Source organism: Astyanax mexicanus, chromosome 15, assembly GCF_023375975.1.
Source record: "Astyanax mexicanus isolate ESR-SI-001 chromosome 15, AstMex3_surface, whole genome shotgun sequence".
NCBI classification, from domain to species: domain Eukaryota; kingdom Metazoa; phylum Chordata; class Actinopteri; order Characiformes; family Acestrorhamphidae; genus Astyanax; species Astyanax mexicanus.
Window position 1 is genome coordinate 762,756 of NC_064422.1, and position 144,179 is coordinate 906,934.

The window sequence follows — 144,179 nt, forward strand, 5'->3', positions numbered from 1 at the left end:
AATCCTGGAAGAAAACCTGTTGGAGGCTGCAGAAGATTCACCCTTACAGCATGACAATGACCCTAAACACACAGTCAGAGATGCAGTGGAATGTTGTGCTACTTTTTGTTGAAATGTCAGAAATATACACTTAAGTTTGTGGTTGTAAGGTAACAAAATGTGAAAAAGTTCAAGGGGTATGAATACTTTTGCAAGCCACTCTAAATCTTAACCAAACCCCTCTATGTGTCATCTCCTTAAACACCCCCCCCCCCCCTTTACCTTTTTTTTCATATTATTCTCTACATAGCTCAGTGATGAGGTGGTGGGGGAGGAGTTCAGTGGTGAAGGGTGAGCTGGACCATGCAGAGACTGAAGCACCACTGTTTGATCTCTCTCTGTGGATAACACAGCAGGAAGTGGGGGATTAAAGACCCTTTCAAACTGCCGTCTAAATGAAGAACAAGCAGAGAGAAAGCTGCTCATTTCCTTCTACTGAATGACTGATTCAGTCTCTGCAGGCGCTGGCTCAATATTTAGAATTCACTGTCCTCCGTAGCTTTCAGAACGGAATCTGCTGTTCTAATAAACAAGGAAAGAAGTTAACTACTCATCCACTTATAATATAGTATGGTGATTCATCAGTCTACTCATGCTTTAGTAGAGTTCAGTAACACTGAGATAAATTACTGATCAGTACAGTGATTTATCAGTCTACTCATGCTTTAGTAGAGTTCAATAACAATGAGATAAATTACTGATCAGTACAGTGATTCATCAGTCTACTCATGCTTTAGAAGAGTTCAGTAACACTGAGATAAATTACTGATCAGTACAGTGATTTATCAGTCTACTCATGCTTTAGAAGAGTTCAGTAACACTGAGATAAATAACTGATTAGCACAGTGATTTATCAGTCTACTCATGCTTTAGTAGAGTTCAGTAACACTGAGATACATTACTGATCAGTACAGTGATTTATCAGTCTACTCATGCTTTAGAAGAGTTCAGTAACACTGAGATAAATTACTGATCAGTACAGTGATTTATCAGTCTACTCATGCTTTAGAAGATTTCAGTAACACTGAGATAAATAACTGATTAGCACAGTGATTTATCAGTCTACTCATGCTTTAGTAGAGTTCAGTAACACTGAGATACATTACTGATCAGTACAGTGATTTATCAGTCTACTCATGTTTTAGTAAGGCTCAGTAACACTGAGATAAATAACTGATTAGCACAGTGATTTATCAGTCTACTCATGCTTTAGTAAAGCTCAGTAACACTGAGATAAATTACTGATCAGCACAGTAATTTATCAGTCTACTCATGCTTTAGTAGTGTTCAGTAACACTGAGATAAATAACTTATCAGTACAGTGATTTATCAGTCTACTCATGCTTTAGTAGAGCTTAGTAACACTGAGAGTAATAACTGATCAGTTCACAAGGTATTTTTAAAAGTGTGTAAACATGTTAAAAGTAACTATATTCTGAATATTCACTCATTGATGAATAATGATGAATTGATGAATACACCAAGAAGTTGGAAGTTGGAGTGTAATAAAATATTGTATGTGTGAATGTAATGTAATGATATATGTTATTATTACAGCCTTATTGTACACCTCTTGTGTCAAGTTAAATCAAAATACTGTGTAAAGCATTTAGGAGGCTCTTATCTGAGGTGTTGTTAACTTGTTAACTTTTTTTTTCCTGATGAGATCCAGTTTTATTATAACATTAATTCATCTTTGCGACGCCTATTTTCTGGTCTATTTTAATGCATATGGCTCACTGGATTATAAGGCGCATTTTTAGAGACACAATAAGAAACTTCTTATTCAGCAGGTCTTGCCTCTAGATAGTGGTGGTGGGGGTGGGGGGTAGCTAACTAAGTTCATTAAAGCTAAGCTAAGTAAACAAAACTGTAGTCAAACAAGTGCTGGTTAATGTCAATCTACACAGATTTCTCTCCTGTAAACTGTTTATTTGGGTAAGTAAAGCGCTTCCGTTTATTTACAGTAAACTTAGATTCCTGAATTTATTTACAGTAAGCTAATGCTGCCCGACAGCATACTGTGTGTTCTGGTAAGCCAGGGGGATATTAGCTAGAGGTTCTCCCATGTAGCTTGTTTTAACATGGCAAACACGCAGACTACAGTCTAATAATACTCACCTCAGTGCTAGCTAGGGTTAGCAGCAGACTACAGGCCTATAATACTCACCTCTAAATGATGAAATACCGAGTGCAGTTAGCGGTAATGCTAATGCTGCTCCAGAAGTGCTAGCTGGGGTTAACAGCAGACTACAGGCCTATAATACTCACTTCTGAATGGGAAAATAGCGGCTAATGCTAATGCTGCTCGAGCCCCTGTGCTGGAGAACTAAACTGAAACTCCTTTATAACGCTGTCCTTTAGTGGAGTGTCTTTACTGCTCTTAATACCGGACTGGTAGAATGCATACATAAAGTGCTCCGGATTATACGGCACTCTGGCGATTTTAAGGAAAATTAAAGGATTTTATGTGACTTATAGTGCAAAAAATACAGCACTCATGGATTCCACTATTTCACACTATTTTCAGTTACTACACTGAAGTCACCTCATATCAGTGTTATACTATTTTTTTCTTGGAATTAAACCAAATTTGACCATTCTTCTATCAATATCCAGAATAGGGCTACTGTAATCTCATATCCACAAAGATCATGTACAAAAATGCTACTATAAGAAAGTATCAATTGAAAGGTTCTTAAGGGAACCAAGCAGTTCTTCCATGACATCACCCTGAAGAGTTTTATATCAGGTAAAGGTAAACCACCGTGGACGGATATTTCTGGCATAATCCCACCCTCTGGCAGTTATGACTGTTCCTGTCCCATAAGGAAGCTGTGAACTCCACGGGCCCCCTGCACTCCAAAAACGTGACGCCTCTTTCTTTATCAGTCCAGGGGTCAGCACACGGGACCACGGTGAGAGATCACTGGGCTGAAACCTCACCATGCTAATCCAATTTACCACCTCCCCCAGCTACAGATAATTACTAGTATTAAAGAGAGAGAGAGAGAGAGAGAGGGGCCTCGGGGTTGGTTGAATCTCTCTCTCTCTCTCTCTCTCTCTCTTGTCTCTTCAGAGGAAACTCAAGCTAAGGCATTGTTCAAAACTAAGAGATTGTGTTAACTATGGAGACTAATGGAATTCAGTAGCAGAGAACACCCATAGCTAATGTCACAACACAGCCGGGATAGCTTTGATCCTCACCCGGGGGATGGATCTTTATCAGGCAGAAGATGTGATGAGAAGTTTGATGGCCTGGTTTTAAGATTTAATGACAAAACTGAAGAAAACTGTGTCTATCTGGTATTGAGTGGTCAAATGGTAGCTTATTCATCAGTTAGTATGTTATTTATTATTTAATAACCAATTAATACTTATTTTTCTATGCAAAGGATAAGTGAACACTTGTGATTACTATGCTTTGCTTCAGGCTTGTATCAGTTCATTTTGTAGTACAGTCCCTCACTAATTCTACCCTGTCGGTGTTAATGTGATGTAGTTTCTTAAATTTAAAGTTTCTTAACACATTTGTGTTAATGAGAGAAACTTAAAGCAGTTGGCTTGTTGTGATGAAATACAGTTGAGTTGTTAGATTTGTGTAATAAGTGCACCACTGACAGTTTTGGGGCTTGAATGCGCTTTTTGGCAGGACAACTCTTAAACACATCACCCACCAAACACATCTCCCATTGGCTCCTGGCACAATCTATTTGCATACTGTTGCAAAATGTTCTTCCCCTCACTGACAATCAGTGTATAGTTTGTTCCCCCTGGACTACCTTTCCTTAGATATATAGCTTTCTTTATATAATAATTGACTGCCTGGTCTTATAGTTATGGGCTGTAAGAGCAAGTTGCAATTTTCTTTTTTTAATTGGATTTAGGAGTCATTTTCTTGTGTAATTGAATCATTTTATTGTATGTAGAGATGAAATGCAAAATTAACATACAATTGTAGTAAAATATTTAATAGAATAAAATGTAAGAAACGTTTCTAATAATGTGCTGCTATTTGTTCTTAACCAAATAAACAAAATACTGTATTGATTACAAAATACTTCTATTGATGTATACCATTATATTAATATTTTGTTTTTCTGTAACTTAGTGTAAATCTTTTTACTTAAACTTAATTAAGTTTAAGTATGTTGATTTAATTCAACCTTTATCCAGTTTTTGCAATGTTCTTTTAAATGTGACTATTCTTGCAAAAGCTTTTCTGTAGTTCTAGATCTCAGGAAACTGTATTAATATATATGTTCATGCAGTACAATATTTACAAAAGTTTTTTTTTTTTTGATTGTTTGCATTACTGGGAATTTATTAAGTGAAATTAAATCTTTTTGGGATTTGTAAACTATTTGGGGAATTATTACAGTATAATGTGTTTATTTGTTCCTATAGGCAAACAGTATTCATCAATGTGTAACTAAACTTCCTGCTAATTTCACATCTTCCAGTTCTTCTGATGATTCTTTATTTACTCTACTCTAGTCTTATTAGTTTAGTATTAATTTTTTTGCGCACTTTGACTCTTAGCTCTTATTTTCAAAATCAACTTAACATTTGTCCAACCACACAGGTTAACCTACATCTAGAGCAAGTAGGGGAACGGAATATGCAGAAGAAATGAGTGAAGATGAATATCCATCTCTTCTGCAGTATTGAACATAACATTAATGTCACCTCACAGAAAAAAGAGTGTTTCAACGAGGGATAAACTAATATAAAATAATATCAGCTTTAATAATATAATGGAAAAAGAGCACTACACAGAAAGCTGATCAAAATGTGCTTTTGTCATGGTTACACACTACACAATATCATTATTTATAAAAAAAAAAAACATTAATAATAATTTCTGTTTATTATACAAATAAAAAAAAATGTAGTGCAATTATTTTTCATATTTTATTTTTGAACAGGTAATAACATCCCATTAACATGTTACATTTTTAGTAATTAATACATTAATACAACATTTAAAATGATGTTCCAGTTCAGTATTTTTCTGTGGAAACAGAAATCTCAGTACAGACCCAGTACAGTTAATAAACTGAAAATAATCAAATTATAAACGTGTTTGCTTTATTGTTTATGTATTTTTGAAATAATAAAAAAAATATTGCTTTTATTATTTTTCAAAAAGCATATAAAAATGTATTCTATTCAGCTTAATTTATCAAAAAAAAAGCCCTAATTTGTCCTAAAATGTTTTAAATCCATTTCTCAAAGTTTTTTAAAAATGCCACAGGAAGTAAATACTATTTTCTTTTTATTATATAAACATTGTGTTTTGCAATTTCCTAATTTTAATATGTTAGTTAGCTTACTTATATAACGGCATTATGAATTCATAAGAACCAACTGCATTAATTATGATTTTGAGGGAGACTTCAGGTTTTCAGGTATGTTTATTACTTTCTTTTAGCTAGTGTAGACGCTATTTTTTAATACAAAAACTTTTCTATTCAATTTGTGTAAATATGTGTTTGTTTGAAATACTGCTGTTACTTAACAAAGGCATCATAAGCCTACTGTAACTACTGCCTGTAATCTTAAAAAATGCTGTTGTGTTTTTTTTTTGTGAAAATGATTTTAATTTAGTCCATGATATACAATTAATTCCCAAATATCTAAAAAGCAAATAAGAACACAAGAACAGATTTGGTAAGAAAAAGAAATGTAGAACATAAAGTATGGGACTATGTTAGTAAATAAAAATAAAAAGTGTAATAATACAAAAAGACAACATTCAAATCTTATAACAACAAAGGTTAAAAGAGATAACTCCTATTTCAGCACTTATGAGAGTTGTGTTGTTATTAGTTTATACTTATTGCTGGCTGGGCCAGAAAATACATAACTAGACATGTTATTATGAATCTACACTGCAATAAATCCATCCTCGTAAGTGAACTGATCTAATTCCAAGGCAATATTTTGCTTATTTAATGAATAATGGATCTTATTCCCCTTATCACCTTATGTTGTTCAAATTCAAGCCGGAAAAATTAGATTTTTGACTGATTTAAGTCTTACTTCACTCATTTTGAGACTTTTTTTATTTTAGGAACTCTTACTAAGGAAAATGTGCTTACCTCATTGCAGATATTTTTGCTTAACCCATTACATCGTCTCTTAATTGTTTCTCTGTCTGTTTTTATTTTGTATAAAACCACAAACATGTCTCTGTCTCTGTGCAATAGAACTTTGGGGTAAGAAGGGATTTGACAATTCATCTGGGATGGAACAATTCTTGTAGGAACGAAAGCCACATGAGATGAACATAGCCAGCAATAAGTAAAAAAAAAACGTATTTTTTAACATTTAAAAAATAGAATTAACCTTTAAAAAAATGAAACATCTATATATACATGAGGTGTAGAGACATTTATTATATGTAAAGGTATATTTAGTTTTTATGCACTTACTGAAACTGTGTTTTTCATTTATTGCCTTAGGGCAGCATTATGCAGTATGTTTTTTAAAAAACTGCTCTATCAACAGGAACTTGAAGCTTCTCCAAAAAGATGTAACAGAGGGTTATTATAAGCATATAAATGTCATATACATCTTAATTTACACGTATATTTTGTCTATTTTTTGCAATGTATAATCAACTTTAATTAGGATTTAATTGGGAGAACAGTCCCTCAGTCTGAGTAGTTCTGGTTAGAGCAGTGAAACAGTGCTGTTCTTGCCTCAGTTTTTACTGCAGTATAGAGAGAGCAGGTTCTCAGGACGCTGCCTCTGACTGTATTTTGGCCTGATGGAGCTTCAGACTTCTTGCAGCTGTGTTTACTCTGGTAAAAATATATCATCCATCCTGTAGCATCACTCCAGACCTGTGAGCAGTGCACTGTAAGCCTCGAGAAGATGAGTTTACTTCAATTCTTTGAGGAAATCAGTAGCCTTAAAATGTTAACTTAAAAATACATTAATCAAACTTAAAATTAAATTCTAAGTTAATTTAATATATTTTGTTGTTGTATCAAATGCTTTCTACGAAATACTCATAGAACATATAAAATACTATAGAGTGAACAATATAGCACACAACCAGAGCATCGTTAGAAGCTCAGCATGGTTTTACAGTCTAAAACATTGAAGCCAGACAGTTAACCATTATACCAATCTACAACTAGAGGAAAAGACTACAGACTGACGGTTCACATCCAATACACAAACAGATACTGACAGCAGCCAATTGCAAGAGACCAAACTCAATTATTGTTGTATAAGTTGACTCAACTAAAAGATCATATTTAAATGTGTAAACACGTGTTCACATACCTGAAAGTAACTGAGTAATGTTTGGGAATATCCAGTGTTATGTATGACACACTTAATGTTTTTGAGCTCAAATAAACTGTGGGTTTAAAGTGCAGAGAGTCAAATCTGAACAGACTGAACTAATGAATCTCTGATCATGATTCAAAGAGTATTTATAGAATTATACCTTAATATTTAAATTATAACCATATATTAAGAATGATACAATTGTATTCATAACAAGATTGATTATATTAAACCTTGTCTCACCATAAACCATTGTGTCATTGTGTATAAATATAAATTAGGTACAAATAGCTGAAAGCATGTGATATTACATTCATATTTCTGTTTTTTTTTTCTGGAGAAGAAAAAATACTTTATTGATTGCCATATTATAAAGGATGACTGTTTATATTGTTTATATAATAATTATCTAAAACACTCATCACGCATTTTCAATTTATTAATTTTTTTACTTAAAAAAATAATCTCATTTACTTTGTTTATTATTCTGATTGTACAGATTTTGCCATTTTCAATCGTGAGTTAGAAAAAGCTAGTAAAACAGTGCTCTACTACCCTCTAGTGGTTATTATACTCCTTCCCCTCTCTCTCTCTCTTTCTGGTAAATTTATTTGTGCTTATTTGTCAGCAAATATTGTGAATTTTACATCTATCATTTTATTTACATGTAAATATCCACTATTTAAAGTTTACAGTAAAAGCAAATTAACCACACACAATATTGTTGTGATTAATCTGATTACATTTTAATTGATTGTAGTAAAGAAAAAAAAATACTTTAAAAAATGAAGACCATCAAAAATTTATGATGAAAATGGCTCTCATCAGGACCTCCCCAAGAAAGGAAGACCACAAGCCTCAGAAAGTTAACAGCACCCCAGATAAGAGCACCTAAATGCTTCCGGAGTGTTTTGGTTTGTTTAACACGTTTAAGTTACTACATAATTTCTTATGAATTTCTTCATAGTCTGACTTCAGTATTCATTTATAGTGTAGAAAAAAAAACATTGAATGAAAACACATTATGTCAAAAATGTAAAAAATGGAGATGTTTGTTTGTGTGACAGTGGTCTTTAGCAAAACATGTACTGAATTTCCCATCCTCACATGACCAGATCATATTATCTCCAGTGTGAGTGAGAGCTACACCCCAGCCACACCTGCTCTACAGTCCGGATTAACCAATCGAAACCCCTCTACCACCCCTCCACCCAATCAGCAGCAGATACGGGTGGGATTTCCTGTGGAATGATCTGAAGTCCATGTCCTCCGATCCATTACTGTGATCATTAATATTGGAGCATGTGGACTGATGAAGCAGAACAGGCTGATTGAAAGCCAAACACTTGAGAAGAGAGTTGGCTGATTTTACACCGGTTTGATTGACAGGTCTTAGTTAACATTATTACAGCACATCTCTCAGTAATGCAGTTGTGTATTATACATGAAGACACCGTCGACCTCTGAGCACCGGCATATCGATTAATAAGTAAATAGCAGAGGGCGGGAGATGGGCTGCATGTATGATAGTAGTGTGTATGTAGAAATTGGAAAATTTGATGTTTAATAAGGTGTGAATCAATATTCATCAATGATAGAAGCTGGATATCAACTTAAATGTATTCTTGATGTATATATATATATATATACATACTTTGAATATATATGACAATAACATGCCAAATATCATTGGACAGGAACTTGGTAACACTTAACGATCAATTCATATACTGCGCTCTCATCATTTTTGGCATGTTAGTTGACTGAATTAATGTGCGGAAAATATACAAAAAACAATACAGTATTTAAAAATTACAGTTTAAACGATTTGTTACATTTAATTTATCATTAGTGTTTGTCTGAATTGTGTTGTAAGTGTACAGCTATTATTTCATTTATTTTTTGTTATTTTTTCATTCATTAATTAGTATATGATTAATGGACCAATTAAAACTTGCTTATGTTAAATTTCATGCAACATTATGGATTAAGATTCTCCTCAAAAGTTGCTGTTTTAAACAAACAATGCCCTCCATAATTGTTGGCACCCTTAGTTTAAATGTGTTAAAAGCCTTAAAATAAATGTGATTTTTATTGCAGAAGCAAAATTTCACTCTGATTTTTTTGTTGTTGTTTAGAAAAGCAACCTTCAACTCAAGTGATTAAAATAAATAGTTAAATAAATAAAGCCTGACTAAGAAATAAATATTTTTCATAAAATGACTTGCTCCACAATTATTGGCACCCATAACATGGAAACAAATGTTTTTAAATCATTTATGTAATTTCTACTGTAGTTTATAAAGTGGATCAAAGTATCTAGGAACCTTTAATTAGTAATTAATCACTTCCTGTTTCTCTGGGGGATAAATATGGTGTCACACAGAGGCCTATTTCTCTTCCTCACTCTTAAACATGGGTGTCGACCTTTATAAATCAGGCAATTACTACCAAAAAATAGCCACTCCTTACCTGCAGATCCCTTATCTACAGTCAGAGCAATCATCAAAAAGTTTAAAACATCTGGAACAGAGATAAACAAGTCTGGAAGAGGACACAAGTGTATCTCTCCACCGCGCACAGTGAGAAGGAGGGTAAGAGAAGTGTAAAGTTTACAAAGCTCACTGTAAGAGAATTGAATCAAATGGGAGCATCTTGGTTTTCCAAACAACCATCAGGCGTCATCTACATGCCAACAAGCTGTTTGGGAGGCGTGCAGCACGGAGAAAGCCTGAACTGAGTTCTAATCATAAGAGTGAACGGGTGGAGTTTGCCCAGCGGTACTGGGATTGTAACTGGGACCGTGTGCTTTGGACAGATTAGAGCAAATAAGAGCTTTTTAGCACCAAACACTCGAAGTGTGTCTGGTGTAACTAAGGTTGAGTATGCAGAAAAGCACCTCATGCTCACTGTTAAGTATGAGGGAGGATCAGCGCTCATGCTGTAGACCTGTTTCTCCTCCGAAGCACCTGGGAACCTTGTGAGGAGACATGGGATCATGAAATATCAGGACATTTTGAATCAGGATCTGGTGGCCTCTGCCCAAAAGCTGGAGATGGGTCGTCACTGGGTCTTTCAGCAAGATGATGACCATAAACATTTGGCCAAATCTACTCAAATATGGTTCACAAGGCACAAAACCAAGCTCCCCTTAGTCCCCAGACCTTATTTAAAACATTTATTTCTTAATGTGTATTTTTTCCCCACCATATAAAGGAACTTTCATTATTAAAGCTTAGATTTTTATCTTTTTTGCATTGTTGTCCTATATTATTTTTTTAAAGAATTTATTAGAAGCCAAAGAACACTTCTTCTAACCAGGAATGCCAATAATGATGGAGGGCACTGTATGAGGATTTTGCCTGAAAAATTTTAATTTTCATTTGATGAAATGTGTTTAATAAACAAAAAGCTGCTCAAATCAGTTTACATCCTGGGGACTATGAGAAGCTGAGTAGGAATAATTAATATGTATGGTTATAATAAATGTAATTACTGATTGTTCTAGAGTCTCCAATATCTACAATGTTACAAGATCTGCAGGAAACCAATTATCACCATCATGTAAAAATAAATTGTTTCGGTTTCATTCAAGAAATGTAAAAAAATAAAGTGACACGGTTAAATATCTGTTTTAAAACACACCAAAGTTTAAAGTTTAAATTTGCTATTTTATATATAGTTATTTACCTGAATAACTTTACTGGTGACAGGAAAAGTGCACAAATCAACAATTTAGAAGTGTGTTTGACTTTTAATTAAGAATATACCACCAGAATCTACTGATCAAAACTTCTCATTTAAAAATTCATCTTGAAGATACATCTTAGTGCTATCATTAAAAATAAATTTTCTTTAGGATGTTATTTAGTTTCTTTACGTCCCTTTTCTGCTCATACAGTGACCTCTGCAGTTGAAAGATTGAACTGCATGGAAGAAAATAAAATAAGAGGAAAGTATTTAAATGATTGCAGTTTAGGTGTGTGTGTGTGTGTGTGTGTGTGTGTGTGTGTGTGTGTGTGTGTGTTTAAGTTTGAGCAGGCCTTCAGCTCAGTTTAAAATACTGCAGCTCTGCACACTTGTATTCTGTAACAGCACTTATATTCTAATTAATTTAGTTAAGTGTACTTCTTTTAAATATATATTCATGCTTTATTCTTATTTTATTTTTATTTCCAATGTTAGTGTTATTCTTTCATGTGTTTTTAATTTGACTTCTCTTTGTTTTATTCTTATTGTATTTTTTTCCATTTTTATTGTTATTCTTTTTTATATGATTTTTAATTTGACTTGTTTGTATTTTCTAATTTGTAAATCACTTTTAAATGACCGGTGTGTATGAAAGGTGCTATATAAATAAACTTGCCTTGCCTTGTGTGTGTGTGTTAATAAAAAAATGTTATAATCTCATTTCATTTTCATTTTATTTCCACACTGAGTACATGATTGACAATAATACAAATCAGCAAACCGCATGTTCTTATATAAAACATGTTACTTCTAGTAGAAAAATCTTTAAAATATAACTAAAACCTTTAACACCTTACGATTTCTATATACACCATCGGCCATAAAATTATCACCACCTGCCTAGTAAAGTGTAGATCTCCCTGACTGAGGCAAGCTCTCTGAAGGTGTCCTGTGATATCTGGTATTAGTCCTGAGTTCCCCTGACTGGGTTGGAAATGTTTCACATGGCAGTGGTTTTAATGTTAAAGCAGATCAGTGTACATTTCCACATCATATAAAAATAGAATACATGCTTGTGATGATTAAAAAAAAATAAAGGAATGAAAGTGGTCATGCAGTAAATCATTTTTAAAGATTCAGAATTAGGAGTTTGATTAAGATTCTCTTATATTAAATGGAAGTAAATCACAGTAATGTTTTGCCAGTGATTGGGCCTGAAGGCTCTCTTTTCCTTCATGACTGTTCGGATCACTTGAAGGCAGTGGAAGTTCTTTTTACTTGTTTTATGGCGTCCAGGATTCTGCAAAATAGAAAGACGTATTAAATCTCTTTTTGCTAAGATATTTAGCAATAGCTATCACTACCACAGTTTTAGCACCCATTGTACATATAAAGTATCTACGCAAATATTTAAATTCTGGTAACACTTACATCTGAAATGAAGACATATAACACAAGTTACCTTCCTAAAACAGTCAGTTTTTTTTTCTTTTCACAATTGGCTTAATGCCTAAATTATCTCCTCATGATGCTCTATTTCAAACCTTTCCTAGCTTTTTTTTTTTTTTTTACCATTTTTTAGCTTTCCAAAATGGAGAAAAGCTTTACTAAACTAATCTCTACGATTCAGGAGATTTTTCCTATAATGCAATAAGTTTCTTATTATGAATGAAGGCTAAAGGCTATAAATTTTTGCATAGTTGTTTAGTCTTATTGTTGATTTATTTATTCATTTATTTATTTTAGTCTGCATTTTTAGTAAGCAAAATAACTCCATAGTCCATAAAGCTAGCTATAAAAGTTTTACAGTTTGTGGTTTTTAAAATATTAAAAGTGTTAACGTGTTTTAGTCGAATTTACTGCTCGACTATATAAAAAAATATCCTGCTAAACCATTGCTATTTTTAAATAGCCATAACAACTGTCTCTTGTGTTTGCTAAAAAACTGAAAAAATAGTAATGTAATTTGTATATGATTCGATATGTAATTAAAATAATATATAATAAGATATCTTAAAACATTTCATCTGGTTTGTGTGACTGTCTCCTATAAATACATCGTAACGTCAAACTATCAAAACCCATACAGACCAATACAATCACATATACTAATACAAATATTACAGCCAGATTAGTCAAATACTAAAATAATTATTAGCTGAATCTAGGAGTGTGCCATGTCATATAATTCACAATAATATTGTCAACATTTTTAATATTGTTATCGCAAAACACCCTGAAGTATGCATAAAGCTTAAGGGTAACATTTTTTACTGTTTGTGGCAAAAGGCTAATTCACACTGTTCTCATTTCCCATTAAATCATATCTACTAGAGACAGATTATATCTGTCCAGTAATATTTATTTTGCTTTAATCCTGGATATTTGGAGTGCATTATTGGTATCATGACTTTCTGGATCATTTACTTATGTTACAATATGGTAAAAATCTAAATTAGGGTTGTTTGATATCATACAATATGCAATAATATCGCCAAATAAAGTTTCGTATTCATTTTGTTGCAGTAGCGTATCCTTAAAATAATATTTTTTTCTGTTTTGTCAGATCACAAAGAATATCGTTATCACAAAAATACCCTGAAATTTCATGATACTGTTTTATAACCATATCGACAACCCCTAGATGCAGCCCTGCTATTAGAAAGGTGGACATATTATTCTGATATGATTGTATACATTTCTTAAAACACTTTACTTTAAAAAATGAATGCTTATTTATGGTGTAAACAGTGCATAAACATACCCCTGAACATTTCCTCCAGATGCACAGAGTTTGGCGAAGACAGGAAGCTGTGATAGAGCGTACTGATACTGAGAGAGAAAGAGGAAGAGAAGATCACTGGTTGGTACAGGTTGCTGTGCAGATTGATATTAGGAATGCTGTCCAAAAAAGAATTTAATCAAACTATACAGTGGTGTGAAAAAGTATTTTCCCCCTTAATGATTTATTTTTTTCTTTTTTTTTGCATGTTTGTCACTATTAAACGTTTCAGATTAAGATACTCAAAAGCTAGACAAATTCAGGAACAAATGAGAAAGAAGGTCATTGAGATCTATCAGTCTGGAAAAGGTTATTGAGCCATTTCTAAAGTTTTGGGCCTACAGCGAACCACACTATACACAAGTGGTAAAAACGTGGAAATGTGGCAAATCTTCCCAGAAGTGGCAGGTTGACCAAAATGTCCCCAAGAGTGCAGCAATAACGAAAGAGAGCCAAGACGAAAACCACCGCTGAGCAAAAAGAACGTTAAAGCTCGTCTCAATTTTTCCAGAACTCATCTTGATGATCCTCAAGACTTTTGGGACAATAGTCTGTGGACCAGAGGAGGGAGAAAGACTGTGGAGAGACAGCCTACTCATTTGAATAACCCCGCCCCTGAGGGCTGCTATTATTATTATTAGTAGTAGTAGTAGTAGTAGTATTACTTAGGTAATATTTGTCTAATATTAAAGTTTTTTTTTGATAATCTGAAAAATGAAATACTTTTCACACCACTGTATGCTTATATTTTTTTTCATCAAATAAAACTGTATAAAATGTACACAAAGTACTTTAATGTTTTAAAAAATATATTATTGTTTGTCATTGTTTGTTCATTTGTTAATCTTCATCACAGGTGTCTGATCTAAAAACAACTTATAATATCAATACAGCTCTGTGATCTGCAGTTACTGCATGTAACTGTACACACCTCTGTCTCATGCCAGTTAAAGCAGGTGGTCCTGAAGAGTTCTGCCACAGTTTTGAAGTCCTGTAGCTGAGTGCGGCTCAGTGACATTGTCTCGGCTGCAGCAGATCCTCCCCCTGCTCTAATAGAGAGGTCACGTATCTCCTCCGCACTGCGCTCAATGCTGGACCTTATCTGATAATAAAAGATAAGATCATAATAATACATTATACCTCTGATCTCCTACTGCTGCAACAAACACTGTAAACACTAAAGTAAATAAATACTAAAATATAAATAAACCTTAACATCGTCATCCTATGCATTTCTAAACTCAAAAAGTACATTAAACACAAAGAAAGAATAAAAAAGCAAGAAAAAGGAATAAGGATAAAATTACAGAAAAGTACAGAGATGTTTGGGGCTCCTCTCCCCCTGATGATCTGAAAAAACCCTGCTTAGGCCAAACCAACAAATCACCTTGATTAAGTTGATTTTTTTTATCTTTTATCTTTGGGAAAAGTTAGGGAGTGAATGACATTTTGTTTGGTCTATATTTTCCTCCTGTTTTGTGAGGAGGCAGTCAGGATATTCAGAGTATTTCTGTGTATTTTGATTTCTTTCTTTTAAGTCATAAATGACACAGACAGGAGTTGTAGGTTATACAGATTATCAATAATAATATGTAAAATAATAAAACAAACAAATTAAATAGAAATAAATCAGTAATAGTTTGCACTATTGTATCAATCCTCAATCCCTTTTCTTTAATCACACATACATTCATGATAAGATACTTATATTCAATAAAAAAATAATAATACTAATTATAATATTACTTATTATGCAGTCTGTGTAGCTTTGTTATAAAATGTATAGAAATGCGATAAAATACATTAATAAAAATAAATATGAGTTATGTAGGTTATCAGAAAAAAGTAAATAAACCAATAAAACAAGCAATTTCCATTTTCAGGCTGCTGACAGCTAGGATGTTACTACATGCTCACTATAATAAAACTCATTTTTGCTTAGTGGTTGCTTTACCAGGTGGTTACTATGGTGTGTATTATGCATTTTATAAAAGAACACTTGTGATATGCTTTGAAATACACAATAATAAAAATAATAAAATGCTACTCCTCCAGTTTTATTACAGCTTTTGTTGAATCCGTTTTTGTTGTGTAATTATAGTAATACTACATTATTATTACAAGTGTTCTATAACAAGATACTACCATTGTGTTATTACCATGTAATATATAATAATATTATTATTAGGGCTGTCAAAGCTAAGGCGGTAACGCACACGATTAATTTGGAATCAGTAACATGTTATCAAATGAATTACGTCACCAAGTTTGACCCCAATTTTCGCTGTAATCTGCTCCGTGCATTGTCCAGTCCCAAATATATTTTGGAACGCTTCGCTTGTGGTGAGAATGTGATCTGGTCTCGACCCAGCTATCAAATATACTTATTTTAATTGAGCTAAACTGCAGATAAGGCGCAGTTTAATCTGATATATTAGACAGATAATATACTACTGCTATGAACAAACTATCTCTGTTGCTCCATGCTGTTTACACAGACAGTAATGTGCTGCATTCACTGCTCACAGACGCGACACTGCACTACACATCCCATTGGAAACATTGAAAACATTAAAGGTGCAGATTCGGCTTCACACTGCACAGATATTCACTCTGGAACACAGAATCTTCTCACTATATTTACTTTATTGCTCCCGCACCAGACATCTCTGGCCAATCAGAGGAGCCAATGAGCTTGTGTGGTTTATTGGTGAGCATTTGGTGTGTGTAGGTTTATGTCTGTGTGAAACCAAACCAAACAGAGGGAGAAAATACTCCAAAAAAAACAAACTCATCAACTGATCCGAACCATAGAAACTTTCCCATCTAGAGGTGTGAAAACACTCTTTTATACCCAGCAACTTAAGTTCCAATTCAGAAATCCTTACAAACAAGCTGAGATGCTTACAATCAAGAAAAAAAAGTTTTATTCCAGCCCCATGTTGCCTTATTCCGCCCTTAAATATACAAGTATATACTAGTATTTTAATTGACACCTCTAATATAAATATAACTGTATTTTACATTCCTTACATTCATTCTTTTATTAAACTAATCTATAAAAACTTGCATCTTAAGGACAAGTGTGATTAATTGCAATTAGTCACAGAATATTATTGTGATTAACCTGATCCTTTTTTAATTGACACTGCTAACTATTATATATTATTATATAATATTACAATTGGTAAATTATCACTATTATATAATTGCAATTGTGGTGGAAGCTTTACAAATATGCATGTATGTACAGGGCCTGACCTTCTGAAGATTTTCATATTTTTTCTTGAGAGCCTCTTTTTTGTCAGGATCTTCCTCTCTCTGAATCTTGTGCTCCAGGATTTTGAATGGTGCCTCGTAGAAGGAGATCAGATCTGTAGGCTTTTGGACTTTTTTAGTCTCTCGAGTTGACGGTGGGGTGTTTTTCAGAAACGTACTCACTGATAGTTTACTGACATCCTAAAAGATAAACAGAACAACAATTAGACAACATCTCACACTGCTGTACTAATGCATCACTGCATTACTGCATCACACCTGCCATACAACATATGGACAAAAGTTCTCTTTCTTCTAAAATCAATGCCTGATATGGTGCCACAAAAGATTCATGTTTATTTAACTGAAGAGAGAGTTCTATTCTCTTTCTCTACAGGGACTGGAATTCTGTGTGTGTGCATCTGAATATTTATATCAGAAATAGGCTGTCCACAAACATTTGGACATGTTATGTCTGAATAGACTATTTGATGGACGTACCTTGTCACCATACTCGCACGGGACAGACTGCTGCATATGTTCTTGCAGGTTTGTAAACTCATCTTGGAAGGTGATCTTATCAAGGTCAGACTGCAACAAAGAAAACAATGATTTATCTTTAAATCAAACGTATAGCATGCAGATGTTTTTTTTTTTTAACTCAGGAAACATCATGTGGAAACAACTAAAGATCTCAGCATGCTTCTTGTAAAGAGACATTTAAGAGAGTTGCACATTCAAAAGCACCTTTATACGTTTACAAGCTTGTACACATTGAGTGGTTTTGTTTGCCTGTGGTGAAAATTAACAGACTACATTCACAGAGCAATAGGGCTGTGACGAGACACTAATATCACAAAGAACGTTCACGAGAACGAGAACGAGGCATATTAAGACTATGGTTTGTGTTTTTTTCTCCTATATTTCTTGTAATTTAACTATGAATAACCATAACCAGTCATATTAAGACTATGCTTGAAGTGAAACAGAGACAGAACATGTTTTTAAATACAGTACAGAGCTAAGGGATTAGTACAGCTCTCTATGAAACAGTCACATGTAGGATTTACTTACAGTATTTATATATGGTTTGTATCTTGTTGGTCACTCTGTTACCGTTTATTGTTTCCACTGGAGCCAAAATGCAGCCAGACATACAACTTAAAAGTAGCAGAAGCTTCTTCTATACAAATACCTGAATTTTCCTCTTCTGCTGAGAGCTGCTCTCACTGCTCAGCCATCATACTCTATTGCTATCGCTACTGGGTTGCCAGATCCCTCTTAAAAAGTCCACACTTAACTGTTTTTGCCCCGCGAGACAGGTTTAAGTCTGACGAGAAATATCGTCCGCTTTAATCTCGCGAGATCTCGTGCCATAAGATCTCGTCACACCCCTACAGAACAGGTAATAATTCAAGGTTTTCGTCCACAGGATACAGGTTTATCACTTGTGCAGCAGTGTGAGCAACAAAAAAACGCAATGAATCTGATATATTTAAGCCCAATTCAGGACACTTCAGAGTGTGGTAGTGAACTACCTGTTTAAAATTCATGACTTGCTTACACTGGCATGTGAATAGATGGGGAAATAGACAGCAGCAGTGAGTGAGGGTTTCAGTGGTGAGATAACGAGGTAACCGAGCTCAAAAATAACAATTAAAGACTCACAACCACTTTGTCTATATATACAATGTATTACAAAATTGAGTACATAGCTCACTTTACTGATGATCTTGGCCTCTGTGCTGCAGCTCAGTTTCAGGGTGTTGGCAATCTTCTTGTAGCCTTGGCCATCTTCAAGTAGCGCAACAATTCGTCTTTTAAGATCCTCAGAGAGTTCTTTGCTATGAGTTGCCATGTTGGAACTTTTTAAGTGATCAGTATAAAGAGTGTGAGAGCTGTACTACAAAATGGAACACACCTGAGACCTAGTAACACTAACGAGTCACATGACAGTTTGGAGAGAAAATGACAAGCAGTGCTCAATTTGGACGTTTAGGGGTTATATAAGCTGCATACAGACTATTTGTCATTGTGCCAAAGTGTCATTTTGTCAGTTTTGTCCCATATAAATGAATAAATCACAGAACTTTTATGGGGTGCAATAGGGGTGCTATGGCTATGCTAGAGGTAGCAACACCACCCTCAAGCCCCTCCCTGGAACTGCCCATGATACTTACACAGAGTGCATAAGAATTATTTGGTTACATGATTGAATTACAGAGTATAATAACATTGTTTTTTTTAAATGAAATATTTGCGGGAGAAAGCAAAAAATGGTGAAATGTAACTTTTCAAAGTTTTAAAATTTAACTTCATCATGAAGTTATAATACACTGTAAATAACAACTGTTCAATATCTTTTTACAATACATCTGTCTTACAAGAGATGTAAAATGAAATTTTATATAATTGTATATATAATGGTGAAATGAATTTCCTTCACAGTCTGTCATTAAATGAGATTTAAAAAGCACCAATGACTCCCCAGTCTATAATAACACTTCACCTCTCTTTACTGCAGGGGTATTTTGAAGCGTTTCTGTTATTCAGTTAAAGAGATGTAAAGAACTGCTTTTCCATTTTGTCAAAAAAGAAATAAACACAAAAATGGAGATACATTTTAGGTTTTGTGTGATTATAAAACCATGTATACCACGTGTGACACAGGTGTGTTGTTTGTGTGGCAGTGTGAGCGGCAAAAACACACCGAACCTAACATTTTCAATGTTTCTGATTTAGGCTACTTCCGTACTGAAATTGGTACTGAAATTTGATGCATATCAAATTTGAGAACAATGACTCAATCTGAACAGCCAGTTTGGAATTCATGTGAATTTCACAGTTTAAACTGTAATAATGTTTTTAGACAAGGAAATGCAGCGGTGAGTGAGGGTTTCAGTAGCGGGATAATGACGTAACAGAGCTCATTAATACTGGACTGCTGTCTCTTTTCCAATAATATTAAAAGACTTCCAACCACTGTTTCTAATGAAATGGACCAACATTGCCATAGGAAGAAAATTCTTAAAAAGAAGTTTACAGAAAGGACTAATGTAGAAATTACTGGGTCAGTTTCTATCATACCTGTCAAGTCTCCTGTTTTGGCCGGGAAACTACCGTATTTTACTCCTCTTTCCCGCCGTCCTCCCGTATTAGTATTTTCCCGTAAATTTCCCGTATTATACTAAATAAAAAAAATATATAGGCCACAGGCGACAATGCACTGACCGCTGTGTGTCTCTTAACCAATCGTCGAGCCGGTTCAAGGAGAAAGTCCCGCCTTTCAGGAGAAACAGCCAATCAGCTAGCTGGTTTTGCGGAGCGCAGTTTAGTGTGGGGGAAGCCCCGCCCCTCCCCTTGCTGTGAGTTCAGGCAGCTAGTCGGAGCAGCTGTCGTTAAAACTAATCTGAATATACGGAGATTTTTCTAAAAGAAAGGTAATTAACCATGTAAACTGTGATGAGATTGTTTCTGATAGCTGGTTAAAAAGACTCTTCTCTGAATCAAAACATAAATTAAACCCACTGTGTGTTTAATAAAATATAGCTTGTGACTCAGTTAGCTTAACTTTAGAATTAGCTAGATAGATATTCAGGGTTTGAGAAAAATCTACATATATATATATATATATATATATATATATATATATATATATATATATATATATATATATATATATATATATATAATGCCCTGCCCTGATGTGCCTGATCAGCCAATAACTATCATTTCCAAACTCTATTAGTTCAGGGCTAGTTTGTAATGTTATGTATTATTTAGAAGGGGTAGAAGAGATGGTTGAGCTGGAGAGAGAGAAAATGTGGAGAGGGCTGAAATTAACTGAACTGATCAGGAGTGGACTGAACGATAGAAAGAAGTATTAATGAAAGATTAGTAATTGTGTAGGCCCCTTAGGACTATTATTTACTTATGGAATATATCTGATCCATGTCCTTTTTGTAAATTTGTGCACCCTTCAATTTCAATTTTAAATCTATTAAATAATAATAAAAAATAAAAAAGCCCTTATTTTTAAGTCCAAAACTTGACAGGTATGGTTTCTATACCAGTAATATTTTTATACCACTAATATTTATACAACTTGAGAATACATCATTTTAATGCACTAATATCTTTTGTTTACATTAGTTTGTATAAAAGAAGGAATACACACCACTTCAGTGTACGACATCCAGACCGCTGACATCTCTGCAGCAAGATAGGTCATTCTTTCCTCATCATAGTAGCAAAAATAAGCCACTGTATCAGGAGGACACGCTGTCACACCATAGACTGAAACACACCACGACAGTCTCACGTTAGATTGACTGAATTCACTCATTTATAAATAATCATTAGCATGCTTCCAGCCAGGGTCCAAGATCTAATCAACAACCTACTGCTGACGTTTTCAGGAAGATTCTCCAGCATTGATCCAGAGTAGCAGCACTCCATAAATATCACCATCTGCAGCATTACAAGATTACATTTAATAACTGGGTATATTATGAAGATATACGTTGATCAAGCATAACATTATGACCATCTCTTAATTTTACACCTATTATCCACTTCATTTTTAGCTCCATATAAGACTATAGTCCTGTATTATTTTCTTCTCATGCTGTCCTTAAAGGGCCAGGACACCAAGTAGTGAGTGTTGTGCTGGTTTAAGTGGATCAGAAACTGCAGCAGTGCTGCTGGAGTTTTTAAACATTTTGTTTACTTACAGTAGTAAGACACAGAAGCTCTCAATCTGCACAGTTTGTGTTGATCATCCTCTAGAGCAGGGATTCCCAACCTTTTGCAACCCATGTCCCAATATAGCACAACCATCATCTTTGTAATTTTGGTTCATGTGCATGTGAAGCCTATTGCTAGGTACTACCTGCTGTATTTTCGTAATTGGATTTATGCTGACTTTTGCTGTCCTTTTCTTATTTATTTATTTTTTTCGATGATGCGTAAAACGCATACCACAGGAAGCAGGCTTCCATCAGATTATCACATAACCAACTTGTTAATCTACTAGTTAGCTAGCTAGCTCTGCATGTCATGTGAGTGTACTATGCCAACCCAATCAACAAGATCTGTCTATATACTGGAAAATATTTTCTTGCAAAAATTGGTCTACGGCCCCCTTGCAGTACCTCTGCGGCCCACTGGGACCACTAAGTCCAGCAGTGACACTGAGGTGTTTAAAAACTCCAGCAGCACAGTGTCTGATCCTCTCATACCAGCACAACACACACTAACAAGGACATGGTCATATTGTTCTACTTGTTCGGTGTATAGCTAAAACACCTACATCTAATGTTACATCTAATGTGAAATGTTCCAAGTTCTTAGAATTTACAACCTATTTTGCATTTTTACAGAACAATTACCAATTTACCAATCAAACCTTTAACAATTAACCATTTATTGTAAGTAATTAAACTGAAATAAATGCTAATTGAGGTAATTACCTGTTTGAACTGCTTATTGTTAGCCATCTTTTGAAGCTCATCAATGAAATCAGTTGCATACAGCTGAAATTAAAATGTGAGAATTTAGTAGCTTAGTAAACTCACAGTTAATTATATAACTTGTTCAGTTTCCTACAAATCCTTCAACAGAAACAGCCGAGTGTTGATGCAACCTACGGTGCATTTTCTTTTTAAATATACATTTTTAAGTCTTTGAGGGGGTGCAGTGTGATTAAACTATTAGTTACAGTTCCAAAGAATAATAGTTGCAGTTAAATGTGAAACGCACTGAGGATGAAGGGAAACAAAACAAGCCAGGAGCTCCATGGTCTGACAGGAAGACGAAGATCGTGTCATCTTTTCCACTAAAACAAAAGAACAAAAAGGCATTTTTTAAGCTTATAAGCATTCATAAATACACTTTTATCCAATTCAAGTGTAAAACTTATTATATTTAAAGTAATTTTACAGACATATAAATGAACTTATAGAGTTCCTGGACTGTTTGCAATCACTTGTTCCTTGTTTTACCTGGCATTTAACGTTAAGCAGAACGTAAGCACAGAAGCCCCGCCCATTTAGCTCTCCCTCCATGCCCCGCCCCTTAACCCATACATCACCCAGCCCCTCTTAAACTACCTCTCCCATTTTTTAGCATTCCACATTTTTGCCATGCCAGAGTTCAATATCTTTAAGCTAGTTTGGTGCAATGAGTTACTTACTTATCATTTTATATATATATATATACACATATATACAGTTATATACGTTATACATTTATATAAGTTACTTTTATAAAATCACAGTCTGTGACTGAAAACTTGCGAAAGAGTGACGTTATAAAAATAATAAAAATAATTATTTAAAAGGATTTTAGTTATGTATATATATATATATATATATATACATAACTAAAATCCTTTTAAATAATTATTTTTATTATTTTTATAACGTCACTTTCGCAAGTTTTCAGTCACAGACTGTGATTTTATAAAAGTAACTTGTTCTTAAAAACACTGCATAACAATTATTTTACTGGAAAAATAAGATCAGAAAGAACTAATCATTTAAACCTTATCTCAACATTTTAAATCTAGCTATTCCTGTGATAGAGTACATGATTTTTCCTTGACAGTTTTTACTGTATATGTTTATGGCATAGTGTAACAATCCAGATTGGGTAAATTGTATCAGTATTATTATCTTATTAAGTGAATTAGATTGGTTCGCTGGAATAAGAGTTATGGAGTTATGTGTATGTTTAGTGATAATTTCATACATTCCAAAAAGAGAGACTAACCTTTTTATGACCTTTTTAGGTCCAGTCTTGGTCACAGCGCTCTCATCCCCCCGGAGTGCAGCGAGGAAGTTTTCAGGAGTCACATCCTGTTAGAGTATGTTTTAAACTGAAGTACATATAAATAAAGGAAATTGATTTAATCTGTGTTGTGTATTATGAAATAGTTACTTCTCCAGTGTAGTCTTTCAGCACTCCAGGGTAAACATTCGGTCCGTTGGGTTCATTGATAATGTTTCCCTGGTACGGGTTCCTGTCGAGAGATACAGTAAATGATGTGTGAGAAACAGTAGTGTGGACAAGTGTTTGGCCCTTTCATGATTTTTTTATTTTGTCACTTTTAAATGCTTTAGATCATCAAATAAATTTAAATATTAGTTAAAGACAACACAAAATGCAGGTTTGCAAGTAAATACAAAATGCTGTTTTGAAATGAAGCTTTTTAAATGAAACATAACTTACCTGTGGTTTATCACACCATTTCTTAATGGTTCAATTTCTTAAGCCAAACCCAGGCCTGATTACTGTCACACCTGTTCTCAATCAAAAATCCAAAATTACTTTCCTTACCGAATATGAATGTATACTTCATACCAAAACATTATCTAAAAGCACCATAGGGGCCTTGTCATAGCACCCCTTAGTTAGCAAAACTAACCAAGGTACATTTCTTCATAAAGCAACAAGCTAATTTTACGACCCAGTGTGAACATGGGAGAACAGGGAGAAAGTTAGCTACTGCAACAGCCAGGCTGCCACCTCTGCTGTGCCATCTTGGATCTGATTCTATTAAGTTTAGGGGCAAAACATTTTTATTAAAGAGCCGTGTAGGTTTGGATTTTTTTCTCCCTTAATAATAAAAAACTTTATTTAAAAACTGTATTTTGTGTTTACCTGTGTTGTCTTTGACTAATATTTGAAATTGTTTGATTAATTGTAACATTTAAGAGTGACAAACATGCAAAAAATAAGAAATCAATATATATTTTTTTCATTTGTATAAGCAATCAGATTAAGGCATTGATGGAATAAAATGAAAACACTTACTCTGTATTGTAAGCGATATCATCATACATCATAACTACAACCTGCTCATCTGGAATTCCATTCTTGTGAACTATCTGATATGCATGGCAGATGTTAGCCTGAAGCAAGAGAAATCAATTTTTGTATCACAATTAAAACAATAAAAACAAAAAGAAGAAAACATACCTTTTACATATTACAAATATTTTACAGAAGGACCAACTTTCCATTAATTTAGTGAAGAACAATCTTAAAATGATGAGTAATCCCCAATCCTTTTATACAGTAGTGCTTTTTAGAATTGTCTATATTTCTGAATAAATTTGATAAATCAGAAGTCCTTAAAATAGATAAAAAGAACTCAGTCAAACAAACAAAACAAAAATATTATACTTGCTCATTCATTTATAGAGGAAAATGATCCAATATTACATATTGGGAAGTTAAATGATAATCTTAGGCTGGCTAGGATGACTTTTTAAGCGGGATCTGGCAACACAGCAGTACTGTGTGTGGTGTATGCAAACGTAGTATCTGCGCCCCAGGAGGGGAGGGGGTGGAGGAGATACGTTCGGTCATTACTAGCCCACCGTGCTCTGCGAAACCAGCAAGTTGATTGGCTGTTTCTCCTGAGAGAAAATGTATTTGGGGCTTTCATTTGGCGCCCCCTGTAGTGCAGCGCCCCTATGCGTCGCATAGGCTGCATACCCCTTTATAAGTTGTATATCTGGCTGCATTTTGGCTCCAGTGGAAACAATAAACGGTAACAGAGTGACCAACAAGACACAAACCATATGTAAATACCGTAAATAAATCCTACAAGTGACTGTTTCATAGGCAGGTGTACTAATCCCTTAGCTCTGCACTGTATTTAAAAAATGTTTTATTTTTATATATCTTATTCTTATTTCAATTTCTTATAGAATCAACGTGTGAGAGAAACCAGTCTGTTAAGTTTGTGTTATAAGATTTTGTCAAACAAAACTCTAGTTTTCAAGCCATTTTTTATTTTTAAGGTTTTCTTTAAAATTGTATTTTTAAATCTCTTCTCGTTCTCGTGAACCCAATATCGTGTCTCGTCTCGTGATATTAATGTCTCGTCACACCCCTAGTGCAAGTCTAGGAGTGTATCAATCTTTAAAGGGAAGTTGATACAAGAAAGGTTTATGATGGAGGGAGAAGTCATCTATACCATCTATATTGGAAAAGTCAGTTAAGAGTTTAGGTAGGTGGTATACTGCAGCACTGAATGATAAAGAGCAGGTGGAAGGGTTGAGGACAGAAATGGTGGAGGCCATTAATAGAATTGATAAGTCTTTTCTGCCAGGTAAATTAAAATTGTGGCGTCTGCAGTTTGGTTTGTTGCCTCGTCTAAGGTTTATGATATTCCGAAAGGGTTATGAACAAGGCTATAAGGACATGGTTGGGGGTGCTGCGTTGCCTTAGTAGTGTGGCGTGGTGTGGGAGAGGGATGCTGGAACTGCCGTTGACGAGCTTGGTTGAGGAGTTCAAATGTGCTAAGGTAGGACGTGAAATGCAGTTGTTAGGGTCAAAAGACGGGCTGGTTAAAGCAACAGCACCAGTGACTAGGTCTGGGAGAAAGTGGAATGCTCGAGAAGCAACTCAAGCAGCAAAGAGGGCACTGGAGCACAGGGATGTTGTGGGGCAGGTGCAAAATGGGAGGGCAGGATTAGGTTTAGGTGATTCTTGGAAAGCATTCGGCAAGGCCACATCACCTGAGAAAAGGCGTATGGTTACAGGGTTTATTCGTGAGCAGGAGGAGGAAGCAAGGAGGGCAAAAGCAGCAGGGCAGAGTAAACAGGGGCAGTGGATGAGATGGGAAAGTGTAGAGAAGCGGAGAATCACCTGTCGAGAGTTATGGGGATTGGTCGTATAAAGTTTCTGTTGGGAGCTACATATGTGTATATGTTATGTGCAGGATTTGTCAATTTCCTGTATTATATTACTTTGTAAGTGGCAAAAGTATTTATATCCTGCTTTCAGTATCTGGTGTTTCCCCTCTTCACAGCAATAACTGCAACTAATTGTTATTGATAACTGTTGATCAGTCCTGCACAGCAGCTTGGAGGAATTTCAGCTCATTCCTCTGTACAGAACAGCTTCAACTTTGAGACGTTGGTTGGTGTTCTCACATATGCTGCACGCTTCAGGTCCTTCCACAACATTTCCAATGAATTAAGCTCAGGATTTTGACTTGGCCATTCCAAAACATTAATTTGTTCCTTTTTGAACCATTCTTTGGTAGAACGACTTGTGTGGTTAGGGTCATTATCTTGCTACATGACCCACCTTTTCAGCAGTAGCTTTCTCCTTGCAACCCTGCAGTGTTCTACTGAGGGTGGACACATGAACAATAACATTAGCCAATGTGAGAGAGGCCTTCAGTTGCTTTGAAGTTACCCTGGGGTCTGTTGCTTTTGGAGTGATCTTAGATTTTTACCATTCCTGAGCAGTGTTACTTTACTTTGAAAAAGTAATTAGTTATAGTTACTCGTTACTTCTCCAAAAAAGTAACTGAGTTACTAACGGAGTTACTCCACTATAAAAGTAACTAGTTACCAGTAAAAGTAACTATCGCGTTACTTTTATTATTCGCCCGTCAAAAAAAAGGAAATTAATTATGTATTTACTATTATTATTAGAAAAATACCAAACGATAATAAACCCAAAATGTTGACAAAAATATAATCTAACGAATTACAAAAAATTAAAACGAAATTCTTCACACAACCAAAGAAAATTACTACAACATGTAATACTGAAAAAAACGGAAAAAACGGAAAAACGCGTCTGGGGATGGAGTTAAACAAACCAAGCCACACTCAAAGGAAATATGTATATAAACAAAACAAAATAATGGACAAAAACAACAATGTAATGACCGTTAAAATGGTATTAATATAACAGCTTCACCAAAAGAGAATAGAGCTTAGATCGGCCCAAAAAATCCGACCCGACCCAGCCGGAGCTGCACGTTCTGCCCAAGCCCGAACCATGAACTGTCATTATGAGCCCGAGCCAACCCAAACCATAAACTGTCTGTTTTCGGGCTGATTGAATGAGAGAAATATAATCAGAATTATGTTAATTAACACTGAAACATAGCATAAAACTATTATTTAATTAAAATGATTTTTAAGAACAGCTACACACAGTGCTGCAAGTCAAATGCGGAAGCGTTCACGTGCGCCCAGAGCTACGTGATTACATTTTTCATTTTATTATAGTTTGATTCAGTAAGTTTTAATTTGTTTTTAGAGTGGGCTTGCTAGTTTTTATTAGTTTTCACACATCTCATCAGAGAGATCAATCTAATAAACGTCAGAGAGAGAGAGAGAGAGAGAGAGAGAAAGAGAGAGAGAGAGAGAGAAAGAGAGAGAGAGAGAGAGAAAGAGAGAGAGAGAGAGAGAGAGAGAGAGAGAAAGAGAGAGAGAGAGAGAGAGAGAGAGAGAGAGAGAGAGAGAGAGATTTGCGTAAGTTACTCACAGGTAAATGTTCTCACATACTGAATCTCCTGTTTCTCTTTCATCTGCCTTGCGCTCATATTGTAATCCCATACATAGTTCTGCAGTTTTTCAGTGTTTTCTGTCGTATTTTGCGGCTAGCGTGAGCGCTTTACACAAGAACTAATGCCACGGACCACGAGGTGTTGCGCGCTCGGCTCTTATAAATAAATTAAACACGAAAATTCAGTAATTTTAGTTTTGTTTTAGTTAGTTTTATAAACACAAAATACAGTTCGAGATAGTTCTGTTTTTTCCTTTTAATTACCGTTTTTATTAGATTCAGTTAACACAAATGTTTTTCACTTTCAATTTTCGCTATTTCGTTCGCTTTAGTGAACAATAATAATTGGTTACTTAGCAACATTGTGATTATCACACCAGAGCTTTATATAAAATAAAAATAGGAGCCCGATTTCGGGTCGGTCCTCAGGTCAGGTGGGGTTCGGGCAGAGAATCTAAGCTCTAAAAGAGAAAGCAGCAGCACCACAAAAACCGGAGCAGCTAAAAAGAGCTTAACGTCCTTAATTCGGAACTTGGGTTGTCCACGGCAATCACTGAATTAATTAGAGCAGCAAATCGTCACAATTGTGCCTCACTTCACCACGCCAAACCACAGGCACAGCGGCCAGAAGCTCAAGTTCACCGGAAAGAGGAGGGGTTAACCAGGGCAAAGCGAAGTTACAACAAAAAAAAGGTTTATAATAGAGCGGCTAAAGTAACGTGCAGTAACGGGGTGTCGGAAATGGTAATGGCGTTATAGTTACAGTCAGAGTAATTAGTTAGATTACTCGTTACTGAAAAAAGTAACGGCGTTAGTAACGCCGTTAGTTTTAACGCCGTTACTCCCAACACTGTTCCTGAGGAGGGTAACAATTGTTTAGACTTTCCTCAATTTGCACACTGTTAGACATGTTTATCTGCTGCAGAGAGTCCTAATCCATTACGAATGTGCTTCTCTAAGGGGACTAGACAGGGGCTGGATGTTTGTTTGCATTTACACAGCTTTGTCTGCAATGAGTAGATGAGTGTACAGATAACCTCTATTAAAATTATTGATACAATTTGATTTGGTCTGTACTTTACCTGCAGTCCATAATTGTCCCAGGTATTTGCTCCAGCCACAAGAATGGCCCACTGTTTACCGACAGTCCCACTCATTTCTGCTGCCAGCGATTTTGCTAGTTTTCAACACTGAAATAAAAGATCTCAGGTTTAATACTAAACTTAACAGCTGGGCTATTCACACGTTATCAAACATATACATCCAATAATATAAACATATGGGAAAAAATGTCCCTTTTGCAAATAGCACCTTGACCATTACCAGTTGGTATCTATTACAAAACCTCTGGAAAAATGCTGGTGGATATTTGACCATTCTATTTTAGTTAAATGAATTTTGTTGGTTTGCTGATGGTTTGCAGAAAATAGACTTTTCAGTAAAGTCTACATCTTTCCAGAGATGTAAAGTAACAAAGTTCAAATACTTGGTTACCCTACTTAAGTAGAAATTTTAGTTATCTTTACTTTACTGGAGTAATTATTTTTTGGCCTAATTTATACATTTACTCCTTACATTTTTACACAATTATCTGTTATACTTTCTACTTATTTCATTTTAAAAAATAGCCTAGTTACTATTTTATTTCAGCTTGGTTTCTTTGTGGCTTTTGATCATTGATAAACAAACCCTATCCAGATAAATCTCTCCATCCAGATGCAGTGATTCTATTTGTGGTTGCATGTAGAGAAGTATAAACATATACCATTCTGACACACTGTTGGTTTATATGCGAATGTATTGGCTCCACATTTACATCATCTTTGTGCCACAATATCTGGGGTCTTTATATTAGGTTAACAGTACATAAAATGGTAGAGATCATCTTTTTTTGGGCCTGTTGGTGTGTCTTTGGTATCGCAAGGGCACATAAATCTGCCTTAAACAGCTCAAAATTCGCGAAAGGCATGAACTAAATATCCTAATTAATCATGGGTGTGTTTTGGGCGTGACGTGAAATAAACCATCAGTGAGTGTCTTACCATTCCCTTTAAGAGGCAGGTGCCTTGGCATCTTAACAGCCTGTCGCTTTTGCTCATCTCAGCAGAGGATACCGACGCAAATCAAAAAAACCCTTACATTTCTCCAGTACTGCATTTGGTTTGTATACTTCATTTCTCAAGTTAGCATTCTAACTCCCTAACTGAAATGAGGGAATGTGAGACCAGACGAACGTGATCACAGCAACATTAACACAATTTATAAAAGATGGGAAAAATTTAACCGCAACATCAACAAATTGGATAAAAAATATGGAGTTCCCTTCAATCGAAAGTTCTCCTTCCCATGATAAATACAATCAAATAACAATTTCTGATTTTATTTCTAAGATCAGATGCAAACTTACCTTTAACAGCCAGCTGTCTGACTCATACTGACCGGCTTTTACAGTGTTTTTATAGCTTTTTATTTCCTGTAATTCTGAGTGGGCGTCTGGTTTATCAGGAATTTGAAAGCAGTTTGAACTTGTGTAGGAGGAGTAGGAAGGCAAAAACTGATAGTACTGTTATAAACTAATATGACTATTTGTCATACTGGTCATATGTTCATTTTATCAGTTTCATAAAGGGTTTGGAGTGGGATGAAGTGTGACAAGGTGAGGTGGATTATTTTAGGAAAGTAAATTCAATGCTGGAAATGTATTGTCTGTGTGCAGAGGGTGATAATCACACCCTGGTCATGCACAGTTGTGGTCATGTTTTCTGGGGCTGAGTGAAACATATATTTTAAATATACCAAACAAGACATTTGTTTACAACTTTCTAAATACAGGATCAAAAACACATTAAACTTGCTAATCAGCTGAACATATATTTAGCAAGATCCACCTTTATCAGATATTTTTGAACAAGTTTCAAAAAATTAAATTATTAACAAGATTTTGACGGAATTCTCTTGTGTGAGAATTGTGACCAAGCTTATTCACTTCAGTTACACTGTTTGTTTTCTGACATGGACCTTAATTTTAAATTTCATTTGGGTTGAGCATTAAAAAAAATTATAAAAATGATAAAAAAAAACAACCATGACCCCAGATATTATTTTAATATATATATATATATATATATATATATATATATCTTGGGTCATGGTTGTTTTTTTTTACAGGTGCCACCAAATTTCCTTTTAAAAATGTACTGACTCAATGGATCTATTTTATTTTTTAGAAAAGTCATCCCATCAATTAACAACAAAAATAAAATCTTCTAGTTTGACTTGTTTGAGTGGTTATGTGACTCAGTGAGGGTCCTTAGTCTAGTCATGAGCAATAATTAAACTTGTTTGTTACTTTAAAGACTAAGAACAAAATGGACGTTCTTAAAGGTTATGTGATTCTTAAAGTCGTTTGTAAATTACTAAGATCATTCATTATCGGGAAACGCACCCCAGTACAGTACCGTCCACATTTACCAACCACTCAGCCCAAGCAGCAAAAAAGAGGACCAAGTTTCATGTCAACAAGCGGTTAGTTTGAGGTTCTACCAAAGTATTTTGATGTACAGGGTTCCCGCGGGTCCTGAAAAAGTCTTAAAATGTTACATTAAAATCTGGGTAATTAAGGTATTATACAGTCATATGAAAAAGTTTGGGCACCCCTATTAATCTTAATCATTTTTAGTTGTAAATGTTTGGGTGTTTGTAACAGCCATTTCAGTTTGATATATCTAATAACTGATGGACACAGTAATATTTCAGGATTGAAATGAGGTTTATTTTACTAACAGAAAATGTGCAATATGCATTAAACCAAAATTTGACGGGTGCAAAAGTATGGGCACCCTTATCATTTTATTGATTTGAATACTCCTAACTATTTTTACTGACTTACTGAAGCACAGAATTGGTTTGGTAACCTCATTGAGCTTTGAACTTCATAGCCAGGTGTATCCAATCATGAGAAAAGGCATTTAAGGTGGCCAATAGCAAGTTGTTCTCCTATTTGAATCTCCTCTGAAGAGCGGCATCATGGGCTCATCAAAACAACTCTCACATGATCTAAAAACAAAGATTGTTCAACATAGTTGTTCAGGGGAAGGATACAAAAAGTTGTCTCAGAGATTTAACCTGTCAGTTTCCACTGTGAGGAACATAGTAAGGAAATGGAAGAGCACAGGGACAGTTCTTGTTAAGCCCAGAAGTGGCAGAACAAGAAAAATATCAGAAAGGCAGAGAAGAAGAATGGTGAGAACAGTCAAGGACAATCCACAGACCACCTCCAAAGAGCTGCAGCATCATCTTGCTGCAGATGGTGTCACTGTGCATCGCTCAACAATACAGCGCACTTTACTCAAGGAGAAGCTGTTTAGGAGAATGATGCGAAAGAAGCCATTTCTGCAAACACGCCAAAAAACAAAAAAGCAAAAGCACACCTCAGGCAAACACCCAAATATTTAGAACTAAAATGATTAAGATTAATAGAGGTGCGCAAACTTTTTCATATGACTGTATTGTCTTAAATTTACTGTAAATTTGCTGCAGGGGTTAAATTTTCAGACAGTGCACTTAATTTCAGTGGAGAAGCGCATACTACGCTTAGCGCCAAGGTAGCAACGTTGCTACGGTTACAGTAGAGCTAGCTAACATTAGCGGCGAGCTAGCTAACATACTATCTTTAGCGGCAAGTGAGCTAATGTTACTGGGGAGAGAACTATGGTTACAGTAGAGCTAGCTAACATTAGCAGCGAGCTAGCTAACATACTATCTTTAGCGGCAAGTGAGCTAATGTTACTGGGGAGAGAACCATGGTTACAGTAGAGCTAGCTAACATTAGCAGCGAGCTAGCTAACATAATAATGTTAGCGGTGAGTTAGCTAAGGTACGGGGGAGAGAACTAAGGTTAGTGGAGAGCTAGCTAACATTAGCGGCAGGCTTGCTAACATACTAACGTTAGCGGTGAGTTAGCTATGTTACTGGGGTTAGCAATGAGCTAGCTAACATACTAACTTTAACAGCGAGTTACTGGGAAAAGAACAAGTAATATCTAATATACTCTAAATAATTCTGAGAGTGTTCTGGTAGGTTTGTTAGTTGTAAATGCTCTCTACCTTTTGAAAGTATTTCATAAGGATTAAAATGAACTAAAGGGTATACTCAAAAACACAATTTCACCCAGCAATTTGCAGTATTTACATTGGACTGCATAAAAGTACGCTTCCACATGTTCTGTGCAATTACACATCATCACCAGAGAGATCTCTACATCCCTAAATTCCCCAAATTTACAGACTCTTTTAATCCTCTACTACCATCCTTCTTAATCTTAACTGAGCTCAAAAGATTTGGAGAAAGGAGCAATAGTGAAACAAAGTTCCCAAGAATCCAAAAATTCTCCTTTCCATGCTAAGTACAATAAATTATTAATTTATTTTCATTTCTTAGATCAGATGCAATCTTACCATAAACAGCCAGCTGCCAGCTTTATAGTGACTGTCTTTACAGTGTTTTACAGCTTTTTATTTCCTGTAATTCTTTGTGGGCGGCTGGTTTGTCAGGAATTCTGAGTCAGTTTCCTGTTTGGCCACTTCCTCCTGCCAAGTTACAAACTGAAAGCAGTCTGCTGTCCTCTAGGAGGAGTGGGAAGAGAAATATGATAGTACTGTTATAAACTGATAAGAATGTTTGTTATGACCCAACAATAAGAAAGAGACTGAACAAAGGAACATCAAAGCTTGTGTCAGTTTTGCCAGAAAACATCTTAATAATCTCCAAGACTTTTGGTAAATACTCTGTGGACTGATGAGACAAAAGTTTAACTTTTTAAGAGGTCCCCCCACCCCATTACATATGGTGTATTCCATATATTAATATTCCAGCAGTGTTGGGAAGTAACGGATTACATGTAAGGCGTCATTCACGTCAGACACCCTCACCTGTTTATCAGACAGGGCTAGTCCGCACAATGGAGACTGACGACGAGAGCCTGCCATGCCCTGGCATGGAAATCAACTCGGCGGACATATTGATTCATTACAAACAAATAAATAATGTTTTTGTAGTGAAATCGCTCTGATATGACAGGGAACACTCCTCCCTATGTGTGTGCAGCGGTGTCTGTGTGAGTGCAGGCAGTGAGATGGGAGGAGAGGTAGGAGGGGGAGGGGTGACACCCGTTGCAGCTCCAGCAGACAGTGGCTCTGCAAACACATCTACATATATTTCTGGTTATAAAGCTTACGTTAGTCACTTGAAGTAATGTAACTGATTACGTTACAAATTACATTTTGAGTGATGTAATCAGTAATCTGTAAGGGATTACATTTTAAAAGTAACCTTCCCAACACTGCATTCCAGAAAAAGAACAGTATACCTACAGTAAAACATGGTGGTGGTAGTGTGATGGTCTGGGGCTGTTTTGCTGTTTGTGACCTCAAGCCCAAAGGAACTTGGATTCTGCAACAGGACAATGATCAAAAACCACCTCTAAATGGCTGAAGAAAAACAAAGTGAAGATTTTGGAGTGGCCTAGTCAAAGTCCTGACCTGAATCTGATTGAGATGCTGTGGCATGACTGTAGAAAACCCTCCAGTATAGCGGAATTACAACAATTCTGTAAAGAGGAGTGAACTAAAGACTCACTGCACATACTAAGAAAAATAAGTACAGATTTGTACATAAAAGAGTACAAAGCTTGTCGCTGGAGCTGTACTTTATATTGAGGTATAAAGATTATAAACCTTATCATTAACTGAATATGTGTAAAGAACTGAAGATCCAAAATTGTCTGGCTTTCAAATAAAAAATATATAATTAAAATATATATTGTTTATTAGTACAGTGATACAGAATACTGAATGTAGCTTTTGGCTGCAGGTTAAATGGTACAAATTTGTACTTATTGCTGTTAGAAATTACTTTGTACTTCAGAGGAAACAAATCTCACCCTGTAAAGACCAATATTGTACCTTTGAGGGTACGATTATGAACAGAGTACCTTTGATTACAAAAAAGTACTCATATTGCACCTCAGTTTTTTAGAGTGCAAGTTACCACAAACACTTATTTGCTGTTGTTGCTGTTAAGGGTGGAACAACCAGTTATTAGTTTTAGGCAACAAACACTTTTTTACACAGGGTCATGTAGGTAACCTTCATTTAAAAACAGCAGTTTATGTTTACTTTTGCTGTCTTTGACTAATATTTAAATTTGTTTGATGATCTGAAACATTTAAGAGACAAACATGCAAAAAAGAAGGGGGCAAACACTTGATCACACCATTGTATCTATCTATTGTTAGCTATATCTTATTAAAAAATGTGTCATTCATAAAAAATTGTAATCATGTTAAATGCTCCGATAAAACATTTTGATGCTCGCTAATGACGTGAAATCTTCAGTCCACGAATCTGAACTGATCTAAACCTGAAAACCATAAACTGCTGACTCTGGCTTGGTTTTCAGCAGCGCATTAATCCACTTTTAGTTCACGTAGTAAAAGTAGCTGAATAATCTGATGCTGTTTCTGAGGGACGCTCAGGTATTTATGAGTGGAAATGAGAGTAGAAGGTGATCAGTCTAACTTCCACTGCTGCAGCAGACACTAACAAAGGGTAAGACACATTTTATATTGTACTGGTGTGATGAATTCTCCATGTGTTTATCAGCTGATGGTCACTCCCAGGTTATTGACCTACAGTCTGTTAGTCATCAGGAGACATTAGGAGCTTACAAATCAGTTCTCAAAATTTGCTTGAAAAATAGCTGATATATTACAGTGCTGTTATTTCAGCTGGGTTGCATTTTTCCTGTTTTTTCAGTATTATAGAGATTTTCATCAGATTAGTCCCAAAAATGTGCAGATACTTTCTACATACATACATTTACTTACAGCTAAACACTTACTTATTAAAATAATCAATAAAGAAAAGCCATTTATTAGCTTCAGTTAATGATAGCAGTGTGTAAATTGATTTTAAAGTGAGTTATAAAATGTATTTTATTTAATCACTTTATTTATTTTATTTATTTCATCCTTTTATTTATTTTATCTTCTGTTTACCTATTTTTTTTATCTGCTTTCTTTATAGTCTTGTTGGTGTTATTTTTAGCTACTTTATTTTTTTGTCTTCAAATTTTTTTGTTGTGTTTGTTCTTGATCACTTATTATTCAAATTATTTATCTTTTTACTTTAATGCTTTACATTTTAGTCTGTTCAATTATATTTTGATTCTGAATTATTTTATTGGCTCTTAATTAAATAGTATATGGTTTGTTTGTTTTTCTGATGCTTTTACCTTTAAATTGCATTACGTTGCATTGAAAATGTCCCAAAATATATAACTGAGTAAACATAAAGGTTGATTGATTGATTGATTGGAATCAATTGATTGATTGATTGATTGACTGGCCAGTGTGATTACAGCAAGGTGCATCAATAATAGTGGTTTTAATGTTCCTCGGTCCACAGAGTACAGTACAGGCATGATAATATTCCCTTGTCCCACAATATTTAGCATGCTAGTGTATTTATTTATGTTGTTTCTAACGTTTTACTGACAAGTAAATGCACACTCACTGATTAGATAAATAGATTTTCTTTAGATATAAATTTTAGATGTACCGGTAAATTACATGCTGGTGCAAAACAACCAGATTCAGAAACAGCTTCATTCCAGAAGCTGTAAGGCTCTTAAACTCCTAACACCTAACAACACACTGCACCGACACACAAGGACAAAATACTGTTAACAAACACTGTCACTTTAAACTGCACTGAGACACTTTATCTTCTACTGCTTCTACTGCACTCTGGACTTCAGGCAGGTGAAGGCCCATTTTCAAGTCATTTTAAATCATTTCCAGTCTTTGCATCTTAGCACCACTAGATGGAGCTAAAGGGATTCATAACCATCCAACAGAAACCAGTTTATGACATCAGAATCACACAAAGTCTTCACCAACATTTCATATTTATACAATATAAGTATTTCCTTATAAGGATTGTATTATTAATGGTCATTGATTAAGTCAAACACCTCACAATTGATTAAGGGAGTTTTTTTATTTAGACAATTGAAACAAAAATATATACAAATAAAGAATACATGTATTATTTAAATGAATGTATTGATTTAATTAGTTTCTAAGATGAGTGAGAGAACAGCCAAGCAGTGGGTTCTTCTGGCTGCTGGTTCCAGGGGCTGGATAAATTACAGACATCAGGTATTTTCTATTAAATTTCCATCAGTATTCCCATTTTAAATGAATTAATTGTTACATAAAATCATATAAGACATGCTCTTATTAATGTCAATGTTATTATATGAGTCATTTACATAATGCTGACATCATACTTGAAGTAAATCAAATATTTCAAGTACATCAAATATTGATGCTTTAATTTCTCTTTTATAGCATGATTTTTATTTGTTTAAATTAGTGTTTTTTACACTAGTGTTAAAAAAAGTTTTTATTTCCTTAAAGCAACACCATGCCATATAGTGTTAAAATATATTATGTGTAAATCTTCAAGTTTGCATGAATGTTTAATTCTTATACGTTTGTATCTTTTCACTAGGCTGATGTGTGTCATGCCTATCAGATGGTTCACCAGCATGGTATTCCAGATGAGCAGGTGGTGGTGATGATGTATGATGATATAGCGAACAATGAAGAGTAAGTATTTATTTATTATTTGTTCACATACATTTCACAAAGATATTTGCAGCAACATAAATTACTGTAGCATAGCCAGAAAAAATACTCATCATAATCCTAAAATAGGAATGAAACTGTCTCAGAAAGACTCAGAATGCCAGATGGTTATCAACGATGATGAGTCCTGCTTTAGTCTTGGGGAGTTTTCCAGTAAATCCGTGTGTAAAGGAAACACGGTCAAGATCAACAGTTTGTTCTCATGCTTCACATGTCCAGAGGTTCTGGTGTCATAGTCTGAGGGTGCAATTTCATATGATGCCAGATAGTGCTGGGCGGCATATCACGTTATTTTGCAAGATTTTGACGGCATAAAAACAGCTGATAATTAAAAACAACAGACCTTAAACAAAAACACTAACAACTTTAACGTGGCTTTCTTTACCATACTAAATATTTTAAATAATTTATAAACACTATAAACCGACATAAAATACTCAGTAAATATTCTGTAAGTATGCTCAGTAAGTATACTTAGTAAGTAAATGTAAGAATTTAAAAGAGAAATTTCTCAAAAGTTTTATTGCACAAGTTTAATATCAATTTAGAATGTGTTATTATTGAAGCCACTAGAGGCATTAAAGTATTTAAAGTGGAAGTCTGTATTATTTTGTTTCTAAATTGAAAGCAGAAGTATTTCTGAGAGGAAATGGTATAAAGTATTGTGGTTAATGGTACCAAAACGACCTTTTGCTAAAACGACCATCCCTGCTAATCCTAATATATACATTCTAAAAACTAGGGTCTCAGGTGTTTTTTCTTCTGGCCACGTCACGTGTCTTTACGTACTTACGCATTTTTTGCTCTCCCGCTGTTCTCTTTTGAAAGCCCAGAGCCATAGAGCTCTCTCTCTCTTTGGCACTAGGTGGCAGCTGCAAAAAGTTACGATATTTTCAACTTAATGCAAATGAGAAGCGAGTTTCACTTGGTGCTAGTCAATCAGCACCACAGGGACCACACAGGCTGAACTACAGAGTGAGAAAACGAGGTGACGCTGATTACAGCGCTGCTGCAGTGTGAACGTACCGAACTGGAGAAATGGAGAATTCAGTAGGGAAACTCAGACCTCAGCAGCTCATTCACTCATAGAGAAAACAAAGAGGAGTCCACGCTAAAACCAGGATTAATACTGGACTTGCGTTTGAACAGTAGACAGACTGAATACACTCCCTCTCCCTCTCACACACACATACACAATAAGTCTAACTCGCCCCCTAGTGGCTACAGAGCTTCCTATAATTCTGAACATGCAATACAGCGCATATCGTCGCTGTCCAATGAAAAACACTTTTTTACACATGTTTACTACATAATTTAAACAGACAAACTGTCCGTTACACTGTGCCAATATTTCTTGATGAACGGACCAATAGAAGCTCTTCAAAATGACCTGAAATAAACTATTTTACATTGACTTCTATTGAAAATTTACAAGTTTTTTTTTCTCACTCTCTCTCCTGTAAAGTTGCCGTTTTGGAGATAAGTGTTTTTCATTGGACATTTTCATTGGATATATATACAACTGCTTAGTGAAGGCGACTGTTTATTTTTCTCACATGATTGCTCATCAAAGAATGTCCTTAAACTGCAATTCTCCATATTTAGTGTTCAAGCTGTTTGTTGAATGTGATTGCTGTCTACTAGTGATCTGTCGTTCTAAGAGCCGGCTCTTTGAAGTGAACGCTCCCTGTCGTTCTTCTTAGTCGGTGCCTTAATGTCTCCACTGTCCGCATGTCAAGCGTGTGCTCCACACATCTGACCGATCACACGCAGCTTTCAATTACATGACAGGGAAACACTGATGTTATAAATTTAGGTTTAAGCTAGTAAGTAATTAATAGTTTAAAAATTATATATGGGGAGCCAAAAGAGCGGAAAGAGCCGGCTCTCAAAATAGAGGCGAAAATCCCATCACTACTCTCTACACTGTGACAATATTTCATCTAAAATGTATAAAATATGCTTTACAACATAGAATACTATTTCACGCTGCAATTTATTTACATTAACCTGCATTACAAACGCTTTTACCCTAAACTACAAATCACAATATTTATCTAAATTAAAAATACTTTAAATTAAACAATAGTATAGTATTAATAAATATAGTATTTACACTAACAAAACTGACAACCATATATAACAGCTCTGTTACACACTTTGAAGACATTTATCTATAACTGATATTTATCTATAACAATCCCAAAATTTACGGACATCAGCTTTAAGCAGCCGCTTATCAGTTTATCACAATACCCTTCTTTCTCCAGTTAACAAGTACATTCAGTTCAGAGCGCATTAATATTATTCTTCAAGCTACAGTATTAATATATTTTATATAGGGCTATAGTTACTCATATTGTAAGCACCTTCAGCAGAAGCTCTGAGCTTAGAGTTCTGTTCTCATGTTTCTCCAGGAAGAACAGTGTGAGGCTCCACAGAGCTGAGCTGTCGTTACTGTTTTCTTTGACGGTGCTGTTCTAAGCGGCGCTTAGCCCTCTAGCGGTATGGCAGTATGTGAAAAATGCATACCAACTCCCCTCCGGTATACCCTATATAGAGCTTTTCTTGAAAAAACTTGAAGGTACCTTGCCGTGGCCAGACGCATCGCCAGGGCTATTCTAGCTTGAAAAGGTGTGGGATACTATGCATTAGGAACCTATAACTCCATGTTGAGATGTTTCGCATGTTGTGTTATACATGTTACACTAAACTTCTGTATGTGTAGTTCAATAAATAAGACTAAGATTTAAACATATCAGTCAAAAACAATGCTGCAGTCATTTCATTTGTTTTGAGTGATGAGTGCATGTGGAGATTGAGTTTTTGTTTTTCCAACAGGAACCCAAATCCAGGTGAAATCATTAACAAGCCCAACGGAACCAATGTCTACCCAGGAGTACTGAAGGACTACACTGGAGACGTATGTGTACTTTCAAACTGCCTTTATGGCTTTACACCAATTAGCCATAACAGTAGCACCAATAGGTGAAGTGGAAAAGAAAAAAAAAAAGAAAAAATATATAACTTAGTCTCCAGAGGCATCTCTAAGGAGGTGGATATATATTAGGCAGCAAGTAAGTAAAAAAAAATACAAGCCGAAGAATATGTAAATCTGCACTGAAAAAAAGTCTCCACTTTTCATCTAATAACTCCACTTAGCTCAGAACGCCACTTTAAATGCACGATTTAAGCTAAAGTTTTGAAAGCTGCAAATATTTTGTTTTCCTGAGGAGCCCTGGATTAGTCTACACACTTATCTCTATTGAAAACAGTTTATTTGGGATAGTAAAGCACCTATTAAGCTTGTTGGCCTGTAATAAAAAAAATATGTATTTTATATATATTATTATTTATATTATTATTATTAAATTATATATATAAGACACACCCTAAAGGTTACCATATTTTACTGAAATGAATCACTGCTGTTAGGAAACAGCTAAATCAATCCACCTTAACTCAAAATGCCCAAAACTCGATCTTATATGAAAAAAATCTATATATCTGTATATCTCCATTTTTCATTTCTGAATTAGTTTGACCTCATCATGTTAACTAATTCAAAATTTCTGCATTTAGATTTCTTTCAAAATATTACATTAATCCAACTATTGAATCAAGGGCACCTAGGGCTCACTGATGCAATCCACAGTTGCAAGAAAAAGTATGTGAACCCTTTGGAATTACTTTGATTTCTGTATAAATTGGTCATTAAATGTGTTCTGATCTTCATCTTCAGTCACAACAATAGACAAACACAGTCTGCTTAAACTAATACCACACAAAAAATAATAAGTTTGCATGGTTTTATTGAAGACAACATGTTAACTTTCACAGTGAGGGGGAAAAATATGTGAACCCCTATGCTAATGACTTTTCTAAGAGCTAATTGGAAACCTGGAAGTCCTGCCCTTTAAAAACACACACCAGTTTTGAGTTTGCTGTTCTTAAGGAGCATTGCTTGATGTGAATCATGCCTCACACAAAAGAGCTCTCAGAAGACCTACGTTCAAGAACTGTTGACTTGCATGAAGCTGGAAAGGGTTACAAAAGTATCTCTAAAAGCCTTGATGTTCATGTGTCCACGGTAAGACAGACAGTCTACAAATGGAGAAAGTTCAGCACTGTTGCTGCTCTCTCTAGGCGTGGTCGTGCTGTAAAGATGACTGTAAGAGCACAGCGCAGAATGATCAATGAGGTGAGGAAGAATCCTAGAGTGTCAGCTAAAGACTTACAGAAATCTCTGGCACATGCTTTTCTTTTTGAGGTTTTTGTTGACAAATTTGCAATAAGAAACATGTTATTCAAGAATGGAGTTCATAGGAGGACACTACGGAGGAAGCCACTGCTGTCCAGAAAAAAACATTGCTGCAAGTTTGAAGTTTGCAAAACAGCCCCTGGATATTCCACAGCACTACTGGGTAAATATCCCAGCAAAAAGCTACACATCGGCCCTTCGTGGGCTAAGTGTGGGCACTGTGGGCAGGGGCTAGCCCATTAAAATTCCAAACAGGCCCAACATGGGTTTTCTGTGGGCAGCCTGTTCATTGGCTGGCCCACTCAAATCCTATAAAAGGCCGCTGTGGGCTAGCCTGAACTGGTCCAGTGCATTAATGCCCCTGTAGGCCCAGTGTGGGAATTATTTGGACAGCCAACACTTTGATGCGCCCACACAAATCCCAGGCAGGCCCACTGTGGGTCAGCCCACATTCAGCCTGCACCATTTTACACCCTGAAGGGCCAGTGTGGGTTAAATGTGGGCAACCCGCACTCTGGCATGCCCACACAAATCCCATGCAGAGCCAGTGCACTGCACCATTTCACACCCTGAAGGGCCAGTGTAGGATATATGTGGGCAAAACACTTTAGCATGCCTACACAAATCCCATGCAGAGCCAGTGTGGTCAGCCCAAATTCAGCCTGCACCATTTCATACCCTGAAGGGCCGGTATGGGTTATATGTCGGCAACCTGCACTTTGGCATGTGCACACAAATGTCATGCAGGGACACTGTGGGTCAGCCCAAATTCAGCCTGCACCATTTACACACTGTAGGCATTGTGGGTTATATGTGGGCAGCACGCACACATATGTGAGCATGCCCACACAAATCCTATGCTAGGTTACTCTGGGTCAGCCCAAATTTACCATTCAATATTTTACAATCTGAAAGTTTGTGTCATAACAAGTTCATATGAAGGGTATCTGAATATTTTTTATTGTTTTTGTCTGTGAGAGCTAGGTAGATTAGCTAGCTTAGTGGATAGGAGCAACACTGTGTGAAATGTAGCATCAGCTCTGAAATATTTTCTAAACCAAAAGTGGAGAAAAATCAAGGTACCACAGCAGAGTTGTGCAGAGACCTTTGGAGGGGCAGGTGCTCAAAGTCAAAAGGGTGCACATGGAGCAAAAATTTTAAACACCTGCAATATCATTGATAAACTCTGATGCACATAAAACACACACACACACACACACAGTAACATATCATATTTGTCAAGACATATACTGTATAGCTATACATTTTTATTTATAAAAATATTTTTATTTAATATTTTGGATAGCTACGCATTTGCTCCATGGTGCTGATTCATAATCTCACCTTTATTATTGGTAGTGCTGATAATAAATAAATAAAAATATTAAATTATAAATGTATTTGTGCTTGACTATACACTTTGTGTAAGCCAGCAAGCAAGGTTATAAAAGTTACATATTTTTTTATTTTTGCATGTGATATTTAATTTGTGTGTATTCGTGTGGGCGCGACAGGGCAGTGAGGGCATGTCAATGTGGATCATGTGACCGAGGAATATATATATATATATATATATATATATATATATATATATATATATATATATATATGCACACACACACACACACACACAGGAACATGCGTATATGTATATTTATATTATTTTTATATTATTAATAATTATAATAATAATAAATTAATATTATTATCAATATTACTATTAATAATATTAGTACAATATCTATTAATATAATATATATATATATATTAACAATAATAGTTTTAAAAAAGTAAAAAAAAGTTTAGTATACAACAGAGCTTGCAAACGTAGGAAGTTTACTGGTTTCCTAACAGCATCAGCAACAACAAAGCAAAACCCAAAAAATTAACATTAGATAAATGTTTGCTAATTACAAAAGATCATGAACCTTAAAATAGCAACAGTAATCAAGGTATAAAGAGGTCATCCAAAAAAAAAAATCAACGATAATCCAAGCAAAGATAATGTCCAAAAAATTCAATAATAATCCAAGCAAAAATAATGTCCAACAAAACTCAATAATAATCCAAGCAAAAATAATGTCCAAAAAAAATCAATAATAATCCAAGCAAAATAATGTCCAACAAAACTCAATAATAATCCAAGCAAAAATAATGTCCAACAAAACTCAATAATAATCCAAGCAAAAATAATGTCCAACAAAACACCCAAAATTATATCCAGGGCCCAACCAGCAGTAAACAAAACCAAACAAGCGAGGCAAAAAAAAAGGATTTATCTCACAAAGCTCCCTGATGTATCTCCACCGGCTAGAGAACAATTACATCACCAAGGACAAAGAGACGAAAAATAAAGCCAAAAAAAAATCTAGGGCTTAAAAGCAGCATTGCCTCCTCTGGCCTGCCTTCTGCCTGACCTTGACTCTCCAAAAAAACAAAACAAAATGGCTGCCTTACTTCCTGTTTCCTGTAGTCTTATATTCAAAATAAGAGTCACTTTTTTCAAAATAAACTGAAAAAAGCTAAAAATAGACAATACGTAGAGGCCCAACACCATATCTTCTCTTCCTTGTGAAAAGTCATATAGGAAACTAGGAATTCTACATTTTCTGTGGAGCAACCTAAATAACACTATCTGAAATAAATGATAGTATTAATCACAAATAGGTCTTACCACAGGTCCCCTTATGTAGTGGCATTACATAATCCACCCTCCCCCCCCCCCCCCCCCCCGGCTGGAGGCTACGGGGAAATAGCACCAAAGTATCGCTTCAAATTTGCCACATTTACAACGTCCTGTTGATCCCCAGGACGCAATCCCATGACTGCATAATTCACTGGACCAAGCTTCTTCTCCACTTTGGCAGGCCCCATCCACTTAGGAGCTAATTTAGCAGAGAAATTTTCAGAAGCTTTAGAGATATGATGGGCACGCACCCAGACCAAATCTCCCGCTTGAAAGTGCGCATCTTTTCTTCGGGTATTATAATACCTGGCTTGTCTGAGGTGTGCCGCATGAGCCGAGCATCTCACCTTCTCGTTGAGCTGGTGTTGTCTCTCAACAAGGGAATATGAGGGATGGTTTGGCATCACAGCCTAATGGTAAATAAGTCTCTCCAAAGGACCCTTCAGGGTTCTGCCTAGTGCCAGCTCAGCAGGAGTGTTCTTTGTGGTTTCATGTCTGGCATTGTTAATGGCGAACCTGAATTCACACAGCCACCTATCCCAGTCTTGGTGGTTTTCCTTCACATATGAGGCCATCATTGTCTTCAAAACTTTGTTGACCCGTTCTGTAAGATTGGTCTGAGGATGGTAACTAGTTGTAAGTTTCTGGGTTACTCCCCAGATTTTACACAGGTCTGACATCAGTTGGCTAAGAAATTGAGGACCCCGATCAGATAAGACATATTTTGGCACACCCCACCTGGTGAAGATCTCTTCTCTCAGGATTCTGCAGAGACGATGCCCTCTGCTGTCACGTAAAGGGTACAGTTCAATCCACTTGGTAAAGTAGTCCACAATCACAAACAGGTAGACGTTGCCCTTCTTACTCTTTGGAAATGGACCCATGAGATCCATTCCAAGCATATAGCCCGGCTCTTTGATCTCAGTGCTCTGAAGGTACCCAGAGGGTTTGGTATTTGAGGGCTTATACTTCTGACAGGTGGAGCATTCTTTGACATACTGCCAAACATCCTTACGTACTTCAGGCCACCAGGCAACTTCCAGGATCTTAAGGAGGGTCTTCATCCTCCCCAGATGTGCTCCTAGTGGACAATCATGGAAGTACTCAAGAAAAGGTATAGTCAGCGATTTGGGCACAACCAACTGGTATTTGACACCTCCTCCCTTACATGGTCCAACTCTGTACAGCACATCTTGTTGCATTTCCCATCGTATGCGATCAGTCTGGATTTTACTGCTTTTACACCGCTCCTTCAGTTCCATGACATGGTCATCTTCACTCTGGGCTAGACTTATATCAGCTAGACTCATAGGTAGCGTGGCATTCCATGTATGGGATTCATTTTTCACACAGGTAGCCAAGAGCACATGGTCCAGTGACTGTACAGAACGGGATAGAGCATCTGGCACCAGATTCATGCATCCCTTTCGGTATTTAACTTGGAAGTCAAAGCGCTGAAGTCTCAAGGTCCACCTGGTTAGTCTGGATGTGGATTTTGGGGAATTGAAAGCCCAAGTGAGAGCAGCATGATCTGTATACACAACAAAGGGACTTCCCTCCAGGTAATAATACCATTTCTCCACAGCCCAAACCACCGCAAGGCACTCCTTTTCAGAGGTTGAGTAGTTGAGCTCAGCACCTCTCAGGCTCCTAGAAGCGTATGCAATTACCTTTTCTTCTTCATCTACCACCTGGGTAAGCACCGCCCCTAGTCCTATATTGCTTGCATCTGTATGCACCTGAAAGGAATGAAGAGGGCTGGGTTGTGCAAGCACTGGGGCTTGTTGGAGCACTGCCTTTAGTCTGTCCACACTTTGCTGACAGTCTTCAGTCCACTCCCATGTGACTCCTTTTCGTCTGAGATAGTTCAATGGAGCTGCCAACTCTGCAAAATGTGGGATGAACTTATGATACCAACCAACTAACCCAAGGAATCGCTGTAAGGAAGGTAGATCATGCGGGGTAGGATATGCAGATATTGCCATTGTTTTTTCTGGGTCTACCTTAACCCCGTCTCTAGTCACAATATGTCCCAAGAACCTAAGCTCATTTTTGAGGAAATGGCATTTGTTTAAGTTCAGAGTAAGGTGTGCTTCCTGGAGCCTCTCAAAAACTGTCTCCAAGTCCTTCAGATGTTGGGATTTTGTCTGAGAATAGATTATGACATCATCAATGTAAACAAAACAGATGGAACCCCTTAAATTTCCAAGCACTTGCTCCATCAGCCTTTGGAATGTTGCCCCAGCATTCTTTAATCCAAAGGGCATGGTCAGAAAATGGTACAGTCCGAAAGGACTGATAAAGGCAGTCTTTTCCCGGCTGTATTTATCCATTTCAACCTGCCAATAACCGGACTTCAGGTCGAGGGTGCTAAAATATCTGGCTCCATACAAAGACTCCAGGATGTCATGCACAAGAGGCATGGGGTAAGCATCCTGTGGAGTCTTAGCATTTAATCGCCGATAGTCCACACAAAAACAATTGCTACCATCAGGCTTAGGAACGATTACCACCGGAGAAGCCCAGGAAGAATCAGATGGCTCGATTATGCCTGCCTGGAGCATGCTCTCAATTTCCAGTCGTATGACTTCTCGCTTCACTGGAGAGACTCGATAGGCTCGGGAACGAACAGGCATTTCATCAGTACTGGAAATATGATGCTTGATCTTGCTTGTCCTGCCCAATTTTCCTGAACAGACTGATGACCATTTCTGAAAGAGAGGTTGCAACGCTGGAGGGTGGATTTCCAGTAAGCTATTAGGGTCCTGGGTATGGAATGAACTTGAGATATCCACTGTCTGTTCACTTTCAAGTGGTAAAGCAACATACAGGTTAACTTTTGGCTCAATGGGTTTCAAACCGAAGTGGCTCATCACCCCAGCTGACAAAAAAGGAAAAACACTCCATCTCCCTCTAATCTTCAAGCTGTAATTACGCTCTGCAACATTTAATTGAACACCGGAACGACTCAAGAAATCTAGTCCCAAGACCAAGGGAAATACCAATTGGGTATTGGTCATGATGTAAGTCTCTGCCATTACCAAAAGTCCATGCCACTCATATGACAGATGAACCTTCCCCTCTGGGTTGTGTACCTTCCCATCAGCCAGAATAAATGACCGATTTGGTTCTTTAACCAAGGGCTCTCCTGGTTTGTTCATGGCTTCCCAGAGTTGCTTCTGCATCAAGGTGAAAGTACAGCCCCTATCCAAAATAGCTTCCACTTGAATGCCCTGTACTGCAACAGCAACCTTTAGGAGTGGAGGAGATACAGACTGCACTAGGGCTAAATGGGGGGGCTGAAGATTTGGTTCTTTGGGACGTGAATTTTTTTTCCTGTTTTTGTCCTGTGCTTTAAGTTGGTTTACCCTGGCCCAGTAATCTTTCTTTGCATTCAAATCTCTTTCCACCATGGACCAATTGCTCTACAGTATGAACTGTCCCTCTTAGACTCCCAGCTAAAGCAGGATTGCAGTTGTTTAGAATTCTCCTGACAAGTTCTACTTCTGGCAGGTCACTCTTCCATTTAAGGCAAAGGGCACGGTAGTCATAGGCGAAGTCTCGAATGCATTGGTCTGGTTCTTGGACAGTGGCTTTAAGTTGTTCTTCAACCTCAGTCATGTAGTCAGTGGGGAGAAAAGCAGCCAAAAATGCTCTCTTGAAACCTACCCAGTTATGGATCTTATTCTTCTCGGCCACCCACCAGCTTCTGGCAGACCCTGTTAAAACAGCATTGAGGGTGGCCGTGAGCTCACTATCACTTAAATGCCTTAATGATAGGAAGTTCTCACACTTCTCCATAAAATCCAAAACTCCAGATGCATCCCTTGAATCTCTAAAGATGGGGAATTCCAAATGAATGGGCGGTTTTGAGTACAGGGAGGAACTATCAACTGAGCATGGACCTTCCGCTGCAGGAGTTGCTGGAAAGAAGGATGCCTTGTTCAAAGGAGTGCTGGATCTCAACCTAGCTACCTCCCTTTTCCACTGTTCATCTCTCCTTTGCATACATTCCACCACACCTTGTTCAAGCTGGTTTATGGAGCGTTTAAGCAGTTCTTCTAGGGCCTCAAACCGCTGATCCATACTTTCTCTCAGTGTGACTTCTCGGTTTGTTGCACTTTCACTGGCGGTTAGAAACTCCTCCTTGAAGTCTTTAATTTCAGTTTTCAGGGACTGCACTGAATGGGACAGACTGGCCACTTCAGACTCAAGGTGGCCGATGATACTCCCTGTAGGTCTCTGGGAGGTTTGTTCTTCTTCATCACTTTCTCCAGCTTCACTATTTATGTACAGTTCACTGAGTAGAGAACTAATTTCTGCTACAGGAACTGGATTTCTATAAGTGACCCCAGGCCCAGGGACAAAGGAAGGGGACTCTGTGGCAGCACCTCTATCTGTGCTTGGGTCTGCATCTGTCTGATCAACAGCCTCCTCTAATGTCTCATGCCTATCTGATTCCATATTTGAGTGTTGCTAAAAGAGTTGGAGGAAACACAAAAATAAAATCCCTTACCACTTATATATAATTAGGTCCCCGTACGGGCCACCATCTGTAACGCTCTGACCAAACTCAGGAGTTACTAATAAAATCCAGAACCTAATTTAGTGGTAAAAAAACACTTGAACAAGCAAATACTAGTATACAACAGAGCTTGCAAACGTAGGAAGTTTATAGGGCTGGCCCGAATAGCGTTTTTTGAGCTCCGGATATTCGGCACTGATTCGAAGAGAATATTCGAATATTCGTTTTAAAAAAAAGAGGTAAAAAAAATAAATAAAAAAAAGCAAATCACGGCCCCTTTAATCCACTGAAAAATGTTCAATTTGCTCTGACCGACCAGACATATTCACCCCGGATTTTTGGTGTTTTTATCCCGGATTTTTGTGTTTTCACCCCATATTTTTTCTGTGTTTTTAGCCCAGATTTCTTTGTGTTTTCATCCCGGAATTTCTGCTGCCCCACACCGCGGCTTATCCGCTGCGTAAGCAGGCTAGGAGGCTGCTGCTGCACGGTTTCTCCGCTGCGCAAGCCAGCCCAGTAAATTGCTGTTTGTGTTTTCACACTTAGGCTATTTGCTTAAAAAAACAAACAAAAAAAACGTTTGTTCAGGAAGTATTTTATATTCTTAAACATTGTTGATTATATTAGAGGACAGTCATTGTAAACTGTACTTGGTCTATTTCGGTTAAAGGATTGTGCAGGGCATATTACTGATTTTGTATTTTTGCACTTGGGCTATAAGCTCAATATTAAATATTTCGTTTGTTTAGAAATTATTTTATATTTTTAAACCATGTTAAATTATATTAGAGTAGAGGAAAGTCATTGTTAATGACGTTATTGTACTTGGTCTATTTCGGTTTAAGGATTGTGCAGGGCATAGCCGTATTACTGATTTTGTATTTTTGCACTTGGGCTATAAGCTCAATATTAAATATTTCGTTTGCTTAGAAATTATTTTATATTTTTAAACCATTTTAAATTAAATAAGATAAGAGGAAATTCGTTCAGACATCATTTTTTAGGCCAGGCTTTTGTAACCGATTTAGCCCCTACTGTTGCCACATTACCCCTTACGTTTTATTATATAAATCAGTTTCGAAGAGCCTGCATTTTTTTTATCATGTATAATAGAGGTCTGCGCTAGACTGATTTTTAAACCCACTCTTCCACGCTCCCGCGTTTCTGTATCGTTACCGCTCCGCAAAAAAATTGCTTCTTTTAATCCCGCGCCCGCCCGCCACATACACATTTCTGCCGCTCCCGCCCCACGTTCCTAATATAAATTAAATAAACTACATTTAATGCTTCAAATTTACTTATATATTTATTAAAACAGCAGCGCTGAATAGTGCGGTCCCGTTCCTTACCCTTACCGCGCAAGATATTCTGACGGGACCCACGAGAACAGAAGTGGTTAGAGTGAGGTGGAACTCTGGACAGGAGAAAAAAAACGAATATCCGAATACCAAAATTAAAAACCGAATACCTACTCAACGAACGAATATCCGAATACCCGAATATTCGGGTCCAGCCCTAGAAGTTTACTGGTTTCCTAACACCATCAGCAACAACAAAGCAAAACCCAAAAAATTAACATTAGATAAATGTTTGCTAATTACAAAAGATCATGAACCTTAAAATAGCAACAGTAATCAAGGTATAAAGAGGTCATCCAAAAAAAAAAATCAACGATAATCCAAGCAAAGATAATGTCCAAAAAATTCAATAATAATCCAAGCAAAAATAATGTCCAACAAAACTCAATAATATCTGATGTATCTCCACCGGCTAGAGAACAATTACATCACCAAGGACAAAGAGACGAAAAATAAAGCCAAAAAAATTTCTAGGGCTTAAAAGCAGCATTGCCTCCTCTGGCCTGCCTTCTGCCTTCTTCTTCTTCTTCTTCTTCTGTGGGGTTTTTGGCAGCCGGCATCCAATTTGTTGCATTGCTGCCCCCTTCAGGATCATTCCGCCATTACCTCATATCCTCTTAATGAGGCCAGTATCTCTGAGATACTTAAATAACCAGTATTTCCCCTTCCCAGCAGTTCCCAATTCTAGAACTTTACCCAAAGACACTACTAGCATACCCAAGTTCCTCAGCTCTGTAAAAAGTACTTGCCTCTCCCTAGTAAATTTAGTACAATCCAAAATCACATGTTGTACTGTCTCTGGTTGCTGACACTCTATGCACAGTCCATCTTGATGCTTCCCCATACGGTGTAGAGTATGATTGAGGTAAGTATGACCAAGTCTTAACCTATAGAGAATGACCCCCTCCTCCCTCTTCCACCCTCTGCCCTTACAGAGTGCTGAATCAGACACGACTTTATGTAATGAAAACAAATGCCGTCCCTTAACTTCTCCCTCCCAGTGGTGCTGCCATTGTGACATAATCTGTTTCCAGATAATACACCGTCCTTCTGCCTTAGATAGATTAATATGGACATCTATACTGCCCTTCCTCACCGCTGCCTTCGCTAACCCATCCACCCTCTCATTCATCGGAATACCTACATGAGCAGGAACCCACATCAACGTCACCTCATTGCCTCTCAACCTCATCTCCCTAATCGCCACAAGGGCAGCATAGACAAGGTCCTGTCTACTCCTGGACACACCCCCCCCAAGACTACGGATAGCTGATACAGAGTCACTACACACCAATACTCTTTGGTTTTCCAACTGAGCTGCCCACTGCATTGATATTAAAATAGCATACAATTCAACGGTAAACACATTCAAAAAATCTGATGTCCTCTTAGACAAACTAAAATTGTGACCTTGAACAACAAAAGCCGCTCCTGTCGCATCTGTTTCTGGCTCCTTTGACCCATCTGTAAATATAACAACATGATCCCGATAATTCTCCATCACATGAATATAGAACGCACTAACTAGATCACCATTTCCATTGTCTGCTTTAATGTTAAGTAATGATAGATCAGTAGTAGGAGCTTCCAGCTGCCACAAAGGAACAGCAGGCCACAGTACCACGGGGCAGAAGACCTTATCATGAACTTTCAGTTCTTCAGCTACTTTGTTACCTGTCCAGCCAAAACTAGACAAGTCTGCTACTTCTTTTTCCCAGCTTGGTCGGTTCATTTTCTTAACTGGGTGACTCTCTGTTTGACTCATCACATTTATCCAGTAATTTGCCTGGAGTTGTTTGCGACGAAGACTAAGTGGCATCTCTCCAGCTGCAACTTGGAGAGCACATACGGGAGATGTTCGAACAGCACCAAGTATTATCCTAAGAGCCATAGCTTGAACCACATCCAACCAGGATAGAACTGTCTTGGAAGCAGACCCATACACCAAACTACCATACTCCAATCTCGACCGTATCAGATATATATATATTTGTTTCAAGGACTCCATATCAGCTCCCCAATCTGTTCCCGCAAGACATCTCATTAAATTCAATACTTTTTTGCACCGATCAACCACTGTGCTCACATGACGCCTCCATGTCAATCTAGTATCAAAGAAGACACCCAAAAACTTAAAACTGTCCACCCTTTCCAACTCAGTGCCATACAAGGACAACTTCACATCCTCATCTATTTTCCTCCTTGCAAAAAACATAATTTTAGTTTTTTCAATAGAGAACCTAAAACCCCATTTCCTTCCCCATATTTCTACCTGCGTAATAGCCTCCTGCATTTTCCCCACTGTGAAGGGCACATTCCTCCCTCTTTTCCACAGACTTCCATCATCTGCAAACAGAGACCTCCCAATCCCTGGATGAAGCTCAGAGAAAATATCATTAATCATAATATTGAATAATATAGGGCTCACCACACTCCCTTGAGGGGTACCATTCTCTACCAGACACTTCCCTGATAGTACTGAGCCTATCTTAACCTGAACACTCCTCCCACGTAAGAAATCCATCACCCAATTAAACAAATTCCCACTCACGCCCATCACATGCAATTTAATTAAAAGGCCATCTACCCACAGCATATCATATGCTTTCTCAACATCTAAAAACACTGCCACCACAATCTCTTTATTAACCTGAGCTTTTCTTACCTCATCCTCTAAACACAGCAATGCGTCAGTGGTGTTTCTCCCTTTCCTAAACCCACTCTGGCAACTACCAATTAGCTCCCTTTCTTCAACATAGTGCATTAATCTCCCATTAACCATTCTCTCCATCAACTTTCCAACATGAGAAGTCAATGCTATCGGTCTATAATTTATAGGTCTGCTGGCATCCTTCCCTGGTTTTTTAATAGGGATAATAACGGCCTCCTTCCAACTTGAAGGAATCTTGCCCTCCTCCCATATTTTATTATACAATTTCAAAAGCCTCTGAAGTCCCTCATCACTCAGGTGATTCAGCATGGAATAGCATATGTCATCTTTCCCCGGGGCTGATTCCTTACATTTAGCCAAAGCATTCTTCAACTCCCACAGGGTAAATGGTACATTATATTTGTCCCTGGCTCTATCCTTCCTGCAAATAACCTCAGCATAGATCGCTCTCGTTCCTTCCCGACCCCTCCTCTCCTCTTCCGAAAGATTAGAAGAGCTATGTATTTTACTCAGGGATTCCACCATCAGTTCTGCTTTCTCCGCGTCTGACACTGCTATCCGTTCACCATCAGAGAGGACAGGATAACACCACTCCCTCCTACCCCCTTCCATTCTCTTAATCATCCCCCACATTTTATCAACAGAAGTCACATCCCCAATAGAGCCACAATACTCCCTCCAGTATGTTCTCTTAGACTGCCTCACCGTCCTCCGTACTACTGCCTGCAACTGTTTATACTCTATAAGACGTTGAAAGTTATGAGTTCGTCTTAGGAGTTTGAAAGCCCGATTCCTCTTTTTAATTGCTTCACCACACTTCTCATTCCACCATGGCACAGCTTTCCTCGCACCCTGTCCTGAGCTCTTAGGTATAGTATCCAATGCAGCCAAATATAACTTCTGCCGAAGTTCAGCTTCATATTTCTCAACATCACTGTCTTCTTTCATGATATTGAAGTAAGAATCACACATATCCCTAAATCTATTCCACTCAGCTTTTTGAAAAATCCATCGCCCAACACCATTCCCTGTACATCGCAAAACATCTATACTTAGTCTGCTCACAACTGGATAATGGTCACTGCCTACAGTGCCCTTTTCATACACATCCCACTCACATTTCAAAGCCAACCTACTGGACATCAAAGTAAGATCCAAGACTGACTCTTTACCACTCCTCACATCTATTCTCATCTTCCTACCATCATTTACACACACTAAATTTCTATCAGCTAACATCTCTTCTATCACCTGACCATTACTGTCTGTCCTATCACCCCCCCACAATGTACTATGGGCATTAAAGTCTCCACACCAGATAATATTAACGTTATCTTGACCTTCAATCTTCTCCAAATCATTAACATCTAATTGCCTGCATGGGTTATAAAAGTTTATTATCACTATTTTCATCTCTCCTGCCCACACCTCCACCACCACATACTCCTGATCCTTTCCTATTCCAAGGATTCTGTAAGGTACTCCCTTTTTTATAAAAGTCGCACATCCTCCCCCATTCCCATGCACTCTGTCACGCCTCACACTAACATAACCATATATCACAAAATCTAGCCTAGGCTTCATCCAAGTTTCTTGAACGCAAATAACGTCTGGGGTCTCACTTCTACTATCTATAAACTTCTTAAAATCCTGTCCATTTGCCAGCAAGCTTCTCGCGTTCCATTGTAGAATTAACATATCACTAGAGTCAGCCTATGCCATACCCCTCCTGACTAGGCTGCCCACTGAGTCCATCTCTTATCTCTTCCCATTTTAAACCCACCATGCCCAGGTGCTGTATAGCTGCTTTTGCAATGATCTGAATCCTCTCTGTTTTGGATTTAAGACCAGCTGTTGCATTTATAATCCCTGCAATAAAAATAACAAGGTCCCTCTTTTCCTCCCATGCCTGTACCTCCTTTGCTCTAAGCAGTTCCTGCTTCTGCTTCCATGCTGTAGTTGATGCAACCTCCCTCCCAACACTTTCTCCACCAACTCTCCTTGTTGCATCCAACCTTTTGAGGGCTTCTGCATATGACACTCTCTCCTTCACCTTAATATTGTTAATGTCAACTTCTCTTTTCATTACCTCACATCCCCAGTACGCAGCACTGTGCCCCCCACCACAATTACAACACTTTGGGCTCACCCCCTCTCCACATTCTCCATATTCATGGCCCCCACCACATTTAGCACACCGCCTTGTTTCCTTACACACTTTAGCTACATGGCCAAAATTCTGGCAATTGAAACATCTTAAAGGCCTACGGACAAACTCTCTAACCTTATATCTCAGGAATCCAAAGTAAACTTCCTCAGGAAGATCTTTCACACTGAACTCTATCAAAACTGACTCAGTATCTATCTTCTCAACACCCCTAGTTAAACGTTTCACATCAACAATTGTCCCACACCTCGACCTAAGATTCTTAATCAGATCCTTCATATCCACACTTACAGGAATCCCAGAGATGACCCCTTTACTTCCATGCTCTCCCAACCTCAGCACCTTAGTTACCACAGCTTTCCCAAGAGATTGCAGTCTCTGGGCCTTCCCACGCTGCTCTTCCGAGCTGCACCCAACCAACAAGTTTCCATCATTCAAGACTCTCGCAAACCGCACTTCTCCAATTTGATTTTTAATTACTTTCGTGAGCTTCAACGGGTCCAAATGTTTGACTCCTCCTCCTCCTTCTTCAAATCTCACAACAACATTAAACTGACCTTCATCCATTGAGCCTTCTTTCCTTATCCTCTTCGCTCCTTTGCCAGTCCTCCCTGATAACCAACTACCATTCTCGTCTTCCTCTCCTACTACATCCATCTCCCAGCCACTACCTGCCTGCTCCCCCGCCATTACCACGAGTAAGGGACACCCGTGAGGGAATCATACGCCGGACCTATACAGGCCGTCGGCCGATTCCTGAGCCGGGGTCGCCTCAGCTCTCCCTCTCTACCTGCTTTTGTGTGTGTGTGCGTCTCAGCAGTTCAGCAAACTCCAAACTTTCCTGCCCAGCAACCGCCAGCAGCAGGACCTGAGCTACAGCTCCACATACATCTATCCGCCCTCCTGCCTTCTGCCTGACCTTGACTCTCCAAAAAAAACAAAACAAAATGGCTGCCTTACTTCCTGTTTCCTGTAGTCTTATATTCAAAATAAGAGTCACTTTTTTTCAAAATAAACTGAAAAAAGCTAAAAATAGACAATACGTAGAGGCCCAACACCATATCTTCTCTTCCTTGTGAAAAGTCATATAGGAAACTAGGAATTCTACATTTTCTGTGGAGCAACCTAAATAACACTATCTGAAATAAATGATAGTATTAATCACAAATAGGTCTTACCACAGGTCCCCTTATGTAGTGGCATTACAAGTTTAATGTTTATTAAACATTTATATATAAACATATGACTTATTTATTTAGTCATATGTATCTTTAGGAGTATTTTATTAATGCCAAAGTACATCCTATTGTAATTTAAATTTCAAAATATGTATAATATTGATGATTACAACACTTTTTTACATTTTTAGGGTGTAATACTGAATAAATACTGCATAATAATCGATATTTGTGGTTCGATTGAGCGCGCTGTTTTGGGGGAGGAGTCAACAAAGACGTTCTTTAACCTCCTTTGTTAATTTTCACTTTGTGAAGCTCTTTGGGAAACACTTGCAGAACTGGCTCGTTCTTTACTCACGTCATTCGTTAGTTCGTTCGTTATTGGCTAAGGTTGATCGTTTTCGGGAAACCCACCCCAGAGGCTTTGTTCCAGTAGCAATAATAGTATCAGTTTATTATTCATCTACTACATCAGTCTAGTGCATTTAAGTATTTATTGAAGAATATGATTTGCTGTTTTTATTGATGTTTATATATATATATATATATTAATTTAAGTTGTATAATTCTTTGTTATTTTGTATTATGTTTGATATTTATATCATACTGTTTATTATAAATACTGTTTTTGCAAATGGAGATATTTATGCAGTACATGTTTATCTACATGCTAAAATATAAATTTGGGATTTATTATTAAGTAATTTACTTAAATAATGTTGTGTGTTGTTTATATTTCATACATGATACTTTGTAATAAATTAATAAATTTACTATACACTTTAAATTGTGTTATTTATTTAATTGTTTTACAGCCTTTAAATTTTCTTCCTTGAAAAGTGTTCTCTGTTCAATATTGCACAGTTCTAAAAATTTGGGGCCACAATTGGTTTTCCACTGAGGGCATGAGTCAGTGTGTGTGTGTGTGTGTGTGTGTGTGTGTGTTAGAGCTCTGCAAATCTCTGTTGGCCCAATGGGCCAATGCTTTGGTGTTGATTTTCCATAGAGGAGTAAATCTTCGCTGGCCAAATGTGGGCTGCCTGAAAAGAGCCCACGCCGTGGGGCCGACGCTATACTGGTGAGCAAATCTCCATTGGCCCAATGTGGGCTGCCTGAAATGGGCCGACGCCATGGTGCTGGTGCCGTCCCGATGAGCAAATCTCCGTTGGCCCTAAGTGGGCTGCCCATATGGGGGCGATACTGCACCGACGTGCAAATCCCCAATGGTCCGATTTGGGCTGCCCATATGGGGCCGATGGTGTGGGGCCGATATCGCACCGATGTGCAAATCCCCAATGGCCCGATGTGGGCTGCCCATACGGGGCCGATGTGTTGGCCCACATTGGGCCCTCATTGTCCCAGTGTGGGCATGTTTGCTGGGATACCGTGGACAGATGAAACCAAAATTGAGTTGTTTGGAAGGAACACACAGCGCTATGTGTGGTCTGATCTGCAACTACAGAAAATGTTTGGTTGATGTTATTGCTGCCAAAGGAGGGTCAACCTGTTATTAACACACATTCACATGCCCCCCAATGAATGTTAAAATGTTTTGTTCATTAAAACCATGCAAACATATAACATTTTGTGTGGCATTAGTTTAGGCAGACTGTGTTTGTCTATTGTAGTGACTTCAAAACTAGGGGTGTGACGAGACACTAATACCACGAGACGAGACACGATATTGGGTTCACGATAACGAGACGAGATTTAAAAACTTTTTTTTTTTTTTTTTGGACAAAATCATATACCACAAACTTAACAGGCTGGTTTCTCTCACACATTGATTCTATAAGGAATAAAAATAAGAATAAAAAATAAAAATACAACTTTTCTAGGTTTTCTAGGTCTTCTAACTTTTCTATATAGAGCAAACAAGAAGTGCAAACTACAACCAGTCATATTAAGCCTATGGTTTGTGTTTTTTCTCCTAAATATCTTGTAATTTAACTATGCAGAACCATAACCAGTCATATTAAGACTATGCTTGAAGTGAAACAGAGACAGAACATGTTTTTAAATACAGTGCAGAGCTTAGGGATTAGTACAGCTGCCTATGAAACAGTCACATGTAGGATTTACTTACAGTATTTATATATGGTTTGTATCTTGTTGGTCACTCTGTTACCGTTTATTGTTTCCACTGGAGCCAAAATGCAGCCAGACATACAACTTAAAAGTAGCAGAAGCATCTTCTATATCAGGGGTATTTAATTAAGTTATGTTAAATAATTAAGTGCTATATCCTGTAAGGTTGTTTGAACTGAATGATGTAAATATATAGAAGAAGAAGAAGAAGAAGAAATGCCTCTCTGAACAGATTTTGTTTACATTTATCCCCTGTCTCTCTGTCGCGCTCGGCGTGACTAGTTTCCGCCCGTTCTCGTTTTTCCGCCCTTTCTTGGGTCCCCATCTCCTTCTAAACTGCGACCCTGACAACACGGGTTGGATCCCGCGTGAGGAGCGGTGTGTTTGTTTATTTATTTTTTTTCTTACCTCGTCTGCACAGATCTGATTGACTGAAGAGAGCGTTTGGTGATCTTACCCCACACGTGATTGGTCTGTGAGTTTACTGCGCCGCACAATTAAATCCTTCTCAGTAGTTTATCGGTTTGGGTCCGCATTGGACAACGTTTGGGTCCGGACCGCGGTCCGCCCATTAGTGACCTCTGTTCTATACAAATGCCCGAATTTTCCTCTTCTGCTGAGAGCTGCTCTCACATTCGCTGCTACTGGGTTGCCAGATCCCTCTTAAAAAGTCCACACTAAACTGTTTTTTTTTTTCTCCCGCGAGACAGGTTTAAGCTTGACGAGAAATATCGTCACATATAATCTCGCGAGATCTCGTGGCACGATATCTCGTCACACCCCTATTCAAAACACATTTAATGACCAATTTATGCAGAAATCCAAAAGAGTTCACATACTTTTTCTTGCAACTGTATGAAGGTCCCACCTCTCAACTTGCTAATGGAGATTTACCTTTGGAATTTATAGAATCAATGATTAGGCTTGATCCCTGTCTGGGAAACATACTTACAGGATCTGATGTAGCATTTGTCTTTGTTCCAGATATCACAGGACACCTTCAAAGGTCTTGTAGAGTCCACATTCAATTTGCTATGACATCACAGAGGGGGACCTAATCAATGATAGCCAGGTGGTACTAATGTTATGGCTGATTGGTCTACACAGAACACAGTGCTTGAATTGAAAACTGGCAATATGCAGACTGTTTATTGAGGACCTATAGTCCAACAAATTCAGGACCATGGATCCTATAAAGTAACATACGTAACAATGCAGAAATTACAAAGTAGTTACTGAGTAAATATTTAATTACACAAGTGTCTCTTCATTTTACAGGATGTTTCAGCCAGCAACTTCCTGGCTGTGCTTTGTGGAGATGAAGCAGCTGTTAATAAACAGAACACAGGAGCAAAGAAAGTCTTGAAAAGGTAAATTCATTTAAATGTTAGGTAGCACTTTCTATGAATGCATGTCTATTAGACTTTATAAACATATTCATAACACATCTTAATGCGTTCATAAGGCATTATAAACATGGCTAATAATATTAATAAAATAAAATGTATTTAACACAATACAGTTGAAACCAGAAGTTAACATACATTATATATAAAAATAAAAAACACATGCATGTTTTCCTCACTGTCTGACATGAAATCAGAATGAACCTTTCTGGTTTTAGGTCAATTAAGATGAACAAAATTATGTTTATTTGCCAAATGCCAAGTCAAAAGTTTACATATATGTAATTAGTAGTTGATATCATTGTCCTTAAACAGTAAAAGTTCTTATAATAGTTGGCAGGAATTCGGGCTTATTTCTCCTGACTGAACTGGTGTAATTGAGTCATGTTTGTAGGTCATCTTGCTCACACCTGCCTTTTCAGCTTTGCCCATTAATTTTTCAATAGGATTGAGATCAGGGCTTTGTAATGGCCACACCAAAGCACGGACTTTGTTATCTTAAAGCCACTTTGTAACCAGTTTGACAGTATGCTTTTGGTCATTGTCCATTTGGAAGACCCATCTGTGTCCGAGCTTTAACTTCCTGGCTGATGTGTTTAGATGTTTCTTCAGTATTTCCACAGAGTGTTCTTTTCTCATGATGTCATCTGTTTTGTGAAGTGCACCAGTCCCTCCTGCAACAAAACAATCCCACAACATGATGCTGCCACCCCCGTGTTTCACAGTTGGAATGGTATTCTCAGGCTGGCAAGCTTCTCCCTTTATTCTTTAAATGTCGTTTATTCTTTAAACGATGGTCATTATGGCCAAACAGTTTAATTTTGGTTCGTCAGACCACAGGACGTCTCCAAAAAATGTAGGTTTGTTCCTGTGTGTATTTGGCAACATTAATCTGGTTAATTAATAAAGTACTTGGTTTACTGTGGATCATGACACACTCTTTTTCAGACCAAAGCACGTTATTATCATAACAATAATTCATTAGCAGTTATAAGTAATTATAGCATGCTTTCTTAAGGCAGCATTGTTGAGGTTACTGGTATTGACATATAACATCTTATAAACACCACTGATGATGCATTATGATCGCAATCCATAATGCATAACAAACACGGCTGCTATACAAGCGTTTTTTGTTTTTTTTCTCATTTTTTCTAAATATTTATAGGCATGTTTATAATGCTTTAGGAATGTATTATATTTATCATGTGTTATTAATTTGTTTATAGAGTCTAATAAACATGACATTCATAGAAAGTGCTACCCTTTTGATAACACTTTCTATGAATGTCTTGTCACGTTTCTATGAACATTTTCATAACACACTGTTGCATTCATAAGGCATTATACAAAAATCCACATACACTCCAAATAGATATAGAGCTCTGGAAACAAAATGAGACCACTTAAAAAATGACGAGTTTCTTTGATTTTACCAAATTAAAAACCTCTGGAATATAAGCAAGAAGAAGATGGATGATCACAAACCATCAAACCACCAAACTGAACTGCTTGAATTTTTGCACCAGGAGTAAAGCAGCATAAAGTTATCCAAAAGCAGTGTGTAAGACTGGTGGAGGAGGAGAACATGATGCCAAGATGCATAAAAACTGTAATTAAAAACCAGGATTATTCCACCAAATATTGATTATTTCTGAACTCTTAAAACTTTATGAATATGAACTTGTTTTCTTTGCATTATTTGAGGTCTGAAAGTTCTGCATCTTTTTTGTTATTTCAGCCATTTCTCATTTTCTGCAAATAAATGATCTAAATAACAATATTTTTATTTGGAATTTGGGAGAAATGTTGTCTGTAGTTCATAGAATAAAACAACAATGTTATACTCACAATACTCAAACATAAACCTATAAATATCAACATCAGAGAAACTGATTCAGAAATTATGATGGTCTCTTTTTTTCTAGAGCTGTATTATAATGAATTATGATCCCATTTCTCAATGCATAATAAACATGACTATAATGTGTTATGGATTTTTAGAATACTATTTATTTACAGTCATGTTTAAAATGCCTAATGAATGCATTATAATTTATAAAAATAATTTTATATAATAGATTTTAAGTAAGTAAAAAACTAAACTAAAAAAATCTATTTTTTTAATCTATGAAATGAATAACTGATCCCACTTTCTTCCAGTAATGAAAACGACGTGATTTTCGTCTTCCTCTCAGATCACGGGAATAAAGGAATATTTGCCTTTCCCAGGGGTTATGTAAGCAGTGTTTTAATTTTTTATTTATTTAACACAGTTACTGTAGTAAACATCTGCATCAGATATATGTGTACTAATTTATGTGTATTTAATTAAGCTTTATGCATCTGACCTTATGGCCACTATAAAAGAGATGGCAGAACGCCAGCAGTTCTCAAAGGTCAGTAGGACCACGTTTCATGCTTTCATGCTTTTTTAAGAAATGTACATTTTTATTTACATTGATTTGTTTAATGCTACAGATGGTGATTTATATAGAAAGCTGCTGTTCTGGATCCATGATTGAACATCTCCCACAAAACATGCAGGGTAAATTTTGTTGTCATTCTCCAAAGAAACCCATGTGTCTGTATTTTTGTCAGTTATTAGTTATAATTATATTCTGTAACAATTTCACAACAAATAGACAAAGGGATTTCTTAAAATGACTTTGTATTAAAACTTTTTATTATATTAACTTTAATTGAAGGCGTTTTTCTTCTCCTGTAAGATTGCAATGTTGGAGCTTTTCTTCAGACAATGACAGTATGTTTTATTTCTCTTTATTTATTTATTTATCTAAATTTGTAAAATGTTTAGAATAGTATTTTTTATTAAGCTTTTAAAACTAGAAAGTAATCATGTCAATATTCTGTAATTAATTGTGTTCAGTCACACTTTTTACTCAAGCTTTTAATTTTGGATATTTAAATGAATATTTAAATGTAAAAAGACTGAATGTAAGGTTGGTAAAACAGAATTATTATTGTATTAGTGGTGTAATTACATTAACCACAAAAACATTCTATGATTAATCTTTATTAAAACTCAAACATTTAAGCTCTAATGGAGGAAATTAACTTGCACTTGACTTTTCTTCAACAACCTTTTAATATATAAACTGAATATTAAGGGTTGAGAAAACATTATCCCAATAAACAGGGGAAGCAGCTTATGTGTGTGTGTGTGTGTGTGTTTGTACGTGTGTTTACATCATTAAAATAGACTCTGTAAAAAGACAGAAGTGTGTATGTGTAAAAGTTTTTCTGTTTGTGTGTATTTGCACATACAGTTCATAATTTGTAACTTTTTAAACATTTTGGTGAATCACATTTTGATGATGACTGGTCTTATTGAAATACCCCAAAAATGTCTCTTTGTTTATTTTTGGACGCAGGTTTGACAATATATACAACCCAGTATATACACTATAGCAGTGATACTACACTGTAACTATTTTATTTTATTCTATTTAATTATTTATTTCATGTAATTTTTACTCTTTTTCCAGTTTACGGAGTTTCTGCCTCCAGCCCCTCTCAATCCCACTGCGCCTGTTTCTATGATGAAGAAAGATTTACGTTTCTCGCTGGAGAATTCACTGCATGTTGGCTTTTCCACTGTCATACTGTAAGTATTATTATTAGTACTACTATGAATAGGTCTGTCACGATAATAACATTATACAATTATCGGACGGTATACGTATATACACTACATATAACCTGATATATATAGCAAATTATCTTTCTTTACCTTGGTATTGACCATTATGTTTTTCTTAGCCAGGCGCCTGTTAACATGAATTAAACATGAAATGTTTTTATTTTAATAACAGAATTTCCTTGTTGGTTATTATTATGGTACTAACAGCAACATAAAAGTGTGTAAAAATTATAATAATTTATACATATGTGTGTGTGTGTGTGTGTGTGTGTGTGTGCAAAATGAAATAGAGAAAGATCAAGAGAAGAAAAAGAGGGTAGAGGCGTAAGAGATAAAAAGATTAAAGGATTATAAGATTTAATTCATATTTCAGCATAAAGAAAAAATATTCTAGCTTCTGAAGTTGACATTTCTGATGTTGTGCTTAAATTTCTAAATTAAACCAATAATATTTCATCTAGATGAAAAAAATACATATATATGTTTTTTTTTCTGTAGGAAGGCAGAATTCTAAGTTATCAAAGAATAATTTAACGCAATTATTTCTGGGCCTACTAGTATTAGTAAAACATTTTACTAAATTTCACCATGACGTTTTTGAGATATTGAATTAAAAAGCACCTGTTTATTAATACATGTCTTTTTTCCCTCAATAAACAGTCTGACTTTACCAGAACCACCCTCCAGGATCAGTTTGTGCATTTGCGAGAGATGATCACCCAGTCTACTCCTTATCAGTACGGTAACAACGTACGTCCAAACGTCTCTAAAATACGAGACTGACTGCTGCATTGCTCGGTTAGATGTTTAAAGTTACAGTTACTCAACTAAGATCAATGGCTTTTTTTCTATTATTTATCATTTTTGAATTTGTAGATTAATATTAAAAAACATAAAGGAGCATCTGTGGAATTATTTAATAAAAAATGTTAAGCAAGCCAGAATATGTTTTGTAATTTAGATTCTTCAAAAACTTGCAGCTTTTGCTTTGATGCTAGATGAAGAATCAGACCAGTAACATAAGCTAGGACGACACCCGCTCACGCGTTTTAAGCCCAGACCAAAGATGATACCAACCACAGAAATACAAGCCAAAATGATTAATTTATAATAATCAGTAGCATTTACGTCAGGGATAAGAAATGCCTAAAATAACAAACAAACAAAACTAACTTAGGTATTTAAAGCTAACTTACCTAACAAGAAAAAGAAAACAAAAATACATAAATCTTCCCTCCCTCCCTAACTAACAAAACACAGGAGAAAAGAACCCCCCTCCCAAAGAAACAGGCCTTATCCCCTACACTGCTACCTTGGCTTTTAGTATTATTTGAAGTGTATTTACAGAAGTATTATAACAAAGTTAAATAACATGTTTTAGTTATCTAAACAGCTCGGTTTTTACTCACAACAGCACAAACAATAAGAATAGTAAGACAGGTGGTTTGGTCTGGGCGGCGTGGTGGTTGAATGGGTCGGGTGTCGCGCTGCACTCCACATCGGCCAGCACTTTATTGTGACGCAGGACCAGGATCAATTAATCAGCTCCTCCCCCTCACAGGTAACCTGCAGGACTGATAGAAAGAGGGAAGGAGAGCGCAAGAGTGAGGTAGCTTAGAAAAGGAAGGCAACAAAGAAAAATATAAACATCTCCCTCCTTAACACCAGACTTAACCACTCTTGGTGTTTCTCTCTGTCAACTTCACGAGGCTAAAAGGAATTAGTAAAGCATTTTTTAAAGGTAATCCTAACTTTGTATCTTTTTTTCCACACGATTTTGCAGGAGCTTAGCAAAATGTTCCTCTGCACATTTTTGGGCTCTTCGTCTCAGACAGCAGATTCTAAACCAACTGAATCCTTCACACTAACTCACCTCACACCATCCTGTGAGGTTCCACTGATCATCCTAAAGAACAAAATTCAGAGAGAAACAGACCCAGAGAGAAGAGAAGCTCTACAGCGAGACTACCACAAGAAGATCCAGGTAAATCTTTTAATAATCAGTTTGGAATCACATCATTTTTATAAAGAAATTAGTTTTTAATTGTTTAGACTATTCAACACATTAATAAGACTTTAGACTACACAGAAATTATATTTATAATTCACAGTCATATGTGCTTCCCAAATGGTTGATCCTAAATTTACAGACTTTATGTTGTCCATGATGACAACGTCCTGTATCATAAAAATATTTTAATCTCAAGTCATATTATTAATTATTATTATGCATCACATTTTTGACTTAGATTAATATTGAAAATATGAAGGACCACCTGTGGAATTAACAAAAAAGTGTTAAGAAAGCCAAAATATATGTTGAGATTCTTTAAAAATGAGCCCTTTGATGCCAGATTTACCCACTCTTGGCATTATCTCATCCAACTTCACCAGGTAGAACCTCTTTTGATGCTAGAGAAAAGAATTTCAAAAATCAAGAAAAAACATTTAGATTTTGGTTTGAATGTATGTGTGTGTACATTATTGAGATCTTGAGGTCATGATGCCACAGCATCTTAATTGTGTTCAGGAGGTCAGGACTCTCCAGAAGGAGTATTTATTTATTTTTTTCTGTTGAAGCCGTTCTGTTGTTGATTTACTTCTATGTTTTGGGTCGTTGTTCTGTTGCATCATCCGTCCTCTGTTCAGCTGGTGGACAGATGGTCTTAAGTTTTCTTGCAAAATGTCTTGGTAAACTTGGGAATAAATTTGATGACGGCAATCCATCCAGACCCTGAGGCAACAAAGCAGCCCCAAACCATGATGCTCCCTCCACCATGTTTCACAGTTGGGATGAGGTTTTGATGATTGTGTGCTGTGCCTTTTTCTCCACACATAGCGTTGTGTGTTCCTTCCAAACACCTCAGTTTTGGTTTATCTGTCCACAGTATATTTAGTCAGCAGTGCTGTGGAACATCAAGGTGCTCTTTTGCAAACTTCAAATGTGCAACGTTTTTTTGGACAGCAGTGGCTTCCTCTGCGGTGTCCTCCCATAAACTCCATTCTTGTTTAATGTGCTTATTGTAGATTTGTCAACAAAATGTTATCATGTGCCAGAGATTTCTACTGAGTCTTCAACTGACACTGTAGGATTCTTCCTCACCTCATTTATCATTCTGATATACTTTGTTTGTGTGGTATTTGTTTAAGCAGACTGTGTTTGTCATTTGTTGTGACGTAGATGCAAATTAGTAATCTAACCAATTAATGAGCAATTTATGCAGAAATCCAGGTAATCCCAAAGGCTGCACATACTTTATCTGGCAACTGTAATATATTACAGTGTGTAGTCAAATTATCAGCTTTTCGCAGTAAGTTGCACTAACTGTTCTAATTATTTCCTAGCATACACTGCCAGGCACTTAGCTAGCCTATCTGCTGCTAATTACACCATTTGTACGCTTATGCTGTCTTGTTTTTTGGTTTATTCCTCTTCCTTTCTCTTCTTTTGCCTATGGCTTCCTGGTTGATAAATTGCCTTGATGATGCTGAAGTTTCATATTTGCATTTTCACTTGCATTAAAATAAATCAATACAGACTTAACTTATATACATTTTTAGGTTACACAGTAAGTGTAACGACACACAAAAAAAAAACTAACAATAATCAGAAATAATTTATATATATAAATATTTTTTTTTAAAACACGTTTTTGTCTTTGTAGAGCAAACTACACATTTTTCATCAAAGCTATTCTACAGCTGTAAAACATATCTATTCACCTTAGTTCATTATTGCTCTCATTTGATTTAAATAACCCCATAATACAGTTTGGTAATTTAGAAGGGAGGGACAGTGATGGGTCAGGGTGGGCATGTGCACTGTCCAATGGAACAGTTTTTTTAATTTGATGTCTCAGGATATGTATGGGGGATTCTCATTTAGCTTTGGCCACAGCACTGCATTTACATAAAAGCCATAATGACTATAATGCTATATATTAAAATATTAATGCAATAAAACTGTACATCATTGAAATTTACTAGCAAAACATAAAATTATTTTATGTTGCCCATACAAGTTAAAACTGTGCTGACAGACCTTTTATGTGCTAAAACTCTACTTTAGTTCACTTTAGTGGAAGTGTGTAGGTAAAAAAACTTTAACAGCTAAAGCTTGCAATGCGATATCTTGCTTTTGTTTTAACCAGTTTATGTACACTCCTCAAAATGAATGTGATGTTAAATCTATTTATACTTTATTTTAAAGGTATGTTTTGCTGTTCAGTTGGACAGCTCACGCAAATATATTTAAATTGTATTAAATCCTGTCTTTGAGTGTGTCGTAGAGCAGTCAACAGTTTCTCACTAAGAGGTACACTACCAAAAACTAGCCTCTGAGAGCCTTTTTATAGGGCAGAGGGGGAAGCACTTTTACGCCTTTTTGTGGCAAGACCCAGTGAGTAGTCAGATAACACCTGTAATTAAAATTAATTATTTACAGAAACTGCCTGAGACATAAGTGCATGCTGACTTTTCCTTTTTTTTTTGTTCTATAAATGGACTCTTTAGAGTTGCTGTTATTAAAATCATATGTATAATAACTGTTTGTTTGTTTGTTTGTTTTAGACGAGAGCTAAGATTGAAAGGACGATGCAAGACATTGCTAAGCTTGCCTCTCCTGAAGTTGGCACCATGCCTTTAAAGGACAGAAATCCACTTACTGGACTGAACAATATGAAAGATGTAGCAGAACATTTCAGATTGACCTTCAGTGAGTGGTGTGAGGAGCAGGTGAGCGGAACAGTTCCTATGTGTGTTTTTTATATAATCAAATATACCATATGTCCAAGCGTTTGTGGGCACTCATTCTAAAGTACACTGCATTCAGCTACTGGAAGCTGCACCCATTTCTGACACTGTGGTGCAAATGCACACATACAGCCAGTCTAGTCCCAATAGAATAGTACCCAGGATCAAGCTGTGGAGCAATGGAACTGTGTTTTCTGGAACATTAGACCTCCATACCAATGGTTATTATCATTAACAAACAAAGAAATGAACCAATTAAAAACGATTAAAAAGAAAAAAAAAAAAAAGATAACTAACTGAAACTGTATTGAGCGTTTTATTATACAGCCCCCTCCAAAAGTATTGAAACAGTGAGCCAGAGCCCATTATATTTGCTGTAGCCTAAAACACACTTGGGTTTGACATTAAAATATAAACATGAGACAAAAGATCAACATTTTATTTTTTATTTTCAGGTATTTACATCCAGATCTGATGCACAGTTCAGAAGATAGCACCTCCTGTCTGAACCCACCCATTCTTCTTGTGAGCAAAAGTATTAGTACAGATAAACTTAAAGTAAAATAAAGTGAATAAGACCTAATATTTAGTTGCAAATTCTTTGCTTGCAGAAGCTGCATCATGTCTGTGATCCACTGACATCACTAACTTTCTGCATTCTTCTTCTGTGATGTTTTTTTTTCCAGGCAGTGGATTTTGTGTCATTATCTTGCTGCATTATTATGGATCTTCTGATCAGTTTGGTTTTATCTGTATTTAAATTCACAAACAAAATGTTTCTGACTTCTGCGTTTATTAAACATCAATGAGCCCACAAGAAGCCATGCAAGCCAACATCATGACACTACCTCCACTGTGTTTCACAGATGAGGTGGTATGTTTGGAATGATGAGCAGATGAGCTTTAGCCTTTCTATCACACTGCTAAAGGTTAATCTTTGTCTCATCAGTCTATAATCAGTCCACAGGCTTGTCTCTGTACTTCATAAAAAAATCCTGCCTGGTCTTCCTATTCTTCTTGCAGATCTTCTGGTGAAGCCTCTGTCTTTTTGTTCATGAGGTCTTCTGCAAACAGTAGATTCATTCAGTAGATACAGTGATACCTTCACTACTGTCCTCTGGAGGTTGTTGCTAATTTCACTAACAGTTGTTTTAGGGTTTTTCTTTTCAGCCCTCACCCTGTATCTGATTGATTTTCCATCTTCTCTCAGATTCATAGTTGCTTGTTTTTTACACATAGACAGCTCTTATGTTTTCATGTTGGTTACTCATCTAAACAGATAAAACCTAAATCTCAAAAAGAGTGCTGTTTATTGTTTTAATAATTCATAATTAATCAGGACACGCCTGAGCAACAAAACCTGACAGTCACATGTTCCAGTACTTTTGCTCAAATGAAAAATGGTTGGGTTCAGACAGGAGCTGCTGAACTGTGTATCAGATTCAGATGTAAATACCTGTAAATAAAAGCTGAAATGTTGATCTTTCGTCTCTTATTCATCTTTTAATGTAACATTCAAATGTTTTTAGTCTACAGCAGAAATAATGGGATTGGCCTCACTGTTCTAATACTTTCGGAAGGCACTATAGGAAGAATACATTTAAAATAGTGACAGAAACACTATGAGAAATACGCAGAATTCTATATGGGATTAGAATATGAGTGTGAGAAAGATAAAAGCATGTGTCCTGTAGTGGAAACAGGTGATACAGTATATGGAATAAAAACCACAACCGCCTAAAAGACTCCCTAAAAGGTAATCAATATCACGTCTAGGAGCTCCAGAACACACACAATCATAAAGCACACACATAGGAATCACACAAAATATAAAAAAATAATAAAACTAATACTAGAACTGATAAAAACTAAGCTAAAACTAGGCATAACATAAATGTAAAAGTAAAAGTAAAAACAAAAAGAAATTATTAAACCTATTATAACCTTGCTCCATACAATACTTTTGGGATGGGATAAGTTGGGGAGTTAGATATGAGATGGGGTGCTGATCATTCAACATGTCAAACTCACTGAAGCTCCTGTTGCTGAATGCAATCAAATCCTCACAGCAATACTCTGTAATCCATTAGAAAGTCTTCCAGTACTTCAGTTACTCCAACAAAAGCAGGATGAACTATTTTAAAATCCTTGATTTCAGAGAAAACAATAAACCAGCAACTGTCCCAATACTTTTGTTAATAAATAGTGTATAACCTGATCCTGAAATTACATATAATCACATCTGATTCTTCACCTCTCTTTAGGATGATGGATTTGTCCTGTCTTGTATGCATGTATTTGCAACTCTTTTGGAGTCTGGAGTGGAGGTTGCCAGGTCAGTCAACAAAAATTAAAAATCTTAAAAATAAAAATTGATTCATTTTTATATTAAAACACTCAGCGCTTACCACTGCAGACTGTATCAAAAAGTAGACTGGTTCTGACTAGAAGCATGATAGGAAACTGACCGTATGCCCTCTTATACCTCTATATAGATATATACTCATGATTTCTATTAATAACAGTAATTATAAGACTCACTCTACTGACTGGATCAGCATTCAGATTCCTCAAGTTTTTACTGATCTTGGAAAATCTGCTTTTGGCAAGAGAGCACCAGTGAGCTTCAATTCACTACAGCAAACTCTAAAACTCACTAAATCATTTCAATTTCTATTAAGTTATAATTTTACCTTTTTATATATTTTATTTATTTCACTCTTTTATTTATTTATTATTTATCTGTTTTACCTTTTGGCCTTTTTATTTATTTTATTCATTTCATCCTTTAATTTATTTTATTCCCTGTGTTACCTTTGGCCTTTTATCTTTTTATTCCTTTTTTAAATTATTTTATTTATTTGTAATATTTTCTGTTTTACCGTTTATTTTATTTCCATTACTTTATTTAGAATCTTAGTGCTATTTTTAGCTACTTTACTTTATAGTCCTCTATATTTTTTATTTGTGCTTGTTATCTTTTATTATTCCAATAAATGATCTTTTATTTTATTGCTTTACATCTTAGCCTGTCCACTTATGTTATCCTTTTATTCTGAATTATGTTATTTCTTCGTAAATAAATCTTATATTGTTTGTTTATTTTTCTAATGCCTTTACAACAACATTTATGCTATTTAGTTCCTTTTTTTAGTGCAACCTTAACATTGAATATTTGATTAATTTTTTGTTCAGTCTCTTTAAATTGTAAAAGCTCGGCTGCATTGAAAATGAGTTTTACCCTCAATGTATTACCGGCTGAAAATAAAGCTTAATTGAGTGATTGATTGAAAATATGCAAATAAACATGAAATGTCAAATGTATGGCACACAATACAGACAGAATGATTTGAATTTCTTTTTTTTTTAGGATTAAAGAAGCTGTAAGTTATGTGAACTCCAGTGAGCACTGAAGCTGAAGAACTACTGATCTACTGACCGCAGTTCCAGCTCTAACTCTCATTTTCAAACATCACTGACTGAAAGTGATTTAAATATTCATGATTTACTTTAATGTGCACTTTCTGTCACTTCACAATTGAGTATGGTCAATTTTATTGATTTATTTGTCCTATTTGTTAGCAGACACTTTAAGGTTTTACACAACAATACATTTATACACAGTCAGTTAATGTATTTTGAGTTAATTAGACATTTTGGTTAAGACAAAAACTTAACATGCTTTATGAATCTGTCTTATTTATCCAAATAAAAGTATCAATTTTACTTTCCCATACCAACTAGCTCAAATGTGATACTGCAATAAACATAGTGACAATAAAAAGACAACAAGCTAACTGTTCAAAACAATGTCATTTTATTTCAAAACTATTAAAATTAACAAACAGTATGAATTGTGTCACTTTAATTGTGAAAATATATCCATATCCTAAACATATCCTAAACATATCCTACACTCTGTCCAGCTTTTTTAAAACTGGGTGCTGGAACTCAGTTGGTTAAATGCATCATGGAATTGTCTTCACCATGTTCCACTGCCTTCTGAATGGGACAGAGCTCTAATTTACTTAAGTATTGAAAGTAAAATTAGCATGATTTATTATGATTCTAATGTTTTATTATTGTTTTTATAACAAGACCCTTGATTAATCAGGTAATTTTAGGAAAACATACTTTAGTGTCACTCCTGCTTTTGAATGCCATCAATTATGTCTATTAAAGTTATTTTAAACACAAAACACAGAAAATCAACAGTTTCCATTAGCTAGTACCAAGTGGCTATAAATAACTATTAGCATACAAGCAAAGTAGTTCAGTTTAAGATGTATTTGCAGCTTAGTTACATGTTTAAGTTTAATAAATCCTTGCTTTAAACACAGGCCTGCACACCTGGAATACAGGAATGGATGTATATAAACAAATGAAGTGAAGTAATGCGCTTGAGTTCATACTGTCTGAAATCAAATAAAAGTCAAATAGAAGAAACACTGCATTTTACTTTTATTTGCATCCCCTATACAGTCCCAACTTTCTCAGATCGGGCTTGTATTATTTCTGTAATAATTGTTGTATCCAGGCTCCAAATGGTCCAGTAAAATAAGGTGCTGCCGCTGCCTATATGATCCGAGGATGGATCATATGTGGATCATATATGGTTTGAATCCCGGGTCTTGGTGCTTTACCATCAGCAGCCAGAGTGCGAGAGCTAAATTGGCCATGCTCTCTTTGGGTGGCGCTCTCTCCCAAAATCACTCCCAATGTGACTAAGGTTGGTAAGCACAGGTGTCTATTAGCTGATGTATCAGAGCTGGAGTGCTGCACTTTCCACTGAGGGCTCTGGTTACCTAGAATTGCTATATCAGTACAACAGTCGCAATGGGTGGGGGCGATAACTGACCTTCCAAATAGAGAGAGAAAAAAATATATATATATTGTGGCGTGGAAGAGAAAGGAGGACTCGTGAGACTCATTGCAAGTACTCAATAGCTCTTTATTAACAGGCTTGCCAATCACTTATAGCCTTTAACAAGGCTAGGAGAGCGAAACCCAACTGCCACCACATTACAAACAGCCCTGAGGCCACCAACCCAGCTATCCAGCACAGAGATGGTAGGTCCCCTTAACTCACCCAAAACATACCCCCATAATGCCCCGCTGGCCACGGATTACCATAACCCGCCCCCACTGGCACACTAAAAGCTGGCACACACGCACACAGACGCCACATAGCCCCCCCCTCAAGGGTCAGCCGTCCCGGCGACCCCACAAACCCAACAATAACCCCATGAACAACAAAACATTTTTTTTTTTTTTTTTTACAATCAGTCACACACAAAGTCCTGAAGACGGGCGGGCGGCCTCCTCACCCCCGGCAGCCTGGAGGGGCCGGGCAAAGCGCCACCCGCCAGTGGTTCCATAGAGTTAGAGTTCTGGTCAGGCTCAGGTGCAGGGCCAGCAGCACGACCGGTAGATGTTTGTCCCAGTCACGCTGGCTTTTGCTCGACACCATGGCCAACTGCGCTGCCAGCGTGTGGTTAAAACGCTCCACCAGCCCGTCACTCTGCGGATGAAGGGGCGTCGTCCTGGTCTTATGTATGCCCAAGATGCGGCAGACCTCCGCCATGACCTCCAACTCGAAGTTCCTCCCCTGGTCGCTATGCAGCTCCTCCGGAACCCCGAATCTGCAGAAGAACTCCCGCACCAGGACATCTGCAGTAGTGACCGCCCCTTGGTCCGGCACCGCGTAGGCCTCCGGCCACTTCGTAAAATAGTCCATCGCCACTAAGACATAGCGGTTCCCAGAGTCCGTCACCGGGAAGGGGCCCAACACATCCATGGCCACCCGCTCCATCGGGCCGCCGCACTGATAGGGGTGAAGTGGGGCGCGGGGCGCCCTCGCGGGGCCTTTCTTGGCGGCGCACACGTCACAGCAGTGCACGAAGAGCTCCACATCAGCCCTGCACCCAGGCCAATAGAAGCGTTGTCTCAGGCGCTTCAGGGTTTTGGTAACGCCAAAGTGCCCAGCCCCCGGCGACCCATGGACTCCCCGTAGGACCGAATCCCTAAGCACCCACGGTATCACCACCTGAAACACGCGCCGCCCATTCGCCGGATCCTCCCAGGTATGACACAGCACGCCATCAGATAAGCTAAAGCTAGCCCAGTTGGAGCGCAGCGCTTTAGCGACCGGACCCAACGGCACCACCTCCTCCCACGACGGCGCGACATTCGCCTCGAGCATGTGTACTGCCCACATTAAGTCGCGATCCGCCCGTTGCGCATCTCGGATCTGTTCTACGGACACCTGGGCCACCGCTACACTGCCGGCCACATCCGCTGAGACTGCAGCGCAACGAGCAGTCTCAGCGGATTTCTCCTCCGCACGAGCGCAATGCTTACAGTCAATGGCCGCACACGGCCGGCAAGACAAAGCGTCCGCGTTACCATGGCTACGGCCCGGTCGGTGCACAACCTCGAAGCTAAACTCCTGGAGTCTAGATATCCAGCGCGCAAGCTGGCCCTCGGGCTCGCGGAAACGCTTGAGCCACTGTAGCGAGGCGTGGTCGGTGCGCAGCAGAAATGGGACCCCATACACATACGGTCGGAAATGTTTAAGGCTCTCGACCACCGCGAGTAGCTCCCGGCGTGTTACGCAATAGTTACGCTCCGCCTTGTCCAGGCGGCGGCTATAGTACGCTATTACGCGCTCTGAGCCATCCTGAACCTGTGACAGGACCGCTCCGAGGCCACGGTCGCTCGCATCGGTATCCACAATGAAACTCTCCGACATATTCTGATACGCTAGAACTGGAGCATTGCATAGACGGCTTTTTAGCTCCTCGAACGCTCGCTCCGCCTCGTCTGACCAACGGAATGTCACACCCGGTCTAGTTAAATTGTGAAGCGGCGCCGCCACGTCCGCGAACCCCCTGATAAACCGCCTGTAATACGATGCGAGCCCCACAAAACTACGAACCATTTTCGCGTTACGTGGGACAGGCCAGTCACGGACAGCCTCCGTCTTTTTAGGGTCGGTTTCCACACCAGCACCGCTCACTACATGGCCCAGAAAATTCACGCGCTGCCTCAGCAGGTTACACTTCGCCGGGTTGAGCTTCAGGTTAGCCGCCTGAATCGCGCCGAGCACCACCTCGAGGTGAGAGAGCGCTGAGTCGAAGTCGGTCCCGTGCGCCATGACGTCATCCAGGTAAACAACGCAGCACGAACGCGGGATCCCGCTTAACACGCGCTCCATAAGACGCTCGCAAGTAGCCGGCGAGTTACACAACCCAAACGGGAGCACCGTGAAATGCCATAGAGCCGAGCCGAGCGAGAAAGCGGTTTTCTCCCTATCTCCTTCAGCTAGGGCCACCTGCCAATACCCGCTCCTCAAATCTAGCGAGCTGAACCAGGCTGAGCCCGATAGCTGATCTAGCGTATCGTCGATCCTGGGAAGCGGATAAGAGTCGAGCTTCGTGACGGCGTTAAGTCGGCGATAATCAACGCAAAAACGCCAGTTCCCGTCCTTCTTTTTTGCAAGGACCACCGGGGCCGACCACGGGCTGCTCGAAGGCTCAATAACGCCCGCACTCGCCATATCACGGACTAACTGCTCAGCCGCTACGCGTTTCGCTAATGCCAGACGGTGCGGTCTCAGCCTGATGGGCTGGGCGCCACCTGTGTTTATAGAATGAAACGCAAGGCTAATCCTAGTACACTCACGCTCAGACACAGCGAAGCTAGCGCGAAAACGCTCAATCAGGTCGCGTAAGCGCAGTTGTTGGGGCTCTGATAAGCCCACACAACTGCGCTCCAGCATCTCTTCTATCGGATCGATAATTAACCCCGCATCTAACGGACCCTCGAACATAACGTGCACCGAATCACACGCATCCCCCCCCAACGGCTCACTTACCCCGCACTCGTCATGTTCCTCTACGGGGAGTCCAGTCACCAGAACCGAGCCCCGTGCACAATCAATGACGGCTCCAACGCGTGCGAGCAGGTCCTTGCCCAGAATGCACGGATCGTTGATGTGCCCAACCCAGAACTCCTGCTGAAAGGGGCCCTTGCCAACATCAATTGTCAGCTCCGTCAATCCCAGGAGAGCGATAGGATCTCCGGTGACTGAAGAGAGAGCGATGCGCCGGCTGTAGTCCATCACAAACTCGCCTGCCACATCCCTCGCGAGCTCAGGCTTTATCAGCGAGACTGACGAGCCCGTGTCCACCAGCGCGTCCACCGTCACTCCATTCAGCGTGCACTTCAGAAAATAGCCGCTGGGTCCGACAGCTCCGTGATCAGGTTCCGAGGGTAAGCCTAGAATCCCTGGGGCCACCGTAACCCTCACTTGGTGGTCCCGGCTCCGTTTCCCGGCCGGCCGCACTGCGCTCGCTTGCGGCCACGCCCCCCGCAATGCCAGCACTCCAGTTGCGCATCAGGACGGCTCCGCCTCCATCTCGGTGGATCATGGGCTCCGGGCGACGCCGCCCACGGTTCCGGATGGCTGGACAGGATGAGTTCGGACCGCTCAGCCACCTCCACCGCGGCCTCCAGGGTCTGTGGGTCGGCCAGTCTCACATGTTTGCGCAGCTCGCCTGGCTCTAGGGCGCGCAGGAAATTATCCTGCAAGTACTCAATAGCTCTTTATTAACAGGCTTGCCACTCACTTATAGCCTTTAACAAGGCTAGGAGAGTGAAACCCAACTGCCAACACAGCACAAACAGCCCTGAGGCCACCAACCCAGCTATCCAGCACAGAGATGGTAGGTCCCCTTAACTCACCCAAAACATACCCCCATAATGCCCCGCTGGCCCCGGATTACCATAACCCGCCCCCACTGGCACACTAAAAGCTGGCACACACACACACACACACAGACGCCACAATATATATAGCAAGAGAGAAAGTGGAATCATCTAAAATGGGTCATCAGGTAAAATGGTCTAAAATTGTAGCATCATTGCTCTTCAAATTTGTACTGTCACTGTGTGTTTTTGCTCTTGACAATAGCTTTGATTGGTCTGTGGTTGCTAAGACGGGGCGGGACAGAGAGTTGAAGGAAGAATGTCAGAGAAATCGTACAGTGAGTATAAGTCAGAAAAGTTAATCCAAGCATGTGAAGCATTATTGTTCTTAATCCCTCAATTATGTCTTTATACTGGTGATTTGAGGGAATGATTATTAATAATCCCTCTGATAAACACAAAAGTAAATTTTTTTTTTCTGCGGTGCATTTCACATGTCCAGGTTCATCTACAGTCCAAACTGCACAATGCTCAAATGCGTAAACCTGCAAATTCTGCAGTGGGTTGAATACTACTTGTTACTGTACGTCCACACCAAACGCGATAAAATCGCTCTGTGTCGCTTGTGCAGCAGGCGATGAGTCACTTGGGGGCGTGTCTCACTCACAGAACCAGCTGTCGCTGGTGGGCGTTTCCAAATACAGGCACTAGACAGCAAGAATACAGAAACAGCCTGTCTACACAATTCTAAAACATATACACTCATACAAACGTTTCACATTATTTAAAATGCACGTCATATGCATAAAAATGATTATCTATTAATCTCCTTATGTGTTAAAACATTTATTCATGTAAAATGTGTTAAACCTGGCTTTCAATGACTGAGGTAAGCCCTCTGCTCCAAACACAAGAAGCTGGCTCTAAATCTGCTGATTTTTTTTAACCAATAAGCAGTGTTCCCTCAAAAAACGAAACAAATGGAGTGAAACTGTACTACATAAATACTAAACCCCTCTCAAAACCATTAGTCCACCATGGATACTCGAGAGTTTGTCTTGCTGGCTGTTGGTGCACTTTACCTCCTGGAGAAAGCGCAGTCACCGCTCTGCGTGGATCCATCAGACCCTGCTGTCCCGCACACAGCATGGAGAATTCCTTCGCCCTGTGCAGGAGCTGAGGCTGGATGATGACAGGTTCCAGCGGAACTTCAGACTGGACAGGAACCAGTTTGATTCTCTTCTTGCTAAAGTGGGTCCCCGAATTAGCCGAATGGACACAAATTACCGCAAGGCTATTTGTGCATCCCAACGCTTGGCTGTTTGCTTAAGGTAAGTGCAACTTATTTAATATAATATATTTTAATATATATAAAATTTATAAAATTAAAAATATATATATTAATATATATCAAATAAATAAATAAATAGGGTTGCGTTTATTAAGTATTTATTAATTTATTATTTATTAAGCTTTATGGGTAACACTTTATAATAAGGGTACATGTCATGACATTAATTCAGGCATTCATTAAGGATGAAGTCATGAGGAATTATACAGGAACAAATGGTTATGTATTAATAACTGTAAGGTTAAATTAGTCACCATTAACTAATGTCTGAATGAATGAATAAAGATAAATGGAATGAAGGCTTTATTCAGTGCATGAATATAGCAGGAATTAATGTGTTAATTAAGCACCACCCACCCAGTCATATTTTTAAGAATGTTAACATTTTTAATAATTAATATAAGAAAATATACTTATAAGAAAACTTAAGGCGGTTACATTGTTTTTTTTTTTTCAGGAAGGGGTAATAGGACACATGTAACTGCCTTAAGTAGCTTGTTGCTTTTTTGACACAACAGATCACATAACAATGAAGATTAAAACAGTATTAAATTCTGCCAAGCAATGATATTGAAGTGACCACTACATTTTTGTGCGGCACTGAATAAAGCCTTCATTCCATTCATCTTCATTCATTCATACAGACATTAGTTAATAGTGATTAATTTAACCTTACAGTTATTAATACATAACTCATGTATTTGTTCCTGTATAATTCCTCATGACTTCATCCTTAATGAATGCCTGAATTAATGTCATGACATGTACCCTTATTATAAAGTGTTATCGCTTTTTGAATAACAGTTTTAATATGCATTTAAACCATGCATTTTAACATTAATATTTTTACAGATTTCTTGCAACTGGAGATTCTTTTCGCACAATAGCTTACAGCTATCATATTGGATTCAGTACTGTGGCCTGCATAGTTGCGGATGTGTCCAGGGCTATTTGGGCCTCTTTGGTGGAGGAGTACATGCCAGTTCCCACCACTGATGACTGGAGAGCTATTGCAGCAGACTTCCTCCATCGTTGGAACTTTCCAAACTGGGATCCATTGATGGCAAGCATGTGGTGATCCAGGCTCCTGCTGATTCCGGGTCCTTTTTCCACAACTATAAGGGGACCTTTTCTATCGTCCTCTTGGCAGTTGTGGATGCCAAGTACTGCTTCCAGATTGTGGATGTTGGCGGCTATGGAGGAACCAGTGATGAAGGGATTCTGGCCAATTCACCCTTTGGTCATGCTCTCAAAGATGGAACCCTTGGCCTTCCAGAAGATGCTGTGCTGACAGGAGCTGAGCACCTGGGACCTCAGCCACATGTGTTTGTTGGTGATGAGGCCTTTCCCTCTGCGGAGAGATCTAATGCAGCCCATCCCAGGTTCCAACCTCTCTAGTAGGCAGAGAATCTTCGATTTGGTAACCTCACATCACAATGGCGCATGTACCGCCGGGTCATTGGTATCAGCCCTGCCAACGTGGAAGCTTGTGTGAAGGCCACCTGTGTCCTTCATAACTTCATAAGGAGCACGACAAGGACGAGGAGGGAGCCTATGTCACGGAGTGGTGAGGGCAATGTTGCTGTCCTTCAAGATGCAACAAGATTGGGGAGCAACGACTCAACCCGGGAGGCAGTTCGTGTTAGGGAGACATATGCATCTTACTTCTCAACTGAGGGTGCAGTTCCCTGGCAACCTGCAGTTTGAACCAACAGACACAAAGGCTCGTTTAAGAGCCACAAACCACTCTGAAAGAGCAATAATTCCATTTACACACAGTATAATATAATATAATATAATATAATATAAGCATTGGTTCCTCCAAGTTCACTTAATAAAACTATACTGTGACATGGGAAATTTCATTATCACTATTATAATCATGTTATTATGACAAATGTAAATGTCAAATGTAATCATTTTATTTTTAATATTTGTCTTTATTAATCGTCACAGGTATTTCCACCACAATATAAAGTATGTGTCATTGTTTTATAGTCACCTCCCGTTGTAATTTAAAACATCATTTTATAACAAGAATATCTGAAATCACAGAGATTCATTTAGGTAACTTAGTTTATTAGTGTAGTAACAATTAGTATAGTATTAGTATAGTATAGTAACAATAACTTTGATTATTAACACAAATGTTGACATTAACAAATTAACTAATTACATTGAATAAACAAAAAAATGAATTAATAACAAAAACAAAGACTTTTCCCTTGTGAAGTTCTTAAATGATATTAATTAATTATATTATATAAATATTATATTATATATTATATTAATTATATTAAATTAAACTATATTAATTTGTATATTTTAATCATATACACACTACTGTTTGTGTGTTCAAGGTGCAGCTGACAAGACTGTGAGGGAAATAAGCTTACTGACACCCCTCACAGCCTTGTCAGCTGCACCTCAAAGTGTGTGTTGTAGCTGGTGTAAAAAAAATATATATATATATACATTTTTGTGTTTTCCTCTGCCTCCTGACACTTTGCTTCATAAATTAGCTGGTGTATTTTAAATTTTAATCCATCCCTCCTCCTCTCTGTCAGACTTTTAAAATCTGAAAGGATGCTTCTAAAAAACTCTCAGGGTCTTCAGTTGGTGGACTCTGATGAGATGTTTTTTGGGATGCAACACTTTCCAAAATTTTTAACAGCTTGTCCTCAAAAACTGTTGCACTGCTCTGCCTCCTTTTTTCTCTTCCTCCCTGCACATTCTGACACTGTCCCTGGGTCATGGTCACGTGGTCCGTCTGTTCTCATGTTTCTGTGTTTATTTACCTTTTCTGGCCCTGTCTCATGTCTGTGTTATATCCCCACGTGACCTGTGCTTCTCTGTGTCTCCTGTCTTAAGGTGCTTGCACACTGCACGCGGTAGGTGCGGCGCGGTACGCTGACCCCCATAGGATTCAATAGTGTCTAGAGCGGTAGAGCGGTGCGTGGCTGCCGCGGAGCAGAGCGGAAAGCGGCGCGTTTCCCCGCCCATAACCACGCCTCCACCGCGCTACCGCTTAACGCGGGCAAAGTTCAACATGGTTCAACTTTGACCTCGCGGCAAGCGGTACCTCGGCAGAAAACGCATGACGTGAACTCACGCGACTAGAGAGAAACTGTAGTCCAAACAACAATAAACGTGCGCGAGAGACTAATAATAGCGATTAGTGAATCCCCTCAGCTGTACATCACTTCCCTACACTCATATAGAGATAACAGGAGGAAGAGAAGAATCAGAGCTTTGTTCTGAGGCTGAGAAACATATACAGATCCACAGAGGCTGTAGAGACTCAAAACTACAAAACACCGCTCACAGAGGTGATGGGTTTTAGAAAACTCCGCCTATTATCAGCAGGAGACGCTTGGCGTCAGCAGCAGCGCAACGCACCCGCAACTGACCAGCGTAGAGCAGAGCGGCAGCACAGCGGAATGCCGCGCGGCATACCGCGTTCAGTGTGCAAGCACCTTTAGTAGTTTTCCACTCACCTGTGTTCATTTGTAGCTCCGCCCCTTAGTCCCAGGTGTTTCCTGTTTCCCGTGTGTGTCCACCACTATTTATAGTCCGTGTTCCCTTCTCTCGTGTCGATCCTTGTATGTTTTTACGTCTGTTATTGGTCCTCGTGTTTTTCTGTTATGTTTTTCTGTTTATTCCATGTTTATTTTGTGTTCATTTTTGTTAATAAATGTTTGTATAGTTTGCGTTTGCGTCCGCCTCCTCGTCCTTCCCGCACCCGCAGTCTGCTCTGTCTCTTCCTGATTATTCTGGGTCAGGGCCTCCTCAACCTCGACAACCATGTTCCCACTAGTGGGTCTACTTTCAACAAAGGGGTTGAGGAAGCTCATGACCCTCATATAGCTCCATGGCTGACTGCTCCACTCCTGTTTCTCTCTCTTTCCCTGTTCTTTTCTCTCCGAAAAGTGTCCCTCAAATTTTTACACCTTTTCTTGCATTCTTCCACTATTGAACAAGGAAAAAACAATTTATAACTCTCTATAAATCTCTAATTATTTTTATTGGTACAACATATAAATAAATCCTATATATTATATTTAATCAAACACTGTTGCTTTACCATTCAGTTATTGTTGGAGCAAACTGACATGCCATTTATTTTATTTTTTTGGCTTGGACAAAAATATAAAGATGTACACTTGATTAGTAAAATCGATTACAATGCAAATAATAAAACCACAAGATTAATCATCATTTCAAAGCATTAAAGTGCTCCTGAAACACATCTTTCTTGCTGGCTATCAGCACTGAAACGAATGAAAGCTTAATCTGACTTAACACATCTACATTCTATCTTTCGGTTTAATATGACCATTAAAATGTTGTAAACTACTTCCTTACCTGGCACCAGTGATGGTATAGTTACTTTGAAAAAGTAATCCGATTACTGATTACTCCTTTAAAAAGTAACTTAGTTACTTTATGGATTACTTGATTTTAAAAGTAACTAAGTTACTTTACAAGTTACTTTATTAGTTACTTTCAGCAGCTGCAGACACCACCTCCCGCCGCCTTAACATAAACATTATAACCAGTTTTGCCAAAACTCCCTTTATTGGAAAATGCATTTTTAACAGCAACAATTTATCTCTATTAAGTTGAACTATTTCCTAAAAAAATATCTTTTTTTTAATAAAAATAAAACAATTAACTTAACATAAATATATATTTTTTATAAACAAATAAAATATGGTCTTTCTTGATTTTACTAAACATAAATACTTGTTTTTATAAAAAATATATAAAATAAAGAAAGTCTTTCTTGACCTGACATATTTAACCCTGTAAAACTGAACATTGAACCTGTTGTTCTCTGCAGGGCAGCAAGGAGTGGTTTTATAAAACAGAACCGTGTATATGGTCTAGACCAGGGATCACATGTATGCGGACTGCGGTCCGGGTCCGGACCCAGACGTTGTCCAATACGGACCCATACCGGACCCAACTACTGAGAAGGATTTAATTCTGACAGTGTTCATTTAAAGCACCGGAACTTTTCTTGTCTTTTCTTGCGCCACAGTGAACTTCCAATCACGTGTGGTGTAAAATCTTTAAATGCTCTCCTCTGCCAATCAAATTTGTGGCAGGCCGCTGCCCTGGCTAGTGAATTGGGACGCGGCCGCAAAAAAAAACGCTTTAATAAAGAGATAGGGAGCCCGAGAACTGGCGGAAAACGAAAACGGGCGGAAAACGAAAACGGGCGGAAACTAAAGACACGCCGAGCGCGAGAGAGAGAGAGACGGGAGAAAGCGAGACACGTGTGATTGGGGAAGAGCGGAGGGGGAATGGGTAAGGGAGCGGTGTGTGTGTGTGTGTGTGTGTGTGTGTGTGGAGGAGATGAGGTGGAGAGAGAGAGAGTAACGCACAGTGACTTAAATAAGTAACTTTAATCTGATTACTGGATTGGAAATAGTAACGCGTTAGATTACTCGTTACTGAAAAAAAGGGTCAGATTAGAGTAACGCGTTACTGACATCACTGCCTGGCACCCCAACAATTTCTGACCCCTTTTTCCACGCATCATTCTTTTTATTTAGGTCCCTGTATGCAAACAGGGAAACATCATACAAACCCAGGAAACCGGACACAGCGATGATTTTGTGAGCAGAACAAATCTTCAGTAGGAACAGAAAATCAGATCAGCGATTTCAGGCCAGACACCGGACATATGAGAATCTGTTTCTGATTGGTATTCGCCGCCTCGCGTCACTGCTCATTTGCATAAAGTTGAGCTCTCGTCAACTCTCTCGCATCGTTCAAACCGCCCTCGTGTTCTGTCTGATCTGGTCATGTTTAGCACCTTTCCACTGTTAACCCTGTTCCACCAACATGGAACACGTTCAGTTCTGGTTTGTACATGTGATTTTAAACCGTTCTGGAAACCAAAAGGTTTATTCCAGCTGGAACTAAAGAATAGTATGATTTGTTGTACAGGAGCAAAGAACAATCAGATAATCTCTGAAGAGGAGAATACCCACTTAAGAAAGTGTTCAGAGTTTCTCGGGCCACAAGAGGGCGCAAACAAATCTAAAATAAATGGGATCACATGGCTCAGAGTTTGTAGTTGTTTAATAATTGTTATACTAAACAATTCACTTATTCTTAACAAATATCATCAAATGTTTCAGCACCACAGGCATCACTTAATGCTTTTAAACTCCACTTTTAAGCCTTATAAACATGTTCTGTAAGTAATGCTTGCAAATTCACTGTGAAAAATTCCGTTTGTTGTAGAAAAATGGAAATATACAAGTAGGTTTCACTCTACTTTCCAAAATTAAAGGAACATTTTCAGATTAGTGTAAGTGCAGAAAATCCTGATTCTCAGAGAAATTCTGGAATTGGGCCTTACATTATCTTTTATATTTCTGCATTGAGTTTAAGTCTGTCTGATTCAGTAAAAATGGCCTTAATTAGCATCACTCTGCATACAGTACGTCATTTTACATAAAAATAAAATCCTTAATCAATATTTTAAGAATCGAAAGGAAAAAGTGTATGTTGCAAATACTACAGAGAAAAAAAATATAGAGCAAATATATATTTTGAAAGGACCAATAAGTAATTAATTTTCAGTAGTAAATGATAAAATGATCAGGATGTATCATCAGATATTAAGGAAACATGTTGAGTGAAAGCACTGGCAGCTCTGGTCAGCAGGGCTTCAGCAGTACGTTCCTATTTTAAGTGTTCACTCCGTCCCGGATATTTGCTGTGTTTGTTTTGGCCTCTGTCTCTGCCTGCTGCTCGTTTCCCAACACTTACCCTCAGTGCTCAGTGACCAAAGAATGAACGAAATAAGTGTAAATATTGGAAGTGAGTTCAAAAGATGGAGACCGCTAAGAGCTTAAAAAGACTACAAGAGCGTCCCAGAGCTGCTACCTGAACAGGTAAGCTAACTGGCTAGCTAATTTAGTCAGGTATTTTATCACCACCACTAGATTAGTTTACCAGGTACTGGTGTTTAAATTAATTTAATAATTTGAGTGTTCACATTTATGTCAGTGGTATGTGTGTAGCTGGGATAAATAGATAGAGAAATAGATAGATTAGCAAGGTTAGCTAAAGTGATCTGGACTATGATGGCTAATGCAGTCATGCTACACACGCTAAACTGCAATCACTCACAACCGAGGTGCAGGCGTGTCACATCTGATCACTACCATGGCAGTGAGGTTTATATTTCTGTTTCTATAGAGGAACTCTGCCTGTTTGGAGACCACCATGCATGCTTCTATAGCTCTAGAGCAGAGAAAGAAATGATTCATAACTAAACTTGCCACACAGAAATAGTACTTTAAATCCACAACAATGATGTCTATGTTTATAATATAGTCTTCAGAATATGAGTGTCCAAGATGAAGAGACCTGGATGAACATAAAATCAATGACCTCAGGAACAATGTGTAAGTTGTAATTATTTTAGTTTTGAATAGTATTGTTAAAGTAATTTCTAATCAGTGTTGGGCAAGTTACTTTGAAAAAGTAATTAGTTATAGTTACTAATTACTTTTCCGAAAAAGAGTTAGTACCCGAGTTACTCCACTATAAAAGTAACTAGTTACCAGGAAAATTAACTATTGCGTTACTTTTGTGTTACTCGCCCCCGTAACTGAAGCTGATGACAGTGCAGATAAAGATTATGATCAGCCTTCAGCCTTTTTTTTGCTGCTTCATGGTTTTATAATGCATCTGCTCTTAACAAACCAATCATTAGTTCCACCAATCACATGCAAAATACTGCAAAAACATTGCAGTATTTTATGGGAAAAATACAAGAACCAAAATTAATTTTCCTTTGTAGAGTAGATAATTAAATAATAATTAAAGCAAATTAGACTGTTCATGATGATCCCGAAGTAGAGCTCCCATCAACTGACTCACCTTCTCCCACTCAACCACCCATCTTTCCAAATGTACCTGAGGTCATCACTGAGGATGATGTAATAAAACTGGTGTCAGCAGTCATAACTAAAACAGTAATTGCTTATTTAATAAAAATGTTCATAAATATTCCACACGTATTACTATAAATCAGTAATAGGGGCACGCAGACTCCATGGGCAGAAGCCATTTAAAGAAGCAGTTTTAATTGGTTAGTATCACTGTCAGTCAGATATGAGTCCTATAACAACTAAAAAAAACAGACTAATGCTTTGTATTAGTTGCTCTCAAGCTTAATTTTTCTCTTCTTGGGTGTTTTTTCCTCTCAAATTCACAGTTCTCCTCTCCCTTCATGCAAATTACCTGCAGTTGCTGTTTTGGCTCAAGTGAGTTTTTTGCGCACGAAAGGGGTGGTTTTGACAGTTTGGAGGCGGGGTCAGGGTCGCCTCCCTCAGCGAATGCTATTGGCCAATATCTCCAGGGTTCGTGACGGACCGCCTACCTCCACGAGCCGAAGGAGGGCGGGGACAGAAGGACAGCAGGAGAGTTAGCTAACTGGCTTTGCTAACATCCAAACATCTCTGGCGCGCCGGCTCTGTCTGCACGGGTTAGCGTCTGAAGCGACCAGCTCTCCGAGCAAACAGCGCCATAGAGCCAGTCACTCCAAGCACTGAAGCCGGGCAGACAGTGCCAGAGAGCCTGGTCGCTCCTGGCACTAACCTGTGCAGACAGAGCCGGCGCGCCGGAGAGCAGGTTGTTTGGATGTTAGCAAAGCCAGTTAGCTAACTCTCCTGCCGTCCTTCTGTCCCCGCCCTCCTCCGGCTCGTGGAGGTAGGCGGTCCGTCACAAACCCTGGAGATATCGGCCAATAGCATTCGCTGAGTGAGGCGACCCTGACTCCGCCCCCAAACTATTTACACACCCAAAATGTTAAAACATGCAGGTTAATTTTTTTTACCTGTTATTTTTGCACCCCTGACTGTTTACATTGACGTGATGCCATAGTTGTGTGTTACAAAGAAACAAACAAAAAAAACTGAAGCGGTTCATTTTTTTTTTTTTACATTTTCTTTCTGGAAAGGCCACCTTCTCTTTCTGGAGCGTAGCGCAGCCACTTCATTATGACATCTGCAAATCTCATCAATGTTAAATCTTGATGTTGACAACGGGCTGCAGCTAAAAACAGACAGTAAAAAAAAAAAAAAAATATATATATATATATATATATATATATATATATATATAAATAAAAAACACTTTCAGGTCACGTTCAAAAACAGTCTCTTCATTCAAATGAAAGAAGCACTTCAGCAATGTATTTAAATACCAAATAGACCATTACAATAGGTACAACAAACTATACTGTGAAATTAAATAAAACAAATAAGAGTTTCATATACCATAAGAGTATACCAGCAGTGTTGGTGGTAATACAGTATCCGTTAGTTTGCTACTCTTAATGAAGAAATTACAGCTAAATATCTTATAATCACTTCGGTTTCAATTCATAAAAACTGTTACATGTGTTGCTCTCATTTATATATTTAATCATTATTTTAAATAACCAAAATGTAAATAATTGTAAATAATTCCTGTTTTCCATTTTGCCGTGCCTTAGCTGACTGTCGGCACGTCACGTGACAAAATGCAGCACAAGCGTCAGCCGCAATTTACTTTTCCCCTGCTAAAATAGAATTTTTGAACAAGATTCTGTGTTTTACTCTGTGTACATTTACCTCCTAAATATCACTGGATCCTCAAGATCGTTTAAGGGGAGTAATCAGAAAAATACTAACTTTAAGCTAATGCTTAACTGACGTCACAGCACAGCGGCTGGAAGAGACCCCGGACTGGATTCTGCACAACAACAGTGAACTCCGGTTAGATCACGTTTTGGATTATTATGCTTCTTCACAGAGGATCATTAAAGCATTTAAACAGGTGAAAACTCTTTCAGTAATGTTGAGCAGTGTAGTCTGTGTTAGAGCTTTAAAAGGCAGATAATAAGAGAAAATGGCTCTCAGTTCAGGATCAGCAGCTTGTAACGATGAAGATAAAGCATCACTAAGTTATAAAAATTAAAAAGTGCATACAGAGATTCATTGAATGTTTTTCCATGGTCAGTGGCAGCTGCATCCAAGTCTTACATCACATAACGCAAGGCAGACAAGTGGATACTTTTGGCAATGTAGTGTATCTCTGTGTATTCTGCATTTTCTATGCTGACAATATAAACGTACAAAATCTGTGTGTTACTTTACTATTGAACATACAATAAAATGAGGTCTTATTATGATAGTTACTGATAAGTACTTACGGTTTTGCGACGGACTGATTCAGTCTGAAGGTGTCTTTCTGCCTCCTCAGAATCCTCCACAGTCTTTAAGGGCAGACATAAAGCAGCACCAGGTGATTCCACACTCTCATACTGTTTTCCAATGCATTCCTTTATTTCTCCAACATCTTTCTGCAGTTTGAGGATCTCCTTTCGATTTTCTTTTATATCCTGATGGATATTAACCAACATGGTCATCATTTTGTCAACTGCTATATCTGAAACATAGAAACAAAACAAGATTTCCAGTAGTGGGCAGCAGTCACTTACTTTGACTCGTGATGTACCATTACCTCACAGAGACACCAGGCAGGCTAAGCTTTTTAACATAAGCTAATATTGTTCAAATCTATAATCTTTAAATCTTTAAACTCAGATTTAAAAACAAGTATCATACCTTTCAGGACTTGCATCGAGTCTGGCCTTGTCGGATCTGCTCCTTCAAGAGAAGATCACTTTGAGGAACAATAGTAAAAGGGTAAAACTGTGATTAAATAATGAATTTAACTAACATGCTGTTTTTAATAATTCAACAAAAACTGGGAAGTCAAAATGCAGGATGGATAAAACTGTTGTGGCTTTAAAATAAATATCTAAAATATCAAATTTACAAATGAACATAAACTATTTGTTAACACTTAAATTGCTTTCTGTGACACTGCCAGAAAAAAAAAACTGCAAATATTAATTTATAATCTGAGCCACTGACCGTATCTTAAGCTGGACAGCACATTGTCTCACATCCACTACATTTCTGGCATCTTTGCTGCCCATCATCATAAGTTTATCTACTTTTCAATCCTCTAAACCATATTTCTGTCTTCAGTGTCTAATTCCATCATCTTTCCATGTACTAGTATCACTACATCTTTTTACTTATTTTTTTTTAAATGCTATTCTGTTCTATTTTTAAAAGATGTGGTTATCATATGAAGTTGGGGTACACTTAGGGAAGAAAGTGACTGAGAGCCTTGGCTGGAAACGTTTTCTTCCTCCATGGAGCCGGCAACCTGCAAGCTTGTTGGTGGATCATAGCAATTATTATTTAGTATTTCTATAACCTGAGGTCACACTGACCGACAATAGCCAACAAATATATCAATGGTCATTTTGATGTTTGATGTTCGTGTTACTGAAACATAGTAATTTGTTATTTACTTACCATTTCTCTCATATTCTGTTACTTGCAGTGTATGGTACACTGGGCTGCTGCTGCCTTGGAAGTCTAACATGACAAACAAAAGGTCATTAAGTACCTCCTAAAACATAACTAATAAAGGTCACTAACCAGTAAAACACTGCTCAGACAATTGAGCTGAACCCAAACCTGCAAAGAAAAGGGTAAATCAGTTTATATTACATTTAATTCTGTAATTTCTGGTTTTGCCTAATCACTTATACTTCATTTCTGCAATTCATAAATACTTTAAGGTAGGATTTTCTTGATTATTCATTATTTTTAAAGAAGTAAAATTACAGCTTCAGAATCACAGCACCACTCTACTGACTTGTAATAAGCAGAATAGCATCACTTTCATGCCTGATCCTGGCTCCACTGAGCTGAAACCAAACTATGTAACTACTGTGAGATGAGCACCAATGCTTTCAAAAACTGTAAACTGCTTGTATGGCACTGTAGTACAGTACTAGCCGTTCTAACAGTACGTGGACGTCTGAGAAAAACACAAACATGGTTGTTCTGGAATAATCACAGAGAAGATTATCCCAAAACCCCATGTAAAATTAATGGGCCTCATTCGCTAAACATTCTTGCAAACAAATACAATCTTAAACCACACTTACACACTTTTTACGAAGAATGTGACATTCACTAATGTTCTCGTATCTGGATTTTGTTCTTAACTAAGAACAGACTGCAACAACACTCCAGATCAGTTTGATTAAATTATAGTATTTTAAATGTATAAATATATAAATCATATTCTTTTTAATCAGCAGGGTGATTTATTGCTCCATTAATGACCCTAATTCTCATGTGATCCAGTACCAAATCCAGTACCTGGATGTGCAGGTATTTTCCACCTTGGGCTTTTTAGCCACTGGGACATTTCAGCGGATGTAGGCAGACCAGGAGGGCATATCGCAGCCATCTATCAGCCATGCTCTTCCATGGGTTGAGAACGGAATGATTTAACATTTACTTGTTTGCCGTCCCAAATTAACTTGCACAGGGCCCTAAAATCCTTTGCCTTTTTACAGAAAATTACAGGGTGTTCCTAGGCTAATTTGGAAGATATTGGTGAATGAGGCCCAATCCCGTCTGGATAGGGCTTTAGCTAATCATAAACGATAGTTGTCAAACTTACTGCTTTGATGTGGAAACGATTAAAGGACCTGTCCTGGTCCTCTGCCGAAGAGCTCTAAAAAGAACATAAAGAGTCTTAAGATAATCAAAAAAATCTTTTAAATGCACATACTAGATAGATAAAGAACAAAAATCTGTCATATCAGACACTTTGTAATTTTGCAAAGGACAAAAAAAGATCACAATCATTTTCTTATATTTACACGTTAGGGATGTCCAATGAAAGTGTTAGTTTAAATTGATTGTTTAATTACAGAACAAAACAATGCATGTTTGATTCCATTTGACCAGTAATATCATAACACTTCCGGTCACTAGAATGTGATGGAGGAAAACAAAACCGGGTAAAAAGACAGAACAATAGCACTACTCAGCATCCTAAATGCATGAAAAGAAGAGGGCACCATTGAACTCTAAGAACATAGGTAAGGTGGTTTGTTGAACAGATCAACTGTGTTAAATAACATTGAGCAACTGCTGCTTGTCTGACTTAATATGATCATTCAGCACATTTTCAAAACACGTAAATTTGACTATTTTTTATAGAATTAGTTGCAAACAATATGTGTGGCATATAGTGGCACAGGGGATCTATTTTACCAAACAGGAAACACACTAGAAGTGGAAACACCTGTGGAAGGGGCGGAGCTACAAATAAGACACGTGGTGGAAAACTACTGAGACAGGAGACACAGAGGAGCACAGGTCACGTGGGGATAACACACAGACATGAGACAAGGCCAGGACGTGACATTCTGAGTAGACAAATCAATGTATATTACTGTTACACTGAATAATGCATATGCTCAAACGTTGTTTAGTAATGGATAAAATCTGTGAAAATGTTCACTGGTTTTATATAAATTAAAAAGGACAGTACCTGGTAACATTACTGGAGGGGGCTTGACTAATTGTCTCTTTTTTGACTACCAGGGTCCTCATCAACATACTCAAAAAACTCAACATATTTAAAAAGTTTACTTCAAAAATACTTTTTAAATAGACAGTTCCTTGAAGAAGTTCTCTGCATACGGCCTTCTTGAGATTAACTCCCAATCCCATTCCGTTCTACATTCACTTTACATTCCAACATGTATAACAGAGGTAGAGTGGATTTGGATTTGGGAGTTAACCTCAAGATGGCTGCACCCAGAAAATAACTACCTCAAAGTACTGTCTGTATAAACACTTTTTTTTAAATAAACTACCTGTGCACTTTCAAAGTTCTCAAGTGCCTCTTTTTAAATGTCAAGTACCTCTAAATTCTACCAATGAAGTGCGGATTTAATTTGAACCTTGTTAATTTTATAGATCAAATAACAGCTGTGTATTTTAGAATGCTGGGGCAAATAGAAGTGGGGTACTCGTCAGAGATTTCTACTAGTTAACATGATTCACCACACCCTAAGAGTCCATTTCACATCGGAAAAACACAAAATTAAGCTAGTGATTTTGTAGTGTTTTTGCCACACATGAAAATGAATGTTCACCCAGAAGTCATATTTTCCCTATCTTCTACTTAGTTTAAATTGATGCAGTAAAAAGGCATGTTTGGACACGGAATGCTTTTTTTCAGAACGGGAGCAGCAAGGCTAATGCTGTGGGCAAAAATCGTAATGGTCGCAAATTCCATCAAATTTCATCAAGACTGTATCAACCAATCCACACCTTGTTTATGGTTTCCGATTTTTTTGAGGACTGCACTAAATCAGTAAACATAATCGACAATGTCGACGAAAACAAAAATGAGTCAACTAATAATTAATTTGTACTTTGCTACTCTACACAAAGTGCTGGGGACAGAAACACAATGAAAGTGTGTAAAAAGATTACATATTTAATCACAAAATATAACATTCCATATTTGAACATCAGACATTTAAATTCCACGCCTGCTGTTTTTTTTTTTTTTTTTAGAAGTGATAGAGAATGCTAGGAACAGGACCTGCACCCACAGGAAGCAGAGATAGAGGAAGAAATAAGTGCTGATTAATCAACTGATAATCAACAGATTAGTGAACAACCAAAATAATCATTAGTTGCAGCCCCATTTACAACATAGCATAAAATATAAAAGTGAATAAAACCCCACTGCTACAGGCAGCAACTTCAAACAGAGTCTAGGCTGGTAGAATTCTCTTCCTAAAACAGATTCAGACATATTTGAGAGTCAACAGCAGTTCAATATTCTAGTAATGTGCTTTGATGGAATTAAAAAAGGCCTATTCACGTAATTGACTGCAGATGTAGCCTTATAGCTCTAGTTCAAAAGCAAATTAACTACATAGAGCCTATTAAGGTAGACATTGAAATCTGGCAGTTGTTCCTAATAAAACTATAATTATTAAGTCCTCAGACGTTTAGGTGTGTTCAGAGCCATTATCTACAGGATAAAGAACACACTTTCTTTGTATGACTGAAAGCTTTACCACTGCCACGCACCCTGTAACAACCAATATATGCTGATGTACATGGATACTCAAAGTAAGGTTCACAAAATCTGAATTTCTGAAACAGCAAAAAAATATTTCCATTGTCCCGGATGATATTCTTGATTACACCAATCTCACCTGCAACCTCCATGCAATTATTACCAGTCTCAGTGGATAAGCAGAATTCTCTGGAAGTAACCTTTCTGAATTGCTCAGCATGACAAAACTGAGAGGGTAATGAACCACTGTAATGCAAGCCTGCAACAGTAGCCTCACCTGGAGGCATTTCCACCAAAGCCGGTTTTGCTTCTGATAGTCTTTTAACAACTTGCTGTAACGGCTGGTGCGGTTTGCGTAGGAGATGTTTAATCTGACACAAATAATTCTCAAAAGGAAACCCTGACACATTGTCAAGTGGACCAAAGTGTCTGTACTCATCGGCTAAGTGAATCAACTGGTGTATAGTGAAGACAACTTCATCACTTCCATACAGTTTCCCAAAGTGATGCACAAGGACACAAGGAGATCATGAGCAAATTTCACCATTTGTTCATTGTTGCCTGGAGACAGGAGTACACGCATGGCAATAGAGAACAGCATAAAATTGTCATAAAGCTCTGTAGGCAGAAAATCTCGGAGGACAACAAAGCCAGAGTACAACATGGACTGTCTTAGCTCAGTGGCTTTCCAACGGTCCACCTCAGTCAGGTCCCTTGGCTTGCGTGCAAACTCTACAGGAGTGTGAGGATGTAGCGCTACAAGCTTGCTGGAAATCAAACTGACTACATGAGACTGAACCCTTGTCTTCAATTTTTTGCCTCTCAGCCAGAAGTTCAGAAGTTTTCTTGTTACCCAAAGACAGCAAAGATGCTTGTAATCTATAGGGAACTGAGAAACCATTTTTACCACACTTGCCAAAGGGCTAGGTTTTTGTTCTAGGTGATGGTCTTCATCAACCATAGCTGCAAAATCAGCATCAGTCCTAGGTTTAACTGCAGTATCAGGAAATGTCATCTTGTTCTTCCAAACACCAGCCTGTGTACATTTATCACAGCCAGAGTAACCATTATGAGCTTTCATGTGCTTGAAAATGCACGCGCTGGAGCATCACACACAAAGGCTGAAAGAAGTACCTGAAAAGATCTGCCATCGTACACAATTCCACTAGTCAGCACATGGGGCAAATCCTTTGTCAATTCCTTCAAGAACTCAAAGACGCTGCCAGGTTTCCCTGCTCCACAGTATATACCAGCCACAAAGGGGGTCCTGGTGTAATCACAATCGAGTAGTCCAAGAATTGGCCAAAACTGTAGCCTTGAACTTTTAAACAAAGGAAGGCCATCATTGTTGAATTGCAGTTTCAGTTTGTTGATACCTGCAGGCAAAACTAGACACTTCAACATAGAGAGCAACCTTTGTTCTAAACCAACGTGGTAGTACTGTCCATTTCCTATTTTACGAGTGGGTACATTTGCTGGTGTGCCAAGGAGTGTCCTTCCATCACATGGAAGTTCTATGTGAAACACCTGCAGAATACACAGGAGTGCAGACAGAGCAAGCAGTGAAATTGAATCTTTGTTGCCCAGTGTTTTAAGCTCATGTACAGCATACTCTCCTTTGGTGTATCTTCATATGAACCACCAGCTGAGTCACTAGAGAAACCAACAACAGCACATGGTTCAGAATCACATCAGACTCAGACCATGTCATCATTAGCATGGGCAGAGCTGGCTTCACCTGAAGCTGAACTCTGTGTGCATGGCTCAACAGTGCTTGTCCTAGCCAAAAGATTTTGCTCCGATGTGGTACTGTCTTAACAGTTTTTTCAAACTCTTGCAAGATCTCTTTCTCTATCCTGCTTACTTCCTTGTTTGCCGTCTCTTTGACCAGTAAGAAGCCATGCTGTTTCACTGCATTACACTTCAAGAGTGAGACTTACCTCTGTTCAAGACAACAAACCTGTGAATTTGTATTGTGCATCTTCTTTTCACCACCTGGGGTACAAAAGAAAAAAATGCAATCAAAATTTGTCAAGTCTATATACAAGTCTATATGGTATATTTAGTGAACGAATCACCCAGTGAGTGAACATGAGTGTCAAACCACTTTCAGTATGGTGATGTTGAGCAGTGTAGCGTGTGTTAGAGATTTAACATGCAGAAAATAAGAGAAAGTTAGCTTTAGTGGTGCTTTGTTCAGGAGCAGCGCTTCCTTGCAGGTTAACTATTTAACTACGGTCAGGGGTCAGGGGTTTATCCTAATAACAACACACCTGACCCAAATAATCAACTAACAACTAACTAATCAACCAACTACCTGCCCTTGCTGAGGCGAGCTTTGTGATACAGCAGGAAAAGTTGTTACTCCAGAACCATAGAGCTAACAAACGAACTGTAGAGATCAAGGGCGTAGGATTGGATTTGATACTGGGGCGTGTGGTCACATTTGCTAATATGAACCAAAGCCCACCCTATAATTTCCTAGAGCAACATTTGTAGAACAACTTTTAATCACAACTAAACCTTTTTTTCTGTATTCTGTTTATTATTAGTTACATCCAAGTACAGGTGACTTTACAACCTAAACATTTTACTCCACATTACATTTACTGTTGCTAGAAAAAAATATGTGTGAAATGTCTGAATTATATACATATGACAAAAACTGATCAGTTTTCACTTAATATTAAAAATAATATAACAGATTTGGTTATTATTATTATTATTATTATTATTATTATTATTATTATTATTATTATATATTGTATGTTTTATATTTACATTTTCTCCACTCTTTTTTAAAAACTTAGTAGCACTGGGTTTATTAGTAGCATTATTATTATTTTTATGTATTTTTTCTACTGAGAGCACTTTTTACGATGGTAGAACTTGACGTTTCAAAGAGATTTTTGGCAGATGTTAATATAAATGTTAGACGTCAGGACATGTGGTTTTACTGTAAATATGCAGAACAGTGGGGATATGCAGTAGAATATGTAAGAACAGGGTTGAGAAACACTGATCTAACCTGACTTCTGTTTATTTGTAGTTCACAGTACAACCTGTGGACACGTTAGAGCAGTGTTTCTTAATCCTGTTCCTGCATATTCTACTGAATATTCCAACTGTTCTGTATATTCTAGAGCTTTCTCTGCTTTAAATACATTAATAGAGTAAGTGGTGGTATGCTGTTTCATAATAATTGATTTATGGTCCATAGGGGGTAAAGGTTAATATATGCAACCCTAAATTAATAAACACAGTTTGAAAATGTAATAGTGATTAGCAGATCAGGTACAGGGCAGGTTAAAGGTTACATATATCGTTTTTTTTTTTTCTTTAACCTTGACTCCCTATCTAGCTCATTCCAAAGTTAAGCTAACTCACTCACACAGCTGCAGTTTATTAATTACACAGTGGGTTTGATCTGTGTTTTGATTGAGAGACGTGTATTTTTAACCAGCTATCAGAAACATATCATCACAGTTTACATGGTTAGCTCTGTTACCTTTCTTTTAGAAAAATCCCTGTATATCTGTTTTTAAATCAGCTACTTCTGCTGCTTCCCGATCCCGCTGCTAAATGTCACAGCAAGGGGGCGGGGCTTCCCACCTCCACCACACTGCCTCTCCTCCGCGCCGCAAAACCAGCAAGCTGATTGCCTGTTTCTACTAAGAGGCAGAACTTAATTCCTGAACCGTGATTGGTGTTCCCTTTCATAGTGGTCTGTCTCCTCATTAATAGTACAGCTGAGCTGAGCGAAACGATAACTTTTGAGGGGGACAAATTCCCCTGTTTCTAATATTGTTTCTAATACATCCCCCCCGGTTCCTACGACAATGGCAGAGACTAAAACACAACGTAAAAAGGCTAAATGTGGGGTTTCTTTTTCTTTTGCTGTCACTTATGATAAAAAAAAAACTATAACGAAAAAGTATCTTGTTTTTGAGTTTTCTCGTAATTATGAAATAAACATCTCGTAATTATGAGAGAGTATCTCGTTTTTATGACTTGTGTCGTTAAAACGACATACCATGTCGTAATTATGAAATAAATATATCTTAATTATGAGAAGGTTTATGTGTGTCTACCGCCGCACTACAGCGTTTCTCCGAATGTCGCAGTTAATTGAATTAATAACATTCTATTTTACACTTGCCTCAGATCACAGGGAAATCTTAGTGTCACTGAGCGGCATTATAGGCATTTCCATAAGCATTCGAAGTCTCAGCGTTTGAACAGGCTTAAAAATAAATCAGACCTCTCTGTATAAAGCCAGGCGGACACTGTGCACGAATATCGCCTGCGATACATACGCTCACATTGTGCTGACACGCTGCTGTAGGAGCTCACACTTCACACTTCATGAATTGAACAGGAAGAGGGTCCTGACGCGGTAAGTGACGCAGCTTCCGGCTTACGTGCCTGCTTGTTGTTTGTTTAGCTCGTCTCTGTTGCTAGTCTCTGTTTTAGCTATTTTTTTTTACGTTTTATACTTTTAACCGTCTTTTTAACCTTCCTAAACCTCTAAAATCCCTCAGGTAGTTTTTATTTTCGTGTTATTACTCGATTTGTGCCGTTGTTTTGTGTGTTTGTGCTTACTTCGAGGTAATGGCGTGTGCGGAGGATCGTGCGCTCATGACACACAGCGAGGAGCTCGCCCGTCTGGATCGGCAGATCCAGCGCCTGCTGGAGAGGCAGTCGGAGCTCCATCGGCAGAAGACGAGGCTGGAGGAGTCCCGCGAGGCCGCCTTCGCGGCCGTCTCCACTCCGGATCTGCCTGCGCGCCGTACACCGGCGGTCGTCGTCTTCACCCCCGCTCCGGGAGGGGCCTTGGAGCAGCAGCGCGGCCGAGGAAAGCGGGTTTCCCCCCTACCTTCTCAGCCGGATTTTGCGTCCGCAAACCGGTTTGAGGTCCTCAGCTCGTCGCCATCGCCTCCTTCACCTCCCCCAGCCCCGAGGAAAACAGATAAGGGCAGTACCCTCATTGTCGGAGATTCCATTGTTAGGCATTTAAAGGTGTCTAACGCTAAGGGTAATGCTGCAGTGTCGTGTTTTCCAGGAGCTCGGGTCCTGGACGTCGCCCGGCGGGTTCCTACGGTGCTTCGGCACCTTTACTGCGCATGTCGAAATCATGAAGTAGCGCCGCGGAGGGGCTTAGACGGGCTGTGTGTTTCAGTTTGCGCTTCTATTTCTTTCTGTACCTTCGGGTAAGAGAATTTTCACTTCGTTTGCAAAATAGAACCATATAAACTCGTACTTTAAAGCATTAAATTGTTGTTAGGATATGTTTAAATGCTCAAATGTACACCGTGAGTTTTAATAATTTATACAGTTTATATAACTAAAGCTATATTTTATTAGGCTACTCAGAATTCAGCGAGGATGGTCTATTGAGCATTGTGTACTCTTGTCAGTCTCGCTTAATTGTGAAAATGCGTTCGTAACGTCTGAAAGATGAATTGCTGAAGTGAATAAACTACATTATATGGCACAGTAATTAGTCTGTGGTATTATTTAATATAACTTTGCTGTTATAACTGCAGCTTGGAATCTGTTTCCCCCTACACTGAAGTTGGAGTGCATTTATATTTTTTTGAGTAGTAATGTGTCTTGAATGTGTCTTAAAAATGTTTATATTTTTAATCCATCCCACTGTTTCCAGTGGATTAAGAGAACATATGTTAGCTAGTTACGCTAGTGGGGATATTCAGATACAGTATTCATGATGATAAACTGTGTGTCTATGACTATTTAACCCAGTAACCTTTAATCTCTCTATACCTCTTTATCTCTGAGAACACAGGGGGGAACATATTTAACCAGAACCTGAGAAAAGTTGTTCCCCCTCTGTTTATTACAGCTGGAGAGGATTATGGGTACAGTAATTATGCCGATAAACTGTGTGTCTATTACTATTTCACCCAGTAACTTTTAATCTCTCTACCTCTTTTACTCTGAGAAAAGAGGGGGGAACATTTTTAACCATGTCGGTTAAAAATAATTTTAAGAATCATTTTAAGAAAATTATTTTACCTGGTTATTTTACTATCCTAAATTACAGTGAAGATATCTGGAATCACAGTTTCGCATGTAGTTTTTATTGGTGAAAAACGCAATTATATGTAATTAGGCAATTCCATGTAAATAATTGTTAACCTATGTCAAGATTGCATTTAAGGATATTTGGTCGTCTCAGCTCCTTCTTTCAAGAATTGGCTAGCGGAAATGTACAATTTTATTTCAATGGAGTGATTGCGTACTGGGAAACCCCACTATCGGGTGCATATTATTACATTTTGGGAACCCATACTTCATCACTTTAAAGAATCTCAAGAATGAGAGAAATAGAAAAAAGCCTCCTCTCTTTTTCTCTTCTCTTTTTTTTATTCTTGAGAGTGTTCTAAATGTCTGAATGGATGACTATGGTTGGATATGTTTGTTCTGTATATGTTTATGCAAAATTCAATAAACAAAATATAAAAAAAAGAATATGTGGTCGTGGTTCTTCGGGTTTAATACTTTGAATTGTTATAGTGTATGACTGGTGATGCTGAAAACTGCATTACAGAGATGTGCAGTTTGTTTTACTGTTAAAAATATAATTAGGGCTTCCACCAGAAGTGGAACGCTAAAACACAGCTTATCACATTTATTTCATAACCATCATTTATTTATAAACATGTATATTTTCTGTGTATTTCATACTCAAAAATACAGTTATAAAAACATTGGGAAACTGATGCAAACATACACCTATGCATCTGTTTTTTGATGCAGTAACACAAACTAGTTTTTTTACTTATTATATTAACTGATTTTATCAGCACATTTATATTTTGTTTTATAAATAACATCTATACAATTTTCTCCAAATATATAGAATAATTTCGCAGTTCGTGCTCATGATCTTCATAATTCGAATTCGTATTTCAAAATTTAAAGAAAACGTCAGCACGACCTGCACAATCCACGCCCCCTCCCCTGTAGGCGTAATCTTCAGAGGAGAAATAAATGCGTGACCTGACCATATTTTACCACTGCACAATGGATGAGACGCAGTACAACACGTTATTTAGCTACATAGTTAGTGGAAAGTATCCAAACAACCTAACCAAACCAGAGAAATTTGTAATTCGACGGCGTTCACATCAATACGTCGTCAAAGGTAAGAAGTAAAAGTACAAATGGGCCTACTGGTTACGGTGGTTGACAAACTTATATTTTGACCAACATATTTCGTTTGACTTTGATGGTTAAGATGATCCTGAGCCTTTTATTTACAAGTGCATCTCAATAAATCAGAATATAAAGGAAAACTGATTTATTTCAGTAATTAAATTTAAAATGCAATAAACCCTAGATTGATTGAACAGTGATCTGTTGCAAGCATTTGTTGATTTTAATGTTGAATGGCTAACTAATGAAATCCCAAATTTCAGTATGTTACAAAATTATATAAATATTTCTCTAAACCCGCTCCCGCCAAAAACAGCAGCGTTTGCCCGCCAGTCACATACAAATAATTAAATACTATTTAAAAATGTAATTTAATAATAAAAAAAATAATGTATTTAATTAAATTAAAGAAAGAACATATGCATTATTATCTGGGTTCTTCACGCGTAAACACACACACTCTTTAGCTAGCTGTGGGTTTTCTTAAATACCGTTCCCCTGAATCCTCCGTGTTGTATGTTTATTAACATCATTCTGAACATGTTTCGGTCATTCTAAAAACTCGAAATTGTAGATTTATTGCTGTATTACTATTGGCATCGGCCAATAGTTAGATTTTTTTAGACTATTCATTCATTTTCGGGATATGCAGACCTCTATGCGGCAGATTATAAAGACATCAAGTTGTCCGTCAGACACAATATGAATCCATTATATTCCTAAAGCACTGGTGGAAGGCAGGATTTTCAATTGTGTACATGAGGTGTTACTAGGTGTTCAGTCCAGCTCTGCTGCTTTTAGGCCTGTCACGATAACAACATTTTCAGGACTATATATTGTCCCAGAAATTATTGCGATAAACGATAATTTTGTCATTTTAAAGCGCCGCTATAGAAAATGTTTTTTCTTGCTTCTGGGCTCCACAAAGGAGCTTTAAGACAATGTACTGACATGCTGCACGTCTAAACACAGCCCGTAGGCACGTACTGTACACATAGTAATGTTTCGATTTGAACATTTTCAAAAAAATAAAAATCACTATCCCATAACAACATACAAAGAAAGTAACTATAAAAAATGTGCACAGTAACTGTTAGTTACTATTTGTTACATATTTTTGACATTTATAAGGATTTATATTTATGTTTCCTACAGGGGCTTATACTATTTGTAACTTAACACAGCAGATATACCCATTCTGCTGTTTGAGAATTAGACAGATGCTCATTCTCACTCATTCTCTCTCACAAGTGCTGTTTTGGAAATAAAAAATGAAAAGAGAAAAGCTCTTCAACTAAAAACTAATTTATTTTATTTCACTTCTCTATTATTTAACTGAAATTCAATTTTATATTTTTTATATTTAAAAAAAACATCAGTACAATGCCAGCGCACTCTCGCGCCTCTTCTCCTGCTGTGCTGCCCGTCCCTTGCGGTGAAAGCAGCAGTGAAATACACAGATCTATAAACCTATATGTTAGCGTTCGTTTCTCAGCACCAGGTCACATTTTGAGAGTAAAATATATTTCTATAGTCCAGTGCTGTAAAATGCAGCTGGCTACTAGAGATGCGTGAGCGCGGTGGAGCGCGCGGCATTACGCGTGGGGTGTTCAGAGAGCTGCGATAAACATAAAACTCAGTTCAGTTAAATAAACTTAAGATAAGTAAAGAAATGGAAAGTTTAACCAAATAGTGTCAAATATAACGGACAGTTTGAGGTTTTGGTGTGCTGTTTTTATTATTTGAAAGTGAAACTAATGTCAGAATTCAACTAAAATGGAGAGAACAGCACAGCGCGACTTGCTGAAATAGCTGAGGTTCATTCTCATAAAACCGCGACAGGCCTATTTAGTAAAAAAGATTGATTCATCAAGTTAAAAAAGAAGTAAATTTTTCTTTAAATACACCCCAATCATATTTGAACAAAAGTTATAAAATACCTGGCCCAGGATTAAGTATAATAAATAAATGAATATAGTTTTCTTACAAGCCCCAACTTGACATTGCTTCAGGTTGTGCTTAAAACTACTGATGCATTTGATACATTAAATAGAGATATAACGACCATACACTACTATGCAAATTTTAGCAAATGCTACTAGTTGGTGTGAGAAGCTTTTTGTAGAGATGTTCCACTTTGGCAATGATGCCAGAGGGATCAATCCCATGATCTAGTGGTTCAAAAGCAAGTACTTTAAAAGAGAAGCCAATCGACAAATTGCCTTATGAAAATTAGTTATAATTTTAACCACAATTTCACAATCTTCAAATATACAATATAAGTTAGTAGAACTAACTATAAACACAACCAAGTTTACACTGGACAAATTGTGTATGTTAAGTTTTGTAAAAAAAAAAAAAAACTAAAAAGATTCATAAGATTGTCAAGTTATGGAGTTGTCCTTAAGAAGTCACTTATCAAATGGGCCAGAGATGCAGCAAGTTTCAACTCGTTCACTCCAAGTGGTTTTTGAGAAGCAGACTTGTTTTTATAGCACCTCCTACTAAATTAAACTAGGTTAACTAACAAAACATTGGTTGGAATATAGGCCTGTGATCCTGATCTTTAGCCATTTATGTGGACTAAGCTCCACCCCAGTAGGACTAATTGGCATTTTTACAATTAATTTGTATTTTTTTTTCTTGATCTGCTGAACATTTGAACACATGAATAGTTAGAAAATAGGTTTTGTGTTTTTTGATACAGTGGTAAGTGTGAGATAAAAGCAACCATTGAGTCATTGATAAAGACAACTTGCCAGAAAAAGAATAGGAATTGTGCCCCTAGATGCCACAGTTGATGAGATTCTATCCAAAATGCAAAACACTGCTCAATAGCGCCACCATAAGGACAATTTTAATGGCCTGAATAGTGTATAGAAAACTTTTGTCTAGATGCCTTGCGGCTCTACAAACCTTACTATTGAAGAATACAGTATATAAAAAAGAAAAATCCAATCAATTCCAATAGTAATTCCTGTGTTTACCTGTGAAAATGATTTATTTATTTTAATAAAAACGAAGTGGACAAGGTCATGATTGGGGTTTAGAGTGTGTCAGGCCTTATATTGTTATTATATATTAACTATATTACTGATGCAAAACTAAATTATCGTAATTTCATTCAAATGTTTTATAAAATTTTCTATACAAAGCTTAAAAATGGAAAACTCAAGATTTATTCTGAATAGAGCACAGCCATTTGAAAAGTACAGTCCATTGCAATTGGCTCTGTGCACAAGATGGCGCCACCTAACTTCCGGGTAGTGAGTGGTAGGTATACTAGTTTCCGGTTGGAGTTGTTGTGGGGAGAACTGCCGGCAGGAGTACAGAGTGAAAGCGACCATGAGTGTTTTTAAAGTTAAGGAGAAACGAAAAACACAAAACAAAAAAAACAGACTGTGTTATTTTTATAATTAAAGGATCCTCTATAAAAATTGGAGACACTGGGAAACATACCAAACTGTTATATTTTAATAATAAAAAAAAAAAAATCAAATTCAACAACAATACTATTTCATGCCTTTATTTCCAATAACGAAGGCAATGGGCCAGTTTTTCTTTTATAAAATTCATTACTGTTGGTCACATGAAAACTTTAAGGCATATTTACAAGCTTATTCAATAAAAATAAATAAATTGACCCATAAGAATCCAGAGCCAGTTCTGAATGTTGATTCAAAATACAAAATTGATTCAGGTAAAACAAACGTTGTTTACATATTATTGGGATAATGAGGGAACACAAATATTTTACGGTTCAAATACTAATGTAATATAAATGCATATTAAATATTAACAAACAATTTTAGAGAACTTCTGGGTTAATCACACACTGAACTGTTTGAAACTAAGGATATACAATAGTAAACAACTATATATCTCCCGATGCCAGTATAACTTACAGAGGGTCTAGACACAGGGTAGAACTTATCTATCTCTCTCTCTCTATCTATATCTATATATACGTAATTATTTATAAATAATATATATATATATATATATATATATATACAAAATATAAATATAAAAAATATATATATAATATATTATAATTAATGGGTTCTGGGTTAATCACACACTGAACTGTTTGAAACTAAGGATGTACAATAGTAAACAACTATATATATATATCCCGATGCCAGTATACATTATACATATTTATAACTTACAGAGGGTCTAGACACAGGGAATAACTTAAAAATAGATCTAAAATAATATATATATATATATATATATATATATATATATATATATATATATATATATATATATATGATGTACAGCGCCCAGGAGTAAGAGAGAATATATATATATATATATTCTCTCTTACTCCTGGGCGCTGTACATCATTTATAGTTATTTTTGGTAAGTCCTGGAGAGATTGCGTGTAGAAAGCCATACTGTCTGCTGACCAGCGCCGAAAAGCGGAAATGACTCCGCCTACCAGTCGTAGACCGGAAACAGGCAGCGTCGTCTCATGCAACTAGCGAATAGTATGCATAGTCTGTGTGCTACTGCTAAACTGATTCCTGACACAATCGCTTACTTTTCATTATAAAATCATGAAATTAATGAATTTCAATTATTTTAGGAAAGTGGTGTTATTTAAGCTACTGGTTTAAAAACATTTTAACTCTACCTCTGCATGCACTATATAACCAAATAGAGCTGGAAAATAAATTAATGTCATTGTATCAATATGATTTCATAAGCATATTGAGAATATCATCGTTGCTTAAAGAACACTGACCCAGCTGTACATTTCATTACAGAGAGTGTACAAAATCATGTTAAACTGGATTGTAGTGGGTTTCCAAAACCGAAAGTAAAAAGAGCAGCTTAACTGACGCCTGTTTCCAGCATGTAGCCTATCTACTGCATCCACACGAATCCACGTTTAAACTCTTGACTTTTATTTCCACAAAACAAAGTAAAACAAGTAATCCAAGCTTGAGGTTAAGAAACGTGCGTCTTATATCCACTTTTCTCCATCTGAATATCCTAATTCAGTCCACGGCATAACGACACGGTCAGAAAAAACGTGCGGCTCCCTAGCTAAACAGAAACTAAACTCTCTCACGCATATGACGTGGTCTACCACCTGACTGTTCACACAGTTCAAGGCCAAGTAATTAAAAGTAATCTGTTGCTGTGCTAACATATAACTAATACACATTTAAAATAAAACATTATAATAAAAATAAGTTATATGGCCTTGCCTAAAGCCATTAGGAGGCATTTGGCTCCTACATGGATGATGTGCAACATAAATGAAATAAAAAAATATTGTTGTGTGTATGTATGTAATTTATGTTTGTATTATGCACAAAAGATCATTTGATTAAATAACAATATACTGTGTATCTGTAATGCTCAACGAATGGGTCAGACGCTCACAGACAAAAAAGGTTAAAATTAAGCAACTGAGCAGTATGTTAACAACTGCTCAGTTGCTAACGACCAAAAACAGACAAGGGAAAGGCAGAAACATTAACCTGAAACAGCAGAGTCCAATATCAAGATATCCATAAATATAGCAGGTAAACATATCCACTGAAAGGGTAATACTTCGCAAATGGCACGATAAACAAACTTATATACACCGGGCAATTAGACACATGTGATACAGAACATTAATAATGAGTCCCAGCTGAGACAGACCTCAGCACTGAATGTTGGACAGTTCCTCATTGTCAGAGTGGAGTCCTTCAGACATGGACGATTATGGGAATTGTAGTGAAACGAAACTAGAGGCGAAAAGAGATTATGCAAGCATGACAGTATCATGATAACATTTTTAACTAATATGATATACTATTTTTACCATATCACCCAGCTCAATCAGTTTGTGGTTATGTAAACCAACGACTGTGGCTTTACTGTTATTTTGATATCAGAATTATATTGTATTAAACGAAATTAAGAAATATATTTTTTGCCATATCGCCCAGCCCAATGACCAAATATCTGTTGACACTAAGGCTGGGTGCCTCTGTAACATAATTTGCACAAGACTGTACTCTGTTGAGTGTCATCTATCCAGAAAATACACAATTTCCATACAGATGACTCATGCATGTGAAGTATATCACAGTTATCATAAGTCATGGAACAGGTGCTATATAATGATATGATTATTTTTCATGTGCTGTATAAAAATGTTCAAATATGTAAATATTTAAGATAAACTGCCGAAGGGTGGGTTTCCCGAAAGTGATAAATCTTAGCAAAACGAAAGAACTAAAGCATGATGTTAGAACAGAATGAACCTGTTCTGCGAGTGTTTCTCAAAGAAATAAAGATCCTGTCCTGTTGTCAGACTCGCATCTTGGAGCCCTCCATTGGGTAATCAAGGAGTGCGTTCATCAGTTCACAGATCATGGAGGGGACATCCCAATATATATGTGAAGGTTTCATTTGCAAAAATACTTCTTATTTTTTCTTCTTCTTCTTCTTCCTCTTCTTCTTCTTCTTCTTCTTCTTCTTCTTATCTAATTAGTATTATTATTTCAGAGCTGTATAGGCCATCAAACTATTCATAACACCTTCATTAATTACAATTCAGTAATACAAATGTTATGTTAGACATGATATTATATACTCCATTTCCAACCTCCATATATGAATAGGTAGGATATAGGTATATATTTATTTACACATATATTTTTTATATTTATAAATAACATGACTGTGCCAGTTATGCTTCCTTGGGTTCAGCTTAAGTTCACATAATTGTAAAAAGTGTGTAAAGGTCAGAACCGCTAACATGGATTCCAATGTAACGTAGGTGTTTTATGAGGCCTGTGATTCTTTGGAAGGTGTCCAAATTTCACATCAATTAAACAAAAGGTTGCGCCATAAAAACTATAAATCTCTTTCTCAAAAAACCCTTAGACAACTACATTGATATTTTGGCTGCTGCATCTCTGGACCATTTGATAAATGACTCATTATTGAAAATTGGACATATATGGCTGCAGTATATTAAAGTCTGAAACAAGTTTCTTAGTTTTCATCACATCAGGACTCTTAAAGTAATTAATTATTTAAAATGACTGGATTGTGTTTATGAATTTATTGCAAATTGTGAAAATGTGGTCAAAATTTAAACTTATTTTCACATGGTCAATTTGAACCAAACAATTATAGTTCAAAGCATGTATGTCCATGTAAAATGGTGCTGGGTTTCTTATAGCTCTCTAACAATAAATTGTCCGAAAAGGGTGCCGAGTGGCTCCCTACAGTAGTTGCCTTTGGACTGCAAGGTTGTGGGTTCAAATTCTGCCTCTGTCAGAGTATAGCATCTCTACCAAAGGTTTCATTTGACAACTAACACACTTTTGTGAGATTTATAGTAATATATAGTGTTTCTATAATTTCATTAAATCATTCATAGGACAACCAAATGCAATGTGAAATTCTGGCTTAAAATGGCAAACAAATCATCAGTGTTTTTTTAAGGACAACCAGGAGTTCTGGCTTAAAAGACATGTACATCAAAGTTTGTCTAAATTTGGCAAAACGATTCATAGTGCTTGGACCCCAATGATTGCCACTTGCAGCTGTTTTCTTCTTATTATTATTCTATCTACAAAATGCAAAATGTTTCTAATCTTGCAACTGTGTTGTAACACCTTAGCAACCACCTGAAATAACATAGCTTCACCTAGTATCACAATAGAACTACTTACAAACATTTTTGTAACCACATGGACACCGTAACAACCACATTTGATATCATAGAGAAAACCATGCACATCATGTTAACCACTGAGCAACCCAATGCCACCAGCTAGAATAGTAAAGGAACCACTGAGCAAAACATTTTGAGGCATAATTACACACCATTACAAATATTTTCTCATTTAGATTCTTTAATTTACTTTTTCTGGTTCTGGTTGATATGATTTTTATTGGTGCAATTTATAATGAGTGCTGTCTTATGTACATTTCCCACCATGTTCCACAAAGATCTTTTTTTTTTATATATATATAGATGGAGTACTCTTTTATGTCCGTCACAAAGGTACCGAAAAGGAACTGAAAGTAAAGGTGGTCAGAGGTGCTGGAGAAGCTGACAGCATTTTCAAAGAATTTCATGCCAGGTGCAGGTGGGCACACAGGCAAGGAAAAAACTAAAGATGCAATTTCGTCACGATACTATTGGCCAGGAATGTCAGTTGACATTGACAAATGGGTGAGTTTTACTGATGACTGCATATATTATATTTTTATAACCACACCAGTTGTTAATCATATTTATACCTCTCATAGGACAAACATGCATGAAAAAATAATTACAAATATTGTTTTCCTGATCTGCAGATTAAAGAGTGTGCAACATGCCAGATGAGCAGGCCAATCAAACACCACGAAGAATACACTCCCATTGTGGTATGATATTCTATTCTATTGTTTTTCTTCTTCTTAATAAATAGGATTGTAGTTCACAGAATCAACCAGTTGACAGTGTGTATTATCTGTTTAGGTAAATGAACCTTGGGAGCTGGTTGGAATGGACCTAATTGGCAAACTGACAATGTCCACAGATGGAAACCAGTACATATGTGTTATAATTGATTATTTTACAAAATGGGTGGAGACGTTCCCCCTTGCTGCAAAAACAGCAGAACTTGTCACGGCTTGTATCGTAAAATTGATTTATCGGTTTGGAGCACCAAAAAGGATCCTTACAGACCAAGGGAGAGAATTCGTCAACCAGGTTTGCATTTAATATTTATGTTTAACATACTGTGATATTGAAATATAATGCAAAGAACATTGTTTTGTCTAAGCTCATATTACCTTTGTAAACTGAGTGCCGTAACACAATACTGTACTTTTACTTTCAGTACTTGAGTAGTACATTTTAGAATAAACTACTTGCAAAACTTAAGTACAAAAAATGTTATAAGATAATAGTGTGGCACTTAAAGAACACTTCAACTTTTGACTGCATTTTTTGAGTGCAAATATATAGTCAGTCAGTCAACTATTTATCCTGTTGAAATAAAACTCAGAGCTTCTCTCACCATGTTTTTTTTTTTTCAGATCAACAGAGAAGTCTGTGACTTGTTTGATATAAAACGCAGCTTGTGTTCACCCTACCATCCACAAACAAATGGTTTGGTAGAACAGATGAATGGCAACATACAGAGGTAAGATTTTTGTTTCGTACATGCCAGTCTACACAACCCATTTTTCAATGAAATAGACCATCACAAAGCAGCTAATATTTTGGTGGTGGGTCATTCCCAGCACTGCAGTGACACTTGAATGGTGCTGGTATGAGTGAATGCAGTCAGCACTGTTCTCTGGGCAGTATTTGTAGTGTAATTAGTGCTTTGTGGTGGTCCTGTGGAATCCTAATCATTGTTGAATGGAGTAAAGGTACACTTTATTGCCAATAATATCTGCTCGCCTGCTTAGCTTTTGGTGATGTAAGGCTATGCTACTCAGCCATGAAAACCCATTTCCTGAAGCTGTCTGTGCACTGTTCTTAAGCTAATCTAAAGACCACATGAAATTTGGAGTTCTGGAGCAGTTGACTCTGTGGAAAGCTGGTGACATCTGCACACAATGTGCCTCAGCAACCACTGACCCTTCTCTATCACAGTCTGTTGCTGTTGTTCTCAATCACCTCCACTTATCTTGTAATACATTTATAATACCACTGACAGTTGATTGTGGAATATTTAGTAGTGAGGAAAATGCACGACTGGAAAAGTGTTATCCTATCACAGTACCAAACTGGAGTTCACTGAGCTCTTGATAGCAGCCCATTCCTTCACTTTTTGTAGAAACAGTCTGCATGCCTAGGTGTTTAGTCTTATGGACATGATTGGAGACTGAGTTAAATGAGTTGCATGGGTGAGCAAATAATTTTGGCAATATATTGTATGTCAGTTGACAGGGAGTGTAGGTTGTATCACAGGAATAAAATGCATTGTTAATGTCACATGTTCAAAGAGCAAATGAAAATGCAAAAAAAAAAAAAATCAGTATGTTATTTTAATTTTTTTTCAGGATCCTGTGTAAATTGTGCCAGGACAAACCCCAAAACTGGGACAAATACATTGATGCAGTGCTGTTCACTCTCAGAACAAAAAAACAACTGACAACAAAATATTCGCCTTTTTATCTTATGTTTGGGCGGGAGGCACGCTACTTCTCAGAAGTACCTGACTCTTTCAGTGTGAGTTAATATATACAGTGTTATTTTAATCATCTTATTTTTTCATAAAGCTACAGTAACTTCACTACAGTAACTACAGTGCTTTGTTAAATTGGATTTCTTTTTTTGACAAGGTCAATGAAACAGTTGAAGATGCTCTCCAGACAGAGATTCTTCTGCCTGCCATTGAGATGCAGGACAAGGTATTTGAGGTAGTGAAAATGAACATGCAAACTGCAAGGAAGAAAGTCGAAGCAAGAAAACAAGCTTCCAGGGCTGTGCTACACACTTTTGCTGTTGGTGAAAAGGTGTTAAGGAGGAACATCAGAAGCCAGCAACAAAAAGGAGGAAAGTTGGACAGTGAATGTCTGGGTCCATTTACTCTTACTTTTTTACGAGGCAAAAGTGCAGATTTATTGGGTGAAAACGGTGTCAAGTTTTCGAAAATCAATCTTGATCACTTGGTGCCATTTGTGGAGGAAAAACCACACATTCCCCATAAACTCAAGATGCATACATCTCCTGTCTTGCCAGAAGCTGGGATTCCTACATCTCCTCTACTTCCAGAAGCTGAGATTCCTACATCTCTTGTCCTGTCAGAAGCAGATGTGACAGGTGAGCTCTCAGTAATGGTGGTGCAGGGGTTAATAATAAGGAGCTTTAATTATGGGAAGTCATGTTGGGGATATAAAAGGAAGTAGGAGGGTTTAATGGTGACGTGCACCTCATGGTTCCGGTTGGGTGAACTTGATCCCTTTGTTGGAGGTCTGGGCGGCAGTTCGGCTTCTGGTTTGGCGTGCTGGATTTTAGAATTCCTTGCGGTGGCAATCACTTCAGGTAGGATGGATTGTGTTATTGGGTGTGGAGTGCTTTTTGGTGTGCAATGTAATTGGGTGATTTTAAATGGAACTTATATATATTTATTATGTTTAATATATTTATTTCCTTGGTTAGGATAGTGAGCTATCTGGCCTGCGACTCTCATCCCTCCTGTTTGCCCCGCCGCACGATCCCGGGCACTTCCCCTCCGTTGTGCTGCTGCTGCTTTCATCTTCATGGCTGCTATACGCCGTAGTTAACTTTTAATTAGTACTGTGCAGCGGTTGTTACTGTTTTTTTACGCCGTATTTAGTTTTTAATTGCCAAAGTACGTGGCTGCTGCATCGTCAGACATTCTTTGGGGTTTTGTTTATTGTATTGTGAAGGTTATTGGGCGCGGTTTTCTGCCGTGGGTCCGGTATTTTATGGGCTAATTAAGTAGTTTTTTTTTGTTGGTTTCGTGTGGGTTTTTGTTTTCTTTTTTTCTTTCTTTTTCTGTAATTCGTTTCTTTATATTTTTGTGAACATTTTGGTTATTGTTGATCTGGGAAATTTCTTTTTTTTTTTTGGCCCAACCACCACCCCCCCTCTTCGGAGGACAATTAATACTTTATTTTTATTTATTTATTTATTTATTTTATTTATTATTATTATTATTATTATTATTATTATTATTATTATTTTTATATATATATATATATATATATATTTTGTGTGGATATAGTTGTGGGAGTTCAGGGTTGGAAGGATCGGAGTGTGAGGTACAGGAGGGGGGTACAAGAAGAAGAAAAAAAAACAAACAAACAAACAAACAAAAAAATAATAATAATAATAAAATAAAATAAACATAAAATAAACAAACATACATATATACACATACTCACATATCTAACTATACATATGCTTATACATATACACACATACATAAATATACATACATATTAATACATACACATAAATACATACACACACACGCACAGTTACTTCTATTCTATTGTTTTTTGCAAAAATATGTCATGTGTTACGGATTATGTCATGAAATGCCTACCACAATGGAGGCAAGAAACCGCCACCATGCCCCTGCGATCCAGAGGCAGATAGGGAAGAACCCAGTGGACCCAGACCATCCACAGCCCATTAGGAGCCCAGAAGACCCGCGGCCACACATCCCGATGGTAACCATGTGCACACCCCAGATGAGGACGGGGGAGACCCCAGACGAAGCCCCCATGGCAAAGAGCAAGAGTCCAGAGAGCCAAAGGAAGCGAGCAGCCCACCCCCCCGGGCAGGCCAGCACCCCCTGCACGAGCCGAGCATGCGGCCCCCGAGATCCCAAGCACCCGGGAACAGCCCGACACCCGGCAGGCCCCCCCCCCACGCCAAGGGGGCCCAAGCCACCCCCAGGCCACGGCCACCAAGGGGGCGGGCCAGAGACCACATTAGGGCATCCGGCCATGCACCCATGGACCCACGGACGCCCACCCCCCCAGGAACGGCAGTGACGATCGGCGGAGAGCAGCGTGGAGCGGTAGGGAGGGCAAAAACCCTCTCTACGCAACCATGTCCCACAGGTGTCCATGCTCAGTCAGCCCCAAACCCAGGACCAACTGTTCACGCACACATGCACATTCACACACCCGTCACACACACATCCGTCACACATACACCCGTCGCACACGTGCACATTCACTCACAGACCAGTCACACACACCAGTCACGCACACCAGTCACACACACCAGTCACACACACCAGTCACACACACAGAACATACATAGACACCTAATGCGGGCATGCGGGCACCAGTACCGAGCCAGCGGCAACCTAGGGAAGCAGCCAGCCCGGCCCCGAACAACCACCCGACCCACACCCCAGGCAGGGTGCACGAAACCAGGGTGTGAGAAGACCTGACCCCCCTCCTCCCCCCACCCAGCATGTTGCAGTGATATGAATGTGTATAATGAGAAGAATGAATGAAAGCTACAGTGCTATTAAAATTGGAGGGACAGCTGTAATATGAGAACTGAATAACAGCACCCAACCACACTGCCCCCCCAAAGGCCCTCAATGTCTAAAATGCGAAAATAAAATTGAGGAGCAGGGAGCACCTGCCCCCCAAAACCCTATGTGTAATATGATGTGTGTAAGCTGTATGATGAGTTTGTATGTGTAATGCGATGTTAGACTGAGTAGGAGTCGGGGAAGGGCCAGGAAAGGACCGAGGGGCAGAGGACTACCCCCCGGAGGAAGAGAGCCAACTACTGCTGGCTCACTAGGCACCCAGTTCCATACACCCAACCGCAGTACAGGGAAGGCAAGTCCAGGGTGTAGAGCGGCTACGGCCCCAGGACACCGCCGCTCTGCAAGACAGCGCCCCCATCCCCACACTGCAATACAACATAAATACACATCCCCACTCACATACAAAAGACAACAGATATTACACACACGCACACACACACACACACACAGACACATTTACACTCAACATCCCACTCTTTCTCATACACACACAGTGGTCCTGAGCCCAGGACCAACCGGTCTTAAGTGGGAGACTGCCGCTTCCTGACCTGAGCGCCCCTACCTCCCCACAGGGAGGGCACCCAGAATCCCGGAATGCCAACCAGACACCCCAACACGGACCAAACCACCACCCCCCACGACGGCGCGCCCAAGAGAGGCATAGACCCTCCCCAGCGCAGGGAGGGACCCAAACAGGCGACAGACGCCCACGGGCACCAGGGCCCCGGACTCCGCACCCCGACCGCCACAGGGGAACCCAGCCAACCGGACAGGGCCAGCACCCACCACCATGGGCCCCCCAGACCCACACCCCAAGACCACAAGAGCATACATCCAGCCCCCCCCCCCCCCCCACCAACAACCAGGGCCCGCACACAGAAATCACCAAGCGGCAGCCACCGTCCCCAGTCCAAGAGCCATCAGACACCCGAATCCCCCGATCCCCCCCAGCCACCTGCCGGACGCACCAGGAGACAAGACTACAGCCGCCCACCCCCATCATATGATGGAGCTGATCAGTGGGAACCAGAGAGATTCAAATGTAGCCAATTGGTTTTTTGAGGTTGCAGACATTCTTTCCAGACTAATGTGGTCTAAAAGTAAATTTCTATAGTGATTTATGCATAAATCATTTTTTGATTTCCACTTCATGAGGATAGTTTTCTTAGCGATGCATAAGACAGTGAGAACTATGTGCAATATATTTGTTTCCATGTTTAGTTCACTTACATCACCTAAAATGCATAGTTTGGGTGATGCTGGGATATTGCAATTAAACCAGGTAGATAAGTCTTCACATATCATCTTCCAGAATCTCTGAACAGGCATGCAAAACCATATAGCATGTATATAATTCTCAATATGATTGCCCGAACAGTTAGTGCTTATATTTGTTTCTCTAAGGCCCATTTGGAACATTCTATGCCCTGTATAATGTGTTCTATGGAGAATTTTGTATTGTATGAGTTGTAAATTTGGACTTTTCGTCATTTTGAAATTGTTTAAACATATCTGTGTCCAAAAGTTCTTATCTGGGTTCATGGAGAGATCTCGATCCCATTTTGTAATTGGGAGGGATATTGAATCATTAATTTTGGATAATAACTTATATATTTTTGATAACAATTTAGGAGTATAGAGATTCATGAACTCTTTTATCAATACTGGGATTTCTAATGTTAGATTATTTAAATTAAATCTTGCTTGTATAATGGACTTTAATTGTAGATACTCCAGAAATTTGCTACTGCTAATTTCGTATTTTGAAATAAGATCTTCAAATGACATAAAGGTCCCCTCCTGTATAACATGTTCTAAATTCTTAATTCCTTTCTCTTGCCATTGCGAAAAATTAATAACTGTTTTTTTCTGACATATATCTGGGTTGTTCCAAATGGGTGTCCTTTTACATGGTATTAGTGAAGACTTAGCTATCTTTAAAAACTCCCACCAAGCTGTCAGAGTGGTGTTTATGTTTAGGCTTTTAAAGCAGCTATAGTGTTTAATACTGGAGCTAATGAAAGGTAAGTCAGAGATTTTCACTTTTCCACTGAGTGTTTGTTCTAGGTCCAGCCAAGGGCTGCCTAAAGGGTTTGTTTTAATCCAACTTGTAACATATTGCAATCTATTGGCTAAAAAATAGTGATAGAAGTTTGGTAGTTCTAGACCACCATGGCATTTTAGCTTCTGTAAAGTCTTCAGACTTATTCTCGATGTTTTATTTTTCAATAAAAATTTTGAAATGTTTGAGTCTAATGACTTAAACCAAGCAGCAGGAGGTTTATTAGGGATTAATGAAAACAAATAATTGATTTTAGGTAGAATCAGCATTTTTACAGTAGCAACTCTCCCAATAAGAGATATAGGTAGAGAATTCCATCGTGTGAGATCGTCCTCTATTGTTTTTAGTAGAGGAGTATGATTCAATCGTATCAGGTCTGATAGCTTGGGGGAAAAATGTATACCTAAATATTTAATGTTGCCCGACTGTAGTGAAGTAGTGCTCTGAAATGTACAATTCAGAGGTAGAACTGTTGATTTACTCCAGTTAATGGAATAATCTGATACAGATGAGAACTTATCTATGAGTGTGATTGTCTTTAGCAGAGAAGTTTGTGAGTCCCTAAGGAAAAGTAATACATCATCAGCATAAAGGCTTATCTTATGGTCTGTATTTTCTGTTTGAATTCCTTTAATATCTACACTTTGTCGTATTTTTGCTGCTAGTGGTTCAATAAAAAATACAAAAAGTGAGGGAGAGAGCGGGCAGCCCTGTCTGGTGCCTCTCTGCAGACTAAAGCTTTGTGAAATAAGATCATTTGTCCTAACCCGTGCATTGGGAGAGCTATATAATGTTTCAATCCAGTTTATGAAGGATGGACCAAATCCAAATTTATTTAGAACTGCTAACAGAAATTTCCAATTTACCCGGTCGAATGCTTTCTCTGCATCTAAAGAGACAACTATGGTTTCTAATTTGTTAATGGAACAGTAATCTATTACATTTATTAGTCGACGTGTGTTATCGGCTGAGTGCCGGCCTTTGATAAAACCTGTTTGGTCCGAATGAATAATGGATGGAGTGATTTTTTCTAACCTCCTTGCAAGAACTTTGCAAATTATTTTAAGGTCTACATTTATAAGCGAAATTGGGCGATAGCTGGATGGGTTTAAGAAGCCTGGTTTAAGAAGCAAGGTAATGTTGGCAGAGTTCATGTTTGGAGATATTATGCGGTCCTTCTTGATTTGAGTGACCATTCTAAAAAAAAATGGGTTCTAACACAGACCAGAATTCTTTATATAACTCTGCAGGAAAGCCATCTGGACCTGGAGCTTTATTATTTGGGAGATCCTGTATTGCTTTAAAGAATTCGGAAGATGAAAAAGGTGAATCAAGAGTCATAACCTGTTCCTCATCTAGTTTAGGTAGATTTATATTTTTCAAAAATTCTTTAATGTCAGCATCAGATGGATTCATCTGTGATGAGTATAATGCCTCATAAAAGTCTTTAAAATTGTTATTAATTTCTTGTGGGTCATGAGTAATGTTACCAACAGAGTCTTTAATTGAAGAAATAGCTGTTTTTTCTTTATTTAGTTTTAATTGGTTTGCCAGGAATTTTCCAGATTTATTTCCATGCTCGAAGTTTTCCAAACGCAGCCTCTGCAACATAAATTGTGTCTTTTTATCAATGATTTCATTTAGTTCCAATCTTAATTTCCGCAGGGTGTTAATTATATGTTCTTGTGGTGAAGCAGCATAGGCTGTTTCTAATGATTTTATTTTCTGTTCCAATTCTGACACACGAGTTTTTTCTTTAATTTTCTTATGTGCGCAGTAAGATATTATTTTACCCCGCATTACTGCCTTCCCTGCTTCCCAAAGAACACATGGCGATATTCCAGGCAGGTCATTATGTTCTAAATATATAGCCCACTCTTTTTTGAAGTAATTAATTAAATCTTGTTCGTTAAGTAATGATGTATTAAATCTCCAGTTCCTAGCTGGTGGTATAACTCTTTTCCGTGTCAAAGACATAGACACCGGTGCGTGATCGCTAATAATGATAGGGTGAATTTGAGTGTCTGTGATTTCCCTCAACATAGAGCTGCTAACTAAAAAGTAATCTAAGCGAGAGTGAGATTTATGTACGTGTGAGAAAAAACTATACTCTCTCAGAGTAGGGTGATGTGAACGCCAAGCATCGCATAGACCAAAATCCTTCATGTACTGTTTAAGAATGTCTGCAGACTGCCAGTTCCTTTGACTCACTGCTGTACTGAGCCTGTCAATCTCTTCATTAAGTACCAAGTTGAAGTCTCCTCCTATTACCAGTGTGGTGTCAGAGTGATCAGAAAGTGAAGTGAAAAAGGTATGAAAGAAGGAGTGGTCATCAACATTTGGCGCATATATACTAGCAATGCAAAAATTAATATTTTGAATAGATAAATTAAGTATTATAAATGTGCCTTCTGGGTCCGATATAGTGTTTCTGATGGTGAAGTTTAACTTTTTGTTAATCAATATAGCTACACCTCTTTGTTTGGAGTTATAACAGGCTGAGTATGTGTGAGGAAACTGTGGAAAGGAGAATGTTTGCGCAGATGTTTTAGATACATGTATCTCCTGTAGAAACACAATGTCAGCCTTTAAATCATTTAACCGATGGGCAATTTTTACCCTCTTTTCCCCCGAACCAGCTCCACGTACATTCCATGAGACAAACCTCAGCATGCTCATATTTGAGTTACCTGGGAAAGTCACGTGTGCTCACTAACGGTGTGTGTGTGTGTGTGTGTGTGTGTGCGCTCTCGCATGTAACCTGTATGACTGTGTGCTCGTGTGGTAAACATGTTGGGTGCAAAAAAAACAAAAAAAAAAAACAAACAAAAAACAATAACAAAAAAAAAAAAAACAATGAGTGCTTAACATGGTAACAGTCTGCTATACTGATTGACCCGGCATTAATAGTTATAAACAGACATATCTAATGAGCTTTTAGCGGAGAAGGAGTGAAAGAGTCAGAACAGACGTGTTTGTATACAGATCACCTGGTCAGTACAGCCATGGCATGGTTTTCTGGTCGCGGTGAAGCTGTCCGTTCACGTAGAGTTTATCCACCGCGATGACAGCCCGAGAACCTTCCTGGATGTATTTTTTTCGGATAGGGAACAGAACTTTGCGTCGCTCCAGGATTTCTTTGGGAAACTGGTCGTTAACGCTGAAGTCCGTCAGCTCTCGCCCGCGGCTCTTCACCAGTTCCTTCTGTTTGAAGTGTTCAAACTTAGCCACGATGGGTCTGGATCGTTGTCCTCCGGGTCGTTTAGCTCCTATGCGGTGAACGCGAGCGAAGGTGATGGTCTTCACGGTGTCCTCCGGAAGCTTCAGGTAAGTCTGTATGAACTCCTTCACTGTTGTCTCCGGGTTTTCCTCTTGCTTCTCTGGTAATCCAGAAAACACGAGCTTGTCTCTCATGCCGCGGGCCTGGAGCTCGAGGACGGTCTCTTTTATTTTTTTATTTTCCTCTGAGAGCTGGGTCATTCCCTTAGTGAGGGAGTTCACCGACTCTCTGAGGGCAGTGTTTTCCGCAGCGAGTGTTTCCACCTGCTGCTGGCTGAACTCCACAGACTCCTGCAATGCCTGAAACTCCTTATGGAGAATTTCCAGAATGGAAAGGCGAGCGTCGAAACTGGACAGCTTCTTATCTATGGACTCCAGAATATCCACCATATCGCTGGAATGTGAAGTAGCCCCAGGAGAATCTTCAGGGCGACTCCTCTTGGCGGACGGAGCTCCTTTTTTACCTGAGGGAGTCGGCGTTTTGTCTGGTTTCCCCATGACAACTCGCTCGAAACACTCGTCAATAAAAGTTTGCAGACTGTCCAGGTTCTCTTCGCCGTCCTCCAGTGCGCTTCAGGTAGTTATTATCTAACTAATATAAACTTTATAGCCTTTAAAGCTGTCTAAATCTAAGCTGGCTAATTAATCTATACAGCTAGTGTTTAGCAATCACTGCCTCGCTGCCTTGCTCAATACTGCCGAGATTCGCGTTAAGGTCTCGTGTTACCTCAGCATCTCAGCATCTGGGAAATTTCTAATTTTCGTTGAATTATTATTTTTTAAATTTTTTTCATTATCGTTATTTTTTTATGTTGAGTTTCGTTTTCTTCTTTAGTAATTCGTTTGTTTATATTTTTGTAAATATTTTGGCTCTGTTTGATTTGGGTAAATTTATGGTTTTGCGTTGAATTATACATTTTCTTTTTGGATTACGCTTTATCGTTTTTTTTCGTTTTTTATTTTCTTTTCTTTTTCCCTACTCCGATAATTAATTTTGGGCTTTGTGAATGATTTGTTTGTTCCTTTTGAGTTTATTTTCTTTAGCTAAACCGAGTCGGCTGTAATTTAATTATATAATTTTGTGTGATTTTCTTACATTTATTTGGGATTTGGGATTTTTTTTTCTTTATTGTATTTCTTTGGGAAGTTTCTCTCGCCATTGTTTTAGTTGATTGTTAGTTTATACTTTGTTTTTTTTGTTTCTCAATAGCCCATGGTGATTTGGAGGCTGCAGCCAAGTATTTAAATTTTAGATTGATTTTGGAAATAAACTGTGCATTGTGAAAATAAACATTGAACAAAACTTCGGTCTCTGTCTCCTCATAACAACCAACCTGTGTGCCTTTGGTTAATGACTGGGAAGTAGTTATAATCTCCTGAGGGGTAGTCCTCAGGTGGCGTAGTCGGGTTATTGTTAAAGGTTATTGGTTTTTTTTTGTTGGTTTAAATCTTGGGTTGTATTTAATCTCTGTGCTAAGCTCGCGTCACAATCTGGCGTAGTCGGCAGGGTCGTTGTGTAGTGGACGGAGACTGGAGGTTTAATTTTTCCCCTGTCAAAAAAAAAATTGAATTTAATTAATTTTGTCTTTTTTTTTTCTCTCTCTTTTTTTTTTAGTATATAGGTGTCCTTTGGAGTGGAGCAGCAGCAGCACCGCGATAATTTCATCTTAGCAGGTTGGGTTTAAAAATAAATAAATAAATAAAATAATAATAATAATAATAAAGTATATATATCTATATATATTAATTTTAAATAAAAACTCTGGTAGCTTGGAGTTGCCCCCTTGTAGATATGGAGGAAGAATTACAACAGCTTAGGGATCGTGTATTGCAGCTTCAGGCTGATAATGAGCGTCTTAATCGGGAGAGAGGAGCTCCCGTGGCTGGGGCTAGTCTGCCTATAGGTGTAGGTAATGAACCGCCCATGGCTGCTGGTCCTTTCACCACTGAACGACTGGTAGTTGTTCCTAGAGATAGGAAGTGTCCCATGTTTAATGGTAAAACTGGAATAGGATTAGCTGAGTGGATAGAAGAGGTACAGGCATGCATGCGAGCTCGACATTTGTCGGTTACTGATCAAGCCTTTTTCATATTCGATCATTTAGAGGGGGAAGCTCGACGTGAGATAAAGTATCGCAGTAATGTAGAGCGAAGCGATCCAGCTAGGATTTTTGAGATTTTAAAAGAGCTGTATGGTTGTGCCTCGTCTTACATAATTTTACAGCAGGCCTTTTTCCCTAGATGGCAGCAGGAGGGCGAGACATTACTTGAGTTTTCACTAGCGTTAATGGCTTTGATGGAGCAGGTGGAACAACGGGCTCCCGCTGGTACCCTTGATGTTGGGGTCTTGCTACGTGATCAGTTTATTGAACATGTTCTGGATGCCTCTCTTTGTCAGGAGCTTAAACAGTTTCTTCGGCGGCGGCCTGATTCCACCTTGTTGGACGTGCGAAGGGAGGCTATGCGTTGGGAGAGGGCGGGGTCGTCTGGGGAACTAGGGGGCGTAGCTTCTCTTTGCCATCGGTGTATGGGGTGCAGTATGGTGTGCAGGGGAGCTCTTCGTCGACCCACCCCGTTACCCCTAGAGGGTCTGAGTTGGGTGAATTAAGAGAGCTTTTGAAACAGCAGCAAAGGCAGATTGATCAACTTACTCGAACTATGACCTCTATACAGCAGTCATCTGGGTTAAATCGACCCCACTTTTCTAGTCGTGTGATCTGTCACCGGTGCCAGAGGCCAGGCCATTTGGCCAGGCAGTGTGAGGGGCATCATGTTCGTCCCCAAAACAGTGTTTCTTCCGGTGCCCCTGTTAATATAGCTAGACCCTCTTCTGCCATGACATCGGAAAACTGAAGCCCACTGAGCTACAGAGCCAAAGCTCAGAGGGGGCAATTCCTGGCTCACAGGCAAATAATGTGCATCGGTTGATGTCCTCTTGTCCTAATATTACTGTGCTGATTGGGGGAGTGGCTGTTACTTGTTTAGTGGATACTGGGTCCATGGTGTCCACTGTAACTAAAAGTTTCTTTCTGCAGCAATTCGAGCCTTGGGGCCCTGATTGGCTCCATTCTTGTCAATGGCTTCGTCTTCGAGCTGCTAATGGGCTCGATATCCCCTATATTGGTTACTTGGAGCTTGATGTAGTCTTGTGTGGAAAAAAGATTCCTTCCTGTGGTATTTTGGTAGTTAAGGATCCGCCCGGCAGTTCATTTTCAGTTCCTGGTGTCCTGGGTATGAATGTGATCAGCCGCTGCTATCAGGAGTTGTTTGGGATGCATGGTTCTTCTTTATTTACATTGCTATCTGTCTCTCAGGCCCCAGGCCCAGTCTTTGATGCATTGCAGCATTGTCATTCTTCGGCTGTCCAGTGCCCAAGGGATTCTTTTGGTGTTCGGGTTCGTGGCACTCGGGCAATTCGGGTACCAGGTGGTGTCATGAAATTCGTGGCCAGTACTTGCCCAGAACAGTTTTCCGGTCAGGTTGTGTTACTGGAGCCCCCTGAAGGTGGGCTTCCAGCAGGGCTACTGGTTTCTTCCTGTTTGTTGCCAGTGGTCCGAGGTACTGTGTATGTTCCAGTAGTCAATGTGGGCACTACAGAGATTCTCTTGTACTCTCGGGTACAGTTAGGGTCTGTGAGTCTTGCACAAGTTATTAGCCTACCCTCTGGGGTTGAAGAAGAGAGGTGCGTCACTGCAACTTTGTCCTCCCAGACACTTGCCAGTTCTATCCAGGTTCAATTGGAGTCGCTGGACCTTTCTATGCTGTCGGAGCAAGAACAAATGGAGGTTCAAATTTTGTTACAGGAATATCATAATGTCTTCTCTGCCCATGAAGGTGATCTGGGCTGTACCAACCTCATATCTCATGATATTCCTTTGTTGGATGAGGTTCCAGTGCGGCAGCGTTACCGGCGGGTTCCTCCTTCAGAGTATGAGGTAGTAAAAGCACACATTAACCAGTTGCTTGAAACTCAAATCATACGGGAAAGCAGTAGCCCATATGCGTCCCCCATTGTGCTGGTTAAAAGGAAGGACGGGAGTCTGCGTATGTGTGTGGACTATCGTCAGCTGAATGGTAAGACTAGGAAGGATGCTTTTCCCTTGCCTCGTATCGAAGAGAGTTTGGATGCTTTGTCAGGGGCTTGTTGGTTCTCCACGCTGGATTTGGCCAGCGGTTATAACCAGGTGCCAGTAACTGAGGGGGATAAACCTAAAACTGCTTTCTGCACCCCCTTCGGACTGTTTGAATGGAATAGGATGCCATTTGGGTTGTGTAATGCCCCAAGTACATTCCAGCGGCTTATGCAGAGGATGTTCGGTGACCAACAGTTTCAATCATTACTTTTGTATCTTGATGATATTGTTGTTTTTTCGTCTTCTGTTTCTCAGCATATTCAGCGGTTGGAAGTTGTTTTGGATCGACTCCAGAGACAAGGGTTAAAGGTCAAATTGGAAAAATGTGCTTTCTTTCGGCAGCAGGTTGGGTACTTGGGGCATGTTATTTCGGCCAATGGGGTTTCAACTGACCCTGCAAAGGTTGAGGCAGTGGCTCAGTGGCGGCGGCCTCAAACTGTGTTAGAACTGCGCTCCTTTTTGGGATTTGCCAGTTATTATCGCCGCTTTGTGGAGGGTTTCGCCAAGTTGGCTGGCCCTCTTCATAGGTTGGTGGCAAAGCTGGCTGGCAGTAAGTCCAAGAAGGGGTCAGGGCAGACCGTGACTGATGCATGGACGTCGGAGTGTGAACAAAGCTTTGATGCTTTAAAGGTAAAACTGGTTTCCGCCCCAGTGTTGGCCTATGCTGACTTCTCACTTCCTTTTGTTCTGGAGGTTGATGCCAGCCATAGTGGCCTGGGGGCTGTCTTGTCCCAGGAACAGGCTGGTTGCCTTAGGCCGGCGGCTTATGCCAGCCGTGGTCTTCGTCCTACAGAGCGCAACATGGCAAATTATAGCTCCATGAAATTGGAGTTTTTGGCCCTTAAGTTGGCCATGACGGAAAAATTCCGTGATTACTTGCTGGGGCATCGGTGTGTAGTTTTCACTGATAACAATCCCCTGAGTTATCTCCAGACAGCCAAATTAGGGGCTTTGGAGCACCGCTGGGCTGCTCAGTTGGCCTCTTTTGACTTTGAGATAAAGTACCGGTCTGGCCAGAGTAATCGGAACGCCGATGCACTTTCTCGGCAGTACGTATCAGGGTCTAATCTGAGTGAGCATGTTTTGCCTGGCACGTTGGTTCCTGAGTCCTTACAACAGGTGTCCAGTTCGAATTTTGGGGATTTGGCTTCGCAGGCCTCAATTTCTGTGTTTCCTGGTTCTTCCTCTTTGGATCTTCAGAATCTTCAGCAAGCGGATCCTGTGTTGGGGGATATCTGGCGCATCTGGAGGCAACAAATTCAACCTACTCCAGAAGAGAGGCGGCAACTCTCTCAGGCAGTGTTGGCTGTGTTGCGCCAATGGGGTCGGTTGGTGGAACGAGAGGGTGTATTGTTCCGTCGGGTGTTTCGCCCGGAGGGAGGGGAGGAGAGCTTGCAGTTGCTTTTGCCAGCAGCTCTCAAGAAGGATGTTCTGACTTCTCTACATCAGGAGCATGGTCATCAGGGTGTGGAACGGACCTCTGAATTGGTAAGAGCACGCTGTTATTGGCCAGGAATGGCTTCTGACATTAAGCAGTGGTGTCAAACTTGTGAACGTTGTCAAGTGGCTAAAGATTCAGGGTCGGGGCCACATAGCTTTATGGGGCATTTGTTGGCCTCAAGACCCAACGAAATCGTGGCGACAGATTTCACCATCTTGGAACAAGCTGCAAACGGCTTGGAGAATGTGTTGGTCATAACTGACGTGTTTAGTAAATACACAGTGGCAGTTCCTACTCGGGATCAGCGGGCAACTACAGTGGCGCAGGTTCTTTTAAACGAATGGTTTTATAAGTTTGGGATCCCTGGTCGGATTCATTCTGACCAAGGTAGGAGTTTTGAGAACTCAGTAATCCAGCAGCTTTGTGCTCTGTATGGGGTGGAGAAGTCTCGGACGACCCCTTACCATCCAGCTGGAAACAGCCAGTGCGAAAGTTTTAATAGGACTCTTCATAATTTGTTGCGCACCCTTCCTACCACTAGGAAGCGGGATTGGCCCTCTTGTTTGCCCCAAGTTCTTTTTGTTTACAATACGACTCCCCATCAGGGTACAGGGGAGTCTCCCTTCTTTTTGATGTTTGGAAGGGAGGTTAGGCTTCCTGTTGATTTCCTGGATCTAGTGCCAGAGCCTGTCCCTGGGGATGTACATGATTGGGTGGTGGAGCACCGGGCTCAACTGAAGGTGGCAATTGATGGTGCACGGCAGAAATTGTTGCAGGCCGCTGGTCGTCGAAAGGAGTGTCACGATCGGAAGGTGCGTGAGGCACCCTTGCAGGTGGGGGAGTTGGTGTATTTACGGGACAAGAGCTTGAGGGGTCGACATAAAATTCAAGATGTGTGGAGTTCGGTTGTTTACCAGGTTTTGAAGGCACCTGGGGGAGAGGGGGCTGTGTACATGGTAGCACCGGTGGGAGATCTGCAGCTGGTAAAACATGTACATAGGAACATGTTGAAAGCTCGGATAAGCCCGGTTCCCCTTGCGTCCCCAGCCCGTAGTCCCTCCCCAGCTTTGGCTGTAGTTGAAGGGGATTCGGTAAGCGAGGATGACCTATATGTATGGGTTTCTCAAACTCCCCCTCCAACTACCAATAGGGACCTGGGGTCTGCTTGTGGAAATTCTTTGACCGGGCTCAGGTTGGGTCCGGTCTCAGGAGTAAGCTCTCTTCCAGTGGAGTCATTAGAGGAGCAATCTTGTTCCAGTTTACTACCTTTGCGGCGGACCTCCCGTATTACAGCCGGGCAACACCCTAATGTTAATCATCTGCCCAGACCAGTTGGTTTGAGCACAGGTTCTAATAGTTTGGTACAAGCAGTGGTGAACGTACAGTTTGCCCCTTTTAGGCCTTGGAACTAGCATGGAAGGGGTTGGTTCTAATAGTTCATTGCTGGGGCAGCAATGCAAAAGTCGGGGGTAGAATGTGACAGGTGAGCTCTCAGTAATGGTGGTGCAGGGGTTAATAATAAGGAGCTTTAATTATGGGAAGTCATGTTGGGGATATAAAAGGAAGTAGGAGGGTTTAATGGTGACGTGCACCTCATGGTTCCGGTTGGGTGAACTTGATCCCTTTGTTGGAGGTCTGGGCGGCAGTTCGGCTTCTGGTTTGGCGTGCTGGATTGCAGAATTCCTTGCGGTGGCAATCACTTCAGGTAGGATGGATTGTGTTATTGGGTGTGGAGTGCTTTTTGGTGTGCAATGTAATTGGGTGATTTTAAATGGAATTATTTTGTAGTGATCAGAATCAGAGTGCTTTGCTTTTGCGGTGCTGGCGACTGAAAGCGTCCCCCTCTTAATAATTTACTACTTCACCGATAAGGAATTCCAGGTAGGCATGTTATCTTAGACCTCCGTTAAAGTATTTTATTATCTGGTACTTATATATATTTATTATGTTTAATATATTTATTTCCTTGGTTAGGATAGTGAGCTATCTGGCCTGCGACTCTCATCCCTCCTGTTTGCCCCGCCGCACGATCCCGGGCACTTCCCCTCCGTTTTGCTGCTGCTGCTTTCATCTTCATGGCTGCTATACGCCGTAGTTAACTTTTAATTAGTACTGTGCAGCGGTTGTTACTGTTTTTTTACGCCGTATTTAGTTTTTAATTGCCAAAGTACGTGGCTGCTGCATCGTCGGACATTCTTTGGGGTTTTGTTTAGTGTATTCTAAACTTCACCCCAGCCGCCTGGGATCCACCGTCCTCTCTGGTAACATTGAGGCGGTGCTACGCCGGGACTGACTGGCTCTAACCAGTCATACCGGCCAGGTTAGTGGTCTAAGTAATGGGCAGTTTAGTAATATACATCGTTCTAATGAGTTATCTTGCCACTTTCCTGTGCATAAGGCTGTGAGTTTTAATTATGTGCCTTTTTCAGATACAAGTGCATTTTTACCTTGTAGGATTGAGACTGTGTCTGTCCCCCGTGTCGCTCGAAACCGAAAAACTCAGAAAATCTGTTTTAATAATCTTATTAAAATTAAAACAACAGCATCCGTCTCTCAGAGTACCAGCAGCGTCCGTATGAAACTAGGGCTATTAAATATAAGATCGCTAGCACCAAAATCAGTTATTGTTAATGATATTATTACTGATAATCACCTTAATGCACTATGTCTGTGTGAAACCTGGATTAAACCTGATGAATATATCGCTTTAAATGAGTCTAGGTTTTAGCTATTTCAGTTACCCACGCAGCTCTGGTCGTGGCGGTGGTGTTGCCACAATCTATGACTCAATGTTAGGTATATCTCAAAACTCACAATTGGATGCTAAGTCGTTTGAAGTTCTTAGTCTTAAAGTAGCAGGCCCGTCTCCTGCTTCCAAAACGTAGCATTCGTTTCTGCTTATAACACTGTATCGTCCTCCTGGACCATACTCAAATTTTATTAGTGAATTTGCTGACTTTCTAGCAGCAGTAATTCTTCTTTCTGATAAGATCATAATTGTTGGAGACTTTAATATCCACTTTGAAAAGGACCAGGATCCACTAAAAATTGCATTTAAATCAGTTTTAGATGCTCTAGGCTTTAAACAAAATGTAATTGGCCCCACTCACCGATGTCATACATTAGACTTAGTTTTGACACTGGGTATTGAGGCTGAGAATATAGTTACTCTTTCTCAACATGACTCAATATCCGATCATTATCTAATTATGTTTGAAATAGTTTTTAATCAAAATATCCTCCTCCCGCCCCGCTATATCAGCAAGCGTAAAATAACAACCGCAATTGCTAATGAATTTGTAAATAAACTCCCCGACTTAACCATCTCCCTTCCGTCCTATGAGCATGATCTCGAGCACGAAACAGAAAATCTACAAACTGTGCTCCGCTCTAACCTTGACCATGTAGCACCGACAAAAATAAAACAAATCAGGGATAAAAAGCTAGCACCGTGGTATAATGACCACACACGTACATTAAAACAAACCGCTCGTAACTTTGAACGTAAATGGCGACACACAAAACTAGAATTTTTCCGGCTAGCATGGCAGCATAGTCTCACAGACTACAAAAAAGCCCTAATTAAAACAAAATCCCAGTATATTTCATCGCTTATTGAGAAAAATAGAGACAATCCTAGATTCCTTTTCACTACTGTGGCTAAACTCACCGGCAGTCAAACACAAACTAGCTCCGTTATCCCTGCCGACATTAATAGTAATGATTTCATGAAGCTCTTTGACGATACAATTAATAGCATTAGACAAAAAAAATTCAGTATCACCCCCAAAATTTACTTATAGATATCGATGAATGCTGCTCCAGCTCTGAGACACACCTAGAGTGTTTCAGCCCGGTTACAGAAAAAGATTTACTTAGTGTAATTAACTCATCAAAATCAACATCATGTATATTAGATCCAGTACCCACACAATTATTGAAACAGGCACTGCCAAAGGTGGGAAAATCATTACTAGAAATAGTAAATTCATCCCTTAGCATGGGCTACGTACCCAATTCTCTTAAATTGGCGGTCATTAAGCCCATTATCACAAAGCCAAATCTGGACCCCCGCGAGCTTGCTAATTATAGACCAATTTCTAATCTTTCCTTTATAGCCAAAATCCTAGAAAAAATTGTGTTTAACCAGCTGCGCTTGTATCTACAAAGTAATAGTATGCATGAGGTTTTTCAATCTGGATTTAGACAAAACCATAGTACTGAAACAGCTCTACTTAGAGTAACTAATGATTTACTTTCGGCTCTTGATAGGGGCAGTAATGCCATCCTTGTACTGCTAGATCTAAGTGCTGCCTTTGACACCATAGATCAAGCTATTCTACTTGATAGGTTAGAAAATCTTATAGGAATTAAAGGATCAGCCCTCACCTGGTTCAGATCTTATCTGAGAGATCGATTCCAGTGTGTTTACTTAAATAACGAATGCTCTTATCAGTCTAGAGTAAAATATGGTGTCCCTCAAGGATCAATACTGGGTCCATTACTCTTTACTCTTTATATGCTACCGCTGGGTAAAATTATCCGTAGGCATGGTATTAACTTTCACTGCTATGCTGATGACACGCAACTTTACATATCTGCTAAACCCAACGAGGAGCTCTGTACAAATCAAATAACAGACTGTATTAAAGACATAAAAAAATGGATGACACACAACTTTCTCTTACTTAATTCTGATAAGACTGATGTCCTTCTATTAGGTCCTAATATTGATAAAAACATAAATGTTAATACTGTAGACATAGACGGTCACTTAATTATACCTGGTAAAACTGTGAGGAACCTTGGGGTCATCTTTGACCCAATTCTTTCGTTTGATGCTCACATATGTAGCATAGTCAAAACTGCATTCTTCCACTTAAGAAATATAGCTAAAATCCGCAGTATACTCTCTCTGGAAGATGCTGAGAAGCTGGTACATGCATTCATAACCTCCAGGCTGGACTACTGCAACGCGTTGTTGGCTGGAAGTCCACATAAATTACTCCATAAACTCCAGCTAGTTCAGAATGCAGCCGCAAGAGTGCTTACCAGAGCTAGAAAGTTCGATCACATTACACCTATTCTTTCATCCCTACACTGGCTACCTGTTAGATTTCGTATAGATTATAAAATACTTCTCCTGACGTATAAATCCCTCAATGGTCTGGCCCCACATTATCTACAGGAACTCCTTACTCCTTACAATCCGCCGCGTTCACTCCGCTCCCAAGACGCTGGCCTGTTATTAGTCCCGCGTATTAGAAAAAACTATGCAGGAGGAAGAGCGTTCTTTTATAAAGCTCCCCAACTTTGGAATAGCCTCCCTATTAATATACGGGACTCAGACACACTCTCAATCTTTAAATCTAGACTCAAAACATTTCTATTTGCTCAAGCTTTTGAGTAATGTCTCATTACAACTTTCTTCCTCTTACAGCTTATCCAGCAAATATAAACCCTGTCCTAATCATCTGCTTTCTCTTTCTCTCCCCATGTCCTGAGCTGCTGCTACCAGTGCCCATCCCACTCCAGCAGAGTTTTATAAAACCATTCTAACCCCTTTCTCTTCCCTCCCCTCTCTGTTCTCTCTCTCTCTGTTCTCTCTCTGTCTCTCTCTCTGTTCTCTCTCTCTATCTTTCTCACATGTGCTGAGACGCCTGGCCGGCCGGTCTTCCTGGATGTGTCCGTCTGTGGTTCCAGCTTTCAGGAATCAGCCCTGTCCTTCTACTCATCAGAGTTATTACACAACCCTTCTAACTTCTGCTTTTTTTCTCTCTCTTTCCTTTCTGTTGTCTCTATCTATCTCTTTTACATGTATGGAGATGCTGTTCCTGATGTTCCCAGCCTGGCTCTCCACTGCCCGCTGTGTCGTTCTCCGGCTCTGCAGCCCTGCACTGATTACCATTAACACACTCAGTATCTGTTTCTGTATTAGCCATAGCTCTATAGTTTGTGCCCATCACATTCTTATATTCATAAATTAGTACCTGTTATATTAGCCATAGTTCACATTAATTCTCTGTACTGTTTTTGTTCTGTTATTTGTTTGTTGTTTGTTTGTACTGAGCGGGTCAACCCGAGTAGGATGGGTTCCTCTGACTGAGTCTTGGTTCCTTCCAAGGTTTCTTCCTCTTAAAGGGAGTTTTTGCCACTGTGTCACCATAAAATCAGCATCTCTGTGGTGCTGCTCATAAGAGGCGTGGACCTGTTTTTCCTGTAAAGCGGCTTTGTGACAAACTTTGTTGTAAAAAGCGCTATATAAATAAAATTGAATTGAATTGAATTGAATTCACGATAAACGCAGCCCATAGCCACAGCTCTTTCAGTGTTTAAGCGCTCGGTTCTGCAGAACCAGGGCCGTTTTAAGGCATTTTGGGTCCCGAAGTAAAATGATTATTAACTGTAACAGTAAAGCATTACTAAGCAGCAGTACATCTTAGATCAAACCCAAAAAAAATCCAGCCCGACCTGCCGACCGAACCGCCACATAAACTGTTTTGGTGAGCCCCAGCCCAGTTTAAACAAAACACTTTTTTTTAGTAAGTAAAGCAATAAATCTGAGCTTTTTAAAAACATGTTAATGATTTTAACGATATTGATGTTAATTAATTTAAACATAAATCAACAAAACACAAAAACAACAAATCAGGCTATGTACTGCACACTCATTAAACCGAAACAGACCAAGAACAAAAACATCATTTACAATTACTTTCGTCTACTATAATATAATTAACAATGTTTTAGAATGTAAAACATTTTCTAAAGAAACAATGTTTTATTTTAAACATTTTAGTAAAACAATGATTATGTTTTATACCATTACTTTGCTGTTTAAACTACACTCGATCCGGACGATATTTATTACATTATTAAATATATGTTATATTTTAATATATGTGACCATGGTGATGAGAAATGAACACTAACATATATTCATTCATTTGATATTTAATTGAGATTCGATCAAAATAAAAAATATATATATAATATAATATCAAAAAACAAATAAGGCCTGTATTTTGTGTTTTTAATTTGATGATCCAAACAAACATGGAAAATTAAAATAAGAGACCAGGAGGCAAACTTGATTTAAGATTTTTCAACAGTCTTATGCGAATTTCCTTTCCACCTTAAATGTTTAAAGGCAGCTTTTAACAGTAAAAAGCCGCATTTAAAGCACAATGCTGTAAAACGCTCTGAATAAAAGGGCTGCTGTGATTACAATCAGTTAGCTAATGTTTTTAGAAAGTGGTTTATATTCTCAAACATTGTTAATTATATTACAGTAGACAAAAGTAATTGTAAATGATGTTTTTGTTCTTGGTCTATTTCAGTTTAATGAGTGTGTAGTACATAGCCTGATTTGTTGTTTTTTGTGTTTTGCTATAGATTTGTTTTAAAAAAATAGTTTGTTTAGAAAATGTTTTATATTCTAAGACATTGTTAATTTCATAGGGTAGACGGGTTCGTTCTTAAACGAGAGAGTCGGTTCTTAAACATTTTTTTATTAAATAACAGATCTACGCTTCCTCAGTGTTACCTTGTTAATTAACATCAATACGTTAAAAACATTCAAATGTTTTTAAAAAGCTCAGATTTATTGCTCTACTTACTAAAAAAGTGTTTTGTTTAAACTGGGCTGGGGCTCACTAAAACAGTTTATGTGGCGGTTCGGTCGGCAGGTCGGGCTGGACTTTTTTTGGGTTTGATCTAAGATGTACTGCTGCTTAGTAATGCTTTACTGTTACAGTTAATAATCATTTTGCTTCGGGACCCAAAATGCCTTAAAACGGCCCTGGTTCTGCAGAACCGAGCGCTTATACACTGAAAGAGCTTTTATTTTATCTTAAAGATTAAGACATAATTTTCATTCTGTGTAGATATCTAAAAATATCTATGAAGAAGTCTATAAAAGGAGGGTTTCTTTTCAGCCAGCATGTAATCACTTTTTTCTGCTCCTAGGAGTACCTTTATCATGTAAGCATCACATTATTTACGTTTTTTGGTACACTTTACCTAAGAATATATATTTCTTTCCAAATAGTGACACAGCTGCAAATACATATAGTCCTGTTTTCTTAGTCCAGGTCTCTGACAGAGCAGTTATACCACAACAAGCGTATGGCAGGACCCTGGAGAAAAAAAAACTGTATCATAAACCAGCCAGTAGGTTTATTTCTCTTTGAAGTTGTAAACCCCTAATTATCCAGCCAGACTGTGATTCTAAAGAAATCTGCATACCCCATTCCCTGATTCCCGACCGCCACTGGAAAAGCAAAAACAAGTGCTTTCCAGTAAATTAAAAATGTAATTAAATTAATTAAATTTTTTTGGACAATGTTACTTTTAGGTGAGAAAATGCACCATTAAAGGGGCTGAGTACTGACATTATGGTATCACTTCACATAGTTTAATTTGCCTTTTTATTTCATTCACATAGTTTCATTTGGGTGGGTTTCCCAATAACTATCAACTTGGCGGCGAATAAGGAACGACCAAACCATGACGCGAGAAAAGAACAAGCCAGTTCTACGATTGTTTCCCAAAGAGATATAGAAGACAAAATTAACAAACAAGTTTGTTGATTCCTCCCCTAAACAGCGCGCTCATGATTTGAAAAAAGTAATAACAGAACCAACTTTCTCCTGGCTGGTATGGTTAATTAAATAGAGTGCCCTTCTTATCTTGGGTTTGTCTGATCTTTATAAAAAAATCCTGTCTGATCTTTAATCAATAGAGGCATCACCTCCTCCTTCCTTTTAGTTAATGTAGATGCATATAGTTTGTTATCTATATTGAGCACAGTAATTGGTCTATATTGGTCAGTAATTGGAGAAAACCCCTAGAAAACAGTAAACAGAATTTCCACCATATCAGTTTTTAGCCCACAATTTTAAAGAAACTATTTGTAAATTAAATCTTTCTTTGTAAAATATCTGGAGGCTTTTATGTAATTTTACATATATCATTGTCAAATTTAATTTATAACTGCAAAACAAAAATGTACAAGAAATATTTTGTATGGAGTACTACAGTAGCATGTGTAAAAATGTTGAAACACCAAGTAACTACACTGTAAATTGAATCAGAATGCTTATAAATAAAAATATATATATTTTTTTATTTGGTTAATAATCTGTATTTAGTTAGGTAAAAGATCGGAATGGGTTGCATTGTAGATTGTGACCAATAACAATGTTGAAATATAGTTGATTTGTGGTCATCAACCAAACCTGACCAAAAAAAAAATAATTAACATTGATTCAATGTTCCTTTGCTATCTGGGGACCCTCTGGGGTGAGATCTATACAGAACTAGAAATCATATTTGGGCCAGAACTTACTTTCAATTGGAAAGAACTTATTTTGGGGTTTTACATTCAACCTCAGCAAGTACTCAGATAAAGTATTTATCTGGTATACTCAGTGTAGCTGCGAGGAAAGCAATCACTAAGAAATGTCTTAAGCCTAAAACACCAGCAGTTGGGAATTGAAATAATATAATTTTACGAAATTTATATAATGGAAAGAATAACCTTCTCTCTTCAGAATGATACATTTGAAGGAATTGGGAAGAATGGAAAATGTGTATTTCCCAGAAATGCCCATCATTTCTAGCTGCACCCAATGGTCTGTTTGGTTGTCCTCATATTTCTTTATTTTATTTTAAAGTTGGCTTTGATACAAATGTAAAATATGAATCACAAAGTAAAGAAATCCACTCTGCTGTAACATGTAAAAAATGGCTATCAACAATGGCTATCTATAACAATACCTGGAGTCGCCAGTAGGGGGATTAGAGGGCAGAAAGGAAACTAAACAACCATTTTCTCTCCGCTGATTAAATGCAGGTTATGAAGAAAGTTTGTGTTTGTGAACTGTCCTCATATCCTCTCTTTTTAGGTAAGAAAACAAGTTCCAAAATGTTAAATGTTAATAGATCAAGCTTTATGGTGTATATTTAAGTATGAACTTAAATATTATACTTATAAAGTAGCTGTATTTGTTTCTAAATCTGTTGAAAATATGTTGGCTTAATGAGTGGTGGAGCTGCTGTAGTTATGTAACAGCCATCTTACGAGGGTAAACTGCTTTGTTTTTGTGTGATAAAGTTTAAGAATTTATTTGTTTATTTTTTGTGTAAAAATTACTAAGATTTCTATGTATGTTGTCTGGTTAAATTGTTAAAATGCATTTAAAGATTTAACTGAAAAAAATACATGTGTATATATGTATATTGAAATGCATAGCACAACATTTGTAGTGCTGTATACGTATGTATTTACATGTGACTTAAACTTACAAGTTTAAGACGTTTATACTTGTTTGGTATTTGATTGATTAAATGCATGTTATGAACTGTTTGTGAAATGTCCTCATATCCTCTCTTTTTAGGGCATTTACACTGTAACATTGATATGCGATTCAAAATAAAGAAAAAAAAAGAGAAAGTGTTTAGACTTTGGATGAAATGGCAATCACACCAATTTAAAAATAGGTCCTCATCTGTCAGCTGTAGCCATCGAGCCAAGTCACCTAGACAAGATGAAGGTTGGTCCTGCTCTAAATGTATTCATTAAGGCAACAAGTGCTGGGCTAAAATACATGATGCAGCAAGAATACCACCCTCTGTCCCACACAACTACAGTGTGGCTCCTGGAGCCAGTTGATCATTGGTTTGATCTAATGTCATCTCGTCCTCCAATTACAGGCCTGAGCAGGCTGAAAATGGAGGAGTAGCAAAAGGGCATCATCACATTCCTCCAGGACATTGTCCACATATACACATTTAACTGTTAGGCAGTTCCTCACAGCCATCATCAGGTCTGGGAGCTACCTGGAAGACCACAGTAGACTTCTTGGACACAGTGGAGCAAAATGTCACACCATCAGTCAGAGTGGAACAGATATTGGCAGTCAACAGAGCTGCAGCTGACCTCACAAAGGCCGAGAAATGTATTCTCTTCCAGCTTGCTGGCTACATCGTCCACAAGGTCACAAGGTTTGCCAGCATCTGTGGAAAAATGCTAAATTGCAGCACAGCAAAGTGATAACAGTCTGTAGACATGTAGACCATCTAAATCTTCAAACTAAGTTGTTTGTCCACTAGCTTAACCAGCTAGAGCTAGCCAGATTGTTTTTGTATTCAGCTGGGATATTAAAGAGTGAGAAAAAAAACAACAATGACAAAAACTAAACTGCAACTGAGATCAAAGGATCCTTCTTGTTTCTTCTTCTTAACATCTTCTTTTTAAGTGCAGTGATTCTGTTCTTTACAAAGAACTTAACAGACAGCCAGTCCTGGTCTTTCAGTGCCACTGGTTCAGCTTTTATACAGGCTTCACAGGGTTGTTTTCCTGGCACTGCAGGCCTTGATCAAATCAAAATCAAATCAAATTTATTTGTATAGCGCTTTTTACAACTGGTGTTGGCACAAAGCAGCTTTACAGAAACATGATTACAGGACAAAGAATCAGGCAAAACATTAAACATAGAATATACATAATACAGAACCCCCAGTGAAAAACTCCCTCAGAGCTGCAGGAGGAGGAAGAAACACTGGGAGGACCAAGACTCACATTTAAGGGGGACCATCCTACCACTGATCAAACGGCTTTTAAATTAAAATTTAAAAAGTCTTTTATACATCCATATAGGTTTTATGTATTCAGGAGTGTAATAGCGCCACTAATGGCTTGGATGTAATCAGTAGTGGAGAATAAGATGGATGATGAGCAGCTGATCTGTGGTGGTGGATGGAGAAGAGCTGACTTCAGAAACTTCCAGTCTGGACAGACAGGGGACATGAGAGCCTGAGGGTCCAACATCGGTATCGGGTCAGACAGGTGGGCAGTCAGTAACTCGGAGGAAGGCAGAGAGATGGAATTAGTTTTGACTGGATTTATGTAAAACAGAGAATATAAAACATTATCAGAGTGTGGCAAATGACTCCGGCAGAACTGAATAAAACAGCCTAACTAAAGGCAGAGAGCCAGAAGGTAACATAGACATGGAGGCTCCCTGAAACACTGGCATCCACCCACTCCACCCTCCACAAACCTGAGTGACCGTGTGCAGTGGGAGAACAGCAGCACCAGCATCTCAGTTTACCCACAATTCCCTCTGTCCATGAACCCCTGAATCTGCAGCCTTATCTAAAGGAAAAAACATTAATTACCAAAAGCTAAACTAAACAAGTAAGTTTTCAGTCTAGACTTAAAGATTGAGACTGTGTCTGAGTCCCGAACATATTCGGGGAGATTATTCCAGAGTTGAGGCGCTTTATAAGAGAAAGCTCTTCCTCCTGCAGAGCTCCTCTGAATTTTAGGAACTACTAAGAAACCAGCACCCTGAGATCTAAGTAATCGCGGTGGTTCATAATAGGAGATGAGGTCTCGTAAATACTCAGGAGCGAGACCGTGTAGGGCTTTATACGTTAACAGGAGAATTTTATATTGTATGCGGCTAGCAGCTTTGGGGCCTAATAGGAGAACTTCTGTTTTATCACTATTTAATAGGAGGAAGTTGCGCAACATCCACAATTTCACATCTTTTACACAATCCTCGATTTTCTTTAATCTCACTCTGTCGTCAGGTTTGGCTGATATGAAGAGCTGCTTGTCATCCGCATAACAATGGAAATTTACGTCATTTTTTCCAATAACTTTGCCCAGTGGGAGCATATATAATGTAAATAATAACGGTCCTAATATAGAGCCTTGTGGAATTCCATATCTTACCTTGGTATAACTGGAAGACATATCATTTATCCTCACAAACTGATAACGATCGGTTAAGTATGATTTAAACCATGATAATGCAGTTCCGGTTACACCAACCATGTTCTCTAATCTTTCTAAAAGGATGGTAAGTTTGAAATAGGTCTATAGTTAGACAGTACAGTAGGATCAAGATTTAGTTTCTTGATCAGAGGTGTCAGGGATGACCCAGGCAGGGAGACGAGGAGACGAACGCAAGTGCAGGTAGGGCAAAATAAATAATTTATTAAATAAATAACTAAGGTAAACAAAGAGACAAGTAAACACAGAACAAAGATAAACCAAAAACCAATAACCAAAGTAAACCAGAGAAACAAAAGAACATAAACCTAAACAAACAAGAGACACAATAAATAAACTAACAGGGCTAGGAAAATATATACAAGAAAATAACAGGGAAACTAGAAATAAACAGCTAAACACAAAGAAGGGATATATACAAGTGACTAGGGCTACGGTTATGCAAAAACAGAGAAACTCTAAGAGGACCAATGAAACACTGAGAGAGACAAAACAACATGGGAAGGTGCAAAGACCGACAAAGACAAAGTGCCACAGGAAGACTATTTATAAGAACAGGAAACAATGAACACCTGGGGAGACAGGTAATGAAGGGCGGAGTTACAAATACGACACACATGGTGGAAAACTACTGAGACAGGAGACACAGAGGAGCAGACAGACATGAGACAGGGCCAGGACGTGACAAGAAGTGTAATTACAGCTGTTTTAAAGGCTTTGGGTACATGGCCCAGGGTGAGCGATGAGTTTACTATCATTAACAGAGGTTTAATTATATCTGGCAGTACCTGTTTTAATAATTTTGTGGGAACAGCATCAAGTGTGCAGGTTGTGCTGTTTGAAGAGGAGATAATTTTCTCTAGTTCTAGCTGTGGAAGTGGGTTAAAGACTTCCAACCTAACTTCAGTAACAGAGTTTTGTTCTAGATCAGCCAGACCAGATGACAGAGAGGATGTAATATTTATCTGTTTAATTTTATCCCGAATGTTTTACATTTTCCTATCGAAGAAGTCCATAAAATCGTTGCTGGTGTGAATGGCTGGAATCTGAGGTTCAGTACCTGCCTGGTTTTTAGTTAATTTGGAAATAACACTAAAGAGAACTCTAGGATTATTTTTATTTATCTCGATCTGTGAGGCCAGATACGCTGAGCGGGCTTTATTAAGTTCTTTTCTATATTTAACAAGACTGTCTTTCCACGCAGAGTGAAACACTTCCAGTTTAGTTGATCGATATTTACGCTCTAAATTTCGTACTAACTGCTTTAAGGTACGAGTTTGATCATTGTACCACGGTGCGAGCTTTTTCTGTCTCTCTATTTTGTGTTTAAGAGGAGCTACAACATCTAAGGTAGAGCGAAAGGTATTTTCTAAACCTTCGGTTAGTTTGTCTAGTTCTACTGGGTCTATAGGAGAGTACATTAGAGTTGATAAGTGTGGAAGCTTATCTGTAAATTGTTGCGCTGTAAAAGGCGTAATTGAACGTTTTACAGAGTAGCTAGGGGATGTACGTATATTATGACTGAGATGTAATTTAAATGAAATAAGGTAATGATCTGAAATTGCGGAGGTTTGAGAATGAATATTCGGGTTATCTATGCTCACACCCAGGGTCAAAACTAAATCCAGAGTATGATTACAGTAATGAGTAGGTCCTGTTATATTTTGAATAATACCAACTGAGTCTAAAATCGATGTGAATGCCTTTTTTAATGGATCATCCAACTTTTCTAAATGAATGTTGAAGTCTCCAACTATAATCACTTTATCACTACATACTGCTAAATCTGTGACAAAATCACTAAATTCTTTTAAAAGTTCTAGATAGGGCCCTGGTGGTCTGTAGATGTTAATTAAGGAAAATGCATTCTTTTTTGTAACTGGATTAATTATACTGGTGTAAAGAAGCTCAAAAGAAGTAAAATTATCATAGTGTTTCTGATTGCTAACTAAGGTACTTCGGAAAAGTATGCAGACCCCACCTCCTCTACCGGACAATCTCGGATTGTGTATATAATTATAGCCTGCAGGGGCGGCTTCATTTAATGCTACATATTCATTTGGCCTAATCCAGGTTTCTGTCAGACACAGAACATCGAATTTCTGATCAGTTATCATTACATTCACTAGAACTGCTTTTGAATTTAGAAATCTAATATTAAGTAAACCAATCTTTAGGTTTGAAGTGTTAGTCTGGATACGATTGTTTAATATAGGTTAAGTTATTTAGATTGACTGTTATTCGACGTTTTTGTTTGACTCGGGGGACAGACACAGTCTGAATACACTGGTTTCTTGGTAACGTCTCTTTGCAGCTCACAGACGGTTGGTTAAGCCTCTCTGTCTGCGGCCTGGTCCCGGCTCTGGATTGTCAGCAGCAAAAGTAAATTTTAAACACACTATGAAATGTTAGCAACACAAACTTATAACAGGGTGTAAGAATCATTGCTCATTATCTTAACTAAATGTGCACACAGTGGCTTGCAAAAGTATTCAACCAAAACCGGCATAGATTCCCTCTGAGGAGCCTCAAAGATCCAGCACTGAGTGACTGATCAGCTTCCCTTAAGTACACCTGTACGCAGATGTTTAAAATCAGCTGATTAGTCCTTTGTGCTGGTCTGAAGCACCCTCTGGCGTCCGGGGGTATGCCTTGGCCGGGCACCAGCCCTTACATATTGAGAAAGGAGTGCACAGAGATCAACAATGTTCTGCAAGGGCAATCACTACAGTCCTTCAAACTTCATGTGGCCTTCAGATTAGCTTAGAAACAGTGCATAGAAAGCTTCATGGAATAGGTTTCCATGACCAAGCAGCTCCATCAAAGTTTGGTGAAGGGGGGGTTATGTGGGGTTGTTTCTCAGAAGTTGAGCTCGGACTCTTAGTTCCAGTAAAAAGGAACGCTTAATACTTAGAGTTCTTCTCCAGATGGTTCTTGCTAATCTTAAAGAAATATTTTTTCACACTGTTTTACAGGAGCTGACCAGACTGACCATTAGTGAATTTCTGGTTTGTCCTAATGCCAGATTCAAGCATTTTGTAGCATGGACGACTTCCTACAAATCTGAAGCTCTGATACCAACAAATCTCACCCCAATCCACGACATCCCACTGGTGATTTGCAAGGCAAAAATTGACAGAGAAACAGATCCAGAGAAAAAGACAGCTCTACAGACAGACTACGACAAGCTTCAGGAAGTTAGAACTGATTTTCATTCTGATCTTAAACAGAAAGTTTAGAATTCCTATATATTACACAATTGCATTCAGTGTGTAATTGCACTCCACAGAAACATTTTGCACTTGTTATATGTATATAGCATTTGAGAATTATAGTAATTATAATCATATGCCTATGGATTATCCTTTTTTTTTTCAGAAAAGACATGGGATTAAAGAGACTATTGATATAATTGCTTGTAATTCCTGCCCTAAACAAGGCGCCAAAGCACTGGAGAAACCTCTTCTAGACCAAATGAAGGAAATGAAAGAAGTGACACAACATTTCAGGGAAACCTTCAGTGAGTGGTTTGAGGGGGAGGTGAGCTGCAGATTTCTTTTAAATAAACTGTATTTTATTGTAGCTGAATATACATACACAAACTAAGGAATGCTTTTCTCCCTGTAGGATGTTGGCTTTGTTCTGTCACAGTTGTGTGTGTTTTCCATGCAGGGAATGGAGGTTGACAGGTCAGTAAATAAAACTTAAATGAAACTGCAAACACACAGTATAACTAGTACAAAAACTGTTACGATAAAAAATGAATTCTAACAAATATTTGTAATATCTTTTTAAAGTTCAGAAAAAAACTCTTATAAAAGACACCATTTTGTCTCCATTTGCTATAATGAACCCCGCCTACACGATGCGGGGAGGGGAACTGTGATGATGTTGCTTGGGGTACAGTTCAGAACAGCTTGAGACGGTTCTCAAGCCAGGTCCCCCCCGCAGCTAGGAGTGTGAAGATGAGTGATGAAGACGAGGGTGGTGATGGGGTGGAGGCGGGTGCGAAGTCGAAAGTCACGAAGGTGAGGAGCACCTGAGAGGTATATATAGGACCAGGGGGAGGAGCTTTGGGAAATTGAGGCGTGGTTCATATGCCAAAATTTTGTTGATTCTTAACAACTTGTTGCTATAATGAACCCCGCCTACGCGATGCGGGGAGGGGACCTGTGATGATGTTGCTTGGGGTACAGTTCAGAACAGCTTGAGACGGTTCTCAAGCCAGGTCCCCCCAAAAAGACGAAAGTGGGAGGACCAGCGGCCGAATCTGAACTGAAAGTGAGAAAAGCCATGGTGAGAGACTGAGGTCTTCAGCAGAATTTTATAAGATCTTTAACAGCGTTTCAGGGGTGGTATGAGTGAAAATGTATTTATAGTAGATGGTATACAGAGTCAGCATCATCCTCGTGAATCAAGGAAGAGAAGCCGGCATAGTCCCCGTCCCCCCAACAGGCAGGACCAATGATCGTCACAGCAGACAGGGTGGCGCCCAGACGAAGAACACAGACACCAGATGGGATGCAACCAGCAGGCAGAGAGAATCGTCGACTGAAGAATGCAGCAGGCAGGAGCAAAAAAAAAACTAAATGAGGCTGGCTGCTGAAAGGTCTGGGAGGAGAAACTCGGAAAGGTGCCGTCATGGCCCTTTATAGTAAATGTACGATAGTAAAGCTGGGCATAGGGGTCCGCCTCGCCGGCAGTGATGGAGGTAACAGAGAAAAGAATAGAGGGCAGAAAAGAGCCGTTGTGGCCCTTAATAATAAATGTACATTAGTAAAGCCGAGCGTAGTGGTCCGCCTCCCTGGCAGAGATCGAGGTAACAGAAAAGAATAGAGGGCAGAAAAGAGAGCCGTCGTGTGCGCTTAATAATAAATGTACATTAGTAAAGCTGAGCGTAGGGGATTGAGGTAACAGAAAACAATCGAGGACACAGAGAAATGAATATAGGAAACAGAAAGGAGCCGTCGCAGCCCTTAATGGTAAATGTACATAGTAATGCCGGGTGTAGGGGTCCGCCTTGCCAGCTGGGATCGAGGTAACAAAAGAATCGAGGAAACAATTGATTAAATTGAGGGAACAATAAATTAAATTGGTGAAACAATGAAATAAGATCAAGGGAACAATGAAATAAATTGAGGAAACACTTAATATAAAGGAAACAATGAATACATTTAGGAAACAAATTAAGAAAAGGAAACAAGGAATTAAATAGAGGGAACAATAAATTAAATTGAACGGAAAAATAGATTGAGGGAACAATGAATAAATCGAAGGAACAATAAAGGAAATACAGGAAACAATAAATTTAATCTAATAGTGGAATAGATCGAGGGAACATGAATAAATCGAGGGAACAATAAATTAAATGGAGGGAACAATAAATTAAATCGAACAGAGAAATAGATCGAGGGAACTGAGAAATAGATTAAGGTAACAATGAGCAAAGGGAAACAATTAAATAGAGGGAACAGTGAAATGGATCGAAGGAACGGTCGAATAGATCGAGGGAATAGTGGAATAGATCGAAGGAACAGTGGAATAGATTGAGGGAACAGTGGAATAGATCAAAGGAACAGTGGAATAGATCGAGGGAACGGTCGAATAGATCGAGGGAATAGTGGAATAGATCAAAGGAACAGTGGAATAGATCGAGGGAACAGTGGAATAGATCGAAGGGACAGTGGAATAGATGGAAGGAACAGTGAAATAGATCGAGGGAATAGTGGAATAGTTTGAGGGAACAGTGAAATAGATTGAGGGAACAGTGGAATAGATCGAAAGAACAGTGGAATAGATCGAGGGAACAGTGGAATAGATCGAGGGAACAGTGAAATAGATCGAGGGAACAGTGGAATAGATCGAAGGAACAGTCGAATAGATTGAAGGAACGGTCGAATAGATCGAGGGAACGGTCGAATAGATCGAGGGAACAGTGGAATAGATCGAAGGGACAGTGGAATAGATGGAAGGGACAGTGGAATAGATGGAAGGAACAGTGAAATAGATCGAAGGAACAGTGGAATAGATCCAAGGGACAGTGGAATAGATGGAAGGAACACTGAAATAGATCGAGGGAACAGTGGAATAGATCCAAGGAACAGTGGAATAGATCGAGGGAACAGTGAAATAGATCGAGGGAACAGTGAAATAGATCGAAGGAACAGTGGAATAGATCGAAGGAACAGTGGAATAGATCGAAGGAACAGTGAAATAGATCGAGGGAACAATGAATAAAGGGGAACAATTCAATACATAGAGGGAACAAGAAATTAAATCGAACAATGATATAGATTGAGGGAACGATGAATAAATCGAGGGAACGATGAATAAATAGAGG

General features: G+C 38.3%; 2 protein-coding genes across 3 annotated transcripts; one reads left to right on the forward strand and one right to left on the reverse strand.

Annotated features, from left to right (window-relative positions):
- Window positions 1-11,741: 11,741 nt before the first annotated feature.
- On the reverse strand, window positions 11,742-34,521 carry LOC103043747 (legumain). 2 transcript variants are annotated; one of them, XM_049465137.1, is made up of 14 exons: window positions 34,327-34,521; window positions 29,479-29,586; window positions 24,890-24,987; window positions 24,014-24,095; window positions 23,846-23,931; window positions 22,835-22,910; window positions 22,546-22,608; window positions 21,478-21,544; window positions 21,252-21,370; window positions 17,576-17,665; window positions 17,078-17,275; window positions 14,748-14,918; window positions 13,799-13,866; window positions 11,742-12,334 (listed from the first exon to the last, which is right to left on the reverse strand). In XM_049465137.1, the coding sequence occupies exons 2-14, from the start codon at window positions 29,551-29,553 to the stop codon at window positions 12,283-12,285; spliced, it is 1,245 nt and encodes a 414-aa protein (XP_049321094.1). In that variant the 5' UTR covers window positions 29,554-29,586; window positions 34,327-34,521; the 3' UTR covers window positions 11,742-12,282. The 2 variants fall into 2 exon arrangements, with proteins under 2 accessions (XP_049321094.1, XP_049321092.1); XM_049465135.1 differs by lacking the exon at window positions 34,327-34,521 and adding an exon at window positions 33,853-33,951.
- A 3,020-nt stretch (window positions 34,522-37,541) lies between these two features.
- On the forward strand, window positions 37,542-72,714 carry LOC103043436 (legumain-like). Its single transcript, XM_049465040.1, has 13 exons — window positions 37,542-37,616; window positions 37,972-38,069; window positions 40,950-41,031; window positions 60,321-60,412; window positions 62,612-62,687; window positions 62,785-62,847; window positions 62,930-62,996; window positions 63,958-64,076; window positions 64,773-64,862; window positions 65,896-66,096; window positions 68,682-68,846; window positions 71,129-71,199; window positions 72,235-72,714. The coding sequence occupies exons 1-13, from the start codon at window positions 37,542-37,544 to the stop codon at window positions 72,275-72,277; spliced, it is 1,242 nt and encodes a 413-aa protein (XP_049320997.1). The 3' UTR covers window positions 72,278-72,714.
- Window positions 72,715-144,179: the final 71,465 nt, after the last annotated feature.

What these genes read in the sequence shown, in the direction of transcription:
- LOC103043436 (XM_049465040.1), top strand. Translation starts at nt 37,542, where the DNA reads ATGAGTGAGAGAACAGCCAAGCAGTGGGTTCTTCTGGCTGCTGGTTCC. An exon ending in GCAAAGAAAGTCTTGAAAAG is followed by an intron (nt 60,413 to 62,611) that starts GTAAATTCATTT and finishes ACTTTCTTCCAG; the next exon opens with TAATGAAAACGACGTGATTT. An exon ending in TTGCCTTTCCCAGGGGTTAT is followed by an intron (nt 62,688 to 62,784) that starts GTAAGCAGTGTT and finishes TATTTAATTAAG; the next exon opens with CTTTATGCATCTGACCTTAT.
- LOC103043747 (XM_049465137.1), bottom strand. Translation starts at nt 29,553, where the DNA reads ATGAGTGGGACTGTCGGTAAACAGTGGGCCATTCTTGTGGCTGGAGCA. An exon ending in TGAAAGACTACACTGGAGAA is followed by an intron (nt 23,932 to 24,013) that starts GTAACTATTTCA and finishes ATACTCTAACAG; the next exon opens with GATGTGACTCCTGAAAACTT. An exon ending in TCTGGAGGAAATGTTCAGGG is followed by an intron (nt 12,335 to 13,798) that starts GTATGTTTATGC and finishes TCTATTTTGCAG; the next exon opens with AATCCTGGACGCCATAAAAC.